Here is a 140,284-nt window from a genome sequence, read left to right as displayed (position 1 = left end):
GAGTTAAGCTTTTCTAGAGGAAGAGGCATTATTTCATTAGAAGCACTGAAAAGGGCTGGTGTTGAATATGAAGTTTATAATGGGGAAGTTGGAAGGGCCTCCAATCCTAACACCACACTGTGTTCTGAGAATTGGGCAAGCTATTCATTATGGTAGGAAGAAACTATGCAGTATCCTGGACTTTGTCTTTTATCTTGCACGGAGAAAATACCCTCGGGTCTTTGCACTTTCTATTCTTATTCCCAGCAGTGCTCTTCTCTCACCTCTTGTGACCACTGTCTTACTTTATGCAGGCCTTGCTCAAATATCATCTCAGAGAGGACTACACCATTGCATAGCCTCACTCACTTTTACCCCGATGTCCTGCTTTACTTTTCTTCATAACGTTTACCATTATTGACATCATATTATTTGTTTCCTCATTTAAGGCCTGTTTCATACTAGAATACAAGCTCCAAAAAGGCAGGGTCAAGTGTCTATCTTGTTCTATACTGTATATAAACCCAACATCTACAACTGTGCGGGGTCTCACTGCAAGCCTTTATTATTTGTTGAATAAGACAAATAACAAGGCAGACAGCCAAGATAGCAGATGATAAACTGCTAGTGAGGCAGTATAACCTAGAAATATCTTTTTCTTGTGATGTGCAAATTTCGTATTTGTGTACATTTTTCCAAAAAGAACTCATATCTTTTACCATGTATTCTAGGGCAATAAACGTCTCAAAAAGTTAAGGGCCATAGTCCAATAAGTGAATATAAAATCACTTATTTTTCATATTTAAGTGAAAATTAAGGAAAATAAATAGCCCCCCATGGTGGGCTGCTGTGGTGTCTCTCCTCATTCCCTGCAGAATAGCAGGCTTTGTTCTGCTGCTAATCATTGCCCCTTTGAAAACCCACAGTGATGGGCCCATCTCTGTCCTTTCTAAACTTATCCATCCTTCAAAGCCACCATGTAAGGTCTTTCTGGACTCTTCCTACGCTGTAGGAAGAGACAGAGAGGAGAAACAGATGTGAATGAACAATTAACTGGACTTGTCAAACACTCATTGTGCAAAGCAGAACAGGGATGGATCAAAGATGACTCCAGAGGACATGTCTTGATGGCTGTGAGCAGAATAGGGACACTGACCAACACAGAGACACACTTAGTGGGACAGGGAAAGGTTTGCAAAGCTGAGAACAGAGAAGAAACCAGTCATATGCCTGGAAAAGAGAGTAGAGATAGTTGTAGGCTGAGGGAACAACTTAAAAGTCTAAGGGGAGTAGCAGTAACTTCCCATGTGCTGGAGAACTGTGTGGAGGAGAGAGGCAGGACCTGAAGTAAGTAAGAACTATGTCATGTTGGGCTTTGTAGGCCTTGCTGGTGATAACGTGAAATTGGGACATAGGCCATATGTGTGATGTTATTCTAAATGTAGTAGGGAGTCACTGAATGGTTTTAACACAAAATAAGAGACACGATATGATTTATATTTTTAAAAGATTACTTTGGCTGCACTGTGAGGAGTGGCAAGATTGTAAGCAAGTCTCATGAGGCTATTGTAGTCAGGTTAAGAGATGAAGGTTACAGAGGCAGCACAGCACAATGGTTAAGAGAAGAGATGAAGGTGATAAGGTGATGGAAGGTGGCAATAGTGGAGATGGAGAGAAGGGAAGAGAGTCTAGACATATTTTGAAAGTAAAATGATGACCAAACTTGCTGGTGGATTGATTGGGAGTGGAAGTTGAGAGAAAGAAACTTCAGATGACACTTTGATGACTAGCTCGAAGGTGGTACGGTTCATGAGATAGGGAAGAGTGAAGGAGGAGCAGGATTGGGGGTTTGAGCTGATGAGGATGGAAATGCATAACTCCATTTGGAAGTTGTTGAGTTTGAGATGCCTCTGAAAGAACCAAATAGAGATGTAAAATGAGGCAGGTGGTTGGACAGATGTTTCTGGAGATAGAGGTTAAGCTAGATACAGATTTAAAACTATAGGAATGTTGAGTGCATGTAGAGAGAGAGTGAAGGAGAAAAGAAAAAGGACCCCAAATCAGCCCTAGGGAATCCCAACATTTACAGGTTAGGTGGAGGACAGCCAGCAAGGGCCTTTCAGAAGTGGCAGGGACAGAGGCAGCGGGCAAAACAGAGACCATGGTTGAGAGTGGTTAAGAAAGGCATGTCATATCATGAAGTATTTCATAACTTTAGAGTTCAGTGCCAGAAAGTTTAAAACTATTATTTCCAAAATTACAAGCTTGAAATACCAACAAATAACTTATATTTGCCCACATAAAAGCTGTTTAAATTCATGCTAGTAAAATGATAAAACATAAAATTGTAGAGGTTTGGAGTTGGCTTCAAAAGGCTTCAGTTGAAAAGGGGGTTGGCTTTTTTCTTTTCTAACTTCACAGAATAAATTTACTCTTTATGTCAATTAGAGATCAAAGACTGCTAAGCAAACTAACTACCAAACCATTAGGGATAAAGTTTTAAAGTTTTGCAAAATCTTAAAATTTTTTTAATCACATAAAATTTGCTACAATTTTGAGCACTTACTATATACCAGACATTGTTCTTCAAAAACTTTACATATATTGTTTTTGTCTATTCCCACTCTTGGCCCTAGGAGATGGGTATAATTTCAACTGTCATTATACAGATGAAATAACAGAAATGAACTTGTCTAAAGCCATGTAAAGTATAAGTGGTAGAACTGTGATTTGAACCCAGGAAGTTCTGATACCAGCACCCATGAGTTTAACCACTGTGTTAGACTGGCCCATGCTTATTTCCAAATAGGAAATGTAGATTGAAAAAAAAAAAACTAATACAGATCTAAAAAACAAAACCCCAGAGATAGGATCTACTAATGTTTTGGTGTGTAACTTTTCACTCTTTACCTCTTTGTATACCTACATTGTGATAATAACGAACATCTATTGGACACATTATGTGCACTGTTTTAAAGTCCTGCAGCCAGTGTCCAGTGGAGGTTAGATGTGAACCACACAGCCTGGTTCTCCTTTGATCTCCTGCTCTTTCATGCAAACACATGATCTTTACGTTTTCCTTTATTCCTGTAAATATATATGCATAGATATATACACATATACATATAGATTTTCTTTTTATAAATGTATATCTTTTTCCCACTTAATATATAATAAATATCTTTCCTATGAATAGTCTAAATATTGTTATTTTCACACCACGAGCATCAGGACTTTTTTAGATTATTAAAGACCCTTACAGTATAGTTTCCTTTTTTCCCCTACAGTTTACACTTTTTAACATTGCTCTGACCAAAAATTATTTTTTTAAATATATTTTATTGATTATGCCATTACAGTTGTCCCATTTCCCCCTTCATTCCCCTCTACCCTGCACACCCCCTCCCACTCACATTCCCCCCCCTTTAGTTCATGTCCATGTGTCACAAGTTCTTTAGCTTCTACATTTCCCACACTACTCTTGCCCTCCCCCTATTTTCTCCCCATCATCTATGCTACTTATTCTCTGTACCTTCTCCCCCATTCTCCTCCTCCCACTCCCCTGTTGCTAACCTTCCATGTGATCTCCATTTCTGTGGCTCCGCTACTGTTTTAGGTTTCTACTTAGTTTACTTTTGTTTTAGGTGCGGTTTTTAATAACTGTGAGTTTGCTGTCCTTTCACTGTTCATCTTTTTATCTTCTTTTTCTTAGATGAGTACCTTTAACATTTCCTATAATAAGGGCTTGGTGACGATGAACTCCTTGAAGTTGATCTTATCTGAGAAGCACTTTATCTGCCCCTTCCATTCTAAATGAAAGCTTTGCTGGATAGAGCAGTCTTGGATGTAGGTCTTTGGATTTCATGACTTGGAATACTTCTTTCCAGCCCCTTCTTGCCTGTAAGGTCTCTTTTGAGAAATCAGCTGACAGTCTGATGGGAACTCCTTTGTAGGTGACTGTCCCCTTAGCTCTTGCTGCTTCTAGGGTTCTCTCCTTCATCTTAACCTTGGCTAATATAACTATGATGTGCCTTGGTGTGTTCCTATTTGGGTCCAACTTCTTTGGGACTCTCTGGGCTTCCTGGACTTCTCGGAAGTCTATTTCCTTTGCCAGATTGGGGAAGTTCTCCTTTACTATTTGTTCAAATAAGTTTTCCACTGGTGGCTGTGCCTTTCCCCCTTCTGGTACCCCTATAATTCGGATGTTGGAGCGTTTAAAGATGTCCTGGAGGTTCCTAAGCCTCTCCTCATTTTTTTGAATTATTTCTTCATTCTTTTCTGGTTGGATGTTTCTTTCTTCCTTCTGGTCTACTCCATTGATTTGAGTCCCAGTTTCCTTTCCATCACTATTGGTTCCCTATGCATTTTGCTTCATTTCACTTAGTGTAGCCTTCATTTTTTCATCCAATTTGTGACCAAAATCAACCAGTTCTGTGAGCATCCTGATCACCAGTGCTTTGAACTGTGCATCTGATACGTTGGCTATCTCTTGGTCTCTTAGAAGTATTGGGTCTGGGGCTATGATTTGTTCTGATTTAGCCATTCTTGGTCAGGTCGTACCTGTTATATATGAGGGGCGGAGCCTTAGGTGTTCACCAGGGCAGGGCAACCCATGTTGCTGGGTTGTGATGCTATATGTGGGGGTGAGGTAAGAGAGGGAACAATGACACTTGTTCTACTTTCTCTCAGATTTTGGTCCCTTCTGCTGCTTCCCACAAATGGCACCTTATCAGTCAGTGCTTTTAGTCTTTATTTCCCAGTGTTGGGGCCCCAGGTTGCACTGTCTGTCTTGCTGCCGGTTTTTGCCTAGTTTATCTGCATGTGAATGTGTGACCATGGTCAGCCCCGCATCGCCTGTGCTCCTGGGTCTGGCTGTTACTGCCTTTTCCTGCTGCGACCCCTCTTCACCAGCTGCCAACTTCGCCCATCTTACCAGTCTGGTTGAATGGTGGTTGGACTTCCAAAAAGTTCAATTTTCTGTCTGTTCTGGTTGTGTTTGTTTCTAAATCTTTGTCGTCCTTAATTTGGTTGTGCAAGGAGGCACAGTGTTTCCACCTATGCCTCCATCTTGGCTGGAAGTCCCCTATAGTTTACACTTTTAAGTTATTTCATTATTAGGGGCTTTCCTGCAACTCCTTATAAATTTATTCTCTCATCACTCATTTAACAAATATTTATTGAGCACATATCACATGTACAAGACATCAGAGCAACAGTTTCTGTCTTCATAGATTGTACATGAACTAGGGATGACAGATATTAAGTATATAATTGTGTAATTATTTTATTATAATTGCACTGAGTGTCTCAGAAGAAAAGAATGCAATAAAGCAAATGATGAGTCTATTGGTGTCTAATTAGTCTGTTAGGGTAGGAAAGGCTCCTCTGAATATGTGAATTTAAGCAAAAATCTGAAGGATGGGTAGAAGTTAGGAAGAGGAGGAGGGCAAGAGGGAATAGCCTGAATGAGGGTCCTAAGTAAGGAAGTAGTTTGATTCCTTCAAGAATCAAAAATAAGGGACTTCTGCCAAGATGGAGGCATAGGTGGATGTGCTGTGCCTTCTCACACAACCAAGTTTAGAGACAACTAAATGTTAGCAACAGAAAACACAGCCAGAACAAGGAAAACTGAACTTTTCGGAAGTCTGTTAACAACAAATTCTTCAGCCTGACCGGTAAGGGGCGAAACCAGCGGCTGGTGAGGGGTTGCACAGGAGGACTCGGTCAGCCGGACTCAGGCGCGGAATTCAGATGCGGAATCCAGGCGCAGGGTTGGACCTAGTGAGCGCCCGAGCCAGCGACCAGGCGAGCGACCAGGCGAGCGACCGCGGAGGAGACAGCGGGGAAACGGTGTTGACTGTGGTTGCCCATTTGTGCGCGAGGGGACAGGCGAGGGAGTGGGCGGATGGACCGGGGCCGGGGGGGTCCCCGCGGCAGCGGCAGTAGAGGGCGCCGCCATTTCCCCGCTCTGACCACGCCCCCACATACAGCCTCACAACCCAGCAACCTGGGAGTCTAAGGCACTGCTTCTCACACTTAAAGGGCCAGAACAGACCAAAAATGTCGCAAGATCTCAAAGCCTCACAGCCCATAGGTCTAAGCGATGAAGAAATAGCAAAACTCTCAGACGCACAGTTTAAAACACTGGTCATCAGGATCCTCACAGAACTGGTTGATTATAGCCACAAATTAGACAAATATATGAAGGCGAAACTAATTGAAATGAATGGAATTGCACAGGACACCAACAGCGATGAAAAGGAAACTGGGACTCAAATCAATGGAGTGGACCAGAAGAAAGCAAATAATGGCCAAACAGAAAAGAGTCAGGAAGCAAGAATTCAAAGAAATGAGGAGAGTCTTAGGAACCTCCAGGACATCTTTAAACGCTCCAACATCCGAATTATAGGGGTACCAGAAGGGGGAAAGGAACAGCCACCAGTGGAAAATTTATTTGAACAAATAATAAAGGAGAATTTCCCCAATCTGGCAAAGGGAAATAGACTTCCAGGAAATCCAGGAAGCTCAGAGAGTCCCAAAGAAGTTGGACCCAAGAAGGAACACACCAAGGAACATCATCATTACATTAGCCAAAATTAAAATGAAGGAGAGAATCCTAGAAGCAGCAAGAGGTAAGGGGACAGTCACCTACAAAGGAGTCCCCATCAGACTGTCAGCAGATTTCTCAAAAGAGACCTTACAGGCAACAAGGGGCTGGAAAGGAGTATTCCAAGTCATGAAAACCAAAGACCTACAACCAAGATTGCTCTATCCAGCAAAAGTTTCATTTAGAATGGAAGGACAGATAAGGTGCTTCTCAGATAAGATCAAATTCAAGGAGTTCATCATCACCAAGCCCTTATTATATGAAATGTTAGAGGGACTTATCTAAGAAAAAGAAGTTAAAGAAACATGAACAGTGAAAGGACAACAAACTCACAGTTATTAACAACCACACCTAAAACAAAAGCAAACTAAAAGGACAGCTAGATCAGGAGTGGAAACATAGAAATGAAGATCTCAAGGAGGGTTAGCAACAGGGGAGTGGGAGGAGGAGATGGGGGGAGAAGGTACAGAAAATAAGTACCATAGACGGTAGATAGAAAATAGATGGGGGGGCAAGAATAGCAGGGGAAATATAGAATCTAAAGGACTGGAGACACATGGTCATAAATTAAAGGGAGGGTAATGATGGGGATGGGGGGGTAGGGTGGAGGGGAATGAAGGGGGGAATAGAACAACTGTAACAGCATAATCAATAAAAAAATTTTTAAAAACTTTGAAATAAAAGAAAAAAAAAGAATCAAAAATAAGCCACGGTTGGGTGGCTCAGCTGATTAGAGCGTCCATCAGTGGATGAATAGATAAGGAATATATAGTATATATGTATACACATGTAGGTACTATATATTACATATATATCCTAGCTGAAATGACAGAAGGAAAATAATTTGGATCACAAATGAGTCAAAAAAAAGGGATCTGAAATCTTATTGTTAATTAAAGTATAAGTACCTCCATAATACTAAGTACAATACAGACCACAAGTTAGAAGCTACTTTTCCCTCAAAAGCTCTTTAATGAACACTCCAAGTGATTTTTACACTTGTATCTTCTCTACCCATGAGGTCTTAGGCTTCATGGATGCAGGCCCATCTTATTTCCTTTCCTTATAATCCTTTGAGGTCCAGCGTAATGGTAGAGAGGCAGTAGAGTGCAGAGTTGAACAAGTGGATTCTGAGAATTGCTTTGCCTAAATGTAAATCTCGACTCCCTTATTTACTATGTTATTTGGGGCAACTTATTTACTTAATATATTTGAGTCTCAGTTTATTGTCAAAGGGAGATAATAATAGTATCCCATACTTTATACAATTGTTGGGTAGATTAAATAACAAGATAAGCAGAATGCTTAGCAAACCACTCAATGTTAGCAATACTTGTACCATGTAGGTGGCTTAATAAATATTTGTATAATAAATGTTTTATTATTATCTTGCCCAAGGAGATTACTTGTTTCTTAAAAATACAATTTTTTCCTTTTCCTGTCAAGAATATTCTGATAAATGTAATTAAAATGAATTTAGTTTAAAAATTATAGTGATGATTTTTAGCTTTAAGTTAGTGTATCAAGTAGGGTCTCGGCAGAAAGGCTATGACATGCTCAAATTGGTATAATCCTAGGAGGGTTTATTTATAGACAGATTCTTTTTTTCTTTTTTTTTTAAGATTTTATTTATTTCTAGACAGAGGGGTAGGGAAGGAGAAAGAGAGGGAGAAAAACATCAATGTGTGGTTGCTTTTCTTACACCCCCTACTGGGATCCTGGCCTGCAACTCAGGTATGTGCTCTGACTGGGAATTGAACTGGTGAACCTTGTGATTCACAGGCCAGGTCTCAGTCCACTGAGCCACACCAGCCAGGTCTACGGGCAGATTCTTTACAGAGATATGAATAGAATCACAAGGAGGAGGAGTCTAACTTGGCTTACTAGCACTGGCTATTCCTTCTAGGCCAGAGGCGGTAAAGAGAGGGAACAGTTGCTGGACCCCAGCAGGAGAGAATCCTGTAGCTGGCTGCTTTGAGGGGAGCAGTAATTTTCTGTTGAATGGCATAGCCAGCCTGAGGTAACTTTGCCAGGAGCAACCGAGGGTAATAATTACACAACTGCCCCATCTTTCTCTTCCCCAGTCCCCTGCAGGGGCTCCTCATGGTCCACACCAATCAGAAAGCGAAGGGCAAGGAACCAGCTCCATGCAGTATAGTTTAGTGAGATGAACTTTCTGAGCAGAGAGAAGGGTGGACAAGGTCAAGAATGGATCTGGAGGAGAGAAAGGGAGATAACTGGCACCATGTCTGAAGAAATGTCATTAACAGGCTTGCAGTGTTGTTACTGCAAAGTAAGAGATTGGTGCGCAATCCAATTGGATGTCATTTAAATATAAGCAGCATGACCTTCCTGTATTGATAGAATTCTAAATAGCTTAAGCAGTAAATAGCTTTATTGAATATGTTGGTAAATCAAATAGTGAAACAACCTGGGTAGGAGGTTAGAGATTCACATCGCACTTAGGAATTAGGTAACATGTGTTAATTGAAGCCAGGTGATATGGGCAGTGAGCCCATCCCATCTAGAGGGTACTGGCTTGGGATTCCTACTGCACAGGAAACACAGAAGAGGACTGTGCTTTGCCCTCCAGGTCACACCAAAGATGATCCCAGAACTCTGCTCTTCCAGACCTCACCCTCACAACCAACCTAGAAGGCACACCCCAAATTGCTTGTGTGGGTAACCCCAGATCACTTGGGGGTTACTCAGTTGTTTCCTTGGGTGTAACTTTTAATTGCACAAAGATTTGCAATTAAGTGTAGAAATGAAGTAAATCAAACTCAGTTACTAATACCATTTTCCAGTTAGGTTTGAGAATATAACACACACACAAGCATGTGTATTCTATGTTTATATTTTTCAGTATTTATGATATATAACAGAATTTGGACTACTGATTTGCTTTGTGACCTGTTAGGTTAGCTTTGTGGGTTTGTGATTCTAATTTTTAAAAACATTTTATGATAGCCCTGGCTGGTGTAGCTCAGTTTGTTGGAGCGTCATCCCATGTCCAAAGGTTGAGGGTTCATTTCCAGTTGGAGCACATACGGAGATTGCAGGTTCAGTCCCTGGTCCAGGTGTATACAATCCACGGTCTGGGGGAATAAGAGAGGCAACCAATTGATGTTTCCTTCTCACATCCATGTTTCTCTCCCCTCCTCTCTCTCCAAAAACAAAGGAAAAATGTCCTGGGTGGGAGAGGGTTGGTGAACAAAATTTCAACACATACAAAATATAATAAACTAACATGTACCTGCCATTCAGCTTCAGCAATTATCAGCTCATGGCCAATTTTATTTCATCTATACTCCCAAATGTACCTTCTCCCATATTGTTTTAAAGGAAGCCTCAGGTAACCTATAACTCATCTATAAATACCTCAGTAAGAAATGCTGGAGCCCTGGCCAGTGTGGCTCAGTTGGTTGGAGTGTCATCCAGTAAACAAAAAGTTGTGGGTTTGATTCCCCATCAGGACACATGCCTAGGTTTCAGGTTTAATACCCAATCCAGATGCATATGGGAGGCAATCAATTGATGTTTATCTCTCCCATGAATGTTTCTATCTCACTCTTCCTCTCTCTCTTAAAAAGCAATGAAAAAAATGTCCTCTGGTGAAGATTTAAAAAATAATAGTTAAAAAAATAAATGCTAAAGATACAGTCTTTTTCTAACATAACTGTAACGCCATAACATAAATGAAACAAACTGACAATTATTTAACATCATTAAATATCCAGCCAACGTGCAATCTTCTTCTTTTTCATTTTTAAAGTATATTTTATTGATTATGCTATTACAGTTGCCCCATTTTTCTCCTTTATTCCCCTCTGCCCTGCATCCCCCTCCCACTAGCATTCCCCCCTTTAGCTTATGTCCATGGTTCATACATATAAGTTCTTTGCTTCTCCATTTTCTATACTATTTTTAACTTCCTCCTGCCTATTTATGCTTCTTATTTCCTGTATCTTTTCCCTCATTCTTCCCCTGCCTGCTTGTTGCTGATAACCATGCATATGATCTCCATTTCTGATTCTGTTCCTGTGCTAGTTGTTTGCTTAGTTTTTGTTTTTGTTTTAGATTCAGTTGTTGATAGTTGTGAGTTTGTTGTCATTTCACAGTTCATAGCTTTGATCATCTTCATTTTCTTAGATAAGTCCCTTTAACATTTCATATAATAAGGGCTTGGTGATGATGAACTCCTTTCACTTGACCTTACCTGGGAAGCACTTTATTGCCCTTTCATTCTAAATTTTAGCTTTGCTCTATAGAGTCATCTTGGATGTAGATCCTTGTCTTTCATGACTTTGAATACTTCTCTCCAGCCCCTTTGTGACTGTAAGGTCTCTTTTGAGAAATGAGCTGAGAGTCTTATTGGGCATTCCTTTGTAGGTAACTGTTTCCTTTTCTCTTGCTGCTTGTAAGATTCTCTCCTTATTTTTAATCTTGGCTAATGTAATTCTGGTGTGCCTTGCTTCCTCGGGTTCAACTTCTTTGGAACTCTCTGAGCTTCCTGGACTTCCTAGAAGTCTGTTTCCTTTGCCAGATTGGGGAACTTCTCCTTTATTATTTGTTGAAATAAATTTTCACTTTTTTGTTTTCCTCTTCTCCTTCTGGCATTCCTATGATTTGGATATTGAAATGTTTAAAGTTGTTCCAGAGGTTCCTAAGCCTCTCCTCATAGGTCTGAATTCTTGTTTCTTCATTCTGTGCTGGTTGAATGTTTCTTTCTTCCTTCCGGCCCAAATTGTTGACTTGAGTCCCAGTTTCCTCCCCTTCACTGTTGGTTCCCTATATATTTTTCTTTATTTTACTTTCCATAGCCGTCACTTTTCCTTCATTTTGCAACCATACTCAACCATTTCTGTGAGCATCCTGATTACCAGTGTTTTGAACTGTGCATCTGATAGGTTGGCTATCTTTTCATTGCTTAGTTGTTATTTTTGGGGGTGTAATCTGTTCTTTCATTTGGACCGTATTTTTTTTGTCTTGGTGGGCCTGTTATGTTGTAAGGGTGGAGGCCTTGGGTATTCACCAGTGTGGGGCAACCCGCTTGGCTGCATTGTGGCACTATATGTGGGGGAGGGGTCAGAGAGGGAACAATGCCACTTGCTGGACTCTCTGCCAATTTTCAGTCAATTCCTTGGCTACCCACAAGCAAATTGGGCCCTTCTAGTACTGATTCCCTGGTGGGTGGGTTTGTGTACATTCTAAGGCCCTGTGGGTCTCTCCAACAAACTCTCCTGTGAGGCTGGGAGTTTCTCCCACTGCCACAACCCCCACAGGTTTTTACAGCCAGAGGTTTGAGGCTTTATTTCCCCACATTGGAATCCTGGGTTGTGGCATCTCACTCCCCAGTTGTTCCTCCTGTTTTATCCACATGCAAATCTGGGACCACCAGGTTCACTAGTCACAACCTTCTTCGCCCCCTTTTGCCAGCCACTGCCTTGCCTGCCCAGTCCTCCAACTGCTGCGTTGCCATGTGTCCTCTGTGCCCCAGCTGCTCGTCTCTGACCCTCCTACCAGTCTGGATGAATGTTTCTCCTTTCATTCCTTGGTTGTTGGACTTCCGTACAGTTCGATTTTCTGGCAGTTCTGGTTATTTTTTGTTTTTGAATTTGTTGTTGTCCTCCTTTTGGTTGTGCAAGGAGGCAAAATATATCTACCTATGTCTCCATCTTGACTGGAAGTTCCAATGTGCAATTTTCTAAATAGTTCATAAATGTCATATTTTCTTTTTTGTTTGTTTTGAGTCAAGATCCAAATTAGATCTGCATGTTTTAGTCACTTAATATCATTTTTAAGTCTCTTTAATTTATAAGTCCCACCTCTTGTCTCTTTCTTTTCTTGCATTTATTTGTTAAGGTTTGTTTGTCCTGTAGAGATTCCCACACTGACAGTTTTCTTAGTACATTCTTGAAACAAACTTTAATGTTTGCAAGTCCCTTGTGTTTTCTGTAAATTGAACTTGTCATAAGGTAACTGGCACTTGTGATTCTATGTTGAAGGGTGTAAAAGAATTGCATTAGGTCTCGAAGCAGAATTAGAATATATACTGGGTACTGTGTGGCCATCACATTCGAAATGACTGAGCAAGTAGAGCAATAAGTCTGCATCAATTTTTTTGTTAAGCTTGAACATTCCCCTGCAGAAACTATTCAGATGATTCGGAAGGCTGCAGCTGTGGGCAACTAGTGATTGGTAGGTTCATTCTAACAATGCGTCTGCTCATGCATGACATCTTGTGCAGAGTTTTTTGGTTAAACATCAAATCACCCAGGTGACTCAGCTCCCCTACAGCCCAGATTTGGTGCTCTGAGACTTCTGCCTTTTCCCAAAACAAGAGATTTCAAACCATCAGTGAGATTCAGGAAATTATGACAGGGCAGCTGATGGTGACTGGGAGAACTGTATGAGGTCCCAAGTGTCTACCTTGAAGATGACTGAGGTATCATTGTCCAATGTACAGTGTTTCTTGCATCTTCTTCAATAAATGTATTTTTCATAAAAAGAAATATTTAATAGAAGGCTCACTATATTAAACTGTTTTTAATTTATAAAGAATTATTAGGTACTTGAGGATATTTATCTGTTAGAAAATTGAAGGGCTAGAAGTAAAAATTAAATATTTTAAGTTTATAAGTGCAATTTAAAATGCTTAAATGTATTTAGTTTTATGAAAGTGTCCCTTAAGAGTTTTATTTTAGCTGCTAGTCTTATCAACAGAATAACAAGAATCATAAATTCAACTCCGAAAGTATAAGGAAAACCTAGACTTTACTACTACTTAAAAAAATGAGATGTTAATTAAAAAAATAATCTGTAAATAATCTCCTTGTGCAGAAAAGCTGCTCCAGAAACACCAAAATCCTCATATCAGTATAAAGATGTTTTTTCCCTCTTCTCTCAGAAATCAGACCTGAACAATAAGAACAAGGATGGAAGCCAGCAGACACAGGCATGGCACCGGATTTGGAAGAACACAGGAAGTTGAGCCTGCAGGCTCCACCAAAGTTTAATTAATTGGTGGTGTCAAGTATTTAGGAAGATGGAGTGAGGAAGGGGCTAAACATTTATAGAATGCTTGAAAGTCAGTATAAGGTACAATTAGACCTGACTCCCATACCCAATGAGTCCACCCTACTCAGAAATGGGAGTCTGAATCTGAGAGGCTCTGAACTCATGAATACCTTACCTGGAGGAGGGCAGGGGAGAAGTACTGAACAGAAAACTGGAGTCTCCTGGCTCCCTTCCATACCTAGCTCCAGAAATGCCAGCATTGTCTGTGTTCTGGGTCTGAACCACCCAATGTCCTTCCAATGAGTTCCTTTTCTGTGTAAGTTAGTCTGAGTCAGTTTCTAGGCCTGCAACCGGGAATCCTGAATAAAATTACACATTTATAATAATTTAATTAATATACATCTGAATCGATTTTCTGTGAGGGGAATTCTATGTCTAATTTGGCTCACCATTTCATTTGCAGAATCTTCTGTAGTGCCTGGCACTTAGTAGGCACTCATTAAAGTGTGTATTGAACTATTTAGTGGATGAAGCCTCCTCTGTATCTTATACTATACTCTTCATTGTATCTTAATATTACAATTGCAGAACTTATCACATAAAATATATTAATATAAACATCTATTTTCCCTATCAGAAAGGAAGTTTAAGATCGGAAATCCTACCTTGCTCAGTTTTTAAACCCAGGTCCTACGGAGGGTGTAAGACATACTAGGCAGAGAATGGAGGAGGCAGGAAGGACAGCACATGTGCCAGGCATTGTTACTGCTGTACACACAACACAAAGAATGCGGTGCTCCCTGCTTTAGAATAGCGTGCTGTGTGCTGAGGGAAATAGATGAACAGAGTACTAGAGTGGACATTTGTTACAATATAATGCGCGAGACATTTTGTAGAAGGTAGAGAAGACTTCTCAGAGGAAGGTGAGACACCTGCAGGCAGATGAAGTAGGAAACTGCAGATGAGAAGGCAACATGATGTGAGTGAAAAGGGAACAAGATGTGAAAATTATCTAAGAAGGTGTTAGACTATAAGTACAATTGATCACAGGATATTCAAAGCAACATTATCCAGACTATGGTCTGAGGTTGCTTTTGAGATAGAAAGTAAACAATAAGTTAATAAAATGTCAAGTGCTTTTGTGATTGGAAGGAAAAAGAAGTAAGTTTTCTGAGTGGTGAACTTATTTATTTTTAAAGATTTTATTTACTTATTTTTAGAGAGAGGGGAAGGGAGGGGGAAAGAGAGGGAAACATCGATATGAGAGGGAAACATCAGTCAGTTGCCTCTGGTACATGCCCAGACCTGGGAGCAAACAGGGATCGAACCTGCCACCTTTCACTCTGTGGGATGACCGCCAGCTGAGCCACTCTGATCAGGACCTGACTGGTGAGTTTAAAATAATGAGCCAGGTCTGCTCAGCCTTGTGTCTTTCTCTCCTCTCTTTCATTCTTTCTCTCCCTTTCCTCTAAGTGTGGGTGGCTATCCCTTAAACTGGGGAGATGGTGGCTGAGATTTAGTAAACACAAATTACTGTTGACTTAGAACAGTGTTCTCCAATCAGCTTTATTGATAATGAAGGCAATATTTTTATCTCCATCTCTTTCGATGGGTTTTAATTTCATGAGGGGAATGGGGGAGCTATTTACTGGTGAGGAAAAAGTGAAAAAAGGGAATATATAAAATGGGGTCACTTTAACAAAGCTGCTAAAGTTATTAACATTACGAAGGTGGAGTCATGAGGAAATGATTTTGTTCTTATTCGTTCTAGCCTGGGGACTTAAAACTTTTTGAACTTTCCAGTCCCGTGTCAATGCCTGGATGCATCAGACCTCCAATAACCCTTTGGTTATTCCCTTGAAGGACTCACGTACCAGGTACCTCCTGGTACCCATCATCTGGACTGCCTGACATTTGACTGATAACCATCTTCCTAGAGCTAAGCATGCAAGACTGATAATTGTAAAAAATGTACTTTTTACTATAATAACTCTTTTCTTCTGTGGAACACTTCTAGGTTTTTGTTTGGAAGCTCTAAACCCCCTTTTAAAATCTTATGCTTTATTTCTAGGCAAAACCTCCAAAGTCTTTTTTGAGTTCATTTGACACTGGCCTCCTAAAACCTGGAATACTGACCAATGTGGAATACTGAACACTTGGGCCAACTTAAGCCCCAACAATCTGGAATAGTTAACACCCGAAGGAAGAGAATTAGAATAGGCAGGAGGAAATAGGGATCAAAAGGATCTAGAAAAACAGGAACAAGGAAATATAATGTCAAGGTTGTTGTTGCAACTGTTTTGCTTTCTTGAGCAGATCAGATAATGTAGGACAGTGACTATCAAGCTTTGGTAATGGTACCTGGGGAGCTTGCCAGGCCTCAGAAGGAACTTGGGTGGGGCCCTTGCAACTGTGTGATGAAACAGTCTGAGGTGATTAGTACTCCGAAGCTTGGAAACCTCTGCTCAAGAGTATACTGGATCCCAAATCATCATACTTGGAAGCAAAACGAAGTTTTCAGAATAGTTTTAATCATACTGGAACCAGGAGGGCAGTTTTCTGCACAAAGCAAGTGACACAACTGAGAAGCATATGGGAAATCAACAGATTTCTTGAGAGAGGCAGGTGATTGTGGGGGAAGAAGGGTGATGGGAGTGTATTGTAAAGAAACTTGGGTGGGGCACACCAGGTGGGAAGGAATGGGGAAACAGGTTACCTGGGCAGGCTGAATCACGGGGGGAGTTATGCAGCAAACCAAGTTTTGCAAACCATTCCATAACTAACTACTCCTTAGTTATGGAATGCAAACAGCTCTCTTGAGAACCTGAAAGGATGGCACCCAGAGACATGAAAGAGAGCTTTGCTTTCACAGTTCCTGTTCCAGCCAGGCTTCTTGCCAAATGTCTTGAGTCACCATCTCTGGAGTCCTGTTTCCAATGGGAACTGGCCCAGAGAAAGGAATACTCCCTCCATCTACCTTTATAGAAATATCAGGGAATCAATGATTGGCTCTACAGAATGCCTCCAGGAGTGCATGGACTTAAAGGCTCTGTGGATGAGATAACATTAAAAAATTCTTTGTAAGGCACAAAGCACTAAACAAAGGTAAGTGTCACTACTCTATTCTCTTGGGTCTCATCTTTCCAGAGGCTTCCAGACTCAAGAGAGCGCTCCTATGAGCCTGGATGCCCCAACTCAGATCCTTCTTACAGGTTGGTGTTGTGTGGGTTAACAGTGTGTGGGTGCTCAGCGATTTATACTGAAGTCACAAATATGAGGCAGCAGGTGTTCCTTTTTTGCTTTAAAAATCAGTGTGCAATCTTTTCTTTCTCCCCCATCTACTTCCTCCCTGAGTCAGTGTTCATGAACCCTCTTCTCACAAATACTCCTGTCTTGATCACCTACAGTTTTCCTGTTTCAAGAAACAAGGATAGTTGCAAACAAATACTTCTGCTTCATGATATTGCTCATGAACTGAAACAGAGCCTCTATTAAAGGTAGCTGATTTCCAAACCAATCTACTCTAATGTTGTCTCTCAAAAGCGATACACAGCTAGTGAAAAAAAGGTCTGCTGTCATAAGGTCTGTTTCAAGTCAAGTTGAAAAGTTTAAGAATGAACACAAATACCTTATGCTTTCTGTAAGCATTTACTTATGGATCATGAATGTACAGCAGACATTCTCAAACAGGTATTTATTTTCAGCCCGCAGTCACTGATTCATTCCCTTGACAAATATTTCTGGGGGGCTCTCATGTCACAGTTCCTACACTGAAGCCCCAGAGGTATAGTGGTGACCAAGATGAAAGAAATCCATGACTCTGAGTAGCTCATGTATAAATGTCCTAAGATAAGACCTGAAGGGTTATGTACCTGCTATGACAGAGCCAAAGTAGGGAATCTGGAATATTAGGAGGTCAAGGGTGGGGAAGTAACAAAAGGCAGTGAAATAACATTCTGATGAGTAAATAATTTGCATAGCAGAAGATTCCTCTAATTCTTCCAGCATAGCATTCTTGCTTTCTTTTTCCCTATATTATAATTAAAAGGCATTTGTAGTTTGAGTTTGGGAAGGAACAGAGACTGGAAAAAAAAGAAAGCATGGATGAGAGTGAGGCCTGATGAAGAGCTGAAGATTAATTAAGAGTTCTGTGTAGCACTGTTCATCTTAGTGAAGCTGTAGGACACTATAACTTATTCAATACCATGGAGCCAGCATCATTTTTCTGTTTTGAGTGTATAATCATTCTTGATCAATGATGAAAAAACTCTGAATATCTCTTAGACTGTTGAAATTAGTGAATTCCTATTTTATATTTTGAACAGGTATCCACACAGTTCAAAATCCAAAAGTCACAAGAGTATAGAGTGAAAAGTCTCTCTTTTACCTCTGTTCTCCCGTGGCCCAACACCACTCCCCTATAGAAACTGACTCAATTAGTTTTGTGACTATCCTTATTTTACCCACATTTTGTGGCTAACAGTGAGTAGGATTCTAAAACAGCTTTCTAAATTGAGAATAAACCTCACCTTGTCCCTGTGGCAACCTGTGCTTCTGGAATACACCTTGTTCTACAAAACTTTCATGAATCAGAAGTTCAGATTTTATTTTACTGTAGTGTGAGCTGTTCTTAAGGAAAAAAAGAGTGGGAAAAACAACTAGAATAGACACGAACATATGTCTTTTTTTTTAAGTGTTAATACTTTAACAGAATTTCATGCCATCAAACTAATCTCTCCCAAACAAGGTTACACTGTTAAGTCTTAAAAATCCCTATGGAAACTATACCTGGTTCTATCGAGATTACAAAATCATAGCCTTACTAAGTGCTCTGTCATCTTTTCTTATATATATCTTATTATATATATATATATAAAATTAAAGTTTCAATTACATATATATGATTGAAACTTCACAACAATCACAATAAACTAAGTACATTCTACTGATGAAGAAATCAAAGAACAGGCAAATTTTCAAATTTGGGCTGGGGCTCCAAACCCCTCACTCTTAATCTGTATGAGATTCACTACCCTTTCTGATAAAGAATAGCCAAAAGAAAGCGTATGACAATATTTTTTGTACTTCCGCCAAGATAGAGGTGTATGTGGAAGCACTGCGCCTTCTCACACAACCAAGTTTAAAAACAACAAAGTTTTGGCAACAAAAACACAGCCAAACCACAGAAAATCGAACTACATGGATGTCTGACCACAACGAACCCTTTAGCCAAACTGGTAAGAGGGGCAGAGCCAGCAGCAGAGTGGGGTCGGGCAGGAAAGATCCACCAGACCGACCTGGGCGTGCACCCCAGGTGCACTGGCAGCTGTGGGCGGATCCCAGGTGTGGAGAAGCGGGTGGACCCACTGAGGGCTGACTGTGGTCACACATTTGCACACAGATAAACTGGATAAGGAGCTAGCGGTGGTGAGACGGACCACGCAGGCCCCTGTGGCGGAAAGTAGCAGAGAGAACCACCATTGTCCCTCTCTGATCCCGCCCCCACATAAGCGTCACAAAACAGCGACCAGGGTAGCCCCGCCCTGGTGAACAACTAAGGCTCTCCTTCTCACACGTAACAGGCACGAACAGATCAAAACATGGCTCAAGAACAACTCAGAGCTCCAGAGCTGATAAATCTAAGCGATGAAGAAATAGCCAAACTTTCAGATGCACAGTTCAAAACACTGGTGATCAGGATGCTCACAGAACTGGTTGATTTTATTCACAAATTAGAGGAACAGATGAAGGCTAAACTAATTGAAATGAATGGAAATGCACAGGAAACCAACAGTAATGGAAAGGAAACTGGGACTCAAATCAATGGAGTGGACCAGAAAGAGGAAAAAAATGACCAAACAGAAAAGGATGAAGAAACAGGAATTCAAAAAAAATGAGGAGAGGCTTAGGAACCTCCAGAACATCATTAAACGTTCCAACATCCGAATTATAGGGGTACCAGAAAGGGAAGAGGAACAGCCATGAGTGGAAAACTTATTCGAACAAATAATAAAAGAGAATTTCCCCAATCTGGTAAAGGAAATAGACTTCCAGGAAATCCAGGAAGCTCAGAGAGTCCCAAAAAAGTTGAACCCAAGAAGGAACACACCAAGGCACATCATAATTATATTAGCCAAAATTAAAATAAAGGAGAGAATTCTAGAAGCAGCAAGAGGTAAGGGGACAGTCACCTACAAAGGAGTCCCCATCAGACCGTCATCGGATTTCTCAAAAGAGACCTTACAGGCAAGAAGGGGCTGGAAAGAAGTATTCCAAGTCATGAAATCCAAAGATCTACATCCAAGATTGATCTATCCAGCAAAGCTTTCATTTAGAATGGAAGGACAGATAAAGGGCTTCTCAGATAAGATCAAATTCAAGGAGTTCATCATCACTAAGCCCTTATTATATGAAATGTTAAAGGAACTTACCTAAGAAAAAGAAGATAAAAAAGATGAACAGAAAGGACAGCAAACTCACAGTTATTAACAACCACACCTAAAACAAAAGCAAACTAAGAGGACAGCTAGATCAGGAGCAGAACCATTGAAATGAAGATCACATGGAGGGTTAGCAACAGGGGAGTGGGAGAAGGAGAAGGGGGGAGAAGGTACAGAAAATAAGTAGCATAGATGGTAGGTAGAAAATAGATAGGGGGGAGGGCAAGAATAGTATGGGAAATATAGAATCTAAAGAACTTGAGACACGTTGTCATAAACTAAAGGGGGGAATGGTGGGGGAGGGGGTGTGCAGGGTGGAGGGAAATGAAGAGAAGAAATAGAACTGTAATGGCATAATCAATAAAATATATTTTAAAAGATAAAAAAATATTTTTTGTTTGTATAGTTGTTTACTCAAAATTTTTCATTCCCAAATTGTAGAATCCATCAAAATTACCCATGTTATTTAAGTCCAGACACCCAGGGCTCAGCACTGACCTAAAGAATTAGAATCTCAGGGCCCTAAGAACACTTATTTTAAGCAGCACTTAGAATCACAGGCTGATGATTCTTAAGCAGGTGTTTTGTAACACACTCTGACAAATGTCATACCTGTGACTGTTTTCCAAAGTTAGCTGCAGCTGTATCTCCCATCACACACTCTGCTATTTTCTAGAATCTTGCCACTCCACTTTCACAAGATGGAGTCTATGCCTCCTGCTTTTGAAATTGGGTGAACTTTTGTAACTTCATTGACTGGTAGATTTTTGAGGGAGTGATGCTATGTAACTTACAAGGCTAGGCCCAAAAGCTGATTCAGCTTCTGCTTCTGCTAGCTAGAACACTCAATCTTGGAACTCAGCCACCATGCAGTGAGGAAGCCCAAGCTGCCCCAGGGAGAGGCCTACTTGGAGAGGAACTAACAGCCAGCACCAACTTGCCAGCTATGTGAGCCATATTGGAAGTGGAGGCTGCCCAAACTGACACAGCATGGAGTGGAGACATGCCTTCCCTGCCAAGTCCTGACCAAATTGCAGATGCAAGCACTAAATTAATGATCATTGTCATTTTAAGCACTAAGTTTGTTAGGGAATAATACACTTCTTCCTTTTTTTCATCCTCATCCAAGAACATGCTTATTGAGAGAGAGATGAAGGGATGAAGAAAAGAGAGGGAGAGGAACATTAATGTGAGAGAGAAACAATGATTGGTTGCCTTTCCTAGGTGCTCCAATTGCGGACCCAAACCACAATCTAGGCATATGGCCTGACCTAGAATCAAACCCATGTTTCGGTGTGTGGAACAATGCCCAACGGAGCCACATGGGCCAGGGCGCAATAATGCACTTCTAACCCAGTAGTCACTCTACCTTTCTTCCTATCAGGGTAAATTCTCCTGGGCCCTCTGTAAATATTCTGAAATATCCTTGTGCAAAGTCATTTGCTTTCCCAGATTTTTCTAATCACAGAACTACACAGTTCAGACTTTTGGCTATTTGAAGCTCTCATTGTTACCTTCGAGGTTTGGTTTCTCATCTAAAAAGCACTGATAATAAGAAAGCCTACCTTAAATACTTTATAATTGAAATAATCCATGTAATCATTTCGCATTATGCCCAGAAAATTTTTTCTCCTATTATTCTTACTAGGTTTCTTGCATTCATATTCCTCATTTTTTAAATGTACTTTTTTCCCTTATAGCTTAATGCCATCTCACAGGCTACTTTCTGACTCTTACCTCATCCTTTAGGACTCCACTTCTCCGTTGGGAAGCCTTCTCTGACTTCTCAAGCAATTAATGCCTCTCTGTCCTCAAACAGCACCTTGGAAGAACCTCTATTATAGCTCTTAACACACGGGATTGTAATTGTTTATCTCTCTTTTCCACTATACTCTTAAGTTCCCGGAAGGCAGAGTCAGAGTCTTTATATTCTCATTCTCTAACATTGCATCTGGCACATCTTCATTCATTCACTGTGTTTATACTACTGTGCTAGGAAACACTGGTTTAAATGTTAAGGGTCTGTTTTGGCAGGCCTGCTTGAGGACAAAACAGCTCCACTTTCTTCTGCATAACTTTGGATAATTGTCTCCGAGCTTCATTTGTGAGGTAAAGACCACATCTTAAGACTGCTGTGAAGACGAAGTAAAATATCTGCAAAAACCCCATCACATAGCAATCAATCATCTGGATGTCAAGGAATGCTTCCCCAACAAGCCCATATTTGGCCATCATCACTCTAATCCTTTTAGGGCCCCTGCTGGCTAAGGGTAATCCCGCTAAGGAATTACTCTGAGCTCTCTAATCCTCTGATTGGTCTTTCCTCTAGCTAGCAACCCTGCGTCTCAACCACTAGGTCCAGGCGTTCAGAAGCCACTCTTCTTTCCTGCTTCCAACTCTCTCCAAACCCTTGTTTTCAGCCGTTTCCAGATTAAGAAGTGTGACAAACAGTCCCGATTTAAGCAAACTCTGATCATCAAAACTCTCTGGCTAGGGTTTTCCCGGGTAACTTGCGAGACCCAATTAAAAGCTTTGCTACCAAGCTTTCGTCTTCCCCTTCTGGTAAGGAAGGAGACAGCATTTCAACTTGACCTACAGTCATTCGTTCCCTGAAGCATCAGCCCCTGCCGCGAGCGATCCAAGAACGTTGAATGTACGAACTAACAAACCAACGAATGGGCTACTTCGGTGGCCTTGTTACCTCCCCTCTGGCGAGGGCGTGGCCGCGGATTGGAGGCCTGCGGGGCGCCGGCTGCCTCACCAGCTTACGTCACGACCGGTCACTAGAGCCAGGGCTCCGCCCCGCCTTCCCTAAGTTCACGCCCCGTCGCATTGCGTCACTTCCGCCACCTCGGGCCGAAGCAGGGCGGGACCACTGGGGCGGGGGTGAGGTCTGAGGGAAACCCTCTCGCGTCAGCTCCGGAGCAGGGACTACATTTCCCGAGGGGCTTCGGCGGCAGGGGCGGCGGGCGCGGCAACGTTCCCGGAAGTGGAGCCTGGGACTTCCACTCGTGCGTGAGCTGAGCGGAGCCGGAGACTACACCGGAGGCCGAACTTGGGATCTGACAAGATGGCCGGGCTGCCCCGCAGGATCATCAAGGTAACCGCCCAGGCCGGCCTCAGGCTCCCTCCTGTGCTCTTTCCCGCTCGGCGGATCGGGCGGTTCAGCCTCTCGCTTCCTCCGACCCGCGCTAGGAGGCCGGAGGCAGCACGCAGAGGGTCTGGCCACGGCGGCGAGGGAAGTCTGGCGCTGGGGAGGGGGCGCGTGGATACTTCCGGCCGCGGTAGGGCAGCCAGGCGGCTGAGACCCTGGGCTTCCAGGTCCCCCTGAGAGCGGGGACGGTCTGGTCCGCGCCTTGGTGGAGGGTGGGGTTGCGGGGTTTTGGTCTTGGGCGCGGGCCTCCGCGGTGTTTCAGACCACCCACGGGCGGAGTGCGCGGGCGCGCGGGAATCACGACGGGGCTCGGACTCTGGGCGGGGGTTGTGGCCTGACACGGTCTCTCGGTCTCGGATCCTCCTCTCGGTCCGGGTGGGAGCGCTGGGTGCGACAGCTCCAGCTTCAGAATGAATGAACCGGGAGGGTTGAGGCCGGGCCAGGCCCTGCACCTTGGGAGGCCCGCGCATCCTGTCGCCGTCCGTACATGCTTACCCTTGGCCTCCAGGATCCGAGGACCCGGGGGCATTGCGCTCGACTGCTCTAGCTTCCGCGATCTCTTTTAAAAATACGTTTTCTCCCGTTATCTCCGCGAAGTGATTTTACTCTGGTTTGCAACTCAGCTTTCTGTTTAGAGGAAGTAGTTTAATACAGGACTGGGGGGCGCAGGAATGGGGGACCTTGTGAAATCTTTCGGCTTTCGATTTTGTGTGCTTTAATTATTGTACGGTTCTTCGGCTCTTTATTAATACTGTACTCTGACAAGTACATATGGAACCATGAAAAATCCAGAATCTTGGTTTTGTAAATTCTTTATCTTCAAAATCGTCAAGTCTTCGGATGTGAAATGCTGCTTGCAACTCAAAAACAAAACCTTAATTTTTTTTTTGTCAGTTTTAATGAAGAAAATGAGCTGAATTTCTGTGTTGTTGAATACAGGGTGGGGCAAAAGTAGGTTTATAGTTGTGACTACGCAAAAGTTTATTATTAATTATTGTATTTTCCATACGAACAGCTGTAAGCCTACTTTTGCCCCATCCTGTTTGTGAGTTAAGGTGATTGATTAAGTTGCAGCATCACTTTGCATGATACAACCTCAACGTGTATTTATTCTAGTTTGTTTCAAAGTTTGGGAGAGACACATACTAAGTGAAAGACCTGTTGAAGGATGATGTATTCGGTAGTTGTTCGTGTAATTGCAGTTAAATATATCTGAGATGGAGGGGCGTATCTCTGACCTAAAGGTCCTTGATTAGAGAAACAGGACAGTTTATGAGGTAGAAATTCTGAGTCTAATCATGTGAACCTTCATAGTGTGAAATTTGTTGTACTGTATTACAGATTGGTCTCTGACTTTGTTCAAGGAAGTTTAATTGTTTTATGCATTGGAAGGGCTTTGCAATGTGGCGTTAGTTGCAATGTAGTCACATGGCTCCATTGGTTATGTTTATTGAGGCCCCAGTTGAAAATTAGGGGTGGAGGAGAAAGCAGTACAGTAAATAGACTGAAATAATTATTTATTGTTATTCAGGTTATCAGCTAAGTAGATAATATAAAAAGTTGCCTATTCTCTGACAACCACAATACAAGTTTCTTCATGAAATACAATGGTTATGGTGGTGAGAGTAATAACTCTACTGTCTTGAATGGTAGGAACACATACTACCTTTCATTGGACAACTATGATATATTGCTGTCCACTTAAAGTTGCCATTATTTATGTTTGCAGAATTCATCAACCATTTGATACTTGCAGAAATCTTGTGAAGTGGGCAATATGTTTTATTGTCTATAAACCCGCTGAAATGACTTTTCTAGGGTCTTAAACTTGGCAAGAGGAAGAATTTGAATCTTGACTCAGTATGATCTTCCTCAGTCTCTTGTTATTGTGAAATGAAATAATATATGTAAAGGTACTTTGAGGCCTCTAAATATACAAATATAAGAACTATTATTCACCCAGTTGGATTCCCATGTTCAATCCAGGAGCAAATTCTGTAGGCTTTACTTTCAAAATATATCCTGAATTAGACCAATTTTCCCATTTTTGAAACCGTTGTTCAGTTCCATTATTTGTTGCTTTGGCCTACTACATTTAAAAATACAGACATGGCACTCATTCCCTGCCCAGAACTTCACAAAGGTTTTCCATCACATTTAGAATAAAATCTTGACACCCTCTCCCCCCTTTCCCATCCCCATCTGCAAGATCTTTCATGCAACTGGGATCTGCCTGCCTCTGAGATTATAACCTGCACGTCTCTCCTTGGGTTGCACCAGTCACAGGGTTTTCCCTCTGGTTATTGCATTGCTGTGTCATATTGTTCAGTTCTTGGCTTACATGTCATGTCCTCCTAAATGTTTGCCATAAGTTTCCTAAAAAACAGACAGTTTCCCTCTCCCCCTCACCCTAGTTTATCTTCATCCTCATTCCCCTCTCAGTTGTCTAGTATTTATCATTACTCCAAGTTACATTATTTACTTTTTGGCTCTACTCCTACTAAAGCTCCGTTAAGGCCAGGACTCTTGAATGATTTGGGCATTCCTCTAATGCCTAGAATATGTAGTAGGCACTGGTATATTGGTCAAATGAATGGATGTGCTTCAATTTCTTTGCAAGAAAGTTTTAGGAAATGTATTCTATATTATAATTTTACATGTTACTGCTTAGTAGATTGCATCTGAACTGATTACTGAGCTAAAAGTCAGCCTCTAATTCCACCCATAAATTCATTAATAAACAAAACAAGTCAGTCTTTCATTTTGTTGCTTTAGGAATACATAGACTACAACATTTGAAAGATTCTAAAGGTACATAGAAGAAAATGCAAGAGTCTCATCTGTCCTTCAGCATTCCAGTGCTCCTCCCGAGACAACCATTGTTGTATATCTTCTAGAAAGACCAGAGAGACTTAGTGGAACCTAGTGGTTAGATCTTAATGTAATTAATTGCTTATTGATAATTTTTAGATTATTCCCAAAATTTTGCTACACAAACAGTGCCGAAATGAATAGTCATATATAGTGGTATCTTGCACATGTGTGAATTAATACCGAATTTTGGCGGTTCTGTGTTCAGCGGGAAGTTTTAGAATTTTATTTTTTCTCTTTTCCCTCCAGGGCCAAAGCTCATTTGGCCCCTAAAAGTGACAGCAATTAAAGCTTAAAGTCCTATAGGTTAAAGGTTACTTAAAATAAGAGATCCTCCCTAATCCCTCTGTTACAAAGAAGAACCAGATTATTTTGGGAACACATAAATGAGATTGGTAGTTGTGGCTTTGGTCAAAAACAAATTTATTTTAGCTTTATATGTTGTGTTGACAGTGACATTCCTTTGTCGACTCAAAATTAATCATGAAAACAATGAAATACAACCTTAGGAAACCATAGTTAACTTCCTGAAGGAGTTGACTTACTTGATTAAAACCTAGTAAACTAATCTGAGATTAGAATTTCATCATTTTTCCAAAAAATTTTCTGTTGTGAGGTTTAGTATCAAATTCTTAAAAATGTGATAGGATCTGATTTTGCATTAAGACTTGCGTTGTTTATTTTTTTACTTTAATAATTTTGATTTTAAAAATACAGATAGTATTATTTTTCCATTCACTATTTAAAAGTTATTCATTTAATATATGCATTCTAGTACACAAGGTAGTTTTTAGTAAGAAAAGTGATTTAGGAAACAGCCTTTTTTAAGCCCTGAAAAATCTTTGGCTGATAATGTATCCCCTTCCACCCCCATTTTAAAAAAGGCATGAAAAACTTATTATGATGAAGGTGGATAACCTTTTTATAAATTGTGGTTAAAACATCCTTAGGAAACAAGTAAACTCCTAGTAAAAATTTGACTAGGAACAGTGTGGTTCTTAGCTCTTTTGGTTGTCCCAATTGAGTTTCGTGACCTTCCTAGGACAATAAACAATGTTTTTTGGCAAATAACTTCTGGAGATTCAGGTTCTTGACTAGCTTATTTGTGAATTCCCTCTGTCTCCATGGATTCCAGATTAAGAATCCCTAGACTACTTTTGGTAATTAAATTTTCAGGCTGTAAGGATAATGTTTAATATACTACTTAAGGTTTGATTATGAAATGTGGGCATAATTGAAAATAAGGTAAAAACAGTAGTCAGTTGAGTGTCAGGCACTTTTTTCAGTTCATGTTGATCAATTTTCACAATAGAAACTGAGTTTTGTCATTATCAAGCACTTTCTGAGTATCCACCATGCTAAATGATGATGACATCAGAAATGTTATGTATTTATTTTAATGGAAGTTCTGAGGTTTTTTTTTGCACTTGTGACCATGTACAGCCATGACATTTTAAAAAAGGAAAGAACACCTTCCTTTTTTTTCCCTCTCTCTGATGCCTCTGTAGGCCAAAGAAGTTGGACCACAGGAGTCCCAGCCTGCAAGTCAGTACTTTTGCTTTTTCCCTTATACCTCATAATTTGGTTTACTCATGGATAAATGGGTTTAAGAAGAAAATAATTTAGTTTTGCTAAATTTCAAGTTTTGCTAAATTACTTGCTATAGTTTCAAGTAGTGTGGATTCTGAACATACATTTAAATCTGTTGTTGTTAGTTATGGATGTATATGCTACCAGAAATGAGAAAATGAGGTTAGCATCCAGCTGGGGCTTTGGACATTACAATCGTAGCCATCACAGTTGTAATGGGTTTTTAAATTTGAAGAGGAGGTAGAGTGAGTTTTGGGCAAAAGAAATAGCAGATATATAAAAGCTAGAAGGAGAGAGAGAGAATTAATGAATATGTGTGAGAATATATATGAATACACAGCATATTCAAGAAGTCCTGTGTGTATGGTGCATAGTATATCATTATTAGGGTCTCATCAAGAACTACTACTAACTTCAGAGAGTTGGCATCAAGCACTGTTGGGCAAAGTATTGTTGCTTTTTGAATTGTTAAATTAATACTTAGTCTATGAATCACATTTACCAGAGTGTAGTGTGGGAAGTATTCTTGAAGGGAGATTGGTCATGCAGTTCTTATTGTGTAAATAATTGGCATCTTTTATTGAATATTTACTGTGTACTAGGCACTGTTCTAAGCATATTACATACATTGATTTATTTCATTTTAATAGCAATCCTATGACATAGGTACAGTTTTAACTCTATATTACAGGTGTAGAAACCTGCACAGAGTGGTTGGTAGTTGGTAGAGCAGTGATACGAACTCAGGCAGTCTGATTGTGTAGACTGCGGGTACTGTATAGATGGAATGCGCCTGAACATAGCTGCCTGTGTGTAATAGCTGGAAATGCATGTACCTTTATATTTTATTATTTGGACACATGAAGTGAAAACATGTTCATGTGTAGAGTCTAAGTGGTTATTTAGCTTTCTTGTTTTTTAATGTTTTGTTTTTGTTTTTAAACCAGAAGTCTCCTTATTGTAGTTTGAATTTGTGTTTTCTACTCAGGGTGGGACTGTGTATCTACTTAATTTCCCCACTACCATTTGGAGAGAATAAGAAAGAAGTACTTTTCCAATATGACTCTTCCTACACCTGCACATTCAATTCTTGCTTGAGTTTTTTTTTACAGTTGGAGGCATAGTGATTTACAGCTACAAAGCTTGACGTTTCTTTACGTGTAAAAGAGCTCTTCCTATATATATTTTTTTTAATTTTTTTTTTTCAGATACAACACTCTGACTACTCTGTCTTTATTTTGTGATTCAAATAAGGGTTAAACCAAAAGTGCTGCAAGGTTCATTCAGGTTACATCCGCCACGGACTGTGATTAGTGATCAGTGAATACTTGGTCAAACCTTGCCTATTTCTTAGGATCTTCTCCCGGTTCGGTTGTGTGGGATGCTGAGGTATTGAGTGGTAGGAACTAGAAGATATTTTCTATGAACCCTTGTTTTTATTTACTTTATTTTTATTTTCAAATTATAAGAGAAAGTTTACTTAGAAAGTTACAGGTAGAAGGAGTGAGTTGTAGAAGAAATGGACTCAGGAACAAGTGACAGAGGCAAAAGAATGGGCCCTTCCTTTCTTTAGCTTAGGAAAAAGGTAAAGGTAGTGCACTTGGAGAGAGAAGGATAGGAAAGGTGCAGGAGAGTGCCTGTGAACAGTTTTTAAAAAATAATTTTTATTGATTTTTAGAGACTGAGAAACATTGGTTTGTATGTGCCCTGACTGGGGACTGAACCTGCAGCATCGGGAGGACACTCTAAACAACTGAGCTACTCTGTCAGGGCTGAACACTTATTTTTGATCTGAGTACTTAGTTTATGATTATGTATCAGAATTATGTGGGGCATGTATAAATCGAAGAGTTGCTGGGTTTTTTGTTTTAAGATCTCCAGATGATTTTAATGTGCACCTTGCAGAAATAGTGGCCTCGTGTGTACTTGGTTTCAGTGCAGAGATGGGTAGAATGTGGGGGATACACACAAAATCACACAACCAGTACCTTCTCAATATAGAAAACAAAGACAACAGTGAGAACACAGTCTGGGTGGGGGAACCCTGATGATTAGTCCAGGGAAAGAGATTTTTAGAGGGGTGAGATTTGAGCCAAATTTTGAGAGGTAAATAGAAAAGTGGGATGGAGGAATAGCAAGTTATTCCAGGTTAACATATCCAACTCTAGGAAGATATTTGAGCAGTGCTAAAACTGTATCATGAGTCAACATGTCTTTGCTTGGACCACAGGCACTTTAAATGCGATCTTTTAATTTGAAAAGTTTTTCTTCAGAAGTAGCTTATGACTCCATTACAAAAAGTTTAATTAGTATAATAAAAGTTATGTACTAAAAATAATCAAGTAGTATAGATATTTTTCCTTCACTTTCTTTTGCTATTCCAATCTTTCCTTTATAGATAAAATACTAAAATCTTAATATGAAAGGAAGACCAAAATGCCTCATTTAATTTTTTGATATATAATTCACATGATAAAATTTACCCCTTTAAAATGTACAGTTCACTGGTTTTAACATATTAACAAAGTTGTGCAACCATCACCAGAACATTTTCATCACCCTCTACCTCCAAAAGAAGCCCCATAGCCATTAGTATCACTTTCCACCTTAGTTCCTGGCAACCACTTACCTCCTTTTTGACTCTGTGGATTCACCTATTCTGGATATATCATATAAATGGAATCATATCATCTTTTTGTGTCTAGCTTCTTTCACTTAGCATGTTTTCAAGGTTCATTCATATTGTGTCATGCATCTGAACTTCATTCCTTTTAAAATTTTTTAGCTGAGGTTATCTAATACTTTTAAGAAATGACAATGCTGTATGAAGCAAAACAGAAGTTTCAGTAGGTTAATAATCTGTAGTGGCTCTTATAAAACTGGTCACATTTGAAACCCTCATGGCTTTAGAAATGGTCCTCCGCCTTGTAAGCTTCCCCCTCTGTTTTTGTTTTTGTTTTTGTTTTTTTTTCCTTCCTCCAGAAAAGGACTCTGGCTATCATATGGAAGTAGGGATTTTAAAGACTGACTTAATAGAATGTGGTTCTAAGAAAGCACTTTATATAAGAAAGGTGTTCTATTTAATATGCTGCATTTGTCCCCTCCCACCACTCTTAAAAATTTGTCAGGGTAGTAAATCTTTATCTTTAAAGATTAGATTTACTTGCTGGACCCTGAGAAATTTGAGCCAATGCTGGTGAATAAAATTGACTTTTATTCTTATGTCGAGGATTAAGAAACTTTGCTGCCTTGGCTAAATCACTTCCCTGGGCCTCAATTGTTTCTGATTCCTATTTTAAATTTAGGCAAATACTGAGTAGTAGCAGTATTCTGAAATAAGTGTATAGTTTTCCAGTAGAAGGCCTGTGTCCTCTCTGCTGTTAGTTTTAAAGCCTTTAAATGTACATGTTTTCTAGGGGTTCAGACCTTGGACCTTTTCTCATTATGTATTCTCTTGAACACATTTTTCACTTACTTGGCTTCAGTCCATATTGATCATTGATTCTCATATCCAGCACTGAGTTTCAGGTTTCTCCAATTGTCTACTTTTACCACCACTTAGATGTCTTGCAGACATTTAAAACTCACCTTCATATGCATCAGTACTGCTAGTGCTTATTATTTGATCAACAGTAATCCCGTTGCCTGAGATTTACACCTCTTCACTCTTCTCACCTCCCTCTCCCCCATCTTCCACTTGCAGTTTGTCATGAAGCCTGATTGATTCAACCTTGAAAATGCCTCTGCTTCTCCTAAGCCATTTCTGTCCCCTGTTCTCCCAGTTATCTTTATGTGGACTCGTATCCTCTCCCAGGTTTTTTTTTGGCAGTAATTTTAGAGCTCATCTCCCTGTCTTCACTTAACAGTCTCTCCCTCTCTCTCTCTCCCCTCCCCTTACTTCCTTCCCCTTCTGCTCCCCAGTTTTCCACACTTCCCGTTATGCCCCAAACACATATGTCATCATGTGGCTCTCTACTGTATATAAGGTTGAATTCAAACTTACTAACTTGGCATATAAAGTTTTTTCAAAACCTGGTCTTTTCATTGTAATTAGTTCTTTGACAGCTCCTCCTTTGTCTCCTCATATACAACCTTTGATACTGATACTGTTTACCAGTCAAAACAATGTGTTTGCTAACTCCTGAATTATGCCATGTTGGCAGGGGGAGCATTCATCATGTGAAGTGTGACTGCCTAGTACGGTGTTGTTTTGGGTTGTTTTCTTTGCTCTTCTGGGAGAACTCCTCATTGTAGTCATCTTGCTTATATGCTTAATATTAGGTAAATTGTGGTTTAAGGACTAGAAATACTATAGTCTATTATTTCTACATGTGCCATGAAAGGAAAATCAGGAATAAAATTTAAGTCACTTGCTTTATTTTCTAGGATCCTGTTAAGACACTCTGGGTAACAAATATTAGTCCTATTGTTGAGTCATTATTTGTAGTGAAAAAAACTTTAAAAATTTTTATTTATGACAAAAATTGTACATATTTAAGGCATACAAGGTGATGTTTTGATCTATATATACATTGTGAAATAATTACCACAAAACATATCATATCTATCACTTCCCATAATTACCTTTTTGTTGTCAGAACACTTGAGAGCTACTCTCATAGCAATTTCAAGTATATACTACATTATTATTAACTGTAGTCACCGTGCTGTACATTAGATCTTGTTTTGAAGATTCCACAAATAAGTGAGATTATGCGTATTTGTCTTTCTGTATCTAGTTTATTTTACTTAGCATAATTTCCTCCGGGTTTGTCCAGGTTGTCGAAATTGGTAGGATTTCCTTTTTTTTAAGCTGATGGAAAGTATTTTAATTTGCTACTCGTAACTATCAGAAAAACAAAATACTTGATACTTCCTGGGTCAAGGTTTTGAGCATCATAAAAAAAAAACCCTATAGACCATTTTGTTTTCAACTGCTTAATTGATAACTGTGGATTAGTCATAACAAGGTTGTATGGGAGGGGGTCATTGCAGAACTGCAGTGTCTTTCCCCCTTCATTGTAGGGATTGCCCTAGCAGGTTTTCCTGTATTAGGATGCAGTAGGACGCTACCAGCCAAGAACCCATTCCTAGTCTGTGAGCAGGCTTTAGCTTCCTTTTCCCCACAGGTGTGTGTTTATAAAATGTCAGTATTTAGGCTTACTATCAGTGAAAAAAGAAAGCAAAACTAGAATATGTTTCTTCTTGTGAGTAATTAGTTACAGCAATTTTTAATATTCTGAGAGTACATACACTTCTTCATAATACTTTATTTCTTAAGTTGTATCATCAGGCCAAAAGTGGTTGTATATTGTGTATGTAAATTATGACCAGTATGTTTTAATCTTTTAAACATTACAAGTATTAGTGAGGGCATTGAATATTTGCTGTGTTTCTCATAGTGATTGTAGACAGTTCTCCCTACTGTTTATGTCAGACTGGAAAAACAAGTTAATTTTGCTTGGTATAATATCAGTCACTTCATTTTACCATTAGCTGGCATATATAGTCAGAGAATGATTTAATTCAGGTGTTTCATTTTAGGTATGTGAAAGCATACGTATGGTTGGAGCAAGAAGGGAGGGATATTGGGAAGTCAGAAATTAGAGATATAGCCTCAGGTCTGTCTGGATACTCATATGCTGGTCAGAGGTCCTCCACAGGAGATTTCCACAAAAGCTGGAGCATTTCATTTGCTGAGAGATTCAGGAAAGTGTCTGGAGACTTACTTTGGTGTATGTTGAAGGCAGTCATTGTGTCAGAACCATTTATTAAACCAGCAATTTTCTTCCCATGGACTGAAACCCAGAAGTTTTCACTGTTAAGTCTTCATACTCTCCAAGATCCATATGAGGATTTTCAAATCTGTTCCTGTCTTCTTTCCTACTCCTTATGAATAAAATAACTGATTTGATTTAAAAAATAGCTGTTTTAAATTATCCTGTTTATTCTCTCTTTTATATCATAGAGTTAATCATAGAACTTCTGTTGGAAAATACAAGTGTCTTGAAAAAAATGATTAATTGCGAACAAATGTTGCTCATTTTGTTCAGTATCAAGTGTCATACTGTTATCATGTATCAATTGGAAAGGGTTTATAATGGGCATGAAAATGATTGAGAAGGGATATCCGTTGGCAAGAAGATTCCAGAGTTTATTTTCTTCCTTACTCTTAATTTTTGCAGCTCACCTTTTTCTTTAGGCTCACATGACTCAAATGTGTGAAGGTATTACCTCAAAACATTAGGTAAGCTGTGTGTACAATTGCTGGGCCCTCAGTCTTTTATTGGGGGTACAGGAGAAGTGTGGTTGGGGAGAAGTTGGTAGTGTGGTGGTTGGGAGTCTCAAAAATCTCTCCAGATTATGAAATTCTGTGTAGATCACTCACACTTTTATGGCTTACACTGACCATATTTTCAAGTTCTCTCAAGAGCATCTAGCGAAGGTATGCAGCTTTGAAAGATGATGCAGGGTGGATCTTAGTTGGTATAGGTTTGGTTCTGACCTCTATGACATGCACATATTTATACCAGTAAACTACCTTTTGAATACTAAGTTTTATTACAGCCAGACCTTGGTTCTTGAATGTCTTGGTTCTCAAATAATTCAGTTCTTGACCAAATTGTTTATGGGGGGGGAGAAAATCTCAACTGTCTGAGAAAACTTTATGTTTTGATTCTTGACCGGACAACCCCTTTCATGCTGATAACTGTATGATCAGTCTCAGGCAACAAAGATTCGGTTTTGAACAAATCATTTCTCAAATAGTTTTTTGGAACAAATTAAGTTTGAGAACTGAGGTTCCACTGTATTTTCTAGTTGTTGTATCTGGGCATTGTAGCATGTGCCCATATCAAGTGGAAGGGCTCCCAGCCATCTGGGGACCTGAGGTCATTGCATGGGCACCCTCTGGGGTTGGCATTTCTGTTCTTTTTTAATTAAAAAAAAATTGTTCAAGTACAGTTGTTTACATTTACCCCCACCACTCCCCCTATCCCCAGCCATCCCCACTTCCTACCCTTGATCTTATCCTCCTTTGGTTTTGTCCATGTGTCTTTTATACATGTTCCTGAAAACTCTTCCCCCTTCCCCCATTATCCCCTCCCACCTCCCCTCTTACTGTCAGTTTGTTAATAAGGGCTTGGTGATGATGAACTCCTTTAACTTGACCTTATTGGGAAGCACTTTATCTGCTTTTTCATTCTAAATGACAGCTTTGCGGGACAAAGTAATCTTGGATGTCTACATCCTTGTCTTTTATGACTTTGAATACTTCTTTCCAGCCCTTCTTGCCTGCAAGGTTTCTTTTGAGAAATCAGCTGAGAGTCTTATGGGAACTACTTTGCAGGTAACTGTCTCCTTTTCTCTTGCTGATTTTAGAGATAAGATTCTCTCCTTATCTTTAATCTTGGGAAATGTAATTATGATGTGCCTTGGTGTGTGCTTTCTTGGGTCCAGCTTCTTTGGGACTCTCTGAGCTTCCTCAACTTGCTAGAAGTCTATTTCCTTTGTCAGATTGGAGAAGTTCTCCTTCTTTATTTGTTGAAATAAGTTTCACTTTCTTCTCTTTCTCTTCTCCTTCTGGCACCCCTGTGATTCAGATGTTGAAATGTTTAATAAAGTTGTCCCAGACGTTCCTAAGCCTCTTCTCAGATTTTTGAATTCTTGTTTCCACATTCTCATCTGGTTTAATGTTTATTTTTTCCTTCTGGTCCAAATCGTTGATTTGAATCCTGGTTTTCTTCCCATCACTGTTGATGCCCTGTACATTTTCCTTTATTTCACTTTTCATAGCTTTCATTTTTCCTCTTATTTTGTGATCATAAACCAATTCTGTGAGTATCCTGATTACCAGTGTTTTGAACTGAGAGGTTGGCTATCTCTTTGTAGCTTAGTTGTATTTTTTCTGGAGCTTTGATTTGTTCTTTTATTTGGGCCATTTTTTTTTTTATCTCAGTGCGCCTGTTAGTAGTAAGGGGTGGAGTCTTAGGTATTTGCCAGTATGGGGCAACCCACTTGGCTTCATTGTGGCACTGTATATGGGCGAGGGGTCCCAGAGGGCACAATGCCACTTGCTCCATTCTGCCGGTTTTCAGTCACTTCCCAGGTTACTCACAATAAAATTGGGCCCTTCTGGAGCTGATTCCTGGGTGGGTGGGTTTGTGTATGTTCTGGGACCCTGCGGTTCTCTCCAATGAACTCTCCTGTGAAGCTGAAAGTTTCTCACACTGACTCAACCCCCACAGGTTTTTTCAGACAGAGGCTTTTAGGTTTTATTTGCTTGTGTTGGAACCCTGGGTTGTGTGATCTGTCTTCTTATCCAGTTGTTCCTCCCAGTTTATCTGCAGTCAAATGTGAGGCTGCCCAGTCTACCAGCTGCCACCTTGCCCACCCCATCCTCCAGCTGCTGCCTTGCTGTGAGTCCTCTCCGCCCCTGGTACTGGTCCAGATGAATGTTTCTTCTTTAAGTCTTTGGTTGTGGGGCTTCCATATAGTTTGATTTCCTATCAGTTCTGGTTATTTTTTATTTTTAAACTTGTTGTCCTTTTGGTTGTGGGAGGAGGCGCAGTGTGTCTTCCTATGCCTCTATCTTGGCCGGAAGTCCTCTGGAGTTGGCATTTGTTTAGCTGGCATGACTGCCCTTCTGTGGGTTGGCCAAAAAGTTCATTTTTTTTTTTTCTGTTTGATGGCTCTAGTAGTGCTTAGTTGTCTTTGACTTCATTCAAAACAGTTTTGTTTGAAAAAATATTTTGAAATTGAAATTGAAAAAAATATTTGTGCGGTGTATGGAGAAGGTGCTGTGACTGAACGTGTCAAACATGGTTTGTGAAGTTTTGTGCTGGAGATTTGTTGTACAGTGCTCCATGGTGGGGTGGACCAGTTGAAGTTGTAGTGATCAAATTGAGACCTTAATTGAGAACAATCATCATTATATCATTTGACAGATAGCCAACATATTCTAAATACCCAAATCAATAAAGTTACTGGGAAAAATATGTCTTTTATTTTATGGAAAAAACTAAATGGACTTTTGGCCAACCCAGTATTTCTAAGCTGTGTTTTGTATACTTTTGTGAGTGGAAGGCAAAAGAGGTGAGGTGGGCTAGTACTAGTTCGTATGCAGGCCACTGAGCTGATTTTTGCTCTGGGAATTTTGTGAACATATGGGAACTATCACATCCATAAAGTTGTTACTTAGGTTTCAGAAAGGGAGAAAGAAGTTCTTTAATGGGTTTTAGAGCTAGTAACTCTAGAAAGCATTTGCCACTCCTAAGTCTGGGTGGGGGGAAAACAAAGAGAAAAGTTTGAAATTATTAAAATGTAGAAACTTGGGAGAAGTAGCCCTAGCTGGGATCCAGACCTCTGAAGAGATTCTGGTCCTTTAGGGAGTGGGGTGATGATTAAGCTGGTTCTCTCAGTGTGAGATAAATTGCAATTTGGATGAATGTGCTATAGGAATATTGGGTGATATAGGCACCTTCAGTCCAAGAAACCTGGGATCGGCAAGTCTCCTTTGGCAGCTTCCCTTTAAGACCCCATCACTTGCACCCAACACACACACCTGCAGAGTTTAACATGGAGCCCATGGCAAAGCAGAAATGTGATTCACAGAGGCCTAGCCCCAGAACCATAAAGTATAGAAGGATGAGTGGAGAAAATTACATTAATTTATATCCAGCAGAGTTGCAAATTTCCCAGTGTAGAGTTTCTTAAAAATATATTTTATTGACTATGCTACTACTATTGTCCCAATTTTTCCCCCTTTGCCCAGTACCCCCATTCCCTCTAGCAGTCCCCTTCCTTAGTTCAGGTCCATGGGTCATGCATATAAGTTTTTTGTCTACTTCATTTCCTATACTGTTCTTAACAAACCCCTATTCTGTACCTATCAATCCGTACTTTTTATTCCCTGCACTTTTTCTGCCTTTCTCTCCCTTCCCCCTCATCACTGATAACCCTCCAAATGACCCCCATATCCATGATTCTATTTCTGTTCTGCTTGTTTGCTAACAAGTTTTTTAGATTCAGTTGTTGATAGTTGTGAATTTGTTGCCATTTTAACATTCATAGTTTTGGTCTTTTTCTTACATAGTTCCCTGTAACATTTCATAATATAATTGCTTGGTGATGATGAACTCCTTTAGTTTTACCTTGTCAGCACTTTATCTTCTCTTCTGTTCTAAATGATAGCTTTGCTGGATAGAGTAATCTAGGTTGTAGGTCACTTTGAATACTTCTTGCCAGTCCCTTCTTGCCTACAAGGTATCTACAAGAAATCAGCTGACAGTCTTATGGGAACACCTTTGTATATAAGTCTGCTTTTTCTTCTGCTGCTTTTGAGATTCTCTCTTTTTTTTTAAATTTTATTTATTTAGGTTTTAGATTTTATTTATCTTTAGAAGGGAAGGGAAAGAGAGAGGGAGAGAAATATCAATGTATGGTTGCTTCTCATGTGCCCTCTGCTGGGAACTGGCCCATGCTAGGAACTGGCTTGCAACCCAAGCATGTGCCCTGACTGGGAATCGAACCTTGATCCTTTGGTTCGCAGGCCCGTGCTCAATCCACTGAGCTACACCAGTCAGGGCGGATTCTCTATTTTTTAACCTTTGGCATTTTCTTAATGATGTGTCTTCATGTGGTCCTCTTTGGGTCCAACTTGTTTTGTTCCTGGACTCGTATGTCTATTTCCTTCACCAAATTAGGGGAAGTTTTCTTTCATTATTTTTTCAAATAAGTTTTCAGTTTCTTGATTTTCCTCGTCTCCAGCTGGCACCCATATGACTTGGATGTTCATGTGTTTGGAGATGTCCCAGAGGCTCCTTATTCTATCCTTGTTTTTTGAATTCTTTTTTCTTCTTGCTGTTCTGATTGAGTGTTTATTTTTCTTTATGTTCTAAATCATTGATTTGATTTTTGGCTTTATTCCCTCTGCTGTTGATTCCCTGTAGATTTTTCTTTATTTTACTTTAAATACAACCTTCTTTTTGTTTGGGTCTTTTTTATGCTGTTGCAGTACCCAGTGAGTTCTTGGACCGTCCTGATAACCAGTGTTTTGAATTCTGTATCTGTTAGCACTCTGATACCAGAATTCTGCATCCTGATAACCAGTGTTTTGAACTCTGCATCTGCTTATCTCCATTTCACTTAGTTCTGTTTCTGAAGTTTTGATCTGTTCTTTCATTTGGGCCGTATTTTCTTTGTTTCCTCAATTTTGCAGCCTCCCTGTGTTTGTTTCTGTGTATTATATAGAGCTGTGTTGACTTTCTGTCTTAGTAGCATGGCCTGTTGTAGAAAAGGCACCTATAAATTGTGCGGGAAGGAGCCTTAGGCAACCACCAGGATGGAGCAACCCATTTCACTGCTTTGTGGCTCTGTGAGGGGACAGTGCTGCTGCCTGGCCTCTGGAGAGTGCCTAGGAGGAAGCTGCCTACCGGTTCTCACCCCGTTATCAGTCACTTCATTTTCTCCCGTTCTCCTCATTTGCCACTTGTGCCTTTCTAGCTGATGCTCTAAATCCAGAGGGGGTGGATCCGCATAAGTCCTGATATCTTCGCAAGTCCTTTAAGAGGAGTCTCCTGAGAAACCTGCAGTTTCTTCTACTGCCCCAACCCCACTGGTCTTTACAGAGAGAAGTTATGGGGACTTACCTTCCTGGTGCTGGAACCCTGGGCTGGATGGTCTGGGGCGAGGATCGCTTGCTTCCGAAGTATCCCTTCCAGTTTTTATCCACCACATGTGAATGTGGGACCACCTATTCCACCACCTCTCCGTGCCACTCTGAATCTCAGCACCTGTCCACCTTTTTGTACCTCCACCCCTCCTACCTGTCTGGATGAATGTAGCTTCTGTAAATCCTTGGTTGTCAGACTTTCATACAGCTTGATTTCCTGGTGAATCTGAGTGATACTTGTTTTGTAGTCTCATTGTAATTTTTGCTGTAGTTGTGTGCAGAGGCGAAGCTTGTTTACCCATACCTCCATTTTGACTGGAAGTCCCCAGCGTAGAGTTTTTAAAGATAGAAAGCTACCTGACCACTGGCCCAGCCCTTGAGATGCGACAGTACTTGGTTTGATTTCAGTCTTGTGGAATTAGAAATTTTATAAGGCTTAAATTTTTTCAATTTATTTATGTATTTATTTATTATAGAGGGGGGAGGGAGAGAGAAAGAGGTGAGAGAAACATCCATTGATTGCCTCTTGTATGCACACTGACTTGCAACTGAACCCAGGCTTGTGGCCTGACAGAATCAAAGTTTTGCTTTGCAGAATGAAGCCCAACCAACTGAGCCACACAGGTCAGGCCTTAGAAGATTTTTAAAAATACTTGTTTTTATTTTGATTAAGCTTAGGGGAAGGACCCCTTCCCTACCTGTTGCCTGATCTGTTTTTTTTTTTTTTTTTAATTGGGCATTAGCGTATACTAAATACCTTTGTTCTCAATCAGTTGAATCTTTCCCCAGTTAGGGCCAACCCAAATTAAGACAGCTGCATGCCTTCAAACTAGGATATTGGAGAAGAAAAGGATTAAGAGAGAAAAATGCCAAGGAATTCAGGCACATGGAACTTCAAGGGTTTTACCCTTTCCCCCTATCCTTGATGACTCCTTCTGCATCAGCTCTAAGGGTACTTCTTAACAATATCAGAACAAATTAAGAAAAATGTTCTATTTTTAGCTCTCATACACCTTTTTTTGTTATAACTGTTGGTCATTCACCAAATGCAAATGCATCAGTGTAAAGCACTGCTAGATGCTGAGGATTCCAAGTTCTAAATGTGAAGTGTGAAAAAGAGCCCTTGACTCTAAAATGGGCTTCTAGTCTATATTCTGCCACTTACTAAGTTCTGTGCACATTTCTACGAAGTTTTTTCAGAGGTGGTTCTGAGGATTAAATGAAACGTGAAAAATCAAGTCAGTTTTAAGGATTAGTCCACGTGTCAATCCTTACACTTTGGGGTTTTAACTGAATTTATCTATCTTTCCAGTTGCTTAGCCTGGTGGGCTAGTGTCCTGCTCAAGGTTTGGACATTTATCAAGTAGCTTAAGGTCTTGAGACTTCCTTTTGTCTGTGATTGTGGGGTTGTAAATGCTGTTCACTCAGATACACAGCTCAGCCCTTTCAACAGTTTCCACAAAAGAATCTACTAATTGCAAACATTTTGCAAGTTTTATGATTTTTATGGAAGAGTTAGGAGTTTAGCAACAAATGTCCATAGGCCACCTCATTGGTAATTTTTCCTCTCTTTTCATTTGCTCAAATTTTCGAATGCCTGGTCAAATAATATAGCTCCTTCCCTCAAATCCCAACAAGTGTTCAGCTGAATAAAGAGTCCTGCCTCCCCAAATTAAGACCCAGTCTTAATAGTGTCTACGCTGAGTAAGCTTAAGGTGTACATTACACGTGTTTTTTCCCTTTCAGATCAACTTTATTAAGGTATAATTAACATACAGTTAAATGTTCCAAATTTAATTGTACAATTTGAGTTTTGATAAACGCGTACAGCTGTGAACTCATTATCTCAGTACTGATTTAGAAATTTCCATTACCCCAGCACAACACCGATTAAAACATTATACTGTTAGAAGTGTGTTTTCAATTTATATAAAAGGAATATTTTTCTGCGGTATTACATGTTACATTTATAGCATCTTTTCCCCATAGGCTTTGATGTGATCACTATTTTGGGAGGTGTACTTTTGAGCACATACCCAGGTTTGTTTTTTTTTTTTTTTTCTCAAATACATTCATAGAGGTGGAACTGTTACAGGATAGGCCAGTGTGTAGTCCCAAGCAGCCATGCTTATAAAGTCAGTTTTCTCCACAACACTAAATAGCATTGCTTTTTATCTTTGTCTATTATGAGTTTTAGGGATTGTTTTGATGATAATGAACCATTGTTGCTTTCAAAATGGAGTTACTCAAATACTTACATAATTTCTTCGGGTAGTTTCATTTAAAAACACTTTGTTGATTTTGGGGATAAGTGGTTATAAAATGCAACAAAAAAGTACTCATTAAGAAAATGTCTTAAGCCTCTTGTTTACTTGGAAAATTTAAATCAGTTATTTTATTATTTGTAACTTGTTATTTTTGTTTGGGTGAAGATTTATATAATATCTTGTTAACTCCCTTTGCTAGCAATCCCCAAAGTCCAGCATTCATATTCTTTTAAGTGTATTGTTGCATGTTTCAGGGACTCTGGCTGTTAACATAGAGTGGATGAATTTGACCCAATATTACTGTACACAGATGCTCTTTCATATAATATGTTTGCTTCAGTATGCATATTTGTGTCTCTTTCTATTGTACAGGCATACCTTGTTTTGTTTTGTTCTGTTTTGCTTATTGCACTTATAAAACACAGATGTTGTTTTTTATAAATTGAAGGCAAGAAGAGATTACAACTTGCTTTTTTATGAGACTTACTTGATTGCTGCAGTCTGGAACTGAAGCCAAATATCTGCAAGCTTACCTGTCTTAATACTGCATTGTCTGGGTCATTTCCTGCTCTGACTCAGTAGCACAGAATAAAATAATCATCTGAAATTGTAGAAGTATAAAAATGTACTGTGTTATATGCTCCAGCTGCATCTCTTAAGATTATTTAACTTTCAAACCATATTGATATTTTATGAAATATTAAAATTTCTAATCTTGTGTTAATTTGGTTGCTTAAGCAGTTTCATTTCAAATTCTTCTAAAAATCTTGAAGTAAAGGACTGAATTTTAATGTGCTCACTACTCGGTATTGAGGAAATGATTATTAAAATAGAGCAAATGACTGTCATCATCAAAGCTGCTAATGGGCCAAAGAAACCTAAGCCTGATATCTCAGATACTTAGTTTTTGGTCCTTTAAGTGCACAACCTGTAGAGAAGGTAACAAAGTCAAGTCTCTTGAGCAAAAGTAAGAAATAGTTTGTGAAGATTGGGTTTGGAATTTTAAAAAGTCCCATTTCCTAGCGTACTCCTGGCATTTACAGTCACCATCTGGCTCCTTAAGGCCTTGGACCTAACCTTTTTTGGAAGTTCTTGGAGTTACATCTGTTCATTCAGCTGGTGTGGAATGTAAGACACTCTGTGGTGCTCAGGATTGGGACTGCAAACATGAGACCTGGGCCTCAACGTATAGGAATTAGTATAGTTGGGGAGACAGTGGAGTGGCAAGTTATGTGAGAGATTTACAGAAGGTATACCCCTACTTTCCAACAGCGTTAATAGCATCTAGCCAGTCACTTAACCTTTTTCCTAACAGTTGGCTTTCATAATGGTAGACATGCTGCTTTGTGGGCAGAAATATTGTTTTATGGCTTAAATGGCTTAGGTCTTATAATTCTCAAGAGGAAAAGGATTTGGGGAGCACAGAATCTGGGGCTAGGTTCTCTAGGCTTGATTTCTAGCTCAGCCAAACACTAGCTCGGACATCCTCACTTGACTTTCTTGCTTCTTTTTATCTGCTTAATATACTAATCTAGCTCTAAAGTGGCTGGGAGGTTTTAGGGTGCAGAGAATAGGTTTTATCGTAATACTGGACCGTATTTAGTATTTAATTTTGCAAAAATGCTGCTCCACCATAATCTTAAAAAGAATTAATATCTTTCTGGTTATGTGAAAACTATTTGTTTATGTACTATTCCCACAAAATAGATAACATTAGACAACCTTCTAAAGTGGGGCATAGATTCCTAAAGCACAGGGAATGCCCATTTATCAATTCTGGGTAGGAAAACGGGATGCTTGGGGTAAATATCTATTTTTTTTTAAGAATTATCATATATAATCAATTTTTCATGAGTTAGACAATAATAAAGTTGATTCTTGTAGCTGCTAGATTGGTTTTATTCTGTAATCCAGAATATTTAGGATTTTGCACTGCACAGCTTTAGTGGGTGTGATTCATACAGACTGATGTGAATGGTCCTCTCTTGGTTGGAGCTGTCCAGTGTGGCAGACTTGTCAAAGGAAGCCTGTTTTGGAGGAGAGAGAAACCCTGATATCTGATTGCTTCCCAATTACTCTTAGTATGCAGAATGTGCAAAAACTAATCTTTCCTTCGTGGTGGTTTTGGGTTTTGGACAAAATTATGTAATTGGCACAATTAGTTTGCAAGTTAGGAACAACTGTAACTTGTTTTTATTTGCCTCATTGAAAATTTCAACTGCTGTGCTTCCATTTGTCTTGTTTGTTGGTATAAGCATAGGCCTTTCCTAATAGTGGAGTCCTCAGGCATTTAGCACTTAAGTGTGTTATGATTACCACATTTAAAACCTGAAATTATTAGTGATCAAGGAAAAGAACTGAGGGAGTAATACATGGTAACTGTAAAAGTGTAGCCACTAGCTTGTAGGCCTGGAAAAGTGCCTGCTTATGCCATATGGCTTGCAAAGCATGTTGATTCATTTATCTATAAAGCAACCAGGAAAGCAGAGTGCAATGACGAAGTAAGTGAAAAATATGTAAACATATTAAAATTTTTAAGGGCTTTTATCTTTATCAGAGCAAAATGTAAACATACTAGAATGTTAACTAGATTTTGATTATTGGGAGTATGGCTAATTTTAAGTAGATTATATATTTTTATAATCAGCAGGTGAGAAAAGAAAAACCTGGGAACAATGCAGGTACCATTAGCAAAAATTTCTTTCTTTCTGAGATATTGCACCTTGGCATAAATGTTGGGGGTATAGTCTGTAATATTCTCTGCTCAACAAGGAAGGTGAGATATTGAACAGTAATCAAGTTAGTACTACAAAAGAGCACCTTCCAGTAGAAACAAACATAGCAAGAGTAAAGTTTAACTCATTCCAGTAATAAAACATTCAGTCACTTTTAGTGCTAGAGAGGACCTTTGAAATGTTCAAGGTTCTCTAAATTTTAGAGGGCTGGAGAGGTAAATGAATTTGTATGGTTGCATAATAAATTAGTACAACTAGAATAGGGATTAAATTCAAACATTCTAGCTCAGACTTTTCTCCCTAGTAGGTACACCCAGTTGAAGTTAGTTTTCTAAGGTGAAATTAGTCCCCTCTTTTAAGGCTCTTACACTCGATAGAAGTTCTTTGATAAAGAGGTTAGCTGGCTTTAGTGTTCTCCTCCTTTGACCCCATTTAATCACAGAAAGATACTTAGCTTCTGAATCTCATCTCACACACACTGTATTAACTGTTTCTTTACTTCCATATCTGGTTTAGACTTTGTATTTTTAGCAAGCAGTGGAAGCCATCTTTGTAAGTAGAAATCATATTGAGTTTTTAGGTACCTCATGCAATCTTAAGGAGCACCAAAGAAAGAGGCAGCCAGGAATAAAGCTCAGAATCACATTATGCTGGAGACTACTGCTGGAATTGTGTGCAACACACCCTGCAGTGTGATTACTGATGCTGAATACAGGACACTCCAGTACAACCTCTTCTGTTGCTGTCTAAGGTAATTACTGCTGTTCTCTCCAGAATGGATTCTTTTGTAGTTAGCTCCTGGTGCATGGGTTTTCCCTGAGCCTAGATCTCTCACAAGCTTAGCTACAAGAGCACTTAGCACAACCATATGCTAGCTGAAGTTCTTTACGTTGTTTAGGGTCTGACAAGTAAACCAACAGTTACTGTGCTAGTTATAGTAAGAGGAGTGGTGGTAATGCACAGTTAACTGGAAGTACACAGGAGACTCTTTCAGACTAATTCAGATCTGAGAAACAGCTTGGTTAGATGTTCTTAGCATTTCAGAAATCTCTCTCTGGCTTTCAGGTTTCCGTTCTCTGCACCGAATTTCACAGGAGCGTTGATCTAGTCTTGGGGTGAGGGGAAGAATTAGAATAAAGAGATTTCTAGCCCAAGTCATCCTACCCCGTCTCTTGGAATACAGAGTACTTTCCTGTTACTCATTGATTTGACTGGAAATAAAGCATTTGAACAAAGAGAAACCTTGATCTAAAGCCTTCTAAGATTGAGGTTTTGAAACAGGTTCCTTACTTTTTCTCCTCTGAATCTGCCTACCACTTAAAAAATCAGGAGGTTTGAGTATGTGGGAGGGAGGGGGGGCAGGAAAAAAAGTTGTGCCTTGAGAAATATTATTCTCATCTGATTTTAGATAAGCAATTTTTCCAAAAGCGATTAGGGTAAAATAACATTAGCATCAGTTTTTTCATTTACAAAAGAAATGGGGTTGAAATAAGATGATGACTTAATTAATGACCACTAGGGGGTAGTGTGGACTGTAAAAATTAAAATTATCCCTCAACGATTAAGCCTTATTTTATAATGCAGTTGCCTTATTTGAATTAATTTTTGTCCACTCAGTTTTCTTGAGATTGCTACAGATCATTTTCATATACAGTCACGACTAACAAAAACACACACATCTGTGTTATAGTGATTCAGGTGTTCTGACATTACTTTTTGAGTAGAATTTTTTGAGGGGAAAATAGTGATACTAAAGTTTCTCTACCAAATTTTACTCACTGTATGAAATAAGTTAAATTATTTTTAATGACCTGTAAGTAATGTCATAACAGGATTGTTTTGTGTTTTATCTGTCCCATATAGTAGTTACTAGCCCTATGTGACTCTTGAGCAATTGAAGTGTGGCTAGGTCCAATTCATGTGCTGTAAGTATAAGTTACTGTATTTTACTGTGTATAGTGCGTTCCTGTGTATAATGTGCACCCACATTTTTGTGCACATTGTACATGGGATTATTATACCCATGGTATGTAATCATTATACATGGTAAAATACAGTACACACTGAATTTTGAAGATTTAGTATGAAAAGGGATTGTAAAATACATAATTTGTCATTTCTATATTGATTACATATTGAAATGATACTATCTTGAATTACCTGTTCCTTTTTACTTTTTAGTGGGGCTTGTATTATATTTTGTGTTGGACAGCACTGCTATAAGCTCTAGAGGAAAGCATTTGTTGATTGACCGTTTTTATCACAGTGTACCTTTAGGTGGCCTTACAATTTATAAGTAAGTAGTATAGTTAGGAAATTGAGCACAACTTTGGCTCTGTTTCTAATCCCAACTAGAATACATACAGTCAGTTCTGTAAGAAGCATAATATGCTTCTAAATTAACTGTTAAACAAAATTGTGTGATAAAAACCACAAGGCTAAAATTTTAGGGGCATGACACTCAAAAAACATTTCAGTAACATTTTAAAAACGCTCACTCATGTACACAGGTTGAACTTCTAGATGCCCTTAAATAGTTAACAACAGTTATGTATATAATGAAAAACTGACTTTTACTTTATTTGTAAATCCTCCCAGGGATCCCCTGTTTGTTAATATTTTAAAATCAGTTAAAAGATGTAGCCACAGCCCTGGCCGGTGTGGCTCACTTGGTTGGAGCATCATCTCATAATCCAAAAGTTTGCAGGTTCAATTCCCAGTCAGGGTACATGTCTAAGTTGAGGGTTCTTTCCCTGGTTGGCCAGTAGGAGAGGTAACTGATCAATGTTTCTCTAACACTGATGTTTCTCATTCTGTTTCTCTCCCTCCCCCCTTTCTAAGATCAGTAAGCATGTCTTCTGGTGAGGTTAAAAAAAAAATGTAGTGACAGAGGTCGGAGTAGACAGAGTAGGCATCATTGAAGCATTTCTCAATTATTGAAGACTTTCGTGATAACAAAATGAATAGTTATTGATTCAGTATATATAGTAAGTAGCTCTTGGGCAGGATGAACTAAAAGATCTACAATTGGTATTATTAGTCATACATTGCAGTTTTGTTCCTTAGAAGATTCTAAGTGGAGAAAAACCTAATTGACCTACAGATGATGTGTTGGGTATACATAGTTACAAACTGGACCAGCTTTTCTTGCACACAAATTACCACTCCTTTTCTAAGACTACTGCTTAATTTATTATCTAAAATTTGACTGTACAATTCAGTGGTTCCCCAACGTTTTTGGCACCAGGAACCGGTATTGCGGAAGACAATTTTACCACGGACCTGGGGTAGGGGGCATGGTTTGGGGGTGATTCAGGCTCGTGACATTCCAGCTCTCCTGTGCGTGCCTAGTTCCTAACAGGCCTGGACTAGTACTGGTCTCTGGCCCAGAGGTTGGGAACCCTTGCTTGTAATTTAGTCATTACCTCACAGAATGTATACAATTTCCAATTGGTTCATAGCTAACACAAATTGTGTGTGTGTGTTTTAAAATAGACAACAGGAATTTACTTTGTCACAGGTCTGGTGGCTGGAAGTCTGAGCTCTTAGTGCTACCATGGTTGGATGAGGGCCCTCTTCTGGATCACAGATTTTTCGTTGTATCCTCATTGGCAGAAAGGGCCACAAATTGTTAATAAACTTTAAAATGGGAAAAGTCTTAGTCAATGGAGTTTAGCTGACAGGATGTCCAGTGTTACAGGATATTGTGGTATTGTTTTGGGATTTGCTGTTTGTGTCACAATAAATTTATTGATAATCAGATTACTTTTGATGTTTTATTTCTTTTTAAAGTATTTGTAGCATGAACTGTTGTTCACAGCTTCTACAAGATGAGTTTCCTTGAACTTAATCTTGTTGCAGCTTAAATCCATACTCTATGTACTTTTTTTACTTCTTAGTGACCGATTTCCTTAACATAGTCTATGGTGCATTTTGTTCTGCATGACTTATTCTCACTACTACCTGGGATTCAGTCCTAGGATTGCTTTTAAACAAGTAGGATCACAAAATGCAACTAAAGATTATTCTGTTTTCATTAAAAACAAACACTGTTCCTTAATAAATTTTGAAATTTGCCATTGTGCTTTGTTCTTAACCTACAGTCTTTTTTAGTTACTTGTATATGACTATGGCTTTTTTGTGTGATCCATTTCTCAAGTCCCTTTACAGTGTTATCTCATTTGCTCTCCGTAGCAACGCTATGTGAAGCTGAGGCTCAGCAATATAAAATTACTTGCTCAGAAATATAGTTAAGCAGGCAATGTAATAGGAATTAGAATTCGTTACTTCAACTGAAAGAAATCACACTGTGTCACTGCCTTTCTACCAAAGAGTTCACAGTTAAGCTTGTGTGAATAGTAGCAGGAAAGATTTTATTTCCTATCTAGTTTTTGCCTTTTTACAGGAAAATCTACACCAACTTCTATGAGTGAGAATTGTCCATTTGGCATGGATTTTACTCTTTTTTTCCCTTCCTATAATTTATGCTCTGGGTTTGGGAAATTAGTGCCATGTAGTCAGATAATATGCACCTCTTCATTGTATCAAAATCCATTAGAATTTGAGAGCATTATCAGACTATTTCAGAAAGTCTTTTCGCACTTTAAAATTTATTCTAGAATGTGTTCTGATGAAATCTTATAGCGTGTTGGGCAAAACGTTCATTTACTTTTTTCTATACCATGGCTCTATTAGTTCTTAGAAACAGTTTTGTTAATGTGTCACAATTGTATTGTGACAGCTGTCATATCAGCTTGCATTTTAAAAAGTTATCAAAATTGGTGAGTTTTTTGCAGCCATTTTAATATTGAAGATGTAAGAAGCTGTGCAACATTTTCAGTGTATTATGCTTTATTATTTTAGGAAAGGTAAAAAGGCAGCTGAAACACAAAGATTTGTGTAGTGTCTGGAGAAGATGCTGTGACTGATCGAATGTGTCAAAAGTGGTTTGCAGAGTTTCTTGATATTATTGACAATTTGGCCAAATAATTCTTTGCTGTGGGACTGTCTTATGCATTGGAAGATGTTTACCAGCACCCCTGGCCTCTACCCACTAGAAGTGAATAGCAGGAGTTAGCCAATATACTCAAAATATCCAAATCAGTGAAGTTACTGGTGAAAATGAAAAATGTGGTTTTTATCTTACAGAAAAAACCATACAGACTTTTTGGCCAACCCAGTAATTTGATGAGGCCACATGATATATTTAATATGTACATTTTTGAAGAGCGTGAACTGAAGAGGAAATGAATGTTGTATCTCTCTGACAGTGTACTGAGTGAGAGTGATTTTGAAGCTATTTTGGGATATGATCTTGGAGGCCCTTCTGGCAGCTTTTTATAGCTTTGAGTATTGCTCCTATTATTTTGTGTAATCAGGCAGTGGTGTTTTGGGGCTCTTGGACCTCAGCTTTATCTTTTTTCCAGTCGTCGTCTTTATGGCTTTCTAAAAATATGGTGACCTGGGGCAAAACAAAGGGAGGATTGAGGTGAGGAGAGGTCAGAATTCAAGGAATTGTAGCATCCAGTTCTTTTATCATTCTTGTACTCCTACTGTTCATTCTTAATATCTTTACTTTTTTTCCTAGAAAATGAAGACCTGCTTCTTTTGTTCTAGTTATGTATTGGAGGACTTCCTGAGATGGGAGAGCTTCATTATTACTTTTCAAGATTTTTAATGCTCTAAAAATGTTTTACTTTGAACTTAAAGGACATTTTTGCTGAAAGTAGTTTATAGCATTTTAGTTTTTCATTTCCCCTTGCTTTGCCACAGTTAAAACAAATCTAGTCTTGAATTAAAGTGCTAATGGCATTACTTTAAGTGGTTATGGGCTTAACATATTTTGAGGAAGGAGTTAGTTTTGTGTCTGTGTCTTATGACTATTTCAGTATGTGACCGTGCTGGCAGAATAATATGATGTTAGGTGCCTATTTTGGGGGGGGGGGGGGGGGGGAGCAGTGTAAATACAGTATTCTCATTGATTTTCAAAGCTTAGTTAGGGCAGTGTTCAAAATGTTTTTGGGAACATTTACACTTTGCCTATTCAAAATCTTGAAAATGTATTGCTAATACATACAATAGATACCATTATCAGTTCGCATATTAAATATTAACACTTTTCAAGTAGAAATAAGTTACAAATAGAAGTTAGATCATTTGGTCCCACACCTGAAATGATTCTTTTGTTATTTGTGTGCTGTGAAGTGCACATCCTACTTTGAATAATACTGCTTTAATATTGAAGGTGAAATTCTGAGTTTATTTCTTTTTCTGTGTAATATATATATTTACAATTCAGCAAGCATTTATTGAACATCTCTGATGGTGGGCACTCTTTCAAATACTGAGGACATACCAATAAATAAAACAGACAAAACCTCTCTTTTTATGGTACTTCCATCCTGATGTAAATGATATATGTAATGTATTAGTAGTGCTGTGGAGATGAAGTAAGGGGCCAAGGATAGGGAGGGTATGGGATAGGGTAGTATGGGGTTTGCAGTTTTAATTATGGAGACTTCACGAGAAAGCAGATTTGAGTGAAGATCTTAGGAGTAGAGGAAGTGAGCCATAAAGAAATTTTGGGAAGAACAAGTGGGAAAGCCCTTGGAAGAGGAGTGTACCTAGCAGGTTGGAGAACTACAAAGAAGCTAGTCTGATTGGAACAAAGCAGGTGGGGTGGGGAAAGCATAGTTGAAGATGGGTAAGAGATGGGGAGAGTAAAAGAAACTTACAAAGCCTCTTGGGGGTGGTGGGAGGGGGCTGTGGAATACAGACCAGGGAGGGAGCCAGGGAGCAAGGTCAGAATCAGGGAACAAGTTAGGAGGCTACAGCAGCATGCCAGGGGAGAGCTGGTGGTAGCTTGGATCAGATGTGTAGCAGTGGAGTGGTAAGAAGCAGTCCAATCATGAGTAGATTTCAAAGTCAAGCTAACAAAATTTGCTGATCGGATTAGATGTGTGGGATATAAAGGAAAAGGTGGATCAGTTGGAAGGATGGGTTTAAGGTTGACTGTAATGAGGAAGGCTTTTGGGGTTAGGAGCAGGTTGAGGGTAGACAGCCATTCCAAGTTTGAGATGTTTATTAAACATTCAAGAAGAGCTATCAAGCAGGTGGTGATGGATAGACGGGGCACAAGATCAGGGTAGGATCTGTGCAGGATATGATTTTGGAGAGACTTCAGCAGGTACAGGAGTGTGTTCAGTGTTTAAATTTATTGTGCTAGGTGAGATCACTGTGGAAATGTGTGGACAGAAACCCCCAAACAGATCCTTGGCACACTTCAGTGTTGGGGTATTGAGGAGATTAGGGTGGAACAGCTAGGAGGTTGCTACCAGACAGAGCCTGGAGAGTGTGGCTACAGGAAGGAGAAGGGCACACCAGCTGGGTAAGATGTGCATTCAGGTCAAGTAAGATGAAGATTAAACATTGGCCATTTGGTTTAACCATGTGGGAATCATTGATGACCTTAGGCTAGCAACTACTAAGCCTGATTGGAGAATTGTATTCAAGGTAGAAGGGGAGGAAAGAGATCGAAGACAAGTATATATATATACGGATAGCTTTCAAAGAAGAGTAAAGCCATGGAGTAATAGCTTGGGGGGGGTCAGTTCAAGGTCAGATTCCCCTCTTACTGGGAGAAATTGAATCAAGTTTGTACAGTTTGGGGAAGGATCCACTGAAAGGGGAAAAACTGATGATTCAGGAGAGGAAAGAGATGCTAGAGCAATTTCCATGAGTAGGTGAGGAGGAGTTGAGATCTAGTGCTCAAGGTAAGAGTTTGGCTTAGCCCAGAGTGACAGCCATTTCATCCATAGTCACAGGAGGAAAGGCAGAGCACAGATATGGGTAGGTGTACAAATGCTGCACTGGGAACTTCAGGGAGTTGTTTTTTGTTTCTCATGAAATACTGAAAGCAGAATCATCAGCCAAAAGTGAGGGCGATGTTGGAAGTTTAAGGCGAGAGGAGGAAGAATGTTAGTTTTTCAGAAGAGAAGGAGAAAAATGGAAGAGAGAACTAATATGTTAGTTGGGGGAACAATAAGGGTCTCTATATGTTTCGTTGTCAGTCTTAGCTACTTAATTGGCATCGTAGTATGTATTTCTGTAGACCTGATTAGGAGGGGACATTTTCAATGGTTTTAAAACTAATATTACTTTTAAAAATATTTTTATTAATTATGCCATTACAGTTGTCCCATTTCCCTCTCTTCATTCCCCTCCACCCTGCACACCCCCTCCTCTACTCCCCTTTTTAGTTCATGTCCATGTGTCATAAGTTCTTTAGCTTCTACATTTCCCATACTATTTTTGCCCTCCCCTGTCTATTTTCTGCCTATTGTCTATGCTACTTATTCTCCGTACCTTCTCCCCCCTTCTCCTTCTCCCACTCCCTTGTTGCTACCCCTCCATATGATCTCCATTTCTGTGGTTCTGCTCCTGATTTAGCTGTCCTCTTAGTTTCCTTTTGTTTTAGGTGTGGTTGTTAATAACTGTGAGTTTGCTGTCCTTTCACTGTTCATCTTTTTTATCTTCTTTTTCTTAGATAAGTCCCTTTAACATTTCCTATAATAAGGGCTTGGTGATGATGAACTCCTTGAACTTGATCTTATCTGAGAAGCACTTTATCTGTCCTTCCATTCTAAATGAAAGCTTTGCTGGATAGAGTAATCTTGGATGTAGGTCCTTGCATTTCATGACTTGGAATACTTCTTTCCAGCCCCTTCTTGCCTGTAAGGTCTCTTTTGAGAAATCAGCTGACAGTCTGATGGGAAGTCCTTTGTAGGTGACTGTCCCCTTATCTCTTGCTGCTTCTAGGATTCTCTCCTTCATTTTAATCTTGGCTAATGCAATTATGATGTGCCTTGGTGTGTTCCTCCTTGGGTCCACCTTCTTTGGGACTCTCTGAGCTTCCTGGACTTCCCGGAAGTCTGTTTTCTTTGCCAGCTTGGGGAAGTTCTCCTTTATTTGTTCAAATAAGTTTTCCACTTGTTGTTCTTCCTCTTCCCCTCTGGTATCCCTGTAATTCAGATGTTAGAACATTTAAAGATGTCCTGGACAGAACAGGCTGACAGGGACCAGAGGGGAGAGAATTTTGGGGGAAAAGGGGAAGGATTCACAGGAACAAGTATAAAGGACACGTGGACAAAAAGTAATAGGGGTAGAAATGGGAGGGAGGTGGGGAGCACTGGGGGGGGGTTGGCTGGGATGGGAGTAAAAGACAGAAAACTGTACTTGAGCAATAATTAAATTTAAAAATGCTTAGAAAAAAGAGATCTCCTGGAGATTCCTAAGCCCCTCCTCATTTTTTTGAATTCTTGTTTCTTCATTCTTTTATGTTTGGTTGTTTCTTTCTTCCTTTTGGTCCACTCCATGGATTTGAGTGGTCCACTTTTGGTCCACTCCAGTTTCCTTTCCATCACTATTGGTTCCCTATGCATTTTCCTTCATTTCACTTAGTGTAGCCTTCATTTTTTCATCTAATTTGCAACTAAAATCAACCAGTTGTGTTAGCATCCTGGTCACCAGTGTTTCGAACTGTGCATCCCATAGATTGGCTATCTCTTTGTTGCTTAGAAGTTTTGGCTTTCTGGGGCTTTGAGTTGTTCTGCTTGAGCCATAATGTTTTGGTCTGTTTGCGCCTGTTATGTATGAGGGGAGAAAGCTTAGGTGTTCGCCAGGTCTTGTCAACCCAGTTGCCAGGTTGTGACTGGGGGCAGGGTCAGAGAGGGAGAAATGGCATTTGTTCCACTCTGTCTCAGATTTTGGTCCCCTCTGCTGCTTCCTACAAGCAACTTGGGCCCTTCTGGTTCTGATTACTAGGTAGGTGGGCTTGTTTACATTCCGGGACCCTGTGGGTCTCTCCAACAAACTCTGCTGTGAGGCTGGGAGCCTCTCCCAGCACCTCAATTCCCGAAAGTTTTTTCAATTGGTGGTTTTAGGCTTTATTTCCCAGCGCTGGGGCCCTGTGTTGTGTAGTCTGTCTCACTGATCGTTTTTTCACCCGGTTTATCTGCACGTAAATGTGTGGCCGCGGTCAGCCAGCCACATTGTGCCCTCAATGGGTCTGCCCGTTGCCATCCCACACCTGGGATCTGCCAACTGCCACCTGTGCACCTGGGTTGGTCCACCAACCACCACCTCTTCCTACTGTGACCCCTCTCCGCCCACCGCCGACTCTGCCCCTCTTACTGGTCTGGATGAATGCTTTGTTGTTGTCAAAGAGTTGCAGACAGTTGAATTTTCTGTCTCTTCTGGTTTTTGTTTCTAAAATTTTTTCCCCCTTAATTTTGGTTGTACGAGGAGGTAAAGTGTTTCCACCTGGCTGAAAGTCCTCTGATTTTATTTTTTTAACAGCTCAGGTTTGAGGGCAAGTTGCCTTAGCTGTTTGTAGTAATTCTTGTGCCCTTCCTTCCCCCTCCCCTCTTTTCTTTCTTAGTATAAAATCAGTTTCTTTAGCTTTATTTATCATCAGAATATTTGTGGACATCATAGCTGGAATGTATATGCCACCAGTATATGCTTGCAGTTGCATTCAGCTGACTGTGATCATTTAAGTGGACTTTTCTTTGAACTTTGTGTTTCATAAGCTACATTAACCCCCCCATCAAGGGATTGGAGAGGTTCAGTGTGTTCAGTTTTAAGAGGTGAACTTTCTAATTTTTATTTAGGTGTTCAGTGAAATGACATTTGTTTTACAGATGTGTTATGTTTTTCTGTTGTAGGAAACCCAGCGTTTGCTGGCAGAACCAGTTCCCGGCATTAAAGCAGAACCAGATGAGAGCAACGCCCGTTATTTTCATGTGGTCATTGCTGGCCCCCAGGATTCCCCCTTTGAGGGAGGGACTTTTAAACTTGAACTATTTCTTCCAGAAGAATACCCGATGGCAGCACCTAAAGTACGTTTCATGACCAAAATTTATCATCCTAATGTAGACAAGTTGGGAAGAATATGTTTAGATATTTTGAAAGGTAAGTGTTACCTTTATCATTATATGCCACTAAGATTTCTTCATTTTCTCTTAAGCATTACATATTGAGAATCTGCACATTGCAATCTTGCCTTATCTAAAGACCGCAGAGGTCTATGGGAGGGAAATGTAGCAGTTCTGGGGCTGTTTTTTCATGTTTGATCATTCTGGGCCTGTTGCCTTCACAGATAAGTGGTCTCCAGCACTGCAGATCCGCACAGTTCTGCTATCGATCCAGGCTTTGTTAAGTGCTCCCAATCCAGATGATCCATTAGCAAATGATGTAGCGGAGCAGTGGAAGACCAACGAAGCCCAAGCCATAGAAACAGGTATTTGGTATTCATTCTCTCTTACACCACTTCCACGTCTCAACGTTTCTGCTATCTCTCAAAAGACTTCTTTTAGAGTCTTAAGAAAAAAATTTGTATTTAAAGTAATAAGCAGATCCTAGTTATAATATGTAAATAAATCTCAAACAGGAGATCTTCATGCCCTATTTTATGGCCTACTCAGGACCCTCAAAGTTAAAGTCAACATATAATTGATAGGTCTTGGATTTCTGTGTAACCACACCCAATGTAACAAATACTGTGTGTCTGCCATTCATCTAGCAGATACATAAAGATAATGGAAAACCAACTGTTTTTGCAGTTCATTTGATTAAATTACACCAGTATATACAGTTGTGTAGAGTTCGAAATTAATAAGCTTCTTCTACAGATTATAACAATTAATGGGGGGCATTATGTCATATTTAGAAATAAAGGCGACAAAAGGAGACAATTCTTTTCCTTTTGAATTTTGTAGAACTCTTGGTGATTAGCCATCCAGTCTTTACCCTGAATCAGATTATGGAAAATGGCATGAATTTAAGAGATTACTGCATGGCATTTCCCTAATTAACTTCATAGTGTTCACCTCCTTTTTATATAGAGCTTGGAAAGTAATGTATTGAACTAAGTAAAATAATAATTGCATGTTTGTTTTTGTCTGCAGCTAGAGCATGGACTAGGCTATATGCCATGAATAATATTTAAGTCGATCTGATCATCAGTTGTGCATCACTTCTCCTGTTCTGCCAAGACTTCTTCCTTTTTTGTTTGCATTTAATGGACACAGTCTTAGAAACATTACAGAATAAAAGCCCAACATCTTCAGTCCTTTGGTGATTAAATGCACATTAGCAAATCTATGTCTTGTCCTGATTCACTGTTACAAAGCATGAGCAGAGGCTAGAAGTATCTGGATTGTTGCGAAACGTTTAAAAGCAGTGGCTCCTCTGCTTTTATTCATTTCCCCCATCATGATTTAAGTATAAAGCACTGTGAATGAAGGTAGTAGTCAGGGTTAGCTGCAGGGGAATGGGTGTTTTTCTTTATTTTATTTTTTTCAGGTGGGGGAGGTAGTTTTAATTTTACGGGCTCCTTTCCCCCTTTTTATGGTGATTTAATTGCATTGGTTAAAAGCAGCTAACCAGTTCTTTAGAATATGCTCTCTAGCCAAGTCTAACTTTATTTAGACGCTGTAGATGGACAAGCTTGATTGTTTGAACCAAAATGGGAACATTAAATAAATATTGCGGCCCTCACTAATAACATTGTGACTTTGCTGTCAAATGTAGAATCCTCCCTTCAAGAAAAAGCTTGTGACCATTTTGTATGGCTTGTCTGGAAACTTCTGTAAATGCTGTTTTAGTAAAATATTTTTTTGTTATTCTACTTTGCCTTTGTACAGTTTATTTTACTGTGTTTTATTTCATTTTCCCAATGTGACAATCGTATTTAAAAATTAAAACTGATGGAACATCTTGTTTTGGTCTTCACCATCTGACAAGTCGAATGGCAAGAGATGGATTATGCCAGTTTATTTTCACTGATGCAAATTTGTATTAAGATATCACTGAATGGAGTATTTTTAAGCTGGCCTTGACCGTGCTTAAAGCATCCATATCTAACATTTTATTTTACCTCCTAGAAATTTGAAATAAATGTTTGTGTTGTCTGATTAGCTAGATGATTGTTGGTGTCTTGCCACAGTGTTTGAAAATTACTGTATGTGAGAGTCCCAGCAAAGCCACGGTGTGGGTGACTCTGTGCAGGACTGTCACATGTTGTGCCACATATGTGACCAGCATTTGAGTTATGACCGTTTTCTTCGTTCTTGTCTGAAAACTTCATGTGACCACTGATGTGTGTTATTAGGAAACACCAGTCTGATAATCACCTGGGGTTTGCTGAGCCATCTTTGAGTCTTCCTCATAGACCCCATGAACAAATCTCAAACTACAGCTTGCATATGTGTCATCAGAAAGGCTTCTTCATTTGAGAGCATCAGATCCTCAATTACTTATTCTCTTTTTCATCCCTCTGGTATTTGCTGTGGGAGCCCCTTTTATTCTTTATTTTGATACTCAGTAACTTTTTTCTGTGTTGAAAGTTCTTCCCCCCACAAAACTGTTCTTTCCCACTCTCCATATCTAATGGTTGTTATTTTATTTTTAAGTCATCAATGTAGCCAGTCCTAAGTATGTAAATGTTAACCTATGGGTTGGAACCCTTGTCTCTTGCAGTTTCAAGGTAACGGATATTGTAGCCCATATCTGGATTTCCCCCACTCTTAATCTCGTAACTTTTGGAGTTTCTTCAGAATGTGGTGTATTTTATTGTGCTCCTATGTAAGATGAAGAATTATCTATTAAAATTACATTTTCAACATACAAAAGTTTTTGATGACTGGTAACTGGTATCTTACCAAATAAATACATTGCTTGGAAACAAATAGAAGTTTAATTCAGAATAAAATTGCTCATAACTATAATATTGTAAATTTAAAAACTATTAACAGCAGTTGTCATAACTATTTCTAAGCTTTTTAGAGGGTGCCCTACAACTAAGGAAACAATCTTATTCTGGGGTCAAATCGATCAGCTTTGTTTATTGCAGGTGGCACTGCTCATGAACAGTTTCACAGCAATTTATAGTTACAGTATTACACATTTAAATCTATTGCACTATAAAATCTGTTTAAAATAGGACTCTGATATCTACTAAGTTTGAGATAGAGGTACTGAAATGGATAATTCAATTTTCATTTCAAATGTGTGAATTCATAATTTCATGGCATTGTGTTTTTTCCTGTGTAATTTTGGTGAGTCCGCATTGTTTGGTAAAACCTGCTGTCAGTAGCGGTGCATCGAAACAGGAGTCGGGTGTTCATTTCGTAGGGTGTAAGGGGCTCTGGGAGAGGCCAAGGCAGAGCTCGAAGCTGTGTCTGGCTTTGGGGCCTATTTTTCTTGGCCCATACAGTGTGGTTGGTTAAACATTTTGATAATATCTGAATATCTGGCAACACAGGACACGTGACTTGCCTTTGTGCATTGGCATCTGCTGGGAGGGGCTGAGTCCTCCATCCTTCTCTTATCCAGTGACTTTTCTGCTCCTTCCCCCAGCCCACCTGCTCCTTTATCTAGTTCTGTTCCCTTGTAAGCCTTTGAGTTTGTAATTCCTAAGCTTAAGGAAACTTAATTTATTTGACAAATAAAAGTGTTTCATATGTGCTCAAGATCATACTCCTTGTTGGGGATGCTTAGGTGAATGAGACTGGCATAGGCTTTCTTTCTCTCATGGACTTTCTAATCTAATGAAAGAGGGGACACGGACAAAACAGCAGTAGTGACTGTCTTGGAGAAGGGAAGTAAGTACTTGGGTGGGGCTGGTCTTCTGGAATCCAGCCAGATGAATACCTCCAGGCCGGGAGAAGAGCACAGGCAAAAGTGTGAGCCAGGAGGAGAATCAGCATATATTAATTAATAAGTGGCTTCTCGAGCATCAACTCTGCCCACTCATGACCTTTTCTGAGATCCTGAGGTGTTGACAGGGACTTTGTGTTACTTGATTTTTAAATTTTGTTGCAGTCTACTTTGGTGATTTGCTTCAACAGTAGTTCTCTCGGAGGCAGCACAGCGAGGTCTTGATCTGAAGTATGTAGAACGTCAGTCTCGCTATAGATCAACAGCATACTTCAGTACAAAAATTTAGAAGCATTTAAAAATGAGATTAAATACAAATCAGTACAGAAACCACAGGTGCTGGTTTAGCACTGTTTAAAAGCTGGAACCTTGTATTCTACGACATAATAAACACAATTTTAGCTAAAGGAAACTAAGTGGTGTCATGGAAACTATAGGGATTAGCTTAATTTTTCTGTTGATGGCCCAGGAATCTTTTGGCTATTCTGGCCACATCAATTTTGTTGGGGTAGCAAAGTTCAAAAATACAACCTTATCTATAGAAGCTGCTCCCCCTTCCTGCCCAAAAGAATGGCATGATTTATAGAGCAGCTAATTCATTGGTGTATTTAGGAAAAATGTGATACTTCATTGAAATGATGTATTTTGGGATCTGGGGCAACACTTCATTTAGCTATTTAGCATGCTGCTTAGTATACGGAATTATTTTTTAAATGACACAAAAGCAAAACATGTTGAATGTAATGACTTAAACTATAAAGAATAAATATCTAATCCACCACCAAGACTGGTGATACTTTTTTTTTTTTTATCTGTACCCCCTGCACTAATTTCCAGTTCATCATTGAGATTGGAATTTGGGAGGATTGGTTCCAATAGTTGGCTTTGCTGTTGCTGTTACACATTGAGCAGGTTCCCACTGGCTGCAAAACTGGGACTTGGACTAAAGTTTTTCCTGTTTAGTGTAGAACTCAACATGAGTTTGGGTCCTCCCTCTGGCCCCCAGTTTCACCTTTGCCACACAACTGATCTCATTTCATATGTGCCTGTGGCACTTTGAAGTGTGTGAATGTAGACTTAACTGCCAAGCGGAGTCTCTATTGACTTGATGTAATTTTTCAGATCCTGGTTGTAGAAGCATATAGTAATTGCCTGAATATTTAGACCTTGCTTATTGTCTCCAGTTGGAGCAACAACCGAAATCCCATTATCTTTTGTTTTGTTTTAAGGTTTTACTTATTTTTTAGAGGGAGAGGGAGAGATACAAGTACATTGATGTGAGAGAGAAACCACTGGGGACCTGGCTGGAAACCCAGGCACATACATGCCCTGACTGGGCATCGAACCAGAGACCCCTGGATTTGCAGGCTGGCACTCAGCCCACTGAGCCACACCAGCCAGAGCTGAAGTCCCATTATCTTGTAAAAGTACATTTTATGGTGTTTATTAAGGAGCTTTAAAATTTTTTTCTGTTAATCATTTGTATCCATGGGGCAAAATATTTTAGAAATTACTAGATTTATAACCTCCTGTTCCTACCATGTAGAATAAGTGGTGTATTTACTTTTACACATTCTTGACCAATTCTCACCCGCCACATGACTCCTTTTGAAATTGTTCCATTATCGACATTAGTAAGTCCCAATAATTTAAATTTCATTAGAACCTAACCTAGCAAGTTCACAAAGTATTCTGGTTTACGTTCAATAGTAGACTACTTAAGACCAGTCAAAAGTGGCTTAGACATGTTAGGCTGATTGCAGTAGATCTGAACGTGGTGCTGTTTTCCCTCAGTCGTGACAAGAAAATCAGGACTGGGTAACCAAGGGCCGCATTCTTGCAATCCGTTTTTTCCTTCTAAAACTAAATATTTTGGGTTTTGTAGGCCACAGATCTGTCTCCAGTAAATATCTCAACTCTGCCATTCTAGTGAGAAAGCATCCATAGACAATTTTAAACGAATAAGGCTTCTGTGCTCTAAGACTTGAATTTTCACATGTGACTTGGAACTTTTTAAATCACTGAATGTAAAAACCATTCTCAGCCTTTGGGCTGTATGGGCTCGGTTGGCCTGTGGGTTCACCTTCCTTTGTGCTGGGCAGTGATCGATCGATGACTTAACTGCTGTGGTGTTACAAGCAAATGTGTATTTCCTCTTTTAAAAAGCTACTCCAGTAACAGTGGAAATATTTGTACGGGTTTCTTTCCCCTTTGATGTTGATACATATTTTGATAAAAGTTATGAACAGAGGGATCTTATGTACAGATTGAGCATTTGTTGAGCCCCCTGTGTTCCTGTAAGGTTACTGCGTGTTCCCACATTGAGTTTCTCAGAAAGTTTCATTTTAAAGTTGGATTTTAAAGGAAAACCTGAAATGTGACATATAGGCTCCTTTTTAAAAAGTGAGCTTCAATAGGAACACGGTGTAGTGTTCGGCTGTTTTAAAAAGTTGCTGTTAAAGGATTTCCACCTGTGGCAGTGTTAATTCTTGGTAGTGATAGCTATTGACAAGATAACCATAATGCAATTCCCTTACACACCTTTGACCATACTTTTATTGTGCAACTTGAAGTGTCCCCCCAGAAATGGAGTTGTTCAGTGACAGGGTTATGTCTAAGATAGTCCATTATGTGGACCTGTTACTAGTTAACCATTACCCCTTTAGCCCAGGGCATTTTATTTCATGCCTTACTATTTTAGTTGCCTTATCTCCGTACGTAAAGCTGTGTTCACATTCCTGGTTCAATTACTTCATCAAAAGATGTTTAAGTTTCTTGATTCACATTGATAGCCAAATATTTTTATTTCCCTAATTTGATTAAGGAGTGAATGTGAATAAAAGTTGAGAAAATCAGTAAGACTTACAGTACTTTTATACATATGTCTGGCACTGGCGTTTAGGAAGAACCAGAAAATGTGATGTCCAGAGGGTAGTTTTCCACATATTGGGAAGAATAACTTCGGGATCATAACTGGTTGAAATCACATCAAATGGAGGAATTTGATTAGTTTCTGCCAAAAAGACTCGGAGCCTTTGATTAAATTTGGGCCCTTGCTATAATAGTCCTAAGATAGGCACTAGGGCCTTTTCATTTTACTCTAGAATTTAGCAAATGACCACTAGTCAGGAAGGTAATAAAAATAAGAGGAAATTTAGCACCAGGATGAGATCAGTTTTTAACCTGATATTTGGTCTACAGCTCCATATAAAATGTTAAGTATTTGGTGGTGGGTTATTTTTAAATGAAATTTTTCTTAAGATGGTGCATGTTAAGTGTAAAAGCTTGAAAGACATTACCTTGTGGGTGGCTTTTTAAAAAAGTGTGTCGAATATCACATACCCTTCTGAAACGTGTTACAACCAAACGGCTTAATAGTTACAGGTTAACATCAGTCATGTACAAACTCACAGCTAGTCATGACCTTGAAGTTGTGTGCCCTGTATGTGTAACAGTATTTTATTTAAGAGTTAGATCAGCTGCCATCTCCACAGGCTTCAGAACTTCTGATATGTGAACAAACACCTAGCCAAATCTCACTCCACTAAGTTTCCTTGAGGGTGGAAACTTGTTCTGTGCTATAGCATCAGTGCAACATAGGCAGGAAGCAGATGTTAAGAATTTGACACACTGTTGGTTGGAAACTTTGAAAACAAAGTCAGCTACACAGAAATATTCCAGCTATAACCAATTTATTAAAAGAGCATTGTGCTAAGTGAAATAAGCTAGCTGGTGAAAGACAAATACCGTATGATCTCACCTGTAAGTGGAACCTAGTCAAAAAAACAAGCAACAAAATAGAACCAGAAACATGGAAATAACAGGGAAGGGGAGAGGGAAAACAGGAAAGGGGAAGGGTACTCTAGGAACATGTAAAAGCCACCCATGGATAAAGACAGACCTGGGGGAGAAGCAGATTGAATGTGGGAGGTGGGGGAGAGTAATGGAAGGAAAATGGGGAGCACTGTAACTGAATAATGAAAGTAAAACATTTTAAGCTCTGGCTGGGTGGCTCAGTTGGCTGGAACGTTTCCCTGTACATCAAAAGGTGAGTCTGATCCCTGGTCAGGGCACACACCTAAGCTGTGGTTTGATAGCCGGATGGGGCACATCCTGGAGGCAACCAGTGTTTCTCTTCCCTCTCTGAAAATCCATGTATTCTTGGGTGAGGTATTTTTTTAAATTTTATTTTAAACTCAAGTGTTTAGTCTTGTCACTTCATCCACAAACATTCGAGACCTGTAGAGAATTGTTTTGTGATGTGAAAGCAACACTGGAAAATGTCAAGCTGCCTCTTTTCCTACAATTTAAATGAGATTTGAATAGAATTTTCACATAAGGACTGTAAAGTTGGCTTCTGGTAAACAATATTTTAGGGAAATATAATGGCAAACAAGGTACCTGTAGCCAGTTACCCTTTCAAACGAACTTCGATGAAAGCGTTGGTAGTATAGAAAGCATATATAACACCTTTCAGCAAAACACAGTAAATTGAGAGCTCTGGAAAATTATTGAGTTTAATTTGCAACCCCATCTGGGAGGGGGAACAGTGCCATGTAAGACCACAGTGGTACACCATCAGACTACTCATACAGGAAATAGCCACTGGGAGAGTAAAGGCAACATATTATTGGTGACCCAGTTAATTCCACTAGTAATGACCGTAAGTGGGAAAGGGTATAAATGTACTACTACTGCAATAACGTGTGTGGCCATCAATGGGAGAATGATGATACTGTGGAATGCCAGACAAGTTTTTACTTGGAGATGGTCTTATGTTTAAGAAAAAGAAAAAATCATTTATTTCCATTTTTATTTGTGTTTCCAAATGTAAAAAAAAGTCTTACACCAATAATCTCAAATGAGACCATGCAAAGCAATTCAAAGTGTATACAACAATCACCAGCCCCTTCAGTTTTGCTGCTTTATACAACTGTCAAATTAACACTGAAGAACTAACTCAATGACATGTCTGGTTGGAAAATTTCATGTGTTTACAAAAACCAAAAACCCAACAACATGCAGAACAGCTGCTACTTGGTGTCTGCAAGTCAATGGGACTGCAATTTTATCTGTCCAACTTTATCCAGCTACCCCACAGAGAGCACAAATGACGGTCCCAACACTAATCTTTGGAGGGTTGAGATAGTAGACACTTTTTGTTATTTGTAGTAGATTCAACTGTTGAGCCTGAAAATGTGGGCTTACTCTTTGAACAGAAATAAACCCTTAGGGCCCTTCCTCTAATTTTGCTAGACTGGATTTCGGAAGAATAGTGAAGAACACCCTGTTTGAGATTTAAACTGTAACGACTGTAAATATCCTGTTGCATTACACAAATTTCTGCTCATTGCATAGACTGAAGACGGTTTGCTAACTGGCACTGAAGAAATCCCGACTTGAGTGGCACTACTTCATCCAAATGTTTCTGACCAAAGGAAATTATACAGCAATATTTATAGGCTCACTTTTAAGAGGTGGCTGACATTAATACTGTACATATTTTACAGATCAAATACATAGTCTAAGAGTTTATAAAACAGGTACATGCATTGTTAACTCTAAGAATATCATGTACAAGATACCATTCCCCCCCAAGTACTTGTGACAGCATTTCAGGTGGACACAGTCCTATATACAGAAACAATCCAGTTTCTCTGCTTTGTTAAGTATGTAATTTAAAGAAATTCCAGAGATCACTGAGACCAAAAACTTTAGTCCATTTAAGATTGATAGAAAGTGTCAATCTGTGGGATTTAAAATGTTTTTTAAAAAACACCCTAAATACATAACCTCTATACAAAGAAAAATATAAAAAACAACATCCTGGATGATCATGTTTGATCACACCACATAATTTATAATGAAATGTCACTGGTTAAATTGCTCATTCCTTTAACAGCATTAATTTGTGAGCTAATGTTCATATCTAGTTCAGCTGCACTTATGGCACAAGATATCATTTTTGAAAGTGGCACCAAATTTAAGTGTAACAGCACTCTATTTTTAGCAGCAATTATACATTTTAAGGTTAACAATTTGTAGAACGAATGTATAACTACACTTACTTTCTACTTTATGTTCACCAGTCACAATATTTACAAAAGTTAATGTCTACATACAGAATGACCTTGCCCTTCTCCCCCACCCACATCTTACTCAAAAATTTTTCTGCTCATCTCATTTCTGGTTTGTCTGGGAGAGCATGGGAGTTTCAGACAAGGTACCTACGTATTTTAGATAGGATTCTTGATTTTATTATGTATAAAGACAAGTATATGACAAAAATAATTCTTAGTTCAGGTATATTCCAGTGCCCAAGTTACTATATGATAAATAGTACCCTTTAACAATCTGTAAGAGATGACAGGTTCTAAAGGTGCCCTAACAATCTAAGTCTGTACCAGCTGAACAGCAGGAAGGCCATTTGAACTGCGACACAGTCATCACTGACTGGCGTTCTGAGGCCACAGGCTCCGAACCTAGGTGCGGCCATTGGTAACCGGTAAGTTTAACTGATGAGGTGCCTGTCACTAAATTCAAAAATTGAAAATATAGTTTTGAAAAGCAATTTACATTGAGGAAAATTTGGTCCTCAGGTATTCCATATAAAGAGAGATTATGGATAAAAGGAATTGGCAACAGGTGTGCTATCTCAAATTCCATGAAACCAGATTTCACAAGATGCTGTATTTGCTACATGCATTTTATTTATAATACCTCCCTAAAAATCGCCACCTTGACTCAATCAAAATTTTGTGTTAAAGGGCTATTGAGGAACAGGGGACTTATGCTAGCGATATAACACCAGTTGTGAAAACGGAGATGAATGAGTAACAAATTCTTGAAAATAGCAAATTAGGCCCTTTGTCAAAACAGTTACTGGGCCATACAGAAATAGTCCAGATACAGAGTTTGTGAAATAAAATTGTGATCCTATGAAACAAGTTCAGGTGGATAGATTTCTTTAATACTGAGAATGATTTTGGTAAATCCCCACAACAGATGGACTTGTTGCCTACATTAATGCTGGGAATGAGAAAAGAATTTGGTGGTAGGCAAACACACTCACAAGTAAGGTGATCTCACAGAAACCACAGACCGACACCAAATGGATGAAAAACAGAAAAAATGACAACCAAAATAATGGGAAGGTGAGGTGGGGTCGGGGGCACAGTTAAGGCATCTAAAAAAAAATTCCACATGGCTTTGGCTTATTAAAATATTTTACACTATTAAAAAAAGATTTGAAAGCATCTGAAAAACATGCAAATTGTTTGAAAACCTTGCATGGCAAATTCAGACAGTTTGCAAGCGTCATTCAGATGTTTGCCAAGAAAATAAAGAAGCCTCTCCCTTGTGAGACTGCACATGGTGGGAGAGGGCCTTCCTTTCTATCTGATGCTGGACGGCAAGCCAGAGGTCTGTGCAGCAGTTACGAACAAGGTGTTGTTATCTGGAAGAGGAGGGACGGTGGGATTTCCATTGGACGGAGAACAGCCCAGCTTCAGTTTCTCCAGATACTCGGCGTGTACAGGCTTATGACACTGGAGAACTTTAATGGCATCTTCTACTTTGAACCACTCTCTTTTCCTTCCTAGAAAATAGGAATGACATTGGTCACCATACAATAAAATCAGTATAAAAAGTAAGCCATACCCTCACACTCTTCCCTCACAAATAATGACCATTTTTTGGAATGGCACAGACAACAATAATGTTGAATTTTAAAATAATTCAAATGTGGCCCTGGCTGGTATAGCTCAGTGGATTGAGTGCGGGCCTGTGAACCAAAGTATCGCAGTTCGATTCCCAGTCGAGGCACATGCCTGGGTTGCAGGCCAGTTCCCAGCAGGGGACTCATGAGAGGCAACCATACATTGATATTTCTCTCCCTCTCTCCTTCCTTTCCCCTCTAAAGAGAAATAAATAAAATATTTAAAATAAAATAATTCAAATGTGAATGTATACCTTGACCTTCCCTTCTCTAAAAGGAAGGTAAACACTAATTTAAGACACAAATTCGTTACAAGTGTGCACTATTTGAATGAAGAGATTGAGACAGCAAAAGAAAAGGAAACTTACCTATATTAACAGAATCTTCCCAATCTTCTAATATTTCAGTGACAGTAAGAACATAAACGTATGTTCTGTGCTTTCGGTCTTGGTTCTGCTTGAATACAAAAAAGAAAGCATTTTAATCTACAGGAGCTAGTTGTGTACATATTTTTGAGGGGAAAAATTCAGTTGTGACACAATGCTACTTGCCAGCATAGGCAAATATACTCAGTTGTATAATCCGGCTGAAAAATGAGTTTACGTAAGACAAAATACTTAAAATGTTAAAATCAGCTCCCAATACTAAACCTAATTTAGCACTCCGATTTCTGTCCATCAGATAAGTAACTGTCATAAAGAAAATCTTAAGATTGGAATGGAATCTATATTAAAAGAACTGCACTCCTGTCATTTCCAAAGTCCTGTTCCCTGGGGCTAGTCCTGATAGCCTTTCAACACCACAGAGAACTGATTTCCTCAGGACCTGCAGAGCAGTTCCCAGTTACTTCAGAACACTCCCCTCACAGGTGCACAGAGCAGAGCCTCCACTCCACCTCAGCCATCCCTTCCATCACCCAGGAAGAATGTTTTTTTGAGACAGTTCAGTTATTGTCTAACTGTCTGAAAGCTTTCAGATGAACTACACACAACCAAGGTTCAGAGTACTTGGGTTAATCCATTCATGGAACATTATTGTTAAGTCTTGTAGTCAAACCTGACTTTACCCATATTAAAATTGCAACCTAGTCTTGCCCCCAGGTTCAAAATTACACAGAAGTTGGTCTTTTTTTTAAAATTTCTTTATTGATTATGCTGTTAAAGTTCTTCTATTCCCCCCCTTCATTCCCCTCCACCCTACCCCCTTCGTCCCCACCATTACTCCCCCTTTAGTTTATGTCCATGTGTCTCAAGTTCTTTAGATTCTATATTTCCCATGCTACTCTTGCCCCCTATCTATTTTCTATCTACTGTCTATGCTACTTATTTTCTGTACCTTCTCCCCCCTTCTCCTCCTCCCACTCCCCTGTTGCTAACCCTCCTTGAGATCTTCATTTCTATGTTTCCACTTCTGATCTAGCTGTCCTTTTAGTTTGCTTTTGTTTTAGGTGTGGTTGTTAATAACTGTGAGTTTGTTGTCCTTTCACTGTTCATGTTTCTTTAACTTTTTTCTTTGGTAAGTCCCTTTAACATTTCATATAACAAGGGCTTAGTGATGATGAACTCCTTGAATTTGATCTTATCTGAGAAGCACTTTATCTGTCCTTCCATTCTAAATGAAAGTTTTGCTGGATAGATCAATCTTGGTTGTAGGTCTTTGGTTTCATGACTTGGAATACTTCTTTCCAGCCCCTTCTTGCCTGTAAGGTCTCTTTTGAGAAATCTGCTGACAGTCTGATGGGGACTCCTTTGTAGGTGACTGTCCCCTTGTCTCTTGCTGCTTCTAGGATTCTCTCCTTCATTTTAATCTTGGCTAATGTAATTATGATGTGCTTTGGTGTTTTCCTTCTTGGGTCCAACTTCTTTGGGACTCTCTGAGCTTCCTGGATTTCCTGGAAGTCTATTTCCTCTGCCGGATTGGGGAAATTCTCCTTTATTATTTGTTCAAATAAGTTTTCCACTGATGGCTGTGCCTTTCCCCCTTCTGGTACCCCTATAATTCGGATGTTGGAACGTTTAAAGATGTCCTGGAGGTTCTTAAGACTCTCCTCATTTCTTTGAATTCTTGCTTCTTGACTCTTTTCTGTTTGGCCTTTATTTGCTTTCTTCTGGTCCACTCCACTGATTTGAGTCCCAGTTTCCTTTTCATTGCTATTGGTTTCCTGTGCAATTCCATTCATTTCAATTAGTTTCGCCTTCATATATTTGTCTAATTTGTGGCTGTAATCAACCAGTTCTGTGAGGATCCTGATCACCAGTGTTTTAAACTGTGCATCTGAGAGTTTGCTATTTCTTCATCGCTTAGATTTATAGGCTCTGGAGCTTTGCTTGAGCCAGTTTTGGTCTGTTCGTGCCCTTTAAGTGTGAGGAGCGGAGCCTTCGGCTCCCAGGTCGCTAGGTTATGACGCTGTATGTGGAGGTGGGGTCAGAGCGGGGAAATGGTGGCGCCCTCCCTGCCGCTTGCCGCAGGGACCCACTGGGTCCTGGTCCAATCGCCCACTCCCTCGCTTGTCTATCCGTGCGCACCAATGCGCGACCACAGTCAACCCTCAGCCCTGCTCCCTCACTGTTTCCCCGCAGTCGCTCACTAGGTCCAACCCTGCGCCTGGAATCTGAGTGACTGAGTCCGTCTGACCGAGTTTTCCTGTGCAACCCCGTTCCACCAGCTGCTGGTTTCGACCCTTACCGGCCAGGCTGAAGAATTTGTTGTTAACAGACTTCCGAAAAGTTCAATTTTCTGTGTTCTGGCTGTGTTTTCTGTTGCTAATATTTAGTTGTCTCTAAACTTGGTTGTGTGAGAAGGCACGGCACATCCACCTATGCCTCCATCTTGGCGGAAGTCCAGAAGTTGGTCTTAAGACGAATGGGCTCACCTCCATCTTAACTCGAGATAGCCTTACGTGCTGTGTCTGTAGTCTAAGACTGCAGACAACTGTCTTAATGTTTTCCACCACAAATGACCCCACTAACCCACTCACTTCAACAGTGTTATTATGTCTTTGAGAAGAAATTAGAATAGTGATAAAGTAGAGACATCTCTCACATTACTGTTCCTTATTTTTAAGAATTCGTTATCTCTATGCCTGGCCAAGCAATACCTTTATTTTGTAATGTTCACAAATGCACTGAAATCAGCAGGGTGAATGAATAGGGCAATTCTAATTTTCTCTTATATGTTCAAAGGATAAAGTTACATTGATTACCATTTCCTCTCCAAATTCTATTAAGTTAAATAAAATCTCCTCTATGAATACTACATAATAAAGGATTTAATACTAGTACCTTCTCGTGTTACATAAGCTTTTTTTTTTATAATGTGAGAAGTTTTCTTCAAAAACCTTGTCAGCATACTGATAAATGTGCTATTTGTACCAGTGGCTACTCAGCATATCTTTCAGCTTAACCAGGAGATGGTGCTATTTACCTGGGTAAAGCAAGTGCGGAATCCTGGGAAAGTATTAATAGTATCTTAAGAATTTTACTTAAAAAAACAAAGAACTTTTAACAATTATTGTATTCTGAGAATCAATTTTACCAAATACTGTACCATCAGAACTACTTCTAAATTCCTGTAAAAAATGCTTAAAAATAAGAAAAATTCCCTCCTCATAAATTCCATTCTGCATTCAGTAATAAGGAACTTTACAGTTGAGAATTCATGCTTTTAGCATCTATTCTACAAGCTCTGTGTCCTCACACAGCCCTATGAGAATTGGCGGCCTTTTGCTTTGCAGGACAACGCTCAACCAGGACTGTCCCTCCTGATTCTTAAGACCAGCCTACTGACAGTTTTACAGGAATGTCTACGTCTAGTTTAAGGCTGCTGCCAAATCATCTGGCTGGTTAAGAAGGAGTAATTAATTTTCTTAGCAAACCAAGGATTACTTTTGTAACTCACCTCAAATATGCCCAGGAGTCTGCCTAATTTTCCTTTGACTCCAGCCTATTGAAAAAAAGACAAAATACAAACATTTCAGCTTTCCATAACAAAACTACTTTCTGGCTAGTTTCAACTTTAGAATCTAAAGGCAATAGGCCCTCCCATCCTCAGCATGCCTTGTGTGACTTTTGGGCAGGGCGAGGGCTGTGCTAAGATTCACCACACCTGTGGTTTGCTACAAACTATGAATTCATTTGTCCTGCATACAATTTCCTGGTGATCAGACTTACTGTCGTTTATTTTATAAGAAATGGCAAGGATTGACCAAAAATTAAATTTCTACATATTTGGGACAAATTTCATGAGTGAAAATGGACTTTTCTCTATGAACAATAAATACTGTACCCTATTTTCCTTCATCCACATGCCTCAGGAGGTACAACGCTTTCTATATGGTACTGTTCTACTACTACAGTCTTCATTATGCTTACCTAGTAAAAGAATGATCAGAACCTCAGGGTGTCCCCCATTCAAATCCACAATGTGAACTGAACAGACTGGCACATACTTGTTTTGTCTATTTCAAATGTGTTCTGCCCCTGTGTAGCCACTCATCTTTCAAGGTCCATCTCTATCAAACCTCCCCGACTACGCAACAAGGCCCTATAACAGCTTTAACATCTGCTTCCCATTCACACCTAATTGCTGTTCCGGAGCTATTTAGGGTACTTAACCTATCCAGTTTTGCCAGTGAGCACAAGCAAGTTGTGCATGGTTGGGTATAAGAAGAGAAGCATCCCACATGCACTTTTGTGCATGTGAGTACACACCACACTACTAAACTTTCTGGAAAAAAAAACAAAAGACAAAAAACAAAAAAAACCCACAAAAAAACAAACCCCCCCCCAAAACAAAAAAAACCCACACACACAAAAAAAACCAATAACAGTAATTTGTTGCTTATCCACTTGAAAAAGAACCACAGCACATGATTAATGTCTATGTTCTGGCTCAGTGTGATACTAACCGTGCTCTGGGCAAGGCCATCATTTTACAGATCTATTGATCACGGATCAGACATATTGTCTGTTATGCAATTCCATGTTCTACAATTCTGGGGGACTTCCACCTTGATTTTAGCTCTATTTTATCAGGTAGAAAAAATATCTGCTTAGCAAAATGCTAGTTATAGTCATGTGCTTAAAAATGTTAAATTGGAAAACAAAAAAATCACGTATGTGACATGTTTTCTTGCCTTCTCCTCAGTGTAACAAATGCCTTATTTGTGTGTCCTGTGAAATACCAAAATATAGTCTGTGTGAAGAGAAAATACAAACTACTGTTCACCTCACCTCTTCATACACCTCCCTCACAGCGGCACCGCCAGGCTCCTCCTCAGGCTCCATTCCTCCTCCTGGGACAATCCACTGGTCTGGGTACCGACTGCTGCTCACCAACAGCACCTGCAAGACCCACTGTAAACATGTACTGCCGGCCTCAGAAGCATCATCCATGTGAACAACACTCTCAATCCGTCACAAAATGGTAAATCTCTTCTACATTAACCCACTTTTAAATTTTATTAATGTTAATGGGGGTACATATTATACCACAAAAAAGAGGCAGTTCACAGCCTTTGTTAATATTGTCTTTGTGAATTAATAATTCAACAATAACATGATCTCATCACTAAATAATTTTTACCTAATTAAATCCCCTGAATGACCAGATTCAATTAGTAAAACTCTCTCATTCTTAGATATTAATAGAGTATAAAAGCAGAGGCTTATTAGCTTATTAGCCCCCAAACTGTATGCACTAATGTTGGTGATCAGATCCATTGCTCCTTAGTTACAGGATCACATCATTCGTCCAAATTTAAGGTATGTAACCATAGGCAAGTCACCCTGTTCCTCCACCTATAAAACATAAGGACACTTAGAAGATAGCAGATGCTGTGAGAAGGGAATAGGAAAATTCATGGAAAGCCAATGCTGGGTGCATAGAGAATTCCTGTTATCTTTACACTTAAGATTAGATGGAAAGAGGCACCTTTCATTTCCCCAACCTATGTAAATTAGCAAGTGTTGCTCCATATTGATACCAGGCAGCTTTAACTTATGGTCTTGCAAAGGGTTGCCGAGCTATGGCCTACTGCCTGTTTTTGTACAGTCTGTGAGTTCTAAATGGCCTTTATATTTTAAAATTATATAAAATTATAATTTCATAAATAAATATGAAATAATTTTTATTCATAAAATAAATGTGTTCATAAATAAAACTTTGAGAGTCTAGTCATATTCATTCATTTTTTACAATCGTCTGGGAATGTTTCTGTGCTACCACTAGGGTTGAATAGTAGTGACAGAGACTATATGGCCCACAAAGCCTAAAATATTATCTGGTCACTTATAGGAAAAGTCTGTACACTCCAATCAAGAAACGCATTAAGCTCAAGGCCCTGGCTGGTGTAGCTCAGTGGATTGAGTGCAGACCTGCGAACTAGAGTATTGCGGTTCAATTCCCAGTCAGGGAACATGCCTGGGTTGCAGGCCAGTCCCCCAGCAGGGTACACACGAGAGGCAACCATCCATCGATATTTCTCTCCCTATTTCCCTCCCTTCCTCTCTAAAAAAACAACAAGAACAAAAACAACCACCAAAAACACATTAAGCTTGAAATGTGCAAACACTTTAAAAAAAGCCAACTTGTTATCATAGAGTATCCTAGAGGCTCGCTATTTTAATAGTAACTGAAACTATTACATATCTACCTTATAAATGAAAATATGTGGGCTAGGCTCGATTGAAATTCACCCAAATTTTAAAAAGTTTATGATAAATAACCAAATGACATTTACAAAGATAACAGATGTTTTAACCAATATTAACAAAAATGATTGTAAAATTATCTTAGTATATATATTGCCCTCAACTGAATATAAACAGTTCTCACCAGATAAACCCATCAATTTAGAGCAAAGTCTAATTGCTCTAAACCTGAGCAAACCCACAGCAGGTCCTGACTTTCTGACACCCAGGCCGCAGGTCCATCTGCCCAGCTCCCCGCTAACTGCCTGAGGAGCTCAGCACAGGACCCCAGCACAGGACCCACCTTCTACCTGAGTAAGCAGCCACAAACCCAACCCCCCCCACCCTTCTGTAAAGTTCTAGGCCGATAGTAGTTCAGCAATTCCCAGCTTTTCCCAAAACCTCTAAAGTGTTGAAGTGGAAGATATGTTAATTCAGGCACATAATGTCGACTTAAAAAAAAGCAGATGCCTTTGCCTACAGACACACCAGAGCATGGCAGAGCAGTGCTCAAGGGGTCGAACATTATTAGTTCTCTCATTCTCGATCTGGACAGGACTCTTGCTCCCACTGGCATCGTTCCTTCAGTAACTGGCAGAACAGTGGTAAATCTAGGAGAAGTACTATAAATTAACACAATGGTGACAAAGCCCTAGCTAAAGTACTAATGGCTAATGTTGAGGGTACCACCAAGTCCAAACACAACAATTTTCGTGAAATAAAATGTAAGGTCTTAAACTTAAGCTTTAAGTATTTGCAAACAGGGCTTACATATTAAAATTGGAAACTAAAGAGCCAGAATAAGCAAATCTAGCCAAGAATCTACGGCATTCAAAGGCTTCAGCCCTATATCAAGACTGGCGAATAAATGGAAGTTTTTTAAGTTAAAAATGTTTAAGATACATGAGCAACAAGGGAAAAGTAAATGGTAACTACTGGTCCTGACTGAAGAGTTGGAGTCCTGTTTTCCTGGTCATAGGTGTGGGTTAGGGATAAACTGGTTTCTACTGCCTGGATGAAACACCTACTACACACTTCAGTGCTCTGTAAGCAACTTTCTTGATTACCTCCACAATGGCTAGCCACTGGGAAGTACATCTTCACTTACTAAATAGGCAGTTTCAAAACCACAGATATTCCTAATGTTTGAGTCCTGAAAAAATAAAACTCAGTGTCATGTATCTAGGTTGATGACTGTCATATCCCATTTGTCCAAGATAAGAGCTAAATTACAGTAAGATTAATAATGTTGAAAAACCAACATTAATAATGTTGAGGTGCAGGTATAGTCTGCACCTGCTTTTCCAAACACTGTAGCTTCCAATTTAATACCAAATCTTTATCTATAGGACTTCATTGACTTCTTCCAAAGTCAGACACATGGAACCTCCCACATGGTTCAACATCTCCCTTCATAAATTACTATTTAGCAAGCCCCCAAACACAGATCTATATAAGTTTTGGACAAATTATTTAGCTGAAACCAAGAACTTACTGTGCACTGACATTCCAAAAATGATTAAATTGGATCAAACCATTAACTTGAAATGCATTTTTCCAAACAATGATCAATTTAAATGAGTGATTAATACCTGTGTACAGAATGATCAATGTCTGAATTACTAGCTTAAGAGATATGATAAGAAGATTTTGGCGATGGGTACCAATTTGAAAACCAGAATGCTTCATTAAGTACTTGTCATCTTCAGTACTTAATCTGGAGTTCAAATGAGGTCAAGGCCACATCTGTGTGTGAGGTGGAAGGCAAGGGAAGTGAGGTACTGAAAGAGGAAGAACCAAGGGCTATACTTCATAGACTATATAGAACTATGGCATGGGTCTGCCAGGGCAGAAGAAATGAATATTAGTAGCATAAGAAGAGACAAGAACAATTAAAACCCCTCCAGCACACCGGAAGAATCTAAAGCTACAGAATCACGTTCCAAAGCATTATTATTCAACAGTCTCTTCTGTAAAACCATCTAAACATTTCTAGGACATCCCAAATCTACTAAGGTCTATAATATAACTTTAGCACACTAACTAATGCTTTGAAAATGGCATTACTGAAGTGACAAAGATAGGCTATAAGTTTATTCAGTAAAGATACACCAACTGCTAACAGAAACCACATAGTCTTTTCATAGGTTTTAAATTCCTTTTCAACTACCTTTCTGAATATATTAGATTTCGCATAAGGTCTGTTCAGAAGTATCCAGACACATAATAAGAAAAAGAGATATTCGTTGAAGATACAAGAAACATTGTACATAGGACAATGACATCTCAGTCCCCTTCAAAATGGGCACCTTGGGACCTCACACAGTTCTCCTAATCGCCATCACCCGCCCCTGGCTTATTTTCTTGGATCTTATCGCCGATCTGAAATCTCTTCCCTTTCAAAGGTAATTTTAGTTTTTCGAAAAGCCAGAAGTCACCGAGCACCAACTCTGGGCTATAGGGGGCTGAGTCACCTGGGTGATTTGCTGTTTTGCCAAAAAAACTCTGCACGAGACGTGCTGCAGGAGCGGACGCATTGTCATGATGAAGCTGCCAATCACCAGGTGCCCATAGCTTCGGACTTCTGAATCATCAGAATCATTTCAGCAGAACAATGTTCAAGCTTAACACAAAATCTGATGCAGATTCATTGCTCTACTTGTTCAAGTCATTCTGAATGTGAAGTCCACAAAGTACACATGCTCACTCAATAATATCTACTGCCCCCACTGACTAGGTACAGTAAAGTCATTACTGTTCAAGCACATGCATTCCCGTCCATTCTCCTTGGCTGCCAGGTTACATCAATGTTGCACACTACTCTTGTTATATTAACAATGTCTGGACTTTTTCCAGACAGACCTCCTACATCCAACATGATAGTCTGTCACTTTAGTGACAAGAGAGCAGAGATGGAAGTAGGCATTCAATGTTCCAGATAAGCCAGAGCTGAGACCAAAGAAAAGATTTGTATAAAGGAGGCCAGTAACCAACCAGACTGCAGAATTAGACTTGAATCATACCCAAAACCCAAGCCAATGCTGTTAAGAGCGGTGAAAAATGAAGACACTTCTCTGATCCAACCTGACCACCTTCATATAAGCATTCCTCTTACTACACTACCAGACCGTACCTCTCTTCGCCTGTACTGGATGATTATCAGAATAAAACACCACATACCTGGCATTGTTGAAAAGTCATTTCTCAACCTTGTCTTTTTCTTAGACACTAATGTGTTAAACATTTGGAACAGAAGTATTTCTCCTTTTAAGTAGTGATAGTGGTCAACTTGGAAACAGCCTTGAGTCTGTGAACTGAAATGATCTATATTACAGATTTTATACTCTACGTTGCCCAAGAAATCCTTCTCACTGGGGAACTGTGAGTGCAGGTAAACTAAAAATGCTGTTCAGATTCTATGCAATGCAGTTATGCCTTCAGAGACTGGAGGTACATGGGGATAGTTAGTCCCCTACAGCAAGTGGCCCCAAACTGCCCTTTGTGTTTCACTTGTTACCCTTAAAATTGCCCTTGGCCAAGCCTTGCCTCTGGGAACAACCAGCCACTACAGATTAACACTGCTTTCCCAGGAAAAACAAAGGTCTCTAGAGAACTCTGGAAGTGATCCCTAAATGTAAGAAGGAAGAGTTTTGTTTTGTGAGTTGTAGCTATTTTGAAGCTCTTCTGGCATGTGCTTGTTCTTTCATCCCCCATTATCATGAACTAGGATTACATGAATGGTGCAACTACCTCTGCCATAGGTTAGCTATTTCATAGGCATTTAGCCAAAATTAGGCCAGCGGTATGTCAGAAACACCCACTATGCATACAGACGTTTTAAAAGATCACAGGTTACAACAATGGTTATTTTATCTACTAACCAGCCATCTACTGTTATTATTAAGCCTTGGTGATATACCCATATCCTAAGGAAAATAAAAGCAGATGCAAATTCTACAGAAGTGCCTTCCCTTGAAGGAAGTGCCTACTTGAGTGGTCTGGGAGGTAAAGGCATGAATGTAGAGGTTGGTGACATCTCCCTGTATTTAGAAAAGCCTGCCTGTGGATATTTACTTCATTTTGACGAAAGTGGTCTCCATTTGAAGCAAGCATCTTCAAAGACTTAGAGGAAATACAAGCCCCAGAATATATTTCTAAAAAAGGTGGACCACCTGATTATTCTATGCATAAAAATGCTAGTAGAGATTTAATTGCACTAATATTTCTTGTTATACTTGTTTTTGTTTATTAGAACTCTGGTTTTGGAGTTCTGTAAGTTTTGAGACTGCTTTTCCCACCAAACCTTAGTTTCAGTGCATGAATTCACAGAACTCAGATACTTCGTGGATATAGATTGGGGATCCTGTAGAACAGGGCCACTGGTTCAGGGAGTTTAAGTCAAAATGGAAGTCAGCTCTGGGTGCAGGGTGAACCTCCTTCCCCTTCTGTGGGTCACCCACCACAGCCATGGCCGAGGGAAACATACTGTATGCTCCTCTGAACAATAAGCTGCTTTTTCTTTAAAAGAAAAAAAAAAAAGTCAGTTTTTAAGACTGTTGAGAAACATTTGTCAATGTTTCTCACTCCAACTGTGCCTGGATCTCACCCAGGATCAAGTCATTTGTTTCTCCCTTTAGCACTGTATACTATTTTGCTGCCAGATCATTCTCAAACCTGAATATATCTAAAATCTAAATGTTACTTGTTTAAAACTGTAAGTTCCTTTTTCTTGCCTAGCAATTCTTAGGGCTCATATTTAAGAAGCTCTATTTTCAACTATTATTTGTCCCATGCTGTCCTAAGCTGCAGCCCAGCCAGACCACAGCAACAGCCAAATCCTGTGATGCTTTGCAGCTCCTTCCTTTCCTACTCACTGAAAACCAACTCCAAATAACTCACTAACTCTTACCCCTGGAGCACCCGGTTGCACTTTCACCTTACTTTTATCCCTTTTTATCAGTCATTTATCTAACTTCCTGCTACAGAATATGTTCTTTAGGAGCTGACACTTTTAAATCTTTGCATCCCTGTTAAAAATATAAAACATGCAAATATATTCAAAGGAATCCATTTTTGGTTACATTTTGTGAATGCATGCCCTCTTTCATTGCACAAGCACAGTATCCCAGCTGCTCTGTGGGGCAGTATGTGTGTGCTTGTCTAGAACCCCCAATGCCAAAATCTAGGGTGGTCCCACACAGAAGTAAGTAGCTGAAGAGATGATGATCAAATGAACATAGATTTAGAAATAAAAAACCTGGGCTCAAAATGATCTGCCAGCTTCTGTGACCTTGATTACATTACTTCTGCTGCCCAATTTCTTACTATTCAAATGGTAATGTTTATTACTTAGCTCACAGAGCAGAAAAAGATAAAATGGAAAAATACATAAAAATCATCCCAAAAGAATACAAACTTCTTGTTAGAACAACCTTTTAAGGGCTACTGAGAACAACTTCAGTACAGGAATAGTCGTATCACTGCACTGCAGAGCATTTTGGGGCCAAACAGTAATTACTATCTTATTTTAATTTATATTCTATAAACATTTCATCCTAAAATAAAGCATACAGACCTGGCTGGTGTGGCTCAGTGGATTAAGCACCAGCCTGTGAACCAAAGGGTCACCAGTTCGATTCCCAGCCAAGGTACATGCCTGGGTTTCAGACTAGGTCCCCAGTAGGGGGCACATAAGAGGCAACCATACACCGATGTTTCTCCCTTTCTCCCTCCCTTCCCTCTCTCTAAAAATAAATAAATAAAATAAAGCATGTTTCAATCTCCCAACCAGGATCTAGGTATGCTAAACTCAGTACACAGGGGAATGAAATCTCACTCATTAGCTAAAGAGAGGTAGTAGGTTCAGGCTGGTTTATATCCTATCCTTGGAAAGCTGGCAATGTAATTTCAACAGAATGGGAAAAATTCATGGCAAAAAACCAAGATGTCCAGGAAAGCTAACTAATAAGGTTCATTCTCTAATTATCATGAAACAGAAGGAGCCCCCCAATTATACACAAATACAGAAATGAAGATGATTCTGAAGTGGTAACCCAGACATTAAATGGCTATACACTGCAGAGAATTCAGTCTTCCCTCAGAGCATATTCTCTAACAGAGTTACTGAGTTTTTCAACCCAGAAGTTACCAGATTTACAGTTTTTATATAATGAATTTATCTAAGAAATTCTTCAAATCTTGCTCCTTACTTCATCTAATGGCACTAGTCTCCTGACTCAACTAGAGGCTAGTAACTTTGCATTTATTACAGTAGAAATAACTTTCCAGCACAAGAACTCATTTATCTTGCTAAAGCAACTTCTGAAATTCTCAGACTTTGCTTTACCATTCACACAACACAGATCATTTCAATTTCCTCCCATTTCCCATATTTTCCCTTGGGACCTTGTGTTTTACAAAGCCTGAATTCCAAGTTCACATTATGGCACGACTTCAAAGTCACTACTTTCAGAAAGGCCTCCAAGCTCAGCCTCACAAAATCTCCCTCATTCAGCAAATAGTGTGCACCCAATTGCTATGGGCTGGTCCCTGTGCCAAGAGCCCAGCACCAGGCGCACGGACCAGATATCCGAGACTACCACTTATTAATCACGTCATTATATTAGTACTTTTGCTCTGCAACTGTTTCCTCACCTGTAAACCAGCAATAACAGGATTAAATAGAACTTAAACGTCTTTAGGCAGTAGGGCACTGCCAAGAATATGATTACATAATAGTGAGCATTCAGACAAGATCCTTGATTGCTTCTGGCCATTTTACACCCACACCCCCACACCCACACACACATATTCAAAGACTGCTTTGCCCTCATGTCCTTCCCTCAAGGACCTTCTAATCTTTTTTTTATTTTTATTTTTTCATACGATGCACTTAATGCTTGTTGACTTTGTTACTTTGGAAAAATTAAAAACAGGCCCACATCCTCTACACAGACCAATTTATTCTGAAAATTCCTTCAAAATGAACACCCCCAACTAAGCACTGCTCATCACAAAAAAGCTTGGTTTCTTATCAAAAAATAAAGACAGCCCTGGCTGGTGTAGCTCAGTGGATTGAGCACGGGCCTGTGAAGCAAAGGGTTGCTGGTTCAATTGCCAGTCAGGGCACATGCCTGGGTTGCAGGCCAGGTCCCCAGTTGGGGGCATGTGAGAGCCAACCACACATTGATGTTTCTCTCCCACTTTCTCCTTCCCTTCCCCTCTCTCAGAAAATAAATAAATAAAAATATCTTTTAAAATAACGACAAAACATTAATTAGAAGAGCACCATTTTGAAGCCCTTTGAATTTTGTTAGCATGCTAAGAACTGCGTGTACCGCATGTCACACTCATCCTAACTACAGGGCCCAGCAATAAGGAAGCCATTAAATTCCTGTCTCCAGCTTTAGCCCGGTATTTTATTGTATTGTACACAGATGGTTATGAAAGTAGAACTCAGATTTTTTTTTTTTGCTGTTTAATCATTTTTAAAGTTGCAATGCTAAAACATCTTCTTCGGCTACCAATCGTCTGTTATGGCCCCGAGCAAACTTAAAGCAGTGAGAGCCATTTTCAAATTAAGTAAATGTAACTAAAATATGTAAAAACTGCTCTCCAGGGGAAATTTTCAAGGGAAATCACTATTAACCCAATGCAGACAGATAAATTACAGATTGATTGCTTGTTCTTAGAACAAGAAAGCTCCTCTTCAGATGTCTAACCAAACACAGCAAAGAAGCTTTGATAAATATTCTAAGAGGTAGAGATTGCTGTCTGAAAATGGCAACTTTGTCCACCTCTACTCATCACCCTTCTGGCATTTCCCCACTTCTCACTGCTCCTTTTTCTGCAGTCAGAAAACTTTAGAGATTCCCCCCCCCCCGCACCCTCCAAAAGCAACAAAAAGTATAATTATGACAAGTGCTGGTGAGTTAAACGAGCTGCTTAAAAGTGGCACTAAGAGAACTCGACCGAATGAGTTTTTATTTTAAAGCACGGGGACTGTTTGACTATTTCACAAATTAGCCTAGATTGAATACGAAACCGCGAACTGTTGTAATATAGAAGGAAAATAGAAGAGGCAAAAAGACTAGAACTGCAACACTCACGCCATTTCCACTCCCTCCATTAGCGCTCAAGATTTATCTGGCTTACACTCAGGTCGCACGTTAACATGGTGAATGGCTAGGAGCGACCTACAAGGCACTGGGCCTTCCCAGGTGCTAGAGGCGTTTCGGCCTCAGGTCCTCCACACGCCCCAGTAGGAGGACGTTAGGCTGGGCGAGCCCCTTTGTCTCTTCGAAGAGAAAGAAAGGAGGGAGGGAGAGAGGGAGGACTCACGAAAGGGAGGTGAGGGGAGGGGGCTAATCCATCCCAGCTGAGCCACCAGACTGAGCGTCGGGCGCAGAAAGAGACGAGCTAGGGCGAGCACCCCTACCGCCCCGGCCTCTCTCACCTCGTCCTCCTGCTCGCTCCGGAAACACAGGCACGCCGCCCGCTTCTTGAAGCCCTCGCGGTCATAGGTCCGCGTCTGGTTGGGCTTGAACTTCATCATAGAGGCGGGCTCTGGCCGCTGATGCTCTAGACGCCGCTGCGGTGGCCCGGCGGCCGCCACTCCGCCGGGGAGTGGGGACCAGGGCGAGTTGGGCGCAAGGGTGTCGGGAAGCTAGGCGGCGGCGCAGGGAGGAGCCGGTCAGTCACGGAGACGGCTGCCGCTCCGACGCGAGGCAGGGCGCGAGCGCGGATCACTGAAGCCCGTGTGTCGGGGAGGAAGCGCCGCCTCTGCTCCGACGTCCACCGCACTCCATGGAGCCCGCCGCCCGCTCGCCTGGGCTACCTCGGCTACCTCCTGTCGTTGCTGCCTGTGCCGCTGCCACTGCCGCCACAACCAACACCACTGGAAGTAGCAGTACCGAACGCTCACTTGCCGCGACCGGCACCGACTGGTTAGCAGCACCGCCCCCTCCACCCCTATTTAAGGAAGTCCGAGCACGCTCCGCCCCCGCGCCCTCAGCCCTGCGCGCGCCAACGCGCCTGCGTGACAGAACGGTTGCGAAGGGAGGCGGGGTCGGGACCGAGGCCGCTGGGTGGCTCCGGTCGCACCCTACTCCAGCCAATCGCGAGATGGCATTGCCCGCTAAAAATGTCGGTGAACGGGAAGAAGCAAAGACTCGTTTCTCCTTGTTTATGAATCCTGCGACTCTCACCGTGAGGACCTTAAATACCATCTCCATGAGAGAGGTTCCAACTACATGCATGATCAACAAAGTTGCACGCTAACCAGGAAATGTCAGGCGGCATCGCAGTGATTGCAGCCTCCGCAGGGACCGTAGGCGCGTCAGGGATTCTCCTGGGAAGTGAGGGAAGATAAGAGAGTGAAAGCCTAGAAAAGTGAAGACGTTGGTTAAGAGGTTTGATTGTTTTTATTTGTTTTCCAGAAGAAAGGGAGAAGGAAAATTACCCCCCCTACCCCCCATTTAAAAACATATGTGAGTGAAGAGTATGTTCGTATTCTTTCAAGAGTCAGCTCAACCTCGAACATTTCTTCAAATAACCTCTCCCCCTTTGTACCACCCTCCAGAATGTATTCTTTAATGCTGGCAATGGCTAATACTTACTAAGAGATATGTGTGTGTGTGTGTGTGTTGTATGCTAAGTAAAAGGCACAGCTAGGTTCTGGGGTCACAACACTCAATATAGTGGGGTGTCTGCTCTTTGAGAGCTTAAAGTCTCTCAGGGGCTTGGGACAAACAATCTTTAGACTTCAGAGTGTCACACAGGGCTAAGGAGCCAAGAGGCCTGGTATTAATGAAGCAAATCCACTCCATTCTGCCTTTTCCTCAGAGGTCCAGGCTGTTTAGGTCTAGGCATCCAGGCATGTCTGAATGTTTATTTTTCATTCCTGGAAGGCCTACTGTGTGCCAGGCACTGACTTTTAAAACCAGCCCCAACCCTCCTAGGATCTTAGGCACCTGAGAGCAGAGAGTCAAATATTAAACAATCATACAAGTGCACATAAAAATACAAAATATGATAAGGCTGAAAGTGGTAGAGGGTTTCATAGGGGTGTGTGACCAGATCTGCATGTCAGAAAAGGCTTCCTGAGGCAGGCTGGTGGTAGGTGATGGGCTGAAGGAGAAGGAGGAGCTAAGTAGATGAAGAAGAGCCTGGTGCATTTACAAGGCTGAGGGGATTGGGACTTAATGCAATGTCCAGTGGTGGAGAGAGCAAGGGGAGTTTGTAAAAACAAAAGAAAAAGTCAGCAGATGGTGGGGAGAACTGAGGTCTATCTCTGGCCCAAAGGGGTGTGAAGCCTGACCATTCAGAATCTGGAGGCTCTGGGCGAGCTCAGGGCAGTGCCTTGGTCTGTATTCCTGTTCTAGGCTCTGACCTTCTCTAAGTTCAGGACTACTGCACTAACTCAGTTGCTTAACACCAGAGCCTACTGAAGTTTATTTCCAGGTTTACAAACAGGGACAGAACACATCTGTCCCTGTATGGGACTCCAGCATGGCTAATAGGCACATACTCTTTTTAGATAATTGATTCCAATCTCACCATAGCATTTTTAAGTGACAGAGAATATTAAGTTTCTCCTTAAAACTCTTCAAAGTCTGGCTTCTGGTTGACATTCAATAAATATTGAATGTCTGGTTGACATTTAATAAATATTGAATGTCTGGTTGACATTCAAGTTGATTGAATATTGATTCACTCAAGTCTTTCCCATTTAGTAATTATATGAGGTGAGGCAGGAATCAGAATTAATCAAGGAGGAAAGAGGAAGATGCTTGGGACCAGCTCTACGAGGGGAGAAAGAGCAATAGCACAACGCCAGTGAACATGAATATTGGGTCATTTGCTTCTGGTTCAAGAGCACTGGATGTGACCGAAAAGATCCTGAGTTCAGGTTCTGCATGTACCAATTTACTACACATAGCTTTTCTTACCTTTCAAATAGGTGTATGATTTATACCTTCTAGTACAAGAGCATAGTGGGTCTGGAAGTGCTTTACAAGGATAAAACATTTAAAGGAATATAAGATGCTATTAACAAGAAAATTTTCATTAGAGCCCTTAGTGAGTAGCTCAGTTGGTTGGAGCATCATCCCTGCGATGCCGAGGTTATGGGTTCCATCCCCTGGCAGGGCACATATAAGCAACCAATGAATGCATAAATAAGTGGAACAATAAATCGATGTCTCTGTCTCTGTCTCTTTCTCTCTATCTATCTATCCCTATCTCTGTCTCTCTCTCTCCCTTTCTCTATCTAAAAAGTCAACAAATACAAAAAAATTTTAAGGAAAATTTAATTGGAGAACTCTCCTTTTTCCTCAAGGAGTAGAGAGAGGAGAAATAGGATCAGGTGCTTGGGGAGGGTTATAAATTTTCACACTGAGGAAAGAGGTCTTACTTTAAAAGGGATTCTGTAACAAATGATTTAAACTGAAGAATGCTCTGATGCTATGAAGAACCACTTCCCCCTGCCACTTTTTTGTTAATTAACTAATTTGTTAGATTTTTGCATTTATTTGAGAGGGACCCAACAGAAAAGGAAACTTGTGACCAAAATGAGAAAATAGAGAAAGGCTGAATTATAAAAGCTAGGTCTTCATTTTCATGTGTCAGTTCCTTAGTATCAGGGTATACACCCAACCCAAAGCTCCTACTTAGTATTGTCAAGCACATATTATGCATCAGAAATGTGCCCAGGCACCATTCAAAGCTTAGATCATATCCAGCCAGATCACAGTTGAGATAGACATAGATGCAAACTTGTTTTTTCTCTGCAGGGCAGGTAAGGACTGGGTTACACCGGCCTGTTCCCTTGGGGATCAGAGTCCAATTTCAGGTTAATCTCAGTTTAGTTCACTTACCACAGTATTGTCTTACCTAGAATTTAATATACACAGAGTGGTTTCTTGTACTATTTTCAAATATTTGGAACCTCGGGGAGGGAAACAGTTTAACATTGCCCATGCAGGGTACTTCTTTCCCCAGAGTCCTTTTAACAATGTAACAGAGTATATAGGAGGCAGCCGGATAGGCACAGGCCCACGGAGTTTGCTGCCTTCTTTTGTGACTGACACGTTACCATGAAGGAAGTTCCTTCTCTCATGGTAAAGCTAGTAAGGACAAATGTCTTCTTTTGTCTTTCTAATGATAGAAACAGCTAATCTTTACTGTTAGCAAGTGCTGGGTGCTTTTCATGATATATTTGAATGATCCCACAGCAGGCCTAGGAGGCAACTACTATTAATTGTCATGCAAAGAAACAGGACAGTGTTCCTTCTCTTTTTGCAACCCACATTCTTAACTCCTGCACTGTGTTACTGTGACCTCCTCCTGCTTCTTCAGTTACATGACAACTGGTATTGTATGTATGTATATACATTATTGTTTGTATTGTGTCATATTCTACCAGGGTTTCTTTCCATTTTGAAGTGAAAAAGTAGTTTTGTTTAAGGTGGCATCCTTAAGAAACATTCCTTATGGGGAGAGTCTTAATTAATTTTCTATCACCCCAAATGATTTCTTTTTGTTTTACCACAAGCACAGACTAGAATGGAGTGAGCAAAGCTTGAAAATTTTTAAAGCCTTAAATTAAAGGCTTAATATTAAAAATATTAAATAGGATTCATCAATCCAAGCAGCATTTGCAAAACTTTATAAGCAGACCGTTTGATTTGGCCATTTATAAACTTCTCTTTAATTGAAAAAGAAATAAATGATTTTCAGATCCCCAGCTCATTTTCTATTTCCTCGGTTCCTATTTACTGCAAAGCACTGTGTTTCACAAGCTCCGTTTTTGTGTGCAGTCCTCTGGCGCTAAGTAAACTGTTTACCAGGAAGCTCAGTTCCGCCTTTTCCTTATCATTTGGGGAAAGGTGTGTGTGAGGTAGTTATCTCCTTGGCAAAGGCAATGACTTGACATTTCACTGACTCCTTCAGGACAGCATTTTCCACTCCCGCTTCATTCAGAGAAGGTTGCCTTTGCAAACTTACAGAAATAACATTTCTGTATTTTTTGTTTGAGAATAAAAACTAAGGGGAAAAAAAGAATGCTTGTCCGTAAGACATATTAATTGATTGCAGTGTGTGGACCTTGTTTTGATCTAGATTCGAACAAATAAAAGGGCACTAATAGGACAACTAGGGAATGTGAACACTGACTGAATGTTTCATGATAATAAGCAATTGTTGTTATTCTCTTGGGGGCAGAGAAAATGTTTATAAAGGGGAGTCCTTACCTCTTAGATATAACTTCTAAAATATTCAGAGCTGAAGTGATATGTTGTCTGAATTACCTTCAAAATAATCTGGATTGTTGGAACAGGGAAGATGGTGGGAGTGTGGAGGAAACTAGACAGCTATGAGTTGCTTGTTGTTGAAGTTGTAAGCAATTCAGAAAATTGAAGAGAAAAAGGAGAAATGTTCCACATTTTACATGGGCATGAAAATGAATCTCCTCACTGTTGGAACATAAGTTGCACACACGACATACGCATTCGAATATAGAGTGGTTGGAATAATAAAAATGCAGTCTGCAAATTACACAGTGTTTTTATAAAATATAAAAATATGACACACATATAAAAATCACTCAGTTCGTCCTAAAGTTTTAACCACTATGATTACATTTTTAACAGTCATTTCTATGTGAAAATGTAATGGTGATTGATTTGGCTATCAGCATTCACTCTTGCCTGATGAAGCAAAATTCATTCTTGTGACTAGACTACAAGCCCCAGGAGGGACAGAGCTGGGGGATCCAGTGACACTTTCTGATCCCACTGAGTTCTAGGCTGTGGAGTGGCCCACAGAGACTTGTTGCTGATTTTTTCTCCTGACATAGTAACTATAGTATACCATATATCATACTCCTCCTCTAGAGCATGTGCAAATACTGTCTCTCTCTGTCTCTCTTTCTCACCATTTTTACTGTTTTTTAAATCTCCTGGATTTTTGCTGCTTTTTTTTGGGGGGCTTGGGGATTTCAGGTGCTAAGCATTGAGCTGATTGTATTTCTTAGGGTAAACATATATATTTTCTTATATATTGATGCAAGCTATATATGTTTTATGAAGATGTATTTTTATGCAAATGATAATTACATATCTTAGTTTCATCACTCAGTGAGTAAAATGAGTTGTTATTTCCTGTAGATTCTGTTTCCTAGTTAATTAAATTGGCTTTCCCTTTCCTCAGTGAAAGACTCACAAAGAGGAGAGAAAAAGCGATACATAGTCAGCTGAAGAGGGAGTACTACTTAACTGTTCCTGAGTGCTTAAGTCCCCATTAAAATATTACATATCACATCTTCTTTGCAACAGCAGTAAAAACATTACTCAAAGCACCACTTGTTAAAGTTAGAAAAATAACTTGCATCAACTTTTTTTTTCATATGTAGCTTAGGAAGATTTTTGCTTTTATGTTCAGAGGTGAAACAGGCTTTATACAGAGGTCAGAGAGGCAGGTGCTTACTGCTGAGGCCTAGACCACAGGAGGAACCAGTTAGAAACACACAAAGAAATCTGGATTTTTTTTTAAAGCAACATGGATAAATCTTTAAAAAACAATAAGAAATATAAGATATATAATTATTAATTGCATGAGTTAAAAATACATTTATATAAAACGATACATGCCCTGGCTGGTGTGGCTCAGTTGGTTGGAGCATTGTCCCATACACCAAAAGGTTGAGGATTCGATTCCTGGTCATGGCACATGCCTGGGTTGATGGTTTCGTGCCTAGTCGGGGTGTATACAAAAGGCAACTGATTGATGTTTCTTTCCCTCTCTCTCTCTCTTCCTCCCTTCCCTTCTCTCTAAAAGTAATAAGCATGTTTTTTGGGTGAGGATACAGAAAGAAAGAAGGAAGAAAGGAGGAAAGGAAAGATCGAAGGAAAGAAAGAGAGGAAGAGAGTGAGGGAGGAAGGAAGGAAGGAAGAAAGAGGAGGGAAGAAAAGAAAGGAAAGGGAGGAAGAAAGCTTTAAAAATCAACTCTTAAAAAATAAACTTTCTAACACGCAATACATAATTTGCAATAATATCTAAGAACAAAACATACACTTTACCCAAAAGAATGGCTGCTATTGGGGCAGGCCAGTTGTGAGTGGGTTATGAGTTCAAAGGGGCATAAGTAAATGGGGACTCTCAAAGACCAATAAGAATGTGCCTGTCTTAGTCTGTTCAGGCTGCTACAATAGAATACCTGAAATTAGGTGGCTTATAAACAATAGATATGCATTTCTCACAGTTCTGGAGATTGGAAAATCCAAGATTAAAGTGCCAGGAGATTCAGCACCTATGAGAACTTACTTCCTTGGTTCACTGTGTGTATGTTTGGCAGAGGGGTAAGGGGGCTCGCTTACTCTTTTATAAAAGCACCTAATTCCAGTCATGAGGGCAGAGCCCTTGTCACCTAATCATCTTCTAAATGCCCACCTCTTAAAATCTCATTGGGGGTTAGGATTTAATTTGGGGCAGAGGTGGTGGGGTGGGTGGACACCAACATTCATTCAGTCTATAGCAGGTACCTAGAGAAGGACTTTATTTAGAGTTTCTCTTTAGTTAGGATTGTAGGGCCGATGATCTGGTTAGAAGAGGGGACTTTTAGAAGCAGAGGTTTTTATAACATTTGATGTATATTGAGAAAACGTCAACTGTATAAAAGAAATGTGGCTGTTTTGGTAAGCATTAGCGGCAGTTTATGTAACCTCCCCAACTATCCCTTTTGCTGCCTTCAGCTAAATCACATTTGGCAGGCTTTTAGGCCAAGGATGGACATGCCACTGTGGGTCAGGTGGATTTCACAAATCAGATAGACAAGCAGAGTCCTACAACTTTGGAACTAAGGGTATCTCAGAGATCACAGTCAAACCATAGTCAAAATTCATGTTTTACAAATGTATCCTCTCTCTCTGGCTCTTACCTTCTTCGGCTACGTCCTGAGTCAGAATTCAATTTAGAGGCCCTTCCCCTGGGGGACACCGCCTCCCTCCAGACAGAGTCTGATCATCCCAAGTCTGATCAGGTACAAGGCACCTTCTCCACGGTCGTACTTATCACTTGGCGTTGTCAATGCTCTTTCATTTTGGTCTGTTATTTCCAAGAGACTCCAAATTCATGAGGGCAAAGGCTCTGTTGTTTCCACAAATCAACTGAGTAAAGAAATGCCCTGGAAAAAAATCTGAGGCAGAATCATTTAAGTGTAGGGTGAACTTGCTAGGGTACAATGGACTAAAGGTTTAACAAGGACCGTCAGTGTCAACAGAACTAACAAAGCAGAAAACATCCCGGGGAATGTTAACAACAACATGGAAAGAGTGATAATGATAGGTAGCTGTTGGAAGCTGCCCTGCCTGGTTTCAGAAGCTGTAACCCCCAATGGCTAAGGCTGAGTGAGTGACCTTGGGACCATAATCCACTAAGAAGACAGAGCTTATCTCCCTGGCAGGGGCACCACCTCTACTCTTTTTACTTCACCCTGCCTGGCCACCAATGTGTGATCGGTTAGCCAATGATGGGTAGGATTCCTCAAGGGAGGGATGACCTAAGAGAGGCACAATCATGGGGGTCCCCCAGGGAAGGACTTGGGGGCTACAGAAAAGGGCAGATGGACCCTTGCCCCTTAGCTTTGACATAGCCTGAATGCTCATTCAGTCTATGAGAAGTTTCCTAATCTCCTGGCTGCCTTACTTCCCCTGCCTGACTTAAGCCTGAAACAATGCTGGTGGTGGGTGCAGCCCTGTGCTGGAAAGGGCAGGTTCCTTTGGTGATCAGACCTAAGAAAGAATATGTAAAATCCTGTGCAGCCTGGTTTGTTTAGAATGCTCTCAGTTAAATGGGGAGGGTCCAAGCAGGAAGTGAGTTTGTTCATCAAAGTTTTATGGCTCTTTAGCTATCTGACCTTGACTCAAAATAGGCCCTCAGAGTTCTTTGTATGTTATCTATTGTTTAATCCTTACTGCTTGATAATGGTTAATGAGCTTTACCTGTATCCAATAAAAGCTTGTCTAGGCAAGCGTTTTGGTGCTCTTCTTTTGAGAGGGTGGCAGAGGTGCTCTGAGGCTTGCTCTCCCCTCGAGAGAGAAGTCATGCTGTCTCTTCCACAGGACTCGGTAGTCTGTGTGATTTTATTTCGTTTCATCCATAATGCTGAGGACACTGTGGGCCAATATCCACATCAGGTAGCCTCTACTGAGTGTCTCTTAGGTGACAGTCTGTGTTCTTCATACTTTACAGGTATGAACTCACTTTCTCTCCATTACCATGCTTACTTTAGAAATGAGAACACTGAAGCACAGATGAGTTGAGTATCTTGTCCAGTTCATAGAACTCAAAGGTGGCAGTAAAAGCAGGAGTTGAACTCAGGTAGTCAGATTCCAGAAGTATAGTTATCATCACAGTGACAAACACTAATGGCAGAGCTAACGTGGAGAAGACACGAGACACAATAGCAATCTCTAGTGGATGTTTTGCCTTCAGCTGGAGTCCAAGGCTGTGTATAGATAAATAGGCTGGCAGGTGAAGTTACAGCCAGAGCTCAAAGGTGTGTGGGCCTGGGCCGAAGTCCTAGGCTATTCAGAATTAAGTCTTTGGTTGCACAATGGGTTCTTTTATAGAAGTGCAGGAGAACTTAAAGGAAAGAGCTTCTGGAAGTCTAACAACTATAAATGAAAAGAGACTGGAAATTTTCACTGACATGTTGACACTCAAGAATCTTTAGAGCTAGAAATGTGGGTGATTTAAAAATTCTTATGTATCCCCGGCCAGGTAGCTCAGTTTTTTAGAGCATTATCCCAGTATGCTAAATTTGTGGGTCTGATTCCCAATCAGGGAACATACAAGAGACAACCAATGAATGCATAAATAAATGGAACAACAAATCAGTGGTTTTTTTTCTCTCTCTCTAAATATCAATAGATAATAAATACATAGATAAGTTAAAAAAATTTATGTTTTCCCATACTTTCCAACATTTCTACATTTATTATGTTGGTGAATTTTTTAACTTTTATTTTTATATTGAATTTATTGAGGTGATACCGGTTAATAAAATTACAGAATTGTACACCAGAATATTCTATAATACATCATCTGTATATTGCATTGTATATTCATCACCCCAATTTTGGTAATTTTTTTTAGAAGAAAAATCTTGAAAGTGTTAAAAACAAACACCAACTTTTCTTAAACTCCATTAAGCTTCATTACATTTATCTGTAGTGACTAAAGCATTGTGGGTCTTTGAACTTTTCTGAACGTTTAATGACTTATTTGATCAGGATTAGAAAAAAAATCATACAAGTTCATTAATTCGGTTCTGGCTAGCTGCCTTTATCTCTTTCTCCCTTCTATCTAAAGCTGAAAGGGAGTTTTTATTGATAGGTGTAAAGATTGATCCTAGAGTCTTAGACACGGTGTTTGTCGTTCTGCTTTCCTGCACTGTACGTTACCACCTGCAGAAGACTCCCAAAGGCGGCCTCTGAAGGGTCATGAACCCCCTGAAACTGAATGCAGATTTTTTGTGTTTGTGTGCATGTATACATTTTTGGAGGGGATGAATTAATAACTTTCATACACTTTCAAGGAACCCTTCAAAAGAATTAAGAACCACTGCCTGAAATGGATCTACCTATATATCGTAGACAAGGCCAATAGGAGTCTGATTTGTTTTTAGGAAATCAGGGTCAAAGTTGGAATCAGGCAACACTGTCAACAATCCAAGTGCAAATATCAAGAATAAGATATTATACATCCTGGCCAGGTAGCTCAGTTGGTTAGAGCATCCTTCCGATACGACAAAGTTGCGGCTTTATCCTGGGTCAGGACACGTAGAAGAATCAACCAATGAATGCACAAAGAAGTGAAACAACAAAAATCGATGTTTCGCTCTCTCCCTCTTTCTCTCTTCCTCCTCCCTCCCTTCCTCTCTAAAAAAATCAATAAGTAATAAATAGATAACTTTATTTTTTAAAAAGGAAGAACAGGATATTATAGTCATGGAGTAGGTCATTGACATGTGAGTCAGAATCCAGATGCAGGGACAGAAACTGTCTGGAGCTGGGAAAGAAGAACAGAAAGAACACAACAAAGGCAGTCTTAATAAATACCTGTTGCTTGAAAAAGGAATTTATTTTGGACTTGGGTAGCAGTTATGTATACCAGTAAGAGATAATGTGCCTGAGGTCCCAGGTAACTACCTATGTGATGACTTAAGCTCCTCCTCCTAAGGGATGTCTCCATACCCTTACAACCAGTCTATAAGAGATTCAGAGATGACAGAGGATGCCCTGCTTTCTGTTACATGGTCACCCCTATCCACTACATTTATAAAGTTGTATCCAAGGCTTTAAAAATCACGCACACTCACCCAATTTTTTCACAACAACAACTATAATAATAGTCACAGTTATACAAAGACAGATTATTGTAGGATCGAGAAAATGAGAACAATTCATTTCAAAGATTGGTTAGTAGAACTGATTTTCTTGGAAATAGAGGAAATGATATCTTTAAATTCAATATAAGCATTGTGGCATGCACTGTGGAGGATACAAAAGAAACAAGACAGAGCCCTTAACCTCAAGATACAGTCTTTTCAGGGAATGAAACAATATGAGGCTATAGAGCAGCATAAAGTGCTAAACTCAGTGTGGTGGAGTGCCGAATTGTAACCACGTTCACAGAGGCTGGGTGAGGGCTCTTGGAAACTGCTCTTCAACAACACCTCCTGTGCATAGATAGGTGCATGCGCATGCGTGTGCACACGCAGACATACACATCCCTAATGAAAGTAGCTTTCAATATCATGCTTCCTTTTGCTTCTCAAAAAGTTCTCAAAAGAGAAGCAATACTACATTAAAGCAATACTACATTGCATTGAAGCAATACTTCATGATATATTGAAGATGTGTTCTATTTCAGTTGTGTTCTCCAAGAGTCTTTTTAAAAAATTTTATTGATTATGCCATTACAGTTGTTCTGTTCCCCCCTTCATTCCCCTCCACCCTGCACCCCCCCTCCCATCATTCTCCCCTTTAATTTAAGACCATGTGTCTCAAGTTCTTTAGATTCTATATTTCCCATACTATTCTTGCCCCCCCCCATCTATTTTCTACCTACCGTCTATGCTACTTATTTTCTATAACTTCTCCCCCCTCCTCCTCCTACTCCCCTGTTGCTAAGCCTCCATGAGATCTCCATTTCTATGTTTCCACTCCTGATCTAGCTGTCCTCTTAGTTTGCTTTCGTTTTAGGTGTGGTTGTTAATAACTGTGAGTTTGCTGTCCTTTCACTGTTCATCTTTTTTATCTTCTTTTTCTTAGATAAGTCCCTTTAACATTTCATGTAATCAGGGCTTGGTGATGATGAACTCCTTGAATTTGATCTTATCTGAGAAGCACTTTATCTGTCCTTCCATTCTAAATGAAAGTTTTGCTGGATAGATCAATCTTGTTTGTAGGTCTTTGGATTTCATGACTTGGAATACCTCTTTCTAGCCCCTTCTTGCCTGTAAGGTCTCTTTTGAGAAATCCGCTGACAGTCTGATTGGGACTCCTTTGTAGGTGACTGTTGCCTTAGCTCTTGCTGCTTCTAGGATTCTCTCCTTCATTTTAATCTTGGCTAATGTAATGATGATGTGCCTTGGTGTGTTCCTTCTTGGGTCCAACTTCTTTGGGACTCTCTGAGCTTCCTGGATTTCCTGGAAGTCTATTTCCTTTGCCAGATTGGGGAAATTCTCCTTTATTATTTGTTCAAATAAGTTTTCCACTGGTGGCTGTGCCTTTCCCCCTTCTGGTACCCCTATAATTTGGATGTTGGAGCATTTAAAGATGTCCTGGAGGTTCCTAAGCCTCTCCTCATTTTTTTGAATTCTTGTTTCTTCATATTTTCCTGTTTGGCCATTATTTTCTTCCTTCTGGTTCACTCCCTTGATTTGAGTCCCAATTTCCTCTTCATCACTATTGGTTTCCTGTGCAATTCCATTCATTTCAATTAGTTTAGCCTTCATATGTTCCTCTAATTTGTGACTAAAATCAACCAGTTCTGTGAGCATACTGATCACCAGTGTTTTGAACTGCGCATCTGAAAGTTTTGCTATTTCTTTGCCACTTAGATTTATGGGCTCTGGGGCTTTGAGATCTTCTTGAGCCATTTTTTGTCTGTTCACGCCCATTAATTATGAGGAGTGGAGCCTTATGTGTTTACTAGGGCGGGGCTGCCCAGGTCGCTGGGTTGTGACGCTGTATGTGGAGGCAGGGTCAGAGTGGGGAAATGGCGGCCCCCTCTGCTGCCTCTCGCCGCTGGGGCCTGCTCAGTTCCTGGGGCCTGCTCTGTTCCGTCTTACTGCCCACTCCTTGGCTGGTCTATCTGCGCATGAAGGAGGGACCACAGTCAACCCACCGCCCTGCACCCTCGCTGGGTATGCAGGTCGCTCACTGGGTCATTCACTGGGTCCACCCACTGCAACCCCACGCCTGGGATCCACGCGCCTGAGTCCGTCTGACCCAAGTTTTCCTGCGCAACCCCGCTCTGCCAGCTGCTGGCTTCGCCCCCCTTACTGGTCAGGCCGAAGAATTTGTTGTTATCAGACTTCCGAAAAGTTCAATTTTCTGTGTTCTAGCTGTGTTTTCTGTTGCTAATATTTTGTTGTCTCTAAACTTGGTTGTGTGAGAAAGCACAGCATCTCCACCTATGCCTCCATCTTGGCGGAAGTCTCCAAGAGTCTTATATGCTCTGGTTTTATAGAGAAGTCACATTATTTAAAAAGACAAGTGTCCATATACCAATGCATTGTCTTTTGATGAATTTTTCAGGCTGAACCTTTATATGTCTAGTCACTTACAAAAGGGATTTTTTTCTACTTTATTTAACAGTTTGGTAACATGAAGATAAAATAAATATTTCCATATTTAATTTAAACGACACGTACTGTTGATTTTTCTACATTTAAGAAACACACTTGCATTTGTCAATTTTGTTTGTCATTTAAATTTCAACCATAGTTTTTCAAATATGTTATTGCATGTAAACATTCATTTCTATTCCTTTTAACTATTTGGAAGATGGATGCTAAAATTATCTCTGATTCCTACTTTTATGTGGGTAAATTAGGTAATACATTTTTTAAATCTATATTTGTAGAAACTTGGTGATGCTTTAAGACAGAATACTTTGATGTGTGCTTCAGGAAGATAATCAGTGTTCACATACCATGTTTGAAACAAGTGTAAGACTGTTTTAAGGTGTCTGATCACAGACGCACAGCCGTCTCTCTGCAGACTCTGACCACGCGCCTGGCCAAGCCACTGTGGCAGTCTGCAGGGGAAGGGCCTCGAGACAAGACAGCTGGGTGCTGGTGGCCTGAATTCTCCTGTGTTTCCTTGTCTCTGAAACAAAGATTATAACACCTGCTCTACCATTTCTCTGGGTTTTGTGAAGATGAACTGTGATCATAAATAATTGGAAATACTTTGGGCAAAGCATGTAGAGAAAATTCAAAAATTTAAGGTAACTTTCTAAGAAAAAACTCATTTAAGTGAGAATCAAATGGAAGTATATAGATACATAGCATTGTGTTTTCCTTAAATCGCCACAAAAGTCCGGGAAAACTGAGTTATAGGAAGACTCTAAATTCTCTGTCACTTTAAAAGCATTCCCACGGTGGGGATTCCAGCTGTGTGGATTCTGTGAAACAACTCTGGCCACCTCCTCTGTTGCTGGTAAAGTCTAAAGAGCATGGGAAAAGGTGAATGAGTTGGCAATATGATAGTTGGTAGGAGATTACTGTTAACTACTGGTTGTTAAAGCTCTTTGTTTAAGAAAGTGTTCCTCTTAGACTGAGGGACTTGAGGCAAGCTTATCAGACAGAACCTAGTTACCAACAAAAGCGGCAGTGGGTGGAGAACTGTGTTAAGTGTTATGTGAAGAACTTGAGTCTTCTTTTCCCACTTTTTAAAAATACCACTTCACCTATATTTTTGATACTTTTTAAATACTCCCCTCTTCCTCCCAAACCTCCCTAGAACTGGTCCCACTGTCAGGTCAACAGAGGCTTAAGAAATACATTATTCTTGAAGAAATTTCAAAGTATTTCCTGCTTTTGTCCATAACCCAGTGATGCTGCACCTGTTTTTCTTGGCTGAAGTAAACCATTGACTAAAATCCTTCTTAAACTTTTCTCCTACTGCTGCCTGCACCTTCTTTGGGAAGTTCCCGTCCACTTATTGTTAGTGTTGAACACTTTAAAAAGGCTTAAGTCCATATTATTATTTCAAAATGTGTTTGATAAAAACTGCCCCTGGCTGGTGTAGCTCAGCGGATTGAGTGCCAACCTGTGAACCAAAGGGTCGCTGGTTCGATTCCCAGTCAGGGCACATTCCTGGGTTGCAGGCCAGGTCCCCAGCTGGGGCGTGTGAGAGGCACCCACAGTTTGATGTTTCTCTTCTTCTCTTTCTCTCTCCCTTCTCCTCTGTCTAAAAGAAATAGATAAGCAAACAAACAAATAAATGAATAACCCCCCCCCCAAAAAAAAAACCCTAAATGCCTGTAGTAGAGATATGGTTATATAAATTACAATATATTCACATAAAGAGTACTTTGTAGCTATAAAACAGCACTTAAGCAGTTTCTAGAAACAAGATAAGAGCTTATTACAAAATTAGGTTTTTTTAAAAAGATTTTTATTTTTTTTTTAGAGAGAGGAAAAGGGAGAGATAAAGCGAGAGAAACATCAATGTGAGAGAAAAACATTGGTCAGTTGCCTCTCATTTGTGCCCTGACTGGGAACTGAACCCTCACCCTAGGTATGTGCCCAGACTTGGAATCAAACCTGTGACCATTTGCTTTGTGGGACAATGCCCAATGAACTGATCCACATCGGTCAGGGCCAAAGTTAGTTTTTTAAGTGTAAAAAGTAAATACAGTATAGTCATAATTAAATAATGGTCCTTCAGTATAGGCAGCTTTTTTTCTTCACATTTTTTCTATTTTTTTCCCAGTTTTCTACCATAAGCGTGTCCAGTTTTAGATAAGAATAAGTCTATTTGTAAGGTTTTTTCAGTCAGTATCAAGTAAATTGTTTCCACATTGGTTAATCAGAATTAAAGTACTTATAATTCCAACAATACTGATAAAATATATACTATTCTAGGAGAAACTGGTGTGAAATAAATGAGTTTACTCTCAACCACTCAACTTTAAGTGAGACCTAGAGCTCAGCCAGTTAGTGCACAGAGTAGGAAGTGGTGAGGTTACTGGGCTGTGTGGCTGACTGCATTTACCCTCAGCCACCACAGGCAGAGACACATCGCAGTCCCTTTTACTGTCCTCTGCATCCTTCACTGTCTCTTCCCTTTCCAGGTCCCCATTGTGTTCCTATACCTCCTGAGGGCTTAAATCAATGGATAGCACAGGAGGAAAAAACGAGGCAGGTCAAACTGAAAGGTGTAGAAAAGATTCTTTTTTCCCTTCTATCTCTGCAAGCAGGAAAGGTCCCTTTGGACACGTTCTGAGAAACAGAACTATTTCATGTGACTGAGCACTCAACGACTTCAGCCAATGGAGTCGTGACCCAGGCGTGGGAGTGGAGCGTTCTCTCTCATTTCTTAGAGCGACTTTGTAAAAGGCAGTGGAGCATGGAACAGTTTCCTTTAATTCCCCTTTCTTTCTTTTTGAAAATTCATGATAATGACTAAATATTATCTCATTAGCATTTTGTGAAATTGATTCAAAGGCCCAAAGCAACTTTTCTGGCATGAGATCATTGCAATATTACAGTCAGTAAATGTTTAGAGGGCAAAGGCTGTTTAAGGACATTGAGTAGCACATATTTGGAGCCCCCCTGCCCCCCAAATCTCCATTAGCTCTTGAAGGACACTCAGGATTTAAGATAACATTTATTCTGTGATGCTGATGGGACTCTCAAATGTTGGGAAAAAATTTAGTTTCGGGTAACAGCTAATAAGCTTAGTAATCAGTGTATGTGAAGACTTTTGTTTCAGGAACTGAAGGTATGACCCACCCTGACTCCAGGAACCCCAAAGTGGTTCCACCTTTGAGTCTCAGGAGGTCTGCAAGCATCAAGATGGAATCTGAGCCACTGTGCTTCAGGGTGAGGTGACCACTGCCCAGATAAAGACCACTGCCCAGGGCACAGATGAAAGAATGCTGCAGCTTTTATCTGATTAACTTTTTCCCTGAATTCCAAACCCCTTACCTACACTTTTCTTATTATTATAAAAAGGATTGGTTTAAAATGGAACTTAAGACGGTGTAGGGTACAAACCCGCTGTCTTCTCATATCCCCGGCCATCTGAGTAAAGTGCCCATAAAGATTCAATCTCTCTCACTGCTTATCGGGTGTGGTATATGACAGGCAGCACAAATGCCTGCTTTTCCATTTTCGATGCAAACAGCATTTTCTCAATTTTATTTACAACTTTGGGGAGTAAAACTGTCTCTATTTCATTTTGTCTTTGCCATTTATTTTGTAACATGTAATTTGTGAAATTATAAGATAATTCCCCCAAATACTATCTAGTCGGAAAGAAAAGTATCTGCAAGCTGAAAAAGAGGAACAACGGCAGATCTTGTGTCCAAGGTACAACTCTCCCCAGAGCTCTGGGAAGGCTCCCTGTGAAGATCTTGAAAGGAGAGTTTCCAGACAAGGTAGAGAAAGAAGAAAGGCTCAGGCTAAGGAAAGATCTTGTGCAAAGGCACTGCTGTGTGAACCTTCAGGAAAACAAGCTACTTGCTGAAAACAGCGAGGACAAGACCAGAGAAGTAGGCATCCTCTACACCGCAGACTTAGAGAGCTGGGACTCTACTGTATGGACTGAGAGTATCAAAATGGCCTCAGAAACAGTGAAATTAGGATGGCACAGTTGTTTGAAAGTAGTTTTAGATTCAATGCCTTTAAAACGGGACAAGTCTTTTTACATCCATATTGCCTCCTACTTTGCTAATTGAACCTGTGACTTCACATATTTAAATACCTGGTAGTAAAGGCATGTGAGGTTGTCTCAAGAAGCCTCTGGGTAGACTGTGGAGAATGGAAGGGCTAAAATAGGCCCATGAAATAATCATATTTGCAATCTAGAAAGTCATTCAGGCAATAAAGCAGAGAATAGGTTTCGTGACTGGTTGGTGGCATGAGGCAGACTAGCTGGAGGGAAAGACTGATCAGAGAGATACTTAGGAGATAGAACCTGTGGGACATGGTAACCAATTGTACGTGAATGGTAAGGAAGAGGTCTAAAAGGCTTCTAGATCTTGCTGTAGTAAGGGGGTTGACTGGGATGTCACTCACTGAGATGGGGGTTTTGCTAAAGAAGTAGCAGGGTAGGACAATGAAGGGATGTTCAGTTGGGACCAGGTACATCTGCTGGCCCTGCGAGTCATTTTCGGCAGGCTTTCCAGCAGGTGGGAGATACACATGCTGAGAGCCTTTGGCTTAATCCCTTGTCCTGACCCAAGACAAGTTTTTGGGATTGAGCTTCTCTTAGCACTATTTATGTTCATTAGCTTTTTTTGCTGTATTCAAATAAAAAGCTGGATTTTTTCTCTTCTGACTTGTTCTCACCTACCTCAGTTCTCAATCTGTAACCATCCTGAGGGGTTGTAAGGAGGAGGAGTGTCGTTACGTTTCATCTTCTTATGAATATGGCCTTCCTGTCCCACCCACCAACTGACTGCCCCTGGATGTTGTATTGTTATTGTCAGTAGGCAGTTGTGCCTGTGTGGCTAACCACCAGCACCCCATGCTGAGATTCGTGGGCTGCATGTGAATGTGAGCTGCAACCAGCAAGAGGTGGCTGACACCCAGCTTGGCCTTGAGCACACCTGGTGCAGTGGGCTTTACTGTCCCACTGGGACCAGTTGACTTATCTGTAACTGGTCTGCTGAACGGCCTGAGGCTCAGGCTGGGCTGCTTATGGGGTTGGAACTAATGCCAAAACCATTGCTAGAAACTGGACATGGCACATGCAAAGGAACAGCTACTTCTCAGGCTATATGCATTTGCATTGCTGTCAGTAATTCGAAGCTTTCTTCTGTGGACCTGAGATGGTTTGGGGTTCTTAAAGCCATGCCTGCAAATGACCAAATTCTTGGTGTAACTTTGACATTTGCAGCTGTCTAGAAGATGAAACAAATGACCAATGAGTGCATACCATGAAGGACCTCCATAGCCCCAGTTATGTTCCTCCATGGAAACTTAGGGCACTGAACCCTGGGATGGTTCCATGATGCTTGGGTAAGTCACACTTTGAGGAAGGGGGAGGGAATATCTGAATTAAGAGCAAGGGAGGCTCATTGAAATACATTTGGACATACAGTCATATATTTGTGTCCCTTTTAATTATTACAATGCTCATTGACAAGTAAAAAAAAAAAAAAAAAGGAAAAAATGTCCTATAATGTTATCATCCAAAATCCTCTCCAAATCCTTTTCTGTATGTATATAGGCAAACATTATTTTTATTATAAAATTGAGGTCATGTTGTACATTTAAGGCTTTTTGTTTCTTAAATTGAGGTACAATTTACATAAAGTACAATGTTATAGTTGTAGTTGTGTTAAGTGTACATTTTGATGTGGTTTGACAAATATGAACCCACTCTGTCCATCCACCTCCCTTTCAAGTCGTATTCTAAGATTAGGTTATTTCCAATACTCCATAAAATTCCCTTAACTCTCTTCAGATCTTCCCCTCCTCTCCACCCTACCAGGCAATCACTATTCTGATTTCTGTCACTACAGATCAGTTTTGCCTATCCTTCAACTTCATATAAATGCAAGCATACAATTACAAAAAGCTTATTATTTTTTAAAGGCGACCTAGTAACATATGTGAATGATTTCCATTTTAATAATACTTATCCACAATATGACTTTTAATGAAAAAATAATATTGCTTTCCAAGAATGCGCTGTACCATATTTATTTGTTTAATCCATTCCTATTGATGGGCATTTTGATTTTAAAATTTCCACCCTTCCTTCCCTCCCTCCTTTCTTCCTTCCTACTATAAACAAGCCTGTTATCAGTCTCATTATAGGTAAATCTTTGTACAGGAGGCAACATGAGGTTACATTCCTAGAAGTGGAATTACTGTATTGAATAAATGCACATTTTAAAAAATGCTTATTTTGAGGGATAGTGCCAATGGCCTCTAGAAAGACTGTCTTAGTTTATTTTTTAATATTGTTAAAATATCATATAAGCTTGTTTTCTCACAGCCCACCAACATTGAGATTTGGGAGAAAAAGTCTTTGATCTTAGTCAATTTCACATAAACCTGGTATCTTTTAAATCTGTATTTATTTGGTCTCTAAACATTTGAGGAGAACTTGCAACATGAAAAACACAAAAATAAAAAAATTAAAATCTGTATTTTATTATTATTCTTTTTCTTTTTTTTAAAAAATCATTTACCAATTGTAATTGCCTTTATGTGGGTCACGTCTCCCCAAGATACATGCTTAAAACACCGGGATCAGTAGAGATGTGGGAGGAAAAATACAAGTAATACTTTTTCAGTTGTCAGGGTCTATGACTTGCCTTGGTAGGTTTAGCACCGACTTCACTGACTTAACAAGCCCGAAGGTTGTTTTTAAACTCCCCGTCTCTCCTGTAGGGAAGGAGAACGCTGCAAATTCTGAAGCACGAAGAAATCCACCCTGTTATAGAGGTATTTTATTAATGAGGTTTAAAACTTTTGTTCTGAGGAAGATTTTATTTTGTCATTTTACAGTGGAAATAAATGGTCTCTTTTTTAAAAACATTAAATTTCCAAATGATCAATAAACTGGTTATGGAAAAAAGGATCCTTTTAAAAGAAGGGAGGGTAAAAATAAATCAATGGAAAAAACCACAGGCCAAATTTGCTGTTACTTTTAGACGATGGCTTTATTCCATAGCAGTTGACATTGGTCTTATTCTATAATTGATTTTGCCTAGATTTTACTTTTCAGGAAATACTTTTGTTTTCAATTACTTTTAAGAATGTTTTTAACCTCTGCTTGAGGTGAAAATGAAATTCAGTTTTAGATGAACAGGTTTTTATATAAAAATTAAATCACTAAGGATACCTTTATTTATTTATTTTTAAAATAATTTTAAAATATTTTATTTATTTACTTTTAGAGAAAGGGGAAGGGAGGGAGAGAAACATTGATCAGTTGCCTCTTGCATGCCCCCCCATCTGGGGACCTGACCCTCAATCCACATGTACCCTGACTGGGAATCAAACCAGTGACCTTTCATTTGCAGGCTGGTGCTCAATCCACTGAGCCACAGCAGCCAAGGCTAAAGATACCTTTACACCAGGACACACCTTTGATGTTGGAATAATAATTAAGGGAGAGCCAAATAGCCAGTGTCCAGGAAGCCATTTGGTTTTTGCCATCTGTGCAGCAGCAAAGTTAGTAAATGGAGTTTGAAAACTTCCCAACCTCTTGTATCAAATCTCAGGGTAGGCTGATACCATCTTCTTAGTACATCACCATGTTATTTCAAACTGTAATTTTCACCATCATCAGCAAATAGATATAAAAAAGTCCATTTTGTCTGACATTTTTAAGAGAGCCATTGGTGTTTTATTTGTCATTCAATGTCATTATCATTGTTATAGTAAAAGTAACATTTTTTATGATAATGGAGATGTATAAATAAATAGCACTTTGATCAGTTTGTGCTTTGGATGTCCACAAAGCTATTTGCAGATTCAACAAATATGTAGACAGTAGAAGAGAATGTAGGTTCTGTAGGAGTTGTAGGCATTTTCTGGGCCTGAACCCAGCTCTCCCACTTACTTTCTGTGTGGCCTTCAGCTGGGTACTTAACCTCAGTTTCTCAATTTGCTTATTCATAAAGTGGAGATAATAATACTATCTGTCTTGTAGGTTGTAAAAATTAAATGCTGCAGCTTACATAACTGTCTGGCAGAGAGGAAATACCCAGGATATGGGAGCTGCTATCATCATCATCATCACCACCACAGTCAGGAATGTATAGAATTAAACAGAGGAAGCCATCACTTTGTTATTCATCAATTAACTCTAATTTATAGTTGAAAGTTTTAGACTGGTTATTTGTGTTGTCTAATACAAATGAAACTGATTCCCTCATCCCATCTAGAACAATATATTAATAGAAAATTTTCTCTACTCCCTTGCAGGTTCTATTTTTTTTTATTGATTGATTGATTTAGAGGGAGAGAGGAGGAGGAAGGTGGAGAGAGAGAGAGATTGATTTGTTTTTCCACTAATGTATTCATTGGTTGATTCATTGTCCTGACCAGAGGTTGAACCTGCAACCTTGGAGTATGGGGATGATGCCCTAACCAACTGAGCTACCCAGCCAGGGTTGCAGGTTTTCTTTTCTAACTAAAGTGCCCCCTGGAGTTGGTGGTGTTTAAGGCCATTCATTGTGTGAAGGTCCAGCTGCTCTGGAAGGAGGCCTGGAACCACATTTTGCCCCGAATGCACCCATTTCACAGACCACTTCTCTTCTGAGTCCTGGACAGTGATGATGGAGAGACCACAGCAGATCCTCAGAGGGGGCATAATTGTTCCCCATTACACATTCCTAGAAAGACTGGTATGAACCACTTGTATGTTCATGAAGCTCACCTGTAATGTCCTTCTATTAAACCCTCTGACCATATATGACTTAACCTGAGATGACCCCTCTTATTTTGGGGACCTTGCTGTCATCTCTAACCTTCCCTTAATTCTTTCACCAGAGAGAGTGATAGCACTGAGCCTTACAATTATAGTCAATTACATATAATTTGTCTCCTTCCTGGTCTAGATAAGATCAGTAAATGTGACAAATGAATACATGAACAAAGCAATTTCCATTCTTTATGGGGAAGTTCAAGACTTGCCCAAGACAAAGTTTTCAAATATTTCATAAATACTTCCTTTCACTTCAAACACTGGAACCTGTTCTACTTCTCCTGCCAGGAGGATTCCCTCAGGCCTCCCTTTCCCTGTATAATTCTGCCTGCAGCTGTACATGTGTTATCTTATTTTCATTATCACGATGGAGGCTGGTTTTATTTTCTCCATTAACTGATGAGGACACCTGAAGCTCAGAGAGATATAAAGCAACTAGCCCAAGACTAAATGTTAGCAAATGGATTGAATTCCAGGTTTGCCTGACTCCAAAGCCCAGTGCTCTTTCCACTGTACATTCTCTCCAGGAAGAGAACCGACATGATGAGGTCTGTCATCTCAGTGTCCCATTGCCTCAGGTGTGTGTAGGTGGAGCACCAAAGCCTTCACAAGTAGGCAGCACTGTTTTGAGGACTGTCAGAAAGTGGGTGGTAGTGTCTGTTTTGAATGTGGCAGAAGAGCTTGAAATGTCATCACCAGCGTGTCATTGATATTTAAGTTTCTTTTGGCTCAAGGGATTGTTTCCTATTAAAACAATTAATTGGGCCTGGGATTAATAGGAGAACTCAAGAGTTAAAGATTTTAGCTTCAGTCATAGTTGATAGGCTGAAGTGATTAATGCATGTAGAAAACTATTATTCTAAGAACTGGAATGTATGATCTATGTGACTCCAGGAGGTCAACAAGCAATTCAGCCTTTGTGTCCTAGAGGGTTGGCAAGTGATGGAGATATTTGGCTGTTGTGTTCCAGGCAATGTCTGTGACTCAGATACAGAATTGGTGATCAGCTGATAACTACTAGGAAAATTGTTGTGGGACTGCAACTCTTACCAAATTAATCTTTTCCCCAATCCTTTACCTCCCTAACCTACCCTTTCCTTCTCCTTACAGAAAAGGTTGGTTTGAGATGAAATATTAAGATGGGTTTTGAGGGTACACAACCTGGTGTCTTCTCAGATCACCAGCATCTGTATAAAGTGCTCGTAAAGATTCAATTCTTGCCTCTGCTTACTGGTTCTGGCAGTGAAAGGCAGCATGAATGCTGATTTTTCTGGTTTCATTTTCTGGTACCCCAGATAGGACACCTGCAGGACTCTTCACTAAGTCTGGGTATTTGGTGGGGAGTCCCTTTGGCCGCCTGGTGGTTTCACTAGGGTTCGCTCTTGTCCGGTTCTTGGCACTCCCCATCACTTTCACTTTCAACTGAATCACTGCACTTTTTGGTTCAGGATTACGGTCCCAGGTTAAGACTTAGAATGGCCCTAGCTGGTGTAGCTCAGTGGATTGAGCGTGGGCCTGCGAACCAGACAATCGCGGTTCGATTCCCAGTCAGGGCACATGCCTGGGTTGCAGGCTGGTTCCCTGCAGGCCAGTTCCCAGCAGGGGATGCACAAAAGGCAACCATACATTGATGTTTCTCTCCCTCTCTCCTTCCCTTCACCTCTAAAGATAAATAAATAAAATCTTAAAAAAAAAAAGACTTAGAATGGTTGTCAGGAATTAAGGTGACTTCTGGTTTGTGTGATATTACAGAGATCTGTAATACCAGAGAGCTGGTATAACGAGGGAGAAACCTCTGTTCTGAGAAGTAGCCCTTTGGAGTGTGTTCTGGTTGATTGGCCACCTACGCTTATGAGGCTAAGAAAATTGTTTTTTGTTGTAGTACTGCTTGGCTTATGTATAATCTGGATTCAGGAGAACACTGGCCACTGAGCAGGTCTTGAAACTACAGTACTATACTGAAATTAGAGTTGTTTTGTCAAAGATCAGGGAAATGGGAAAATGGTCCAGAGAAAAGGGAATCTGCCTGTGGCAGACAGCAGATGCTCAGAAGACAGGAGCCGGGAAGATCAGGGTGGCTGCTGCAAGCATGGCCAGGGGTCCCATGGCCTCTCCATCCCTGGAGGATCTCCCTCCTTACCTGGCTGAAAGAGCCAAAGGAGGTGAGCCTAAACTGGTCTCTCCATCCCAAACCCATCAGGGAACCAAATGTGGTGGATGACAAGCCCCTGTGGGAGCAAGGCAATCATATGCAAGGGAAAGACACTGGAAAAATGAGTGCCCCAAGTGAAGGAAAAGAAGGCCAGAGTCTGATAACCTGGGTAAAACCAACAGTGGATGGGGACAAATTGCAGACATTTTTGATTGATACCAGAGTGACATATTCCATGGTCAATAAACCTCTAACTGAACAGTAACCGGAATTTCTGGAAGACCTGTAGGCCATTTTTTTTAAGCCATTAGAATGTGATGTAGGAGATATTATTTTCCCCTTCTGGAGAGATTTGTTGTTGAATCTTCATACTCAAATCACTTGCTGTCTGGAAGAACATCTACGGATCCCTCCAGAGCATGCCTGGTAGTTCCTTATGAAACCATCTGAAGCAGGAAGAAAGTAATCCTGGTCCACTGTGTGGGCTGCTGGAAGGCCAGGGAGGGTTAAGCAAGCCTCCCCTATAAAAGTTGACTTCAAACCAGGGGTGGAGACTCCCAATAAGAGGCAGTATCACCTGCCAAAGGAAGCCCTAGATAGAATACATCCAATAGATTCAGAAGTTTGAGGAATATAGACTCATTCAGCCCTGCTGCTCCCCATAATCCAATACAAGATTTAAGGGCCACAAATGACATTGTACAGAACAGTATGTCCAGGGACACCCTCTGGTATTCAGTATTGGACTTAAAAGATGCTTTGTTTTCCATTCTGGCTGACCAGGACTCTCAACTGTTATTTGCTTTTGAATGGCAGGACCTGGAAGTTTAGGAAGAGGCTCAGGGCTGCTGGCCAGTATTAACACAATGGTTCAAGAACTCCCCATGATTTTTGGTGAGACCTTGAGCCAGGACTTAAAAGATCTAAAACTAGAAGAAGAAACTCTGTTGCAATATGCATCATTTAACTAATACTGCAGCTACTTGAACCATTTGGCATCTTGTGGCTATAAAGCATTAGCACGGAAGGCCAAGATTTGCCAATAAGCAATAAGGTTCCTTGGGTTCCTGATTTAACTTAGCCAAAGAAGTCTTACTGGACTTGTCAAAGAAACTAGATCACACTGTCTAGCCTGTTTGAGAGCTGTGGCAGCCACCTGCAAGCTTTTACAGAAAGCTGAAAAGTTTTCTATGGGACAGCCCATCACCCAGTATACACCCCATCAAGTGTTGAGCCTGAGAGAGGCAAAAAGAAAATTTGAGGTCAACTGCTGGGAGAGTGGGCAGGTACCAAGCAGCTCATAACTGTAAGTAGTTACAGCCTACCCCACTTCTCCTGGAGCCTGACACAGCAGTACTAACACATGACTCTGCTGAAAAATTGGTGAGGTTTATACTAGCAGAATTGATTTAAAAGAGAATGAATGTGTCTTTGGAAGGAAAGAGGATTATTAACCTCCAATGAAAAGAAAATTAAGTATGCCACAGAAATTTTAAATTATTAGAGGCGGTTTAGGTACCTTTACAGGTGACAGTTATGCACTGCCCTAGGCATCAGAAGGAGGACCCTGACATGGCTAAACAAAACAGCCTGACCGATTGAGGAGTGAAAGAAGCTGGTAAAGGACTATTTATAGTGCCTTCGGTACCTGTTCTAGACTTACCACGATTCAACCCTGACTGTTTGACTGCAGACTTAGAGAAATGTAGGAGCTGGTGTTTTGAACCACCTATATTATACCGTGGTTCATAAGTCCTGGCATTTCTAAAGCCCTGTGTGCCAGAAGAATAATCCTAAGACAGATCCCTGTCAGAAAAAAGGAGGGAAACAATACCAAGGGCAGTGCTTTTGTGAGGACTTTTAACAGATTTTACCCAGACATCAAGGGTCCGAGGATGGAAATATTTGTTAATCTTGGTTGATACCTTTTTTGGATGGGTAGAGGCCTAATCTGCTATGACTGAGAAATCCTCAGAGATAATGGAAGCCCTACTGAAGGAAATAATTCCTCACTCTGGCCTCCTTGGCATCACCCAGAGTGATAATGGGCCTGCTTTTGTTTCAGAAATTACACAGAAAGTCAGTAAACTTTTAGGAATCAAGTGGAGAACCCCCAGCATGGAGACCACAGGCTTCTGGGCAGGTAGAGGTAGATGAATCACACCTTGAAGAAAATGTAGCCAAACTGTGTCAAGAAACCCATCTTGGGATCAAGATACTGGGATCAAGTTTTACCTGTTGCTCTGCTCAGGATAAGTGTGGCTCCTTGAAATGGGATTCACATGAGTCCTTGTGAAGCTGTGAACAGAGGACCAATTCAGGCTAGGATACAGTAGGAGATATGTGTGTAGAACAAGAAGTAAAGGTAAAGAACTATGTACAACATTTGAAACAGACCTTAGCTGTGGTTAATGACCTCAGCTGTATAAGAAACCTCTCCCCCACAGGTTCAGTACATTCCTGTGGGCCAGGAGATAAGGTGCTACTCAAGACTTGGAAGACAGAATCCCCAGAAAGCCAACTAGAAAAAAAAGTGGACTGGAACCTGTCAGACAAACTTTCATTTCATGTCTTGTAGGTGCTTGTACACCACTGGAAAGATAATTGGTGACTTGTCATTCTAAAGGACAGGGAAATATTTTCTTTCTTTAAAAAACACTAATGTAGCCCCAGCTGGAAAATGTGCAACTTTTGTCAGCTGTGTCACACTGTTTTAGATGAATTGTAACACCACCACTAATGTATCTCATGCTTTTAGCCATGTCACCTTGACTGCAGGATGGTTTTTGAATATGGAAAGACTGTTTATTCAAAAGCAAAATAATTTTTAAAAAATGTTTTCTGCTTTTATTTGTTTCAGTGTGTATTTCTTTAATTAAACTAATCGTATAGAAATAAGATAACTAAAAACTAGTGAGGGAAGAGGTTGATAGGGGAACTCAAGAGTTAAAGATTTTAGCTTCATACTTCCGGCCAAGATGGAGGCGTAGGTGGAAACATTGTGCCTCCTCACACAACCAAGTTTAAGGACAACAAAGTTTTAGTAACAAAAATGCAACCGAAACACAGAAAATTGAACTGTACAGAAGTCTGACAACAACGAACCATTCAGCCTGACGGGTAAGAGAAGCAGAGTCAGCGGCTGGCAAGTGGGGGTCAGGCAGGAAAAAGTGGCTGGACTGACCCAGGAGCGCAGGCAGCGGTTGGCAGATCCCAGGCACAGGGTGGCAATGGGTGGACCTAGTGAGGGCTCAAGGCGGCAGGCTGACCCTGGTCACACATTCGCATGCAGATAAACCAGGTGAAGGAGCAAGCAGTGAGATAAACCGCACAGGCTAGGGCCCCAGTGACGGAAATTAAAGCCTAAAAGCATCAATTGGAAAAACTTTTGGGGTCGGGGTGCAGGGAGAAGCTCCCAGGCTCACAGAGAGTTCGTTGGAGAGACCCACGGGGTCCTAAAAGGTGCACAGGCCCACACACCCAGGAGCTGGCACCAGGGGGGCCAGGTTTGCCTATGGGAAGCAGCAGAAGGGACCAAAATCTGAGAGCAGAACAAACACCATTGCCCCTCTCTGACCCCACTGCCACAAAGAGTCACAACCCAGTAATGCGGGTCACCCCACACTGGTGAACACCTAAGGCTCCTCCCCTCATACATAACAGGCGCAAACAGGCCAAAACATTATGGCTCAAGAACGGCTCAAAGCCCCAGAGCCAATAATTCCAAGAGATAGCTAACCTATCAGATGCACAGTTCAAAACACTGGTGATCAGGATGCTCACAGAACTAGTTAGAGGAACACAAATTAGAGGAACAAATGAAGGCTAAACTAATTGAAATGAAGGAAAATGCACAGGAAAACAATAGTGATGGAAAGGAAACTGGGACTCAAATCAAGGGTATGGACCACAAGGAAGAAAGAAACAACCAAACAGAAAAGAATGAAGAAACAAGAATTCAAAAAAAATGAGGAGAGGCTTAGGAACCTTCAGGGCATCTTCAAACATTCCAACATCTGAATTATAGGGGTACCAGAAGGGGAAGATGAACAGCCACGAGTGGAAAACTTATTTGAACAAATAATAAAGGAGAACTTCCCCAATCTGGCAAAGGAAATAGACTTCCAGAAAGTCTGGGAAGCTCAGAGAGTCCCAAAGAAGTTGGACCCAAGAAGGAACACACCAAGGCACACCATAATTATATTGGCCAAGATTAACATGAAGGAGAGAATCCTAGAAGCAGCAAGAGCTAAGGGAACAGTCACCTACAAAGGAGTTCCCATCAGACTGTCAGCAGATTTCTCAAAAGAGACCTTACAGGTAAGAAGGGGCTGGAAAGAAGTATTCCAAGTCATGAAATCCAAAGACCTACAACCAAGATTGCTCTATCCAGAAAAACTTTCATTTAGAATGGAAGGACAGATAAAGTGCTTCTCAGATAAGATAACGTTCCAGGAGTTCATCATCACCAAGCCCTTATTATATGAAATGTTAAAGGGACTTATCTAAGAAAAAGAAGATAAATATGAACAGTGAAAGTACAGCAAACTCACAGTTATTAACAACCACACCTAAAACAAAAGCAAACTAAGAGGACAGCTAGATCAGGAGCAGAACCATAGAAATGAAGATCACATGGAGGGTTAGCAACAGGGGAGTGGGAGGAGGAAAAGGGGGAGAAGGTACAGAGAATAAGTAGCATAGATGGTAGGTAGAAAATAGATAGGGGGAGGGCAAGAATAGTATGGGAAATATAGAATCTAAAGAACTTGAGACACATGGACATAAACTAAAGGGGGGAATGGTGGGGGAGGAGATGTGCAGGGTGGAGGGGAATGAAGGGGGGAAATAGTACAACTGCAATGGCATAATTAATAAAATATATTAAAAAAATAGATTTTAGCTTCAGTCACGGTTGGTAGGCTGACATGATTAATGCCTATGCAAAGCTGGTATTCCAGTAACTGAAATGCATGATGATTCCAGAAGGTTGACATGGAATTCAGCCTTTGTTTCCCAGTGGGTCTGCAAGCAGTGGAGATCTGAGCCATTGCGTTCCAAGGCGAGAACATCTGTGACTCAGATACAGAGTTGTTGATCAGCAGAAAAAAAATACTAGGAAATTGCTGTGGACTACAACTCTTATCTGATTAACATTTTCCCAAACCCTACACTTATATTTTCCTTCTCCCTATAAAAAACATTGGCTTGAAATGAGATGTTAAGATGGGTTTCGAGGGCCTATAACTCACTCTCTTCTCAGATCACCAGCATCTGAATGAAGTGCCCATAAAGATTCAATCCTTGTCTCTACTTACTGGTTCTGGTAGTAACAGGCAGCATGGATGCTGACTTTTCTGGTTACAGGAGAAGCAGGGCATCTGTAGTAAGTCATTTATATTTATATACCACATCACTTCAAGCCAAAATGATGCAGGTTTGGATAGTGACATATATATATAATTCTCAACCTAAATAAAGAGGTAAACTGAGGCAGGCTCCAATGACCAGAAATTGAGTTTATTTGGGAATAGCAGTGGAATTGCATAATGGGAATTATGTGCTGTGGCAAGCTACAGGTGAGTCCGTTGAGGGTTTGAAGTCTCTGTGTTTATGGGGCAGGGGTGTAAATAGGGGGAAGTCCAGCTAGAGTCAAAGCAGTAAGTTCATTGGCTTGATGATGAGAAGAGATTCTTGGCAGATAAACAATCTTGGTCTTCTGTAAATGAGGCATTTAATGGAAATCAGTCTCTCAGTTCTTAAGTTCCATTCTTCTAAAGGTGCAGATGTGAGACTCTCCTTTTCATATCTTCTGGTTCCACTGTAGTTTGAAACCCTTTCACTTAATATTAGCTATTTATCTAATCTTTCTCCTCTTCTTTCCTCTTTATTCCCCTCTGCCCTGTGCACTCCCTCTTTCCTGCATTCCCCCCTTTAGTTCATGTCTGTGGTTCTTACATATAAGTTCTTTGGCTTCTACATTTCTCTTACTATTCTTATCCTCCCCCTCTCTATTTTCTACCTACAATTTATGCTACTTATTCTCTGTACCTTTTCCCCCCTATCCCCCTCCCACTCTCCTGCTGATATCCCTCCATGTGATCTCCACTTCTATGATTCTGTTCCTGTTGTAGTTGCTTGCTTAGTTTGTTTTGTTTTTGTTTTAGGTTCGGCTGTTAATAACTGTGTTTGTTGTCATTTTACTGTTCATATTTTTTATTTTCTTTTCCTTAGCTAAGTCCCTTTAACATTTCATATATTAAGGGCTTGGTGATGATGAACTCCTTTAACTTGACCTTATCTCGGAAGCACTCTATCTGCCCTTCCATTCTAAATGATAGCTTTGCTGGATAGAGTATCTTGGATGTAAGTCCTTTCCTTTCATGACTTTGAATACTTCTTTCCAGCCCCTTCTTGCCTGTAAGGTTTGTTTTGAGAAATCAGTTGACAGTCTTATGGACACTCCTTTGTGTGTAACTGTCTCTTTTCTCTTGCTGCTTTTGATCTACTTATCTTTAATCTTGGCCAATATAATTATGGTGTGCCTTGGTGTGTTCCTCTTTGTGTCCACCTTCTTTGGGACTCTCTGAGCTTCCTGGATTTCCTGGAAGTCTATTTCCTTTGCCAGATTGGGAAAGTTCTCCTTCATTATTTGTTGAAATAAAGTTTTCACTTTCTTGCTCTTCCTCTTTTCCGTCTGGCATCCTTATGATTCGGCTGTTGGAACATTTGAAGATGTCCCAGAGGTTCCTAAGCCTCGCTTCATTTTCTTGCATTCTTGTTTCTTCATTCTGTTGTGGTTGAATGAATGTTTCTTTCTTCCTTCTGGTCGACACAGTTGATTTGAGTCCTCATTTCCTTCCCATCACTGTTCATTTTCTGCATATTTTCCTTTATTTTTCCCCTCTAATTTGTGACCATATTCAATCAATTCTGTGAGCATCCTGATTACCAGTGTTCTGAACTGTGCATCTGATAGGTTGGCTATCTCTTCATCACTTAGTTGTATATTTTCTGGAGTTTCGATCTGTCCTTTCATTTGGGCCTTTTTTTTTTTTTTTTTTTTTTTTTTTTTGTCTCAGTGTACCTGTTAGGTAGTAAGGGGTGGAGGCTTAGGTGTTTACCAGGTCAGGGCAACCCATGTACTTGAGTTGTGATACAGCATCTCTATTTAATCTTTTAAATTAAGATAGTGTTTCTCTTGGTGTCACTCTCTTGGATATGTGTTATCTAGAGGTATGTTAAATTTATTGCTTTTTTATCCTTTGGAGCAAGATTTTAATTGAGTTATCTTAAAATCAGAGAAGCAGATTGATGGTTAAATGAATCCAAAGAAGAATTTTAGTATTTTAATTTTCCAGCAGATTAATCTGACAGATGTATATTTTGGTAATTTTATGAAGACTGCATTTGTGCATTAGAGTAGCTTTTAAAACATATTCTAAAACAATATATTCTATTAAGTTAAAGCAATGGGATGTTATACTTTCAATATTTGCTGCTTTAGAATGCTCTGTAGGTTAATGAAGTATTTCCCCAAGATGTAAATACCATATTGAGTCTTTCTTAGTATTGTTAATTTTTTAAAGATTTTTTTGATAAAAAGATCAAGATAAGAGCAAGATTATTAATCAGTTTGCAATTCTGGGGACAGAGTTATAAAGGAGTTAATTACTGGGTTTAGTGGTGTGAGCATCTGAGAGAAAGCATCTGATATCAGAAATAGCCTGACAGGAGAACAATGCACATCAGTAGATGCAGTTGCTACATAAATGGACCTTTTGTTCTAGAGAGTGCAGTTTGTAATAATTGGGGGGAAAGCCCTTGTGCCATTTTCATTGTTTTCTTCAATTGTTTTCTTTCTATGTAATTGAATTTCACATGAAGCAGAGAATGAAAACTATTTTCAGGTGCATCATTGTATTTTCTACAGAATCTTTAATTTTAGAGCTTAGTCCTTGTTAAGCTCTAATTCCCCAGGTTGTGTGTGTGTTTTATGAGATTCAAAGAAGGAAAACGACATTTCTTTTCAAACCAAACTATAATTTGATAGAATATTACATTTTTTAAAATAGGAAAAAACGGCTTTCAATCACATTTTGAGTTTATTTCTAGCCATTTGCCAAAGCAAGCCCTTTGGAAATTGTAAGACATAACTATATTTCATATTTCCTAAGGCTGTGTTTCCAAAAACACAGAAACAAAGATATGTAGCACCCTGCCACACAAACATTACAAAAATGTATATAGATGCAGTTCTCAATCACACTGCATTTGTTAGTGTTTGGATGCTTATACCTGGGTGAAATAAATTTGGGGAAAAGTCATATATCCTTGTTTTGAAGCAGCAATTCTCTACTACTGCCTCATTATGTGAATAGTGCATGGAGTTGGCACGTGGGAGTAAATGGGGAAACTCTAAAACTTAGAGGAACACTCAAAGTGTTTAGGGGAAAGACAATGAAAATGTTTCATATGAAGTTCAACTAAAAACCCATGGTTATGAGGAACAGAACTGTTTGCTTTTAAGCCTGATTGGATGTTTTAATTTTGTAAATCAGGACCTACTTCCTGGATCACATCAAACAAAAGAAATAGTTAAAAGACATTTTCTGAACATAGATCTCTGAATCTCATTATATTAGCTTTTAATTATCAAAAAGTGCTTCTGTGAGAGACGTTGAAATTAAGAGCAATCTAACAATAGCCAGAGGGGAGGAGAGAGAGGGAAGAAGGGTTTTCAGGAACAACTGTAAAGGACACATGGACAAAACCAAGGGGGAGGGTGGAAGCAAGGGAGAGAGGTGGGTTTAGAGGGGGTGAGGGGAGGGGTGGGGAGGAAATGCAAACAACTGTAATTGAACAACAATAAAGTAATTTTTAAAAAGTGCTTCTGTGCAGTTTTATGAGTGAGGACTCATAAATATTGATGGATTAGAGGGAAATAAAGCAGTATTCTTGCAGGAAAATGGACTAAATAAGGTATAAATGAAGGAGAAGTGTGTTCATTCATTTATACATTAATTCATTTGTTCATTTATTCATTTAACAACTATTTGATATATATTATGTGCCAGGCACGTTGCTGAGTTGTGATAAGTCTGAGAGAATATCAGTGGAGCTGATATACCTAAGTAGTATAATACTACCTATTCACAGATTCCATCTCATTCTATTTAAAAAATGAGATATAATTGACATATACCATTTATTGGTTTTATGTGTACATTAATGACTTGATATACATACATGCATACCTATACCTAAATACATATGCATATATGTATATATATACAAGGTATATATATGCATTGCAAAAATATTACCACAATAAGGTTAGTTAACATCCATCATCACACATAATTACACTTTGTTTCCTTATGATGAGAACTTTTAAGATCTACTCTCTTAGCAACTTTCAGATATACAGTACAGTGTTGTTAGTCATCACAGTGTAGATTACAACCCTAGGACTAATTTGTTTATGACTGGGAGTTTGTACCTTTTGAAATCTGTCCCGCCCCCACAACCACCAGCTCATCATTTCATTCCAATTTTCACATGAATGTGCTATGCGCAAAATTTAGTTTGATTTGAACAAAATTAAGAATCATCATTACTTTTTTCAGTTGAACAAATGAATCTCATAATTTTTGTCTATGATAAAGGAACAATATATTTATAGTGTATTATTTCAAAGGTACTAATATAATGGTTATAAAATGCAAGTCTAATTTTTCATTCAAATAGAGGGTAGACTGGGGAAATATATCTTACAGCTCAAAGTTTTGGATTCTTATTTAAAAATGGGTCCTAGAAAGAAAACTCTTTTTCCTTTCAATTCTTCTCTTATAAGAACTAATGAGCAAATGAGGATTCAGTATTTTCCAATCCAGAGTTTAAGATTCAGACTGAAAAAAAAAGCGACTCTTAGCTGTTTATTGAGAACATTTTGCTTTAGAATAGTGTATTCACCAGACTTGTTAGTGTATATAAAGAGCATGTTACTTTTCAGAGGCTCTAGATCAGTTTCCACACTGCATTTCTGCATGAAAAAAAAGCCCTCATCCAAGGTTATGTTTATTGATTTTAGAGAGAGGAAGGTGGCAGGGGAGGGGAGAGAGTGAGAAAGAAAAACACTGATTGATTGCCTCCCGTATACACCCCAACCAGGAACTGAACCTGCAACCTTTTGGTGTAGGGGACAAGGCTCTGAACAACTGAGCAACCTGACCAGGACCACACTGCATTTTGTGTTGTTTATGGACTGAGCATATTAATTTATGTTAACAATATCAAGAACACAGTCTTGTTACTAATATCAAAGCTGGTGAGAAAAGTAAAACTTAAACCCACCAGCTGCATGAAAGAAAAATTAAATTTATCCCTAAGGTTTCCCTTGAGTTGTTCCAAATAGATGTAGAGCCTAGAGAGAATTTAAGAAATGTTTATCAGATGAGCCTTTTGTAAAATCCTGGTGCAAAGGATTTGCAAAAGAATCCCTCCAGGTTCAAGCCAATTAAAGATGGGCCTTGAAAAGAGGACTGGGAATCCAATAGCATCCCAGATTCCTTAACTCTTAGTGTAGTAAGAGCTCTGGAGTCAGTTGGACTGGGCTTCTGTTCTGGTTTCAGCGGTGTAACCTTGGAGGAAATGATTTAACTTCTCTGAATCTTAGTTTCCTTACCTTTAAAATGGAAATGAGAATAGTACTCTCCAGCCACAAAGAATGGCTGTGATGATGAAATGAGATAATGCTGTGCCTAGTGAGTTCTCATCAGATGCTAGTTATTATTATTAGATATTTATAAATATGTGCTTGACAACTAGCGAATGACTTAGAACACTGGCTAACAAATAATTAAATGGCATTATTCATCCCAAACAAATTGTTTCAAAGATGGGAACACTTGCAGATTGGTCAGTCAATATCTCTTCCACTACTGCAGTTCACATGGCTTCCTTAACGATTTCTGTGTCCCTTTTCAGGTCTCCTTTGGAAGTGATTTGAGTCCTGGCTCTTCTACAAATGATTTGGCCTTTAGGTGCTCAGGAATTTCATTTCCACTTTGTGGATGAAAAGGAGGGTATGTACAAGTGCAATGACCAAAAGTAACCTTGTAGGGTGATCCGGTCATACATTCCTAACTGGACAAGTCATGGTGGGTAGGCAGTCATGCCTATGAAAGGTTTACCTTCTCCTTCACAAACCCTTTCTATCTTTTTTGTGCATCTAGGTTAACACACCTTAGAAATGCCTCCTTATCAGATCCCTCAGAGGAATAACCACCCTCAAGCAAGTACATAATTTGTTAACTAGCTTGGACCTTGCTTTCTCCCACCTTCACGTAATCTTCCTTACATTCCCTTCTTAATTCTAAAAGTATAAAACTGCAAAACTGTCATTCCCCAGAGCATGAAATCTTACTTCTCAGCAGCCATCATCAGTTTGGCTAAAATAAACTCATAAAAATTTCCTATAGGTTTGGATATTTCTTTTTTTCTTTCTTTTTAAAATATTTTTTTAAATTTATTTTTAGAGAGAGGGGAAGGGAAGGAGAAAGTGTGGGAGAGAAACACCAGTGTGTGGTTGCCTCCCATGTCTCCCCTATTGGGGACCTGGCCTGCAACCCAGGCATGTGCCCTGACTGGGAATTGAACCAGCGACCCTTTGCTTCATAGGCCCATGCTCAATCCACTAAGCTACACCAGCCAGGGCAATATTTCTTAATTCGACAACTTCAACAGCTATATAGGGAATCCTCTATCAGAATAAAAGTAGGGGTGTCAACTGTCCTGGCAAAAGAATGGATTTTAGCTTCACTTTTATTTTCTTCCAAAGCCATGTAAGAGAATGTTTATTTTTTCCTCTATTTTTGGTAGGGAAACTCAAGAGTTAAAGATTTTAGCTTCAGTCATAGTTGATGGGCTGAAGTGATTAATGCGTGTGGAAAGTTGTTATTCTAGGAACTGGAATGCATAATCCATGTGACTCCAGGAGGTCAACAAACAATTCACCAGACTTGTTTAGATCACTATTCTTAACCGCCCCCTGTCTATTTTGTACCTACCACTTCTGCTTTGTGCTCTAGCATGTCTGCAAGTGATGGAGATCGTATCTGAGCCATTGTGTTCCAGGGAGGGAATGTCCATGACTCATTTAAAGAATTGTTGATCAGAAAATAAAGAAATACAAGAAAAACTGTCTGGAATGCAACTCTTATTAACCTTTCCCCAAACTCTTTCCTACTCTTTTCTTCTTCCTTTAAAAAAGTTCAACTTGAGATGAAACATTAAAACAGTTTTTGAGGGTACGTAAGCTGCCATCTTTTAGATCGCCAGCATCGGAATAAAGCACCTAGAAAGATTCAATCCTTGTCTCTACTTACTGGTTATGGTAGTGACAGGCAGCATGAATGCTGACTTTTTTGGTGTTATTTTTGCATTTTGCAAAGCCAGAAAACTGAGCTATAATCCTATTATTTTTTGTTCACATAGTTCAAAAAAAGCTATAGTCCAGCCCTGGCTGGTATGGCTCAGTTGGTTGGAGCATTGTCCCACTCTCCAAAACGTTGTGGATCAATCCCCAGTCAGGGCACATATGTAGTTTGCAGGTTTAATCCTTGGTCTGGGCAGAAATGGGGGGCAGCTGATGAATGTTTCTTTTTCACATTGATGTTTCTCTCTTTCTCCCTTCCTCTCTTTCTAAAAATCAATAAACATATTTAAATGCTTTTTTAAAAAAGCTACTGTCCATGTTCTATAATTAACTGCTTAAAAAATGAAAACCTTTAAATATTAATTGGTAAAAAAAATAGCAATGTAAGAGTTTTGGAAAATATGGCTAGCCAGTAGTTCTCAAACACAGTGAACAAATAACATGCACCACTCATGGAAAAGTGAAAAAAATAAGTATGATGAAAAAATTTCTCTTAAAGCTAAATATAATAAAAGTAATTCTGACACTATGTTCTTCCTAAATTTTAGTATTGATAAAATATATATATGTAAGTTTATTTTATTGATTATGCTGTTACAGTTGTCCCATATTTTTCTCCCCTTTATTCCCCTTTGCCCTGCATGCTCCTGACCAGCATTCCTCCTCTTACTTTATGTCCATGGGTCATAAATATAATGGTTTCTCCATTTCCTATACTATTCTTAACCCCCCAGTCTATTTTGTACCTACTATTTATGCTTCTTATTCCCTGTACCTTTACCCCCATTCTCCCCCATCCCCTTTCCTGCTAATAATCCTCCATGTCATCACCATATTTGTGATTCTGTTTCTGTTCTAGTTGTTTACTTAGTTTGTTTTTTTTTTAAGTTCAGTTGTTGATAGTTTTGAGTGTGTTGTCAATTTACTGTTCATATTTTTTATTTTCTTTTTCTTACATAAGTCCCTTTAACATTTTATATAAGGGCTTGACCTTATCTCGGAAGCAATTTATCTGCCTTTCCATTCTAAATGGTAACTTTGCTGGATAGAGTATCTTGGATGTAGGTCCTTGCCTTTCATGACCTTAAATACTTCTTTCTAGCCTCTTCTTACCTCTAAGGTTTCTTTTGAGCAATCAGCTGATAGCCTTATGGGCACTGCTCTGTAGGTAACTGTCTCCTTTTCTCTTGTTGCTTTTGATCTCCTTATCTTTAATCTTGGATAACATAACTATTATGTGCCTTGGTGTGTATGTGCTTCCCTGGGTCCAACTTCTTTGAGACTCCCTGAGCTTCCCGGATTTCCCAGAAGTCTAGTTCCTTTGTCAGATTGAGAAAGTTCTTCATTATTTGTTGAAATAAGTTTTTCATTTCTTGCTCTTCCTCTTCTCCTTCTGGCATCCCTATGATTTGGATGTTGGAATGTTTAAAGTTGTCCTGGAGGTTCCTAAGCCTCTCCTCACTTTTTTGAATTCTTGTTTCTTCATTCTGTTCCATTGAATGTTTCTTTCTTCCTTCTGGTCCACTCCATTGATTTGGGTCCTGGTTTCCTTCCTGTCACTGTTGGTTCCCTGTATATTTTCCTTTATTTCACTTCATATAGCCTTTACTTTTCCTCTATTTTGTGACCATACTCAATGATTTCTACGAGTATCTTGATTACTAGTGGGTTTTTTCCCTTTTTAAAAAGAGTTTATTTACTTATTTTTAGAGAAAGGGTAAGGAAGGCAGAAAGAGGTAAACATCAATGTATGGTTGCCTTTCCTGCATCCCCTACTAGGGACCTGGCCCACAAACCTAGGCATGTGCCCCAGTTGGGAATCAGACTGGTGACCCTTTGGTTTTCAGGCTGGCACTCAATCCACTGAGCCACATCAGCTGGGACTGATTACCAGTGTTTTGAACTCTGCATCTAGTAGGTTGGCTAGCTCTTCATTGCTTAGTTCTATTTTGGGAGTTTTGATCTGTTCTTTCATTTGGGCCATATGTCTTTGTCTTGGCACACCTGTTACATTATAAGGGGCACAGCCTTAGGTATTCACCAGGGCAGGGCAACCCATGTTGCTGCTTTGTGGTGCTGCACATGGAGGAGAAATCAGAGAGAGAATAATGTTGCTTGCTTGGCTCTTGACCCACTTTCAGTCACTTCACCCACTACCCACAAGCAAATTGGACTCTTTTGATGCTGATTTCTGGGCTGGTGGGTTTGTGTCTGTTCTACGACCCTGTGGGTCTCTTTAGTGAAATCTCCTGTGAGTTTGGGAGTTTCTCCCACCAACCCAACCCCAACAGGTTTTACAGCTAGAGGTTTTGAAGCTTTCTTTTCCCCTGCTGGAACCCTGGGTTGCAGTCTGTCTTGCACCCAAATGTGGGACCGCCTAGTCTGCCAGCAGCCGCCTTGCCTGCCCCATGGCATCAGCAGCTACTTTGCTGCTAGTCCTCTCCTCTCGTCTCAACCTCTCCCACCAGTCTGGATGAATGTTTCTTCTTTAACTCCTTGGTTGTCAGACATCCATACAGTTTAATTTTTGGCAGTTCTGGTTGTTTTTGCTTTTAAATTTGTTATTGTCCCTCTTTTGGTTCTGTGAGGAGGTAAAGTGTATCTACCTATACTTCCATGTTGGCCAGAACCAAAATATATTTTTTAATGAAATGTTGCTTATGTACTTTTTTTTTAAAGTGCTTATTTGGGCAAAGTAAAAAAGACACATATATCTATTTTCTTAACTTTTTTTTTTTTAAATAAGTGTTTGAAGTCCAAAGTCTGAGAACAGGGATAGTTATAACAGTGTAAACAAAAAAGGGGTTCTATGGAAAGTAAACTCTCAGAGTAATCTGGTCATAAATTCCTAACTAGACAGGTCATCCAGTGAATAGTCATGTCCCAGGCCTCTAACTTCTCTAGTGAAATGTTTAAAGCCAGCCTTTTCCATTGTTCTTGTACATCTAGGTTAATACCTCTTTGAAATGCTAGAAGTAATAGCCCTGAAGGGTGTGTTAACCCTCATGAGAGCACATAATCTTGTTAGATGCCCAGTAATCCAATCCCTGCCTTGCTTCCTCCCACCTCCACATTTGCTCCCTTAATTTCAAATGTATGAAAGAAACTGTAAAACTGTTCTCAGGGGCATTTGACATCTTGCTCACTAGCAGTTGTCATCAATTTGGCTCAAATGAACTCTTATAAAAATTCTCCGTAAGTTTAGATTTTCCTTAAGTCCACAATAGTGAACACTTAGGCAAAGCTTACTATGAACCAGGTTCTATTCTAAAACTTTTACAAACATTAATTCATATAATTCTTATAGCAACCCTATGAGGTGAGTACTAATATTCATAGATAGGAAAACCAAATTTATAAATAAGGAAACAGAGAAACAGAAGAGTTAAACAGCTCACCCAAAGTCACACAGCTAACAAGTGGTAAAATAATAGGTCCTAATCCCAGGATTCTGGGTTTAATATCTTCCTTAATTATCTGAGAAGAGTCCTAGAAACTTCTATTGAGCTAGAAATATTTTCCTGGTGTTCAGATATCTGGAAGGTATTTTGGCAATATCTGTCCCAAAAGCATCAATAATGTGCCTGAGCTTTGATTTGGCATTTCTAGGAATTTATTCTAAGGAAACAGTTAAAGAATTATGCCAAAATATATGTATAAGAATATTGATTGCAGTATTACTTACTATGGAAACAAATAGAAACTAATCAAATGCCCCCATAGAGGGAGATTGTTTAAATACCAGATAGGACCTCTGTGCAAAGCAGTGCTGACAGGAATGAAGAAGAAGCTACAAGGCAGGCTCGATAAGCTCAGTGACCAAAAGTAACCACAAAGGATGGTCTGATCATAAATTCCTCACTGGTTAGGTCAAGGTGGGTAGTCATATCCTAGGCCTATAGCTTCCTTGGCAAAGGTCAGTCTCTACCTTAAGCAAGTCCTGTCCATTGCTCTTGTGAATCTAGGATAACATACCTTTGGAATGCCGGAGTAATCTTTCCCAGACCATCCTCAGATGAACATATGCACAAAACTCCCCATTGTTGCCTTGTTGCCTGTACACTATCTCTATTTGCTATGGTTGTTTGATGTTACTAACCCAATACCCTCCAAGTAAAACTATATGTCTCTCCATTTTCCTTTTTATCCAATCCTAGGGAATTCCCCACTTTGCTTTCTCCCACCTCCTAATGTACCACAATGAATTTTATGTACCTTCATTACATTTTCTCCTTTGATTCCAAATGTATAAAATGAACTGCAAAACTACCATTCTCTGGACCATTTTCTCAATCTGTTGACATCTCGTTTCAGGGCATGTCCTCAAAAATTTGACTCAAATAAATTCTTACATGATTTTTTTTTATAGTTTGGATATTCTTTGTTAACACAAATAAATAGTTTTTAATTTATTTAGGTTTTAAAACTGTGTTTCTCAAAACCCTGGGTTTCATCTGACATGCCTTAGGGCTTTTCAAAGTTTTTACCTGACTTTCATAGATTGATGCACTATTGTCTCCAATCACCCCTGTGTGGACAAAAAAAAAAAAAGGTGCTGTAATAAATTACAAATTTCTAGCTGAACAAGTTTTGGCCTGTCCATAGTGGGTAGTCACACATCAGTCATATAACTTTTTAGTAAAATGTTTGTCTTTGCCTTAAGCAAACCCTGTCCATTGTTTCTGTATACCTAGGCTAACATATATGTGAAATGCCTCTTTCCACATCCATCCTTATAATACATGAAACATCCTTTTAGACCCCTTCTTCTAAGACATTTTGGCAATATCTGTCCCAAAAGCATCAATAATGTGCCTGAGCTTTGATTTGGCATTTCTAGGAATTTATTCTATGGAAACAGTTAAAGAATTATGCCAAAATATATGTATAAGAATATTGATTGCAGTACTCTCAGGAGAGTACATAATCTTGACTATCCTGTAATACGATCCTTGCGTTGCTTTCTCCCACCTTCATGTAATCTTCCTTATGTGCCCTTCTCAATTTCATATTCATAAGATAAATTGCAGAATTGTTATTCTCCAGAGAACATTTGAAATCTTGCTCCCTGGCCTGTGTTATCAGTTTGGCTCAAAAAAATGCTGAAGAAAATTCTCTACATATGTGATGTTTCTTGTGAAAGCAACCCTGATTGAATGCTTTTGTGTTTGTAAAACACGTTCTCATAGATTAAGATGAATAAGTGTTCTACATTTAAATAGTAGCTCATCCCTATGGGTAAACAGATGCCTGTTTTATTTGTTTTTTGAAACAAGGATGCTTCATAGACTAAGCCTATTTTCAACACCAACTCTCTGGTTATGGTGTGGTAATGAGAGTTCCCATTTGGGTTTCCTGGCTGGCCAAACTCGCCTTCCTGTTTCCAATATATTTCTTCTACTAAACACAACCAGAATTTCCATGTTAAACTAGCCTGTAATCTGTGGACTTCCTGAGCAAATTCTTCTCTGTCATATTATATTCTGCTTTATGTATCAACAACTGGGGAAAAAACTTCTTCAAGTTACCAGTCTTTTTTAACACTACTGGAAAAGTTAAGTGCGTAACTGACTAGTGTGGACAACACAAATAATTTTTTTGCAATTAAAAACTCTTGAAAATGTAACTGCATCTAGTGTAAGAAATATTAAAGAACAGAATTCCACTGAGTAAATTTGAAGATCTAATTGGCTTTATTAAGTGATTTAAGAATTGGGCAGCATCCCATCCAACAACTAGAAGGGCAATCTGATGAGCTGCATAAAAATGAATGGATTATTTTAGGCGAGGCTAGGACCTCTTCCCTTGGGGAAAGGCTTGGTCTTCTTATCAGGAAGATTTGTCACTAGTGTTGACCAGGAAGTTCCAGACTGATTGGTTTAAAATTTACCCCAGAAAGAGGCTGTAACCACAATTATGTTAGTAAGTTTTGATTTGGTGATGTGGGTTTGCAAAAGTGACTTCATTTTGACCTATTTTGGTTTTTGTTTTTGTTTTTTAAAGGGAAGAGGCACTTGCTCTAACAGACAATTGTGAATTCGTGTTAGCTGTTCATTAGCTGTGGGACGTTGGCAAGTTATCTGATCTTTCTGAGCATTTGATTTCTTGTCTATAAAATGGAAATTATGATCTTTCAAGTTGGTTTGAGGATTATATGAGATACACTGAAGCACTCAACAAAGGCTGACATAAAAAGGAGTAAGACTAATTTAGGTAGAGCTTGGCCATTAGGGAAGTTTCCATCAATTTAATTTTTCTCTGTACTCATCACCACAAATATTGGAGGTAATTTCAGACCTTTCAGGTAACAGAGAGTAGAAATGTATTAGACTCTTAACTTTAAAATATTTTCTATTTTTTTTTACCCTCAGCAATTCTCTAACTTACATTTATTTAGAATTTTGCAACTTGCATTAAAGAAATATTATACCCTTTGCAGTGTAAGTCTTGCAAAATCTTCTAGCCGAAAACAATAAATTTTACTCTGGCAACATCAAAGACTATTCAAATACTGTGAGTATAAAATATTGCACAATTTTTCAATTTATGGTCCATTTATACAAAGACTCATTGCATTGCTTCTTGGCCTTTTGGCTCAGATCCAGCGTAGTACAAAGACTCATTGCCATAGGAGAAGCATCTCAATTGTTTTCTGGTGGTGGCAATAGTTTTATGGAATTCTATTTCCATTGTCTTTTCCCTTTCCTCTCTTCCCTTTCCCCTCTCTTTCATTTCTCCCTCCTCTCTCACTCATTTCCTCCTCCTCTCTCACCTTCCTTTCCCTCAAGTTTTCCTCGGCAGTCCCTGTCTGAGTTGGGTGCCCCTTCAATAGGCTTCCATGATCTTTGAACTCCAAAGGCAATGTGCAGTGCAGTGTTCTGTCATTATATATGGGTCTCCTCCACAGATTATGAATTTGCAGTGGACAAAGACTTTGTTCCTGGCAAACATGCACCCACTGGCTCCCAACACCCACAGCTGTGGCATTGGCCCTTGGGTCCTGCGCTAATTTCATCATGCCTTTCTCCCCATTCATGTCAACCCCGTCATCTGTCTTTGAACTCTGATCTCCACATGGCCTTGCATGTCTTTTTTCTGACCCCATGTCTCACCTTTCCCCAACTTCTGAGACTATTCCACCGTGAGTTTACCACATCCCTTACTTTTCTGAATATTCTCTTCAACTTCGTGTACAGCGAAGACCTGGTTCTCCTAAGGATGCTAGTTCCTTTGTGGTGTCCATTTTCTCTCCTTCTCTGCTCATACAGTGGGCTTACGCAGAGTGAGTACCATAGACTAAGTGTGTGTATGTACCCCAAATTCCTATGCTGATACCTAATCCCCAATATGATGGTATTAGAAGATGGGATCTTTTGGAGGTGGTTAAGTTATGAGGGTGGGGCCCTTGGGAACAAAATTAGTGCCCTTATAAAAGATCTCAGAGAGATCTCTTACCCCTTCTGCCTGGTGAGGACACAGGAGAAAATGGCCATCTATGAATGAGGAATCTAGCTTTCATGAGACATTGAATCTTCTGTCACTTTGATCTTGGACTTCTAGCCTCCAGAACTGTGGGAAATAAGTTTTTGTTGTTTATAAGCCACCCAGTCTATGGTTATTTTTGTTATAGGAGCCTGAACAGACCAAGGGATATCCTCATTACTGTTTCCAGACCAATTTTCCTCCCCCTCATCACCTCTCCTCACTAACTCTTGATTCTCCAGTCACTGGACTATGCCCTGCCTCGTTGTCTTCTGCTGCCTCATTTTTCAAACAAATATCCTCATTCCTTAAGATTTTAGCTTCAGGTACCTCTCTCCCTCACTACTTCTGTCATACTTTTTGATGATTGTTTTATCCTCATCGGTTATTTTTTCAATATCTGGTCTTGGTTTTCTTTGAATTTCCCTTCTCTGATGACCTTTCCCTGACTCTGCCTCATGCCACTCACTCCCATGATCAGTCCTTCAACTTGGTCATTACTAATAACTGTAACCTGTCCCTAATCTCAGAGTCAAGTGCTAGCTGTTATTGTTAGTATTATTATTTTTAAAGAATTAGATTACGCAGACAAATGAATTACATTCTTTTAGCCCCTTTAGATTTCTTCTGAGGCCCTGTGTGGATAAATTTGGTTATAGGAAAATTGGGAAGAGAAGCAACAGGAGCTGAACAATGAAGGAATTAAAGGCTTCCAATTAAACCAGGAAGGAAGATATAAAGCTTGTGGGATAGGGGAGGGTAGAACAACACTCTATTCTAGAAGAAAAGGATGGCCATCTACATGTTAAAAGGTGGGACATTGCTAAAGAACAGTAGATGGATTATAAACTAGAGGTTTATAGGGCCAGCAAGAGTGGAATAGATTAACAACAGCCTCCAGAATCCAGGAAGAAGAAAATGTTCCAGAGCACACAGTAGGGGCTGAATAAATATTTGTTGAATAAATGATATGCCTACAGGCTTAGGGTTTTATTGTTTTTGTGACCTGTTTGGGACTGAGAAGTGCAAGGATGTCACATTTTAGGCAGCTATGGGGGTGGGGAAGGGCAAGGCTTCTGCTGGCACATTTCTTGTGCAAATTAGAAGCTGCTCCAGGACTGGGCAGATGACTTAGAAAAGGACTTCAACTTTTTCAGGCTCTAAGCAGCTTTGTGTGAACATTGTGTAGTCTGGGTTTGATCACTTCCATCTTTGGGCCTCCGCTGGAGGCTGGTGGGTAAGATAATAATGAGGTAAGGGTCTAAAGTTCATTCTTGACCCCTCTTCTCCACGAGTTATTATACTGCTTGGACCTGGGCTATTGGAATCTAGAAAGCCCCAAATACTTTCTGTTTCTCTACTGTGACTTTCTTTTGCTGTAACAGTTGAGGCCAAGGTCTAGTTTGAAATGAAAAGTGGGACAAAAATTTAAAAAAAGAAAAAAAAGGAGAAAAAAGAAAAAATTGGTTTACGATAAAACCTCTTTACTTCCTGTGTAAGATATCACTAGAGACACCTCATTTTTAATCCTTACAACAATCTTCCCAGACAAATACTAATGACCATATTCTTACTGAGGTCCAAAGAGAGCCTGCAACTTATGCCAGGCGTAGAGCAAGGAGTCCATTGTGCCACATGTTTGCTGTATTTCTGTCTGGTAAACTGCACTCCTAGTTGTAAACTCACTGCAGTTAGGCATTGCATTATCTTTTTACCTTTGTATCTTTCCCAGGGTTTAGCATCATCCCTGACATGCAGACAATGCTAATTAATAAAGGTCTGTGGGATGGCATTAAATGTGGATGGGAAAGTGCTGCTGACCACCAGCTTTCCCCCTCTCCCTGCCATCATTTTCATCCTGGGCATTCTTCATCAAAAGGTTGTCTTCATGATTTGCCCCTTCCACCTTTCCCTCCTAAAGAATTGCTTCTCATTATAGGAATCTGCCTGGTCCAATGAGCTGTGATCATTTGACCCCAAAGGAGATCTGGAAACAGTCTTTTTTCCTAGTGGCTCCCATAGTTACTGGGGGCTAACCATTCCCTGATTTTCTCTCTCTGCTTGTTCTTATTTGGGTCTTGTATCTAGCTAGAGGTGTGTCCAAGGATTCTTTAGAAATCTGCCTTCTTTAGAAAAGTAGATTTTTTCTTTAGAAGGTAATTTTCGGCCCTTTTTCACCAAGTTAGTAAATGGCAAGGTTGAGATTGGAAGCCTTTTAGGTTTGAATTTGAATAGCGACTCTGTTGACAAGCTGGGACAGTTTCTTAGCCTCTAGAATAAAAAAAAAAAGATCTAATGTTTGATCACCTACAAGATTCTAAGAGCTTTTCTCCTCTATAAATTGGGGTAAATAATAGCACATACTTGGTTCATAAGTGTTGTCTTGAGGATGACATGCAAGCATGTATGTAACGTCCTTTGGGTGAAGGAGAGATAATTGTAAGTGCTCAGTAATGTTGGTCGCTCTGATTGCCGTCAGTAATCTTGTCTACCAAGAAATATAATCATTCACAAAAACGCAGTGCTCCTCTTGCGATTTTCATCTTAAATGGCACTGTTCTAAAGCTTGTTTGTAAACATGTCACAAATACTCTTTAAAAAATTATAATAACTTTGTGATTTTGATATAAAATACAGTGATTTCAGACTTACAGAAGTTTCAAGGTAGTACAGGGAGTTCCCCTATATCCCTTACCTGCATCTCACATTAATATAGTACTTTTATCACCATTAAGTAGCCAACATTGGTACCTTTATATTAACTGAACCGCAGACTTTCGTGATATGTCGCTAATCTTTTTTTTCTGTTTCAGGATCCAATACAAGATACCACACTGCATTTGGCAAATTCTCCTTTCTGCAGTGAGCAGTCTCATTTTGTATTAGTTTTTTTCTGTCTGCCTGCTCATAGAAGCGCCATAAGGAAATACCTTGTTGCTCTGATGCTGGCATTTGCCACTTGCTGCCTTCACTTTTCTGACCAGCTGCTTTCTTATACTCTGACAGGTCCAGAGTACTGGTCCATAATGGTGTTCATAGTTGCGTGACCTAACTTAAATCCTCTAGGAATCCTTGCTTATCTCATCTGTACAATGGGGGTAATGATAATTCCTACAGGGCTTGGCCCATAGTGATTCCTCCTCAAAAAGGGTTAATTACAGCTTTCTTTCTTTTTTTTGTTAAATATATTTTATTGATTATGCCATTACAATTGGTCTATTTCCCCCTTCATTCCCTTCCATCCTGCACACCCCTCCCCCACCATTCCCCCCCTTTAGTTTATGACCATGTGTCTCAAGTTCTTTAGATTCTATATTTCCCATAATATTCTTGTCCTCCCCCTATCTATTTTCTACCTAATGTCTATGCTACTTATTTTCTGTACCTTCTCCCCCCTTCTTCTCCCACTCCCCTGTTGCTAACCCTCCATGAGATCTTAATTTCTATGGTTCCACTCCTGATCTAGCTGTTCTCTTAGTTTGCTTTTGTTTTAGGTGTGGTTGTTAATAACTGTGAGTTTGCTGTCCTTTCACTGTTCATGTTTCTTTATCTTCTTTTTCTTAGATAAGTCCCTTTAACATTTCATGTAATCTGGGCTTGGTGATGATGAACTCCTTGAATTTGATCTTATCTGAGAAGCACTTTATTTGTCCTTCCATTCTAAATGAAACTTTTGCTGGATAGAGTAATCTTGGTTGTAGGTCTTTGGATTTCATGACTTGGAGTACTTCTTTCCAGCCCCTTCTTGCCTGTAAGGTCTCTTTTGAGAAATCCACTGACAGTCTGATGGGAACTCCTTTGTAGGTGACTGTCCCCTTATCTCTTGCTGCTTCTAGGATTCTCTCCTTCATTTTAATCTTGGCTAATGTAATGATGATGTGCCTTGGTGTGTTTCTTCTTGGGTCCAACTTCTTTGGGACTCTCTGAGCTTCCTGGATTTCCTGGAAGTCTATTTCCTTTGCCAGATTGGGAAAGTTATCTTTTATTATTTGTTCAAATAAGTTTTCCACTGATGGCTGTTCCTTTCCCCTTTCTGGTACCCCTATAATTTGGATGTTGGAGCATTTATAGATGTCCTGGAGGTTCCTAAGACTCTCCTCATTTTTTTGAATTCTTGCTTCTTGACTCTTTTCTGTTTGGCCATTATTTGCTTTCTGCTGGTCCACTCCATTGATTTGAGTCCCGGTTTCCTTTTCATTGCTATTGGTTTCCTGTGCAATTCCATTCATTTCAATTAGTTTTGCCTTCATATATTTGTCTAATTTGTGGCTATAATCAACCAGTTCTGTGAGGGTCCTGATCACCAGTGTTTTAAACTGTGCATCTGAGAGTTTTGCTATTTCTTCATCGCTTAGATTTATAGGCTCTGGGGCTTTGAGATCTTCTTGAGCCATTTTTGGTCTGTTCATGCCTGTTAAGTATGAGGAGCCGAGCCTTGGACTCCCAGGTTGCTGGTTTGTGACACTGTATGTGGGGGCGTGGTCAGAGCGGGGAAATGGCGGCCCCCTCTGCTGTTTTGTGCCACTGGGTGAGGAGCAGAGTCTTAGGTGGTTCACCAGGGTAGGGCTACTCAGGTCGCTGGGTTATGACTCTATATATGGAGGTGGGGTCAGAGCGGGGAAATGGCGGTGCCCTCCGTTGCCGCTGGCTGCTGGGGCCTGCTGGGTCCCGTCCAATCACCCTCTTTCTCGCTTGTCTATCTGCGCACGAATGCATGACCACAGTCAACCCGCAGCCCTGCTCCCTCACTGTTTCCCCATGGTCGCTCTCTGGGTCGCTCACTAGGTCCAACCCTGCACCTGGGTTCCGAGCGCCCAAGTCCATCTGACCGAGTTTTCCTGTGCAACTTCGCTTCGCCAGCTGCTGGTTTCACCCCTCTTACTGGTCAGGCTGAAGAATTTGTTGTTATCAGACTTCCGAAAAGTTCAATTTTCTGTGTTCTGGCTGTGTTTTCTGTTGCTAATATTTAGTTGTCTCTAAACTTGGTTGTGTGAGAAAGCACGGTGTCTCCACCTATGCCTCCATCTTGGTGGAAATCCGTGTTTAAATTATTTTCAGTGGGATGTGCTTGGGTCACGTGACGTAACCAGGAAATTTTGCGTAATCTGACATTTCCTCTCAATATTGCTTAGAAACCTAAGGAGGGCTCTGACTCTGAATGGTAGGACAGTAATAAATTAGGCAGGACTGGGTCCAGCCATCTTTTTTTAGTAAATTAAGAGCATAACTCATATGGGATTTGTCTGCAATAGTGACTCATATTTTCCCTCTTCTGATTTTTAAAAAGGTTTTATGTATTCATTTTTAGAGAGAAGGGAAGGAAGGGAAAAAGAGAGAAACATCAACGTGTGGTTGCCTCTCATGTGTTCCCCACTGGGGACCTGGCCCACAACCCAGTCTTGTTCCCTGACTGGGAATCGAACTTGTGGCCTTTGGTTTACAAACTCATGCTCAAATCACTGAACTACACCAGTCAGAGCCCTTGTCTCATTTTCACTTCTCTTTATCTTGGCTCTTTACATTGGTTTAACTTAGCATAGGCTGTCCCAGCTGTCTTTATGCCACCCCCCTTCTCTCTCTGTTCAGGCAGCCAATCCTCCATCTCCTATAGCCCACTGACAAGTTCTCTTTAAGGCTGATACTTTCAACATTTTCTTTTGAGAATTGCCTGATTGAAGGCTAATGAATTTTTTCTGGGCTTTTTTTTAGCTATGCCTCAGCAGTGCATCCTCCACCATTTCGTCATTTTCTGTTATCGCCTTCCTGTAGTCCCTCCCCCTTCTTAGGCCTGACTGACCTCTTTGATCAGTTTCCTGTCATTTGACCTATTAACATTGTGTTACATTTTCATTCTTTTCCCACCAGTAATCTTTAGAAAACACTTTCTTCTTTTTTTTAAAATCCTCACTGGAGGGTATGTTTATTGATTTGAGAGAGAGAGAGAGAGACCTTGATGTGAGAGAGAAACATTGATTGGGTGCCTCCTGTACCCCTTGACCAGGGATCAGACCACAAGCTACATATGTGCCCAGATTAGGAATCAAACTGAACCATGACCTTTTGGTGCACAGGGCGATGCTCCAACTGAGCCAGCCAGGCCTACAAACCATTTTCACCATGCCGCTCTCTTGCTCAAAACTGCACTGCTTATAGAATGAGCCAAATGTTTCTACCTTAAATTCCTCCATCAAATTACAACCCGCCTTTAAACCTCATCTACGTCTTACCAGAACTTACCCTCACTTCACACAGTCTGTTCTCTTTGCTTCCTTCAGAGCATAACTATTTTGTCCTGCCTCATTTCTTTTGGTATTTTAAACTTACAGCCTGCTTTATATCTTTGCTTTACTGTTTGATGTTTCTAATTCAGGCTCCTGGAAAGCACTATTTCTTGTGTGTAGTCTCCCACCCCATGCTTATTGAGATTCTAGACACCTGGATGTGTTCATTAACTACACACAAGGAATGACTCAATGAACTGCTTTGTCATGGTTATGCTTCCAGTGCGGTGAGACAGACAGTTAAGACAGATCAGTAAAATACATAGTCGGTGAGATGGTGATAACCACTGGCAAAAGAATTAAGTAGAAGAGAAAGGTGGGTTTTAAATGTAAATAAGATAGTCAGGAAAGACTTCCAGGGAAGTAACTGTTGAGCAAAGATATCACAGTAGTGAATATGAATTCCGTAAGACAATTTTAATCTTAAAAAAAATCCATTCCAGGGCATAACACGGTACTGTGCACAAGTTTGGTGAGTGCAATTGGAACAGCATATATCATGGTGCCACCAAAGACAGAACAGAATTCAAACAAGGTTGCTTTCTGCAAGTGATGTCCTAGAGTGGAGCAAAGCCACCCAGTCAAATTCCCACCTCAAACTGCACACCATGGGAAAGAAAGAAAGAGTGAGCTTCATGATATAGAACTTCTTTAGAATAGATATGGTTATAGAATGTAGGAAAACTGTAAGGACAATGCTTAAGTGAAAATTAAATGGAATGCAATACTGAAGATTAGCAGTTTCTCTTGAGCCTTTGAGAAGAACCACAGCAGCTGGGCGAACTTGCTGCAGTGAGGTTCATCCCAGGGCTTGCCCAAGCAAGCTGAGAGGGAGGGAGGTGATCCTGAGTCTGAGGGGATTACGGGCCAATGCCCATGGACGGATGAGGGCGAGTCACCCATCAAAAAGGGCACGTCACCCAGGAGACGGGGAAGTTACTGCCCACCAGATGCCAGGGAGCTCTCAGATGTCAGCTTCCCAAGAATCACTTCAGCTTGGAAAGTTCATTGAATCACTTCAATTCCTTGACATTTAATGACACCAGGAGCTTTTAAAAATTTAATTTTTTTCATCTATTAATTTTGCAGCTAGAAATCTAACCAAAGGAATCTTCAGAAATGTAGATGTAGGATTATGTACTTGATGTTGAGTTTAGCATTATTTCATAAAATAGTATTTGAGCATTCATTAAAAAATGCTTTACAATGGCATAGGAAAATACACTTACTATATTGAGCAAAATTTTAAAAAGCAAAATACTATACTATATATAACTATCATTCTAAATGTGTAAAAATAAAATTACATTTCTTCATTCACCGAACATTTATTAACACATAGATGCTTCAGATGCCGTGGTAGGTGCTGAATAGATGAATTTTTATATGTATGTGAGTGTATGTGTTCATAGAAAAAAGACTAGAAAGAAATATGAAAAATATTAACAAAGGTCCTAAGTGATTGATTTACTGTAATTTTAACTTTACTCTTTGTATTTCCTCTAATTTCTACGTTTTCTGCAAGGTGTACATATTTCTTTTTTTAATTTTTAGTTTTTCTTTTTCTTTTTTGTTTTGTTTATGTTTTTTTATTTATTGTATATATTTCCTTTAGATAGAAAAAAAATACCAGGATCATAAATATTGGAACACAATTAAACTTTATTTCCCAAGTAAATAAAATTTGTTAAGACTCTCCTTTTGTGAATTCAAAGGTACAAAAACCACTTTAGGATAGGCTGCATTTTTCTGCAGGCAGCTCACTAAGAATCTGCAGAACACTCCCCTCCCCTCCTTCAGTGTCTGTATGTTTTTCCTTTCTGAGAGAACAAGCATAAACCAGCAGAGCAAGTTCGTGGTGTTGAGGTGCAGCACTGGCAAGGCAGAGCGCGTTTGAACCGGGAATTAGCACACTTGCGAGGACAAACAGACCGCTTGGGCTGCCTCTCGTGTTCAGAGGACAGTCTGTGAGCAGCCCTGAGTCACCAGAGGACACGGAATGGAATCTGATACCCCCGGATGGAAACAAAGCAAAGCGTGAAAAAAAAAAAGATGCGTTTGTTCAAAACAAGTTTCTAGGCAGCAACTCGTTTAACCACTTCAATGTCCCTAATCATAGAGCTTTGCTAACCTTTAAAACCTGTCTGATAAGCTCATCAGATTTCCACCCTGAAAGAGCTGACATATGCAGATGAGGCAACTTTTGGCTCCTGCCTCACTTTCCAGTCTCATTGCTGTCACAGCTCCCTCCATTCCTGTCCTAACAAAAGACTGTCTTGGTATCCCCTGACTTTTGCATCCCCATGTCACCACCCACCCAACATGCCTGGAACGTCTTTTCTGGACAGGCAGTCTCTTCAAGATGCATTCAAGTTGCACTTCTTTTGGGAGCCTTTTCTTGCACCACCATCTCCCCAGCACCCCCAGTTAAGCACAGAGCACCACATGTAAACCTCCAGGAGAAAGTCCTTGTTTCTTTAGAAATCTGTGGATGAGATCCCCCAGGACAAGAATATCCATCTTTGGTCCCAGTGCCTAGTTGGTGCCCACTCAATGGGACTCAGTAAATGTATGTTTGAGCCAAGGGATTTTCAGTGAAGGATACACATGGCTTCATTGGATCCCAAAATGAAAGTTGAGATCAGTTCATCTATTAGGCTAGCCATCCATCCATCCATGAAGTCCATCCATTCACCTTTCCACCCATTCTTTCATCCAACAACTCCACCAAATGATTACTATTAGCTAGCATTGAGACAGAGCGGAAGGTTATGACTAACGAGAAGACAGATACTGCATAAATACTCATAACTATTTTTCTCCATTGTACTTATGACATGAAATTTAATTTTATGTATTTTTGTTTATAATCTACCTGTGATATAAGCTCTAGGAGAGAAGAGGCTTTCTCTCATTTGCCACTGTGCCTAAGATAGTGCGTGCCACTTTGTAGCTGCTTGATTAAAATTTGTTAAGCAAATAAACCAGAACAGTGCATGGTACCATCGAAAACAGCTAAGGATGTGAATTTCCAGTGTGTTTAAAAAGAGGCATTAAAAACATCCCCTTCAGGCATCTCTCAAATAATAAACAATTAAATACAAAAACCAATGTGAAGTGATGTGTGGCAATGACATATGCCTCATTCTGACTTCAATTAGAATGTCTGAGGGGTTCACTCATAACACCAAAGGTTTTTGTGAACACTTTGGAACTGGAAAAGACACGGGTGTTCAGGCTGCCTGTCACTGCCAAACCTGATAAGCAATGACAGCAATTGAATCTGTATGGGCGCTTTATTCAGATGGCCAGTGATCTGAGAAGATGTCAAGTTCATACCGTAACAGACCATCTTAAATTCCATTTTAAAGTGGCCCTTTTTATAAGGAGAACAAAGTGTATGTAGGTAAGGGGTTTGGAATTCAGGGAAAAGTTAATTGGATTAAAAACCAACTTTAGCACTTTGCCCTGGGCAGTGGTCTTTAGCTGTGTTCTGGGTGGTGATTATCTCACCCTGAAGCACAATGGCTCAGATATCATCTTGAGTTGATCTCAGTCCTCCTGAGGCTCAAAGGTGGAACTCCTAATGGTCTCCCGGAATCGGGTGGGTCATACCTTCAGTTCCTGGAACAAAAGGTTTTGCATGCATTGATTACCAAACTTGTTAGCTATTACTTAAACTAAAATTTTCCAACTCTTAAGTCCCCAACCAACTTGATGAGTGCTTTGCAGTTTTAGAGTAATTGTGCAATTCTCCTGGCCATTTCAGGGACGAGCTTTGCTGGAACCTTTTGTGATAGAAATAAAAGGCAGGAAATAGAGGTATTAAGTCAACAAAGAATAGCCATGATGACAGTCTTTCCCATAAACTGCATGGGAAAGCAGCATTCTATACAGAGGTGTCTGCCTTGTATTGCCATTCTGCTTACTTGACAAAATAAAAAATCAAAACAAAACAACAACAACAAAAACAATTGATCCTTCTAGTACTGCCAAATCTCTCCTCACCTGGCACCCCTTTACCCAACTGGGGGCCTGGGTAGCTGGGTCAAAGTTAGACTTTGGCGTATTGGGAGCTTGGGTTGTTGGTAGGAAGGAGCAGATCTCCCCTGGGACTCACTGTGCTGTGGGGAGACCAAGAGGTCCCATCCCTGAGGGAAAGCAAACCTGCCCAAGACAGCCAGAGAATCCAGGCCAGGCTGGGATCCATGGAAACCGGACCAGAGGAAGACAAAGAGAGAAAAAGGGAGTATGAATCAGAGGCCTGGGGCTGCTGTAACAAGATAGCACACCCTGGGTGGCTTGAACAACATAAGTTTATTGTCTCAGAGTTCTAGAGTCTATAAGTCTGAAATCCAGATGCCCACGAGGTTGGTTCCTTTTGAGGTCTGTGAGGGGGAATCAATTCCATGCCCCTCTCCTAGCTTCTGGTACCTTCGTTGTTCCTTGGCTTACAGATGACATCCTCCCTGTATCTTCACATTATCTTCCCTCTTTGTCCAAATTTCCTGTTTTTATAAGAACACCCATCATATTAGATTAGGCTCAACCTAATGACCTCATTTTAACTTGAGCATCTGCAAGGATCTTATTTCCCAATAAAGTCACATTAACAGGATTTAGATATCTTTAATGTGATCATCTGCAAGGGTCCTATTTCTAAATAAAGTCACAGTCACAGGATTTGAATATCTTTAACTTGATCATCTGCAAGGATCCTATTTCCAAATAAAGTCACAGTCACAGGATTTGAATATCTTTGGGGAGAAGGGTGAAATTCAACCCTTTGGGGGGGTGAGAAAGAGAGAGTGAGAGAAGGGGGGATCTGAAAGGTAGGCAGCCTGGAGAACTCAGGCTCAGCTGCAACATCACCTAGTGTGGTGCGGGGTGGGGGGGGGGGGGGCGGCTGGGCAGCCTCAGCCCACATTGGAGGAGGGCAGGGGAGCTTCTCGGCTAGGACACATACCAACCACGAAACGGAAAAAAACCTTTCTTCAGATGGATGGAGCATCTTAGAAAGAAACACAACACATAGACACAATATTGTTTTATTTCTGAAAAAAATTTGATTTCAGTTCTGGGGCAAATCATCAGAGGTAAAATGGTGGCTTGCAAAGTGGGTCGAAAGCCACTTGTCTGGTACTGGCTATGTGACCTTGTTTAGCCTCTCAGGGCCTCAGTTTCCTCATCTGTAAAGGCCTGTGAGCTTGAGTTCCCAGGGTGTTCATGAAGATAAAGGTGAAAAGTACTTGGTCTCAGAACTCGCTCAGTAAAAGTCAGTTCTCCAATCTCCCTTTCTCTAGAGAGAGCTTCTGTTTAAGAAAAATAGTCTCTTGTTTCCAGTATAATGTTAGAATACAAAATTGTTTTAGGAGAAGGGGGGAGAAGGTACAGAAAATAAGTAGCATAGACAGTAGATAGAAAATAGATGGGGGGGCAAGAATAGCATGGGAAATATAGAATCTAAAGGACTTGAGACACATGGTCATAAACTAAAGGGGGGTAATAGTGGGGATGGGGGGTAGGGTGGAGGGGAATGAAAGGGGGAATAGAACAACTGTAACAGCATAAACAATAAAAAAAAAGAAAGAAAGATATGGTAACAAACACCTAAATCCCTTACAGTTGGTTAGATTCTCCTACCTGATTCAGGATGTTAGAGAAAGTGAGAAATGGAAGTGTGGCCAGACCCATCTTACAGGCCTCCGCTCGTTTGGGTGGGACACCAGGGGGATGGGATTACAGGGACCCTCCTGGTGAGTTACTGTTTTCCGATGGAGCCTTTGAATAATCCAACATACAGTAGAAAATCTTTGCCAGACTCATAGGCCATAGTAACTAGTAGATTTAAAAAAAAAAAAGCTGTAATAGAACAGCAATAAAATATTAAATAAAAAAGTTTATAATCATAAAGAATATTATACCTACAAAACAAATATTTTCATATATTTTATAATATATATTGTAGATTCTTTGTCTAGTTTTGGTTTGGGCCTCAAAACTAAGATTACCTGTCAGATGGGTCAGCTGACTCAACTTCTGCTTTTTTTTTTTTTTTTGCATAAATACTTTTCATCAAATATTAGCCACATTTTCCAGTTTTGAGTGTAGAATTTCCCTCTCCTTCAAATTTTTGCAGTTTATTAGCTCACATCTAACCGGACAGTATTTTTTAATGATTCTTTTATCAGCTTTTCCCAATACATTCAACTTAACTTTTGTAAAAATGACATCTCTTATTTTGCATTCTTAGTTCATTGGCTTATACAATATTGAATTAAACCACAAAATCCCAATAGCAATCACAATGGACATAAATGGGAGTGGGAACACAGTCAACTGGTTCTTGGAAAGCATAAGCTCAGCTGGTGGGAGCAGAGGTGTTCACGAGTACAAATGAACCCTTCCTGCAGTATGTTTCAGTGAGGAAGTGGAGACGTACATTAATCCCTGAGTCGGTTAAGGGAAGATGTGTTGAAGTGTTTTCACTGTATGAGATGAGAATGAAAACCATAATGGTTCAACTATTGACAAGTTTTTCTGTATCTCTCTGGTAAGGTTTTGTTGTAAGTTAGGAGTGTCATCACCATCACTCTGACAACAGATCGGAGCTAGCAGAATAATTACATATCACTCTTTAGGAGTCTGTCATTATGTATATGATTGGGTTTCAGTTTTATATCTAAGCATCTTCACTTATTCATAATCCAACTGGTTTATCCAATACTCTGACAAACGATTATGAGCAGCTACTATTGCTGTGTGTTGGGATACAGCAGTAAATAAGGTGTGGTCCTTTGCTCTTAAGCGCCTTACAGTGCAGTGGGGGGCCAGGTCAGTAAATGGGCATTTAGGAAGCAGCTGGTTAGTATGTAGTGTGAAACAAGGAGCAACATTGTGTATTCCATACTGCCAGTCTCTGCCTCAGTGGAAGTCAGAAGGGAAGTGTGGGTTCGGTGATTACCACTCATCTGTTGGAGCACCTTCAAAAAACCAAGCTCTGTTTTAGGCACTGGAGTCATAAAGATGAATACTCCATAGTCCTGTGCCCAAGAAATCCATATAGGTAATTATAGTATCCTGTAGTCAGTGTGGTCATTTGGCTAGGTACTGGGTCTTCAGTAAGCGTCAGGGAGAGACAGTGGAGAGAAGGAAGCTTCTTGCAGGAGATGAAGCTCCCCTAAGCTAAAAGCACCCCGAGGTCAAGGGCCTGACTTGGCTTATGCTCTGTAGTCTCCAACTCCCTGGGAAAATGCCTTGCACACCTTGCGTACTCAATCAGCATTCAAATGAATGCGTGCATTGCAGGGTGATTGGGAATGAACTAGGGGCTCAGCCCTGTCTTAGGTGCTGGGAATGAGACATTGCCTTTGCCCTGATCTAGGAGACTATTAACAAAATAATAAGTAATAAACTAATAATAATAAAATAATTAAAGCCTCATTTCTGACTGAATCCTGATAACATATCAGGCCATGTAAATTAGAAGACTTACAAACTTGGGCACACCTTTCCAATAAGTGGTCCACCCTGGGCCATTCACTGGCAATGGCAAACACTTGTCATAACTGTCTCCTGAGTTTATTTTAGAGAGGAGACTAAGAAAGGCCAGATCCAGCCCTGGCATTAAAAATGACATCGTCCAGACTGGCTTAAATCATGGTTGAGTCATGAAACCATCAATACTCAACCCACAAATATGGCAAATCCAACAGGTAGCAGTCTGTTGGTGTAGCAAGCAGTTTCACATGAGGATTCCCCAAGTGCTTTTTCAAGTGACAAT

At 40.0% G+C, this 140,284-nt stretch overlaps 2 protein-coding genes across 3 annotated transcripts; one reads left to right on the top strand and one right to left on the bottom strand.

Annotated features, from left to right (window-relative positions):
• Positions 1-22,935: 22,935 nt before the first annotated feature.
• UBE2N (ubiquitin conjugating enzyme E2 N) lies at positions 22,936-57,022 on the top strand. Its single transcript, XM_037146140.2, has 4 exons — positions 22,936-23,146; positions 55,059-55,305; positions 55,493-55,633; positions 56,301-57,022. The coding sequence occupies exons 1-4, from the start codon at positions 23,117-23,119 to the stop codon at positions 56,339-56,341; spliced, it is 459 nt and encodes a 152-aa protein (XP_037002035.1). The 5' UTR covers positions 22,936-23,116; the 3' UTR covers positions 56,342-57,022.
• Positions 57,023-63,848: 6,826 nt separating this feature from the next.
• NUDT4 (nudix hydrolase 4) lies at positions 63,849-82,395 on the bottom strand. Of its 2 annotated transcripts, none has more exons than XM_037146153.2 (5): positions 81,914-82,395; positions 72,001-72,111; positions 70,667-70,711; positions 67,138-67,225; positions 63,849-66,649 (listed from the first exon to the last, which is right to left on the bottom strand). In XM_037146153.2, exons 1-5 carry the CDS (start codon positions 82,010-82,012, stop codon positions 66,447-66,449), a joined length of 546 nt encoding a protein of 181 aa, XP_037002048.1. In that variant the 5' UTR covers positions 82,013-82,395; the 3' UTR covers positions 63,849-66,446. The 2 variants fall into 2 exon arrangements, with proteins under 2 accessions (XP_037002048.1, XP_037002057.1); XM_037146162.2 differs by having other exon boundaries at positions 67,138-67,222.
• Between the last annotated feature and the right edge of the window lie 57,889 nt (positions 82,396-140,284).

The sequence above is a fragment of the Artibeus jamaicensis genome, unplaced genomic scaffold, assembly GCF_021234435.1.
Source record: "Artibeus jamaicensis isolate MK-2021 breed Jamaican fruit bat unplaced genomic scaffold, CSHL_Jam_final contig_1028, whole genome shotgun sequence".
Lineage (NCBI taxonomy): Eukaryota > Metazoa > Chordata > Mammalia > Chiroptera > Phyllostomidae > Artibeus > Artibeus jamaicensis.
This window is presented reverse-complemented; position numbering and strand designations above follow the sequence as displayed.

Bases quoted from the DNA above. Each gene is read 5' to 3' on its own strand.
- UBE2N (XM_037146140.2), top strand. From the start codon at position 23,117: ATGGCCGGGCTGCCCCGCAGGATCATCAAG. The intron at 23,147-55,058 runs GTAACCGCCCAG...TTTCTGTTGTAG, and splicing joins TGCCCCGCAGGATCATCAAG to GAAACCCAGCGTTTGCTGGC. The intron at 55,634-56,300 runs GTATTTGGTATT...TTTTGTCTGCAG, and splicing joins AGCCCAAGCCATAGAAACAG to CTAGAGCATGGACTAGGCTA.
- NUDT4 (XM_037146153.2), bottom strand. From the start codon at position 82,012: ATGATGAAGTTCAAGCCCAACCAGACGCGGACCTATGACCGCGAGGGC. The intron at 72,112-81,913 runs GTGAGAGAGGCC...TGGGTCTTGCAG, and splicing joins GGAGCGAGCAGGAGGACGAG to GTGCTGTTGGTGAGCAGCAG. The intron at 67,226-70,666 runs GTGAGTTACAAA...TTTGTATTCAAG, and splicing joins GACTCCTGGGCATATTTGAG to CAGAACCAAGACCGAAAGCA.